The 143,715-nt window shown below is 39.2% G+C and overlaps 5 protein-coding genes across 6 annotated transcripts in view; 4 read left to right on the top strand and 1 right to left on the bottom strand.

The window, feature by feature from the left end:
* Positions 1–14,163: 14,163 nt before the first annotated feature.
* Positions 14,164–39,789, bottom strand: SEPSECS (Sep (O-phosphoserine) tRNA:Sec (selenocysteine) tRNA synthase). Of its 2 annotated transcripts, none has more exons than XM_030948027.1 (11): positions 39,602–39,789; positions 38,002–38,156; positions 35,642–35,760; positions 35,395–35,553; positions 34,700–34,853; positions 31,160–31,262; positions 28,887–29,016; positions 28,671–28,762; positions 21,573–21,666; positions 20,871–20,961; positions 14,164–19,727 (listed from the first exon to the last, which is right to left on the bottom strand). In XM_030948027.1, the coding sequence occupies exons 1-11, from the start codon at positions 39,713–39,715 to the stop codon at positions 19,478–19,480; spliced, it is 1,461 nt and encodes a 486-aa protein (XP_030803887.1). In that variant the 5' UTR covers positions 39,716–39,789; the 3' UTR covers positions 14,164–19,477. The 2 variants fall into 2 exon arrangements, with proteins under 2 accessions (XP_030803887.1, XP_030803888.1); XM_030948028.1 differs by lacking the exon at positions 39,602–39,789 and adding an exon at positions 39,107–39,118.
* A 3,081-nt stretch (positions 39,790–42,870) lies between these two features.
* PI4K2B (phosphatidylinositol 4-kinase type 2 beta) lies at positions 42,871–64,325 on the top strand. Its single transcript, XM_030948096.1, is given in 12 exon segments — positions 42,871–43,027; positions 43,029–43,192; positions 43,195–43,218; positions 47,289–47,446; positions 52,329–52,529; positions 53,021–53,152; positions 54,484–54,637; positions 55,961–56,028; positions 56,532–56,628; positions 59,067–59,200; positions 60,290–60,349; positions 62,749–64,325. Coding segments are annotated over 12 exon segments (1,470 nt in total). The 5' UTR covers positions 42,871–42,923; the 3' UTR covers positions 62,923–64,325.
* A 165-nt stretch (positions 64,326–64,490) lies between these two features.
* Positions 64,491–74,929, top strand: ZCCHC4 (zinc finger CCHC-type containing 4). Its single transcript, XM_030948304.1, has 13 exons — positions 64,491–64,578; positions 64,754–64,872; positions 66,404–66,486; positions 67,194–67,469; positions 67,960–68,037; positions 68,354–68,426; positions 68,908–69,058; positions 69,569–69,669; positions 70,839–70,960; positions 71,539–71,614; positions 72,110–72,161; positions 72,866–73,010; positions 74,690–74,929. The coding sequence occupies exons 1-13, from the start codon at positions 64,494–64,496 to the stop codon at positions 74,811–74,813; spliced, it is 1,485 nt and encodes a 494-aa protein (XP_030804164.1). The 5' UTR covers positions 64,491–64,493; the 3' UTR covers positions 74,814–74,929.
* A 1,251-nt stretch (positions 74,930–76,180) lies between these two features.
* On the top strand, positions 76,181–92,895 carry ANAPC4 (anaphase promoting complex subunit 4). Its single transcript, XM_030948031.1, has 28 exons — positions 76,181–76,396; positions 76,983–77,088; positions 77,977–78,109; positions 78,718–78,792; positions 78,918–78,944; positions 79,048–79,092; positions 80,547–80,631; positions 80,996–81,106; positions 81,677–81,760; positions 82,017–82,103; positions 82,805–82,869; positions 82,963–83,005; positions 83,105–83,181; positions 83,614–83,714; positions 83,800–83,851; positions 84,155–84,210; positions 85,390–85,436; positions 86,352–86,408; positions 86,573–86,629; positions 87,189–87,282; positions 87,970–88,067; positions 88,577–88,638; positions 88,730–88,768; positions 88,868–88,969; positions 89,601–89,678; positions 90,373–90,543; positions 91,689–91,812; positions 92,175–92,895. The coding sequence occupies exons 1-28, from the start codon at positions 76,289–76,291 to the stop codon at positions 92,388–92,390; spliced, it is 2,400 nt and encodes a 799-aa protein (XP_030803891.1). The 5' UTR covers positions 76,181–76,288; the 3' UTR covers positions 92,391–92,895.
* Positions 92,896–136,767: 43,872 nt separating this feature from the next.
* The window catches only part of SLC34A2 (solute carrier family 34 member 2), an 11,796-nt gene continuing 4,848 nt past the window's right edge, over positions 136,768–143,715 (top strand). The window contains exons 1-7 of the mRNA XM_030947808.1: positions 136,768–136,877; positions 136,980–137,117; positions 137,592–137,720; positions 138,608–138,751; positions 139,409–139,520; positions 140,591–140,786; positions 141,502–141,597. Coding sequence (XP_030803668.1) covers positions 136,772–136,877; positions 136,980–137,117; positions 137,592–137,720; positions 138,608–138,751; positions 139,409–139,520; positions 140,591–140,786; positions 141,502–141,597 — 921 coding nt within the window. The 5' untranslated portion in view covers positions 136,768–136,771. The remainder of the gene's footprint in view (positions 136,878–136,979; positions 137,118–137,591; positions 137,721–138,607; positions 138,752–139,408; positions 139,521–140,590; positions 140,787–141,501; positions 141,598–143,715) is intronic.

Consider the following 143,715-nt stretch of genomic DNA (forward strand, 5'->3'; position numbering starts at 1 on the left):
AGAGCAATGCCTTGTAGGGACACGAAGCAGCTCTGCCAAGATGGACCTGGCGATGTCAGTGGGTACAAGCTGGGCATGATCTGGCAGTGTGCCCTGGCAGCAAATGTGGCCAGGTGTCACCAGGGCTGTATTAATGACAGTGTGGCCAGGAGGTCAAGGGAGTAGCCACTTTGCTTACCAGTAGTGAGACTGTGTCTGCAGTCCTGCGCCCAGTTTTGATCCTTTCAAATCAAAGGAAGAGGATGATGAGCTGGGGTGACTTTGGCAAGAGACTGTGGTCTGGTAGGAGACTGGAGTGCTTCCCGCTGAGGAAACTGGACTTGTCTAGCCTGGAGAGAAGATGGCTTTGGAGGCACCTAACCGCAGCCACCCAGCATCTACAGGAGAACAACAAGGAGGCAGGACCGGCATTTTAACACTCAGAGACACATGGCAGGAAAATGAGAGACAACAGATGATGAAACAAGAGGGGTTCAGATTGAATGTGTGGAGAAATATTTTCCTCACAAGGACAATCAGACAGTGGTGCAGCTGCCCTGAGAGGCTGTGCAGCCTCCATCCTCAGGGGTTTCAAGAAATAACTGTATCAAGCCTTGAGAAACCTGGTCTGACCTCAGAGCTGGCCCTACTCTGGGCTGAGGTTGGACTAGTGATCTCCTGAGGATCCTTTCAATGTGGATCATCCTGGGATCACAGGGGTCTGTGGTAATGAACCTTGTTTATAGACTCCATAAACAAGCATCCTGGTTGTAGGTGGTATCACTGAGAATAAGAGATGCAGTTTTGAGGGTTTTTGCTTCCCCTAAATTTAAATTATCATTAAAGATGATGGATTATTTCAGCGTATTTTTTTTTTGCATCACCCAGATATATTCATGTATATGCGCATCCATATATATAGAAACAGAGATTGTCTGTGCATTTTCCTCTGTGTATTTATCCACTAAATGCATGTTTTATAATCCTCAGTGTTTTGCAAGGCTACAGGGTAATCTACTTCATTCAGTAGTTACTCTTGCTCAGGAAATGCACAACAGCCACAAATGCTCCACAGCTTGGTTGCTGGGTAAACTGTAGCTCATTTGTATTCAGCACACTGTGTAAAACTGATAAGAAGCCAAATACTCCTAGGAAACAGCACAAATGAAATACAGCACGCAGGAGGCAAAGTATTTATAGAAACAAAATATCAGCATTTTCCACACATTTACACAAAGCAATTTCAGTCTTTTCATAGGAAAAAAAGAACATCTCTGGCACTCATTTACTCATTTCCCTGCAGTCATATATTTTGGCCAAAAAGCACTGACTACATGGAAAACCTTCAGGTCATAGCAAATTAAAGATCAATGACAACCTAAAATAGATGCTGTCATATTTTCACTCCTAACATGTCTTTGCAATAAGAGCATTGTTTTAGCAAGTAAATAATGTGACATTTCTGCTTGAATGGGATTTTAGCATTGTGGCTGAACCCTGTCCGCAGATCCCCAGCCTGTTAAGAGAGAAGGAATTATATCTATGTTTAACTCCTTGGGACCTCTGGATTGATTCACTGAAGCCCATTAAGTGCAAGACAGAGGCTGCCCATTGGAAAAGCAGCTGACCACATCTGCCTTTGTGTGCACTTCTCAGCCCCAGGTTCTGTTTGGGGCAGGGAAGCCTGGCTGTGTCCAGGTGTGATGCTCACTGCAGCCATTGAGACGAGCCCCCTGTGCCACCAGGGCTGAAATGCTTCAGGTGTGCTCAAGGGAAGGGCTCTCCCCACTCATGCCAGACTGGTTACACTGGCAGAGGGAGAAGAAGGTCAGGCCAGGCACCCATTGTCCCCCAGTGCCTGGTGTAGTGGCATAATCCCCTCAAGCCCCTGAGCACAGCACCTGTGCCATTGCCTCTGGCACCCAGCTGACAGAGTCACTTGTCCTGTCTTTGAGTGAACAGGTAGGAAGGGAGAACTGTTTTTAAAGTGTAATTGATTCTGCAGTCTACAGTGATGTTTTGAGACTCTGATTGTTACGTGTCATCAGCCCCCCTGTCTCTCATATAGCCTTATGAGTACCATTAAGTCTATGCAATAGTTCTTATGGACTGGAGCAAAACCACAGTTATTTAGTAATTCCACTGTAAAGTAATAGAATAGGTAACCTTTTTTGCATTAAGCTTAGAGAATAAACACCTGTGCAACTAATTTCAAGTATTATTTCCATTTGGCTAACATGTGAGTGAAGGCTGGGAGACACCACTAGTTGTGGTGTCTTCTCCTAAGATCCTTTGGCTTTAATGATTTCCTATTTGTGGATTTGGGAGTAGGGCTTTGGAAATTCATTGAAAATACATGAAAAAAAATCCCATCTGAAGTGTGAATTTAGCTTTTATTGACATTTAATTGTTGGAATTTTCATTAGGAACATTGAGAAACAGGAAAAACAAGAGAAAATGCTGAATCTGTCTAGTACAAAGCAAAGAAATAAAACAGTGGAAAAAAGCATCTGAACTTGGAAACAGCAGAAAGACCTAAAAATGTCTTCTTGTTGCCACACCACACAACTGAGTCAAAAATGTTTTAGACAGAAATTGTCTTATCTATTAGCAGAAAATACACTAAATTTAATGGTACTAAGTAATCATTTGCACATCTCTATTTTAGCCTCTGTTCTCTTCAATCTTTACCAACATTGAATAAGCAACTAAACACGTAGTGGTCAGTCCAGTCCAGTGATTTATAAAGAGAAAAACAAGGCTTGGACAGCAGTGGAGGCTGTGCAGCAGGACCATAAGGTGCTGTTGTATTCATAGTTCAACAAAGTATTTTCTTGAATCTATACCTACACTCACAATGTCTGCAGGTAAAACAAAGACATTTACAAAATGTATTCCTGCAGAAAGGTTTTGTGCTCTACACCAGCCTGCAAAACTTCAAATCTGTTCCTACCTGGCAGAGGATTGACAATATGTACCAGCTCTAGACAAGTCTGAAAAAATGGAATAAACTGGGGTAAAAAAGGATGCAGTTACAAAATGTATCAAAAGCTGATCCTCAAGCAGCTGCAAAGCAGCAAATCTAAAACTCTTCCTGGCTAAAAATGTGGAGGGTTTTGCAAGTTATTTGGCAGAAATTGGTGCTCTGTTTTTTCTAACAAAATTTCTGAGCGCTGTTCCTTTGGGCACTGGAGGGATTAAGAAAACAAAGATAGTTTCTGTGCTTCTAACAAGCCTTTTCTAGGCAGCCTATTTCCAAAACTGCCTTTCTGGTCTTGGGATCATTTGGGTAGGTCTGGCTTTCTGCTCATTTCTGTGTTTTACTTTTCCCTTAAACCTATAGTCAAGGGTCAGAAAAGTTTCTCTTCCCAGACCATTCATTTTCTTCAGTGAATATGTCATACACTGTATCTGGTGCTGATACTAAGTGGAAGATGTTTGCTTCACCAATTTCTGTAAAACAGCTAGGTTTGTAAGAAACCTACCAGAGACATAGATGAATATTCATGCTTAGGACATTTGTTTCACCCTTCAAGATGCTTACTGATTTACTGGCATCTTTAAAATTAATGTGTAGGCTCATTATGTTTTGGATCATATGGCTAAAACGATCTGGTTTCCCCAGAGCTGTAACAAGGATGTCAATGTTTCTCAGTGTGTACCCAAACAATATCTCTTTTCCTCATATCAGATTTCTATTTCCCATGCCAGGATCCTTTTTATTTTTCAATACTCATAAATCATACTCATGCAACAAGACAATTCCTTTTGTTGTGGGATCTTCTACAGGGTCAGCAAGATCTTATCTAGAGCAATGCACACATGTTAGAAGCTCAAGTTTAGGAGTTGTACTTTTCAGTTAAACTCAGAAAGACAGGCTGGGAAAGTAAGGTTATACCTCTCTGTACAGAGTGTAGGTGCAGAGCACTGAAACTTCAGTAATGTATCAGATGGACCTTGGAGGGCACAAAACACTTCCTTCCCACAGGCAGGAGGATGGATCAGTAACAACAACTAACTCAGGGTAGACTGGAGGTAAAAAAAGAAAACCTGACTTAGAGATGTGAGAATGATGATAGAGGCATCCCTTCTTGTGCCTTGTCTGAAGTCAGGCTGCATAGCTTGGGAATTTGGGCATCATCTACAGAATATGGTTTTCAATAGTGAGATGGCTGCCTGTCAAATGACTTCATTGTTGCCCAGCTCTGGTGGGTTCTAAGGGTCAAATGTGCCCATGTCCAAAACTGCCCAAAACTAAGTGTTCCAGGTCAGGCATGCTTAAATTCAAAGGTTATGCAGAAATGGGGTGTTTATTGGCCTCTGCCCCCATGAAAGCCTTGAGCCACTCTATTTCCTTAAAGCATAACAAGGGATCAAGACCTTCAAGAAATGCAGTTCTGGACACTATTTTTAAAACATTATGATTACCACCATGTTCCTCCCTCACACAGTGCTTTTCTGATCATCATTCAATGAGGAAATGACAAATCTATTCTCAGTATTTTTCCAAAAGATTCTCTAAGCCTTGGGGAAAGAGTCTTACCCTGAGGCTTAGAGTCTCCTCCTCCCTGGAAGGAGGAGAGATGTACTTCATCCTTCCAGATGTGACAAACAGAAAGAAAAAAATAATCCCCTCAACATTCATTAAGCTGAGCAGAAGGGAAAAATAGCTTGACAGCCTTTGGCCCCATAACTCAGGAGGTAAAGAGCAGTGTTCCAAGGATGCCACTGCTCTCCAGTGCATGGCACATGTTCCCCAGCTGAGGCCCAGCCAGGAGCCTTCCGTGGTTGCCTGCACCTCCAAGTGAAGCACTCCAGCCCTTTGGACATGTCAGAGGGCTCAGAGTATCTACATCTTTAAGGTCAGAAGGACTTCTGGCAGCTACCTTATATATACTCTAGGGGCTATGGATGACATTCAAAATTGTCAGAGAGCACAGAATTGCACAAAATACTTGGGGGTGATGGTTGATTAAAATCTTAACATGAGCCAGCAATGTGCAGTTGCAGGCCAGAAATCCAAGAGAATCCTGGCCTGTATCAAAAGGAGAGTGGCACCAGGTCAAAGGAGGTGATTCTCTCCTTATATTCTGCCCTTGTGAGACCCCATCTGAAGTACTGTGTGCAGTTCTGGTGTTGCCAACCTCAGGACAACATGGAACTGCTGGAGCAAGTCCAGAGGAGACCATGGAGTTGGTAAGAGGACTGGAGCACCTCCCCTATGATGACAGGCTGTGGAGGTTTGGGCTGTTCATCTTGGAGAAGACTGTGTGGAGACCTCATAACAACCTTCCAGCACCTGAATAGACCTGCAGGGAAGCCAGAGAGGGACTTTTCATCAGAAACTACAGTGATAGGGAGTAATGGGCACAAATTGAAAGAGAGGAAATTTAGGTTAGATACTAGGAAGATATTCTTTACTGTGTGGTTGGTGAGACACTGGAACAGGTTGCCCAGGGAGGCTGTGGATGCCCCAACCCTGTCAGTGTACAAGGCCAGGTTGGATAAGACCCTGAGCAACTTGGTCTAGTGGGAGATATCCCCGCCCCTTGCAGAGGGGGCTTGGGACTAGAGGATCTTTAAGGCCCATTCTAATGCCTTAATATTCTATGATTCTAAAATGCTATGATCTGAAATACTCACTTTTCTTTTTTTTTCTTTTTTTTTTTTTCCTGGCAATTAGGAATCAAGCCTCTGGGGATGCAGTCTCTTACCAAAAGTGTTCTGGTCTAGATATACCCTCAAAGAGTCAAGAGGGAGCCAAGGGACATGGACAGACCATGCTGTACTGCAGGGGTGCTGGAACTGGCAGCTTTCCTCCTCTTACAGGGTATGCCTTGCTCCAGACCCAGGCTGGCAGAAGTACCTCAGTCAGCATTTGCTTAGAGTTAAGTCTGTTGCTTTTTATAGGCAGCACTGAAAAAAAAGTCTTACCAAAGCTGTTACAAATGCAAACATGCACCCTGAATATCACAGCTATGAGAGGAGGTATGTTGGTCTCCGATGTGGAGGCTTGGCTCATGTGGTCCCACTGGTCCAGCTGTGAGTGGCACTTTCCGCCTCCTGCATGGGGCTCAGGAAAACACAAAGTGCAATGCTGGCAGCTGGATAGTGATGAACCTAGCTCTCACCATCAGTGCAAATCTGATGTCATGGCTTCCATCAGGAGAATCATCGCTGGATAACTGCAAGCTGGAGTTACAGGATATTGCCCTGAACCAGTCACTGAAAGCAGAACACACCTATCAGTTTGAATTCTGAATCAATGAGCAAAAAGAATATCCTTGCTTAGGATAAAAGACTGGTATCACCAGATCTGCTCTACACCATTTGACAGATTTTGCTTTATGTTTATACGACCTTTTCCTTTCTTTAAGTTTTTGCTTCTGCATTCAAAAGCAGAATTTTATACAAGTTCTAGTAAAGATGACTTTGAGTGCAAATGATTCATTTGTTTTGGAGCACTGTTAAGACCCATTTTCAGAAAGAATGGAAAAATACAGTCATGATAAAAGAACTTTGAATGAAGACAAAGGTAATCTCTTTGGGAGTGCAGCCAAAGCCCTGGACGTGGGAATCACGTTCCCAGAAGTTCCCAATTGACAGCTGGCTGCAAAAGACTGGAGCATGGGGAAAAACCAGAGACGAGTGTGCAAGAGCAACTAAAGGTCAGAGCAGCAAAGAAGGAATATGAAAACATGAAATCATTCTGTTGGGAATTGTGTATTTACCAACGAAAGGCTTTGAGAAAGATCTGTCAGGAAAATGAGGCATGCAGGAGAATTTTCTTGAGAGACAAACAGGAGGAATCTTGCGCTGGATTCGGAAAGAGTAGCACCACCTATTGGTGACCATTTTGGGTGGCAAAATGCTGGCATATTCCCAATCACACTTATGCAGGTAAAAGGAGAAAAGCTGCTACTACTATAACGTCTGTTTTTATAATGGCACCTGAAATATTTATAAAGATGGGAATCTTAGTTGCTCTTGTGGCATAGTTGATGTGAATTCTCAATAATGCCCGAAGTGCTCAAAAAATACATAGGTTTGAGCTTAACAAGACATGATTCAGCCAGCATTATATCTGACCTATTTTAAATTATAATATGAGAAAATCCACAGAAAAACCTTTCCCTGTGTCTTACACTTACCAGTATTTAAAAATACAAGCAAAACTCTCCATATGTGCTAACAAACATCAGAGTGGAAAAGACTACAAGACAAATATCTGTAATAAAGAACTTGGTGCTTTCTCTCCAAAGTGTCTAATCAATCAAAATGTATTTTGCTCTGCATATTTGCCTATTATATTTGCTGACTTGTGTGAGTAAAGCTTATAAATATTGACAGTCTTGTGCTTTTTGGGAAAGAAGGTTTCAAGTAAGGAGCCATCCATCACAGCATCAGCACTCTTAGGAGCTGTTTAGAAATAAACTAGGACTTCTTGGGTTGTTCTAGGTGCCCTCAGCTATCATTTATCATTGCTATAGGAATGGTTACTGGGTGGTTACCCTCAGTAAAGGGGTTTCTATCCCAGCACATGTAGCTTGGATATGGTGAATTAATTTGTCTATTTCCTGTGTTGTCATTACATCACAAAGGTTCTACTGTCATTACATTGCAAATGTTCCATGTTGCTAGAATTTTGTACCTCCTTGATGTTTTCTGTCAGCAGCTCCTCTAGGCACTGCCTCTTCCCTGTCCTCACAGCAGCCAACTGACTGCAGTTCCCCTCAGCCAACCAATCCGCTCTTTTATAACACTCTTCTGATTGGCTACAGCTGTGGCCTGTTAAAATCAGGCCTGCTCCTAATCCTTAATAATTGGCTCAGCTGCAACTCTTCAACTCTTTAGGGGGTAAGATTACTTTCTATACTTGCTTTTTTTACTTATGTTCTATCCCCCTACACCCTGTGCCCATCTTCCTTTATTTACTTTTTTTTGGTGTTTGAGGTTTTTTTTGGTGCTTTTTTTTTCCTTTTATGGCTAGGCTGTTAGAAACCTCCTCTCACAGGAAGCAGACTTGTGTGCAGTTCAGACAGGTTAGATGTGGAGAGAGATGATGAAGGTCCATCAGGAGCTGCAGTTGATGCCCAGATTGATGCAAATCCAGCAAGAGCCTCAGCTTTCCCTGAAGTTCATTTCCTGTTTGTCAGCAGCCGGTGGGATCAGGCCACGTTCCTGCAAGCTCTATTAAAGCATAATTGGATATGTACAATAGTGCTCCCAAAGAGCACTGTTTTATCTCTTGCCTTAGTTGTCTTTCCCTCATTTAACAGCTGGTTCAATGACAGCTACAGGCAAGAGGGAGCAGTTCTGCTGGGGCCTGCCTGAGCCCGGCCCAGCTGCGGGCGGCGGTCAGCGGCCCGCGCTCTCACCCACACAGCCTGGCCTGAGACACAGAGCTTGGTCTCTGCCTGCTGCAGCTGCAGGTTCCTCTGGAGGAAAAGCAGCTTAATTTCTTCCTGTTTGACATTTCTGAATGCAGTCGTTAATTCCATCGACTATTATATAACTACAATACGGTTATGCATAAAGCAGTAATATAATATAAACTAATATAACTAAATTATTATCTGGATTTTGGAAAAAACTTGGAAAGGTACTTACATACTGAAAGTGTTCTTGGAAAATGTGAAATCTCAGGGGAAATTTTGTGTAGTATGGATGAATTGTGGCTTAGATGACCAAGACTTATGGCACCTATATTTTAATGATCCAAATTACTCTCTTAGTGGGATTTTAAAATAAAATATGTCTTAGAAATGACCGGTTTGGATAATGGTTGCTTTTGTTGAGACTTTGCAGTAAAATTGAAAGCCGACCTCATCAACAACCTAAGTTTGGACAAAAATTATAAACTCTTTGGAAAACAACCCAAATCTCAGTGTATAGATGCAGCATATGATTCCTCTGTTCTGCGCTCTGTGTGGTAAAAATAAAAGATCTATCCTGAGATAGAACCAGAAAGAGAACAAATGTCTCAAACTAACTGATAGCACTGAAATTTTCCCTGACAAAATCTTATTTTAGACAGCTTGTTTTCTGGAAAGTTACAAGTAACAGCTTACAAAAGAATAGCATTTTATAATGTTGGTAAGTTATTTGCTTAATTTTCAGTAACTTGTATTTTCCTAAAACCATAGACTTCAAAGGTAGGATTGGTAGCATCCAAGAGGCTATGTAACTACAATTGCTGAGATATTATTTTTAATTATTTGAAGTATCTGTTAATTTTCCTGAAAACGGAATTTTTTTTACTGGCAGTGCATATTCAATAAACTGAAAGCAGCAGAAATGGTGATGGCTCTCTTCACTGCTCCTCCATCCCTCTGGTAGGAAATCAGAGATCTTTTCTAAGCTCCTTTCACCTTAGGCCATTTGAAATTATTGAAGGAGCTACCTAGTCAAACCCAGTAGCTGATTTTATACCCTTATATTGCCATAATGGGGTATTCAGTCTTCTGGATCCTATACCAAACATTATTCTGGCAAAAATGTATTTATCCTTGTTTAAGTAGAAAACAGTTTAAAATGGAAGATTTGAAGCAATCTGCATGTGAAAGAGAGAGAGGCAAGGACAGGGGTAATGTGTGTCCTGAGCTACCCATCTTGTACCTCACGCTTTGACCTGCTGCTTTGGGCTTCTGAGACAGAGCCAAAGGGCATAACCAGCACAGCTACATGGAAGGCAATTGGCCTTCTGAGGAGATCCTGCTGTCTTGTCCTTGTTACCTGTAAAATCGGAAAGATCCTTACTCAGCTCCATCTCACACACTGATGGAAAAATCCATGCTTTCCATTTCAGGCTTTGGAGACCTCAGGCAAAAGTAAAAGATACGTGCAAGTGTTGTACAACCAAAATGATAAAATAAGGAATGAAACTGAATTTTTAAATGAAAACATTTATGGGGTTTTTTTGTACATGCAAAGGCTTCTCTGAGATCAGCTCTCACCTTTTTGTGCCACTGTGAGTTTCTGTTGGTCTTTTTGGAAGGACTTGAACCAAGTCCCTCATGACTTATGTGTTCTTAGTCTGGACCAGTGACATGATCAGTCTTCTGAGTCATCCCTATGCTTTCATGACACAGTGCTTGCACTGCTGTGTCTTACTGAGACTCACAGATTCCTAGATACAGGTGCCTGTTACTGTAGAGTAAGGCAGAAAACCAGGAGCAATTACAATCCCTGCACAGCCCTGCCACATAGGGCACACCACCAGGATATACTTGAGCATGGGGCCATGTAGCAAGACCCTAAACACAGGATTTCTACCAAGGAAATCTGTTTCTATCCAGCCAGCACAGAGGTGAGGAAGAAAGAAAGGAGCTACAGCACTTCCCTTACATGAAAATAATATCAGCCCTGCAATACAGGAATAACAAAACTGGGACAAACAGAGGGGATGGGAAAGTTGAAGGCACCTTACAATTTAATAAACTCATGCCTAATTAATAAAGGAGCAAAAGCAAATGCAAGAACCTTGCAGGCCTCCCTACACAAAGGACTGGGGAAAAGCCTAAAGTAAGGCTAATCCTTTCACAAGCCCCTATAGTTCTTCTACTCCTCACTGAGTTCAAGACCCATTTAAACCTTATCCAAACAACTCCAATCAGCACTTTATGGACATCATCCGCAGCCATGGCACTGACATTAGCCCTGGAGGCAGCACTACCTGCGTGTCCTCCTCTGACAGACCCCGCCTTGATTGAAGGTGGAATGCAGCAGAAGGTGGGATGGGGTTGCAGAAATTCAAAGCAGCAGCATGCAGAAAACCAAATTTGTAAGGTAAAAAGAAGAAGAACACACAGCCACTGTAAGAAAAAAGGTAAGGGGTGACAGCAACCTGGTAAACTGAAAAAGGAGGAGGAATCACAGAATTCCAGAATGGGTAAGATTGAAAAGGATCACAGTCATTTGGTCCAGACTCCCTGCTCAAGCAGGGCCATCCTAGAGCATGTGGCACAGGACTGTGTCCAGATGGTTCTTGAGTATCTCCATGGAAGGAGTCTCCACAACCTCCTTGGGCAACATGTTCCAGGACCTAGTCACTCACACACTCATCTGGTCCCCTCAGTCGTCTCCTCTTAGGGTTGAACAGGCCCAGCTCCCTCAGCCTTTCCTCATAATAGAGATGTTCCCATCCCTTAATCATCCTCACAGCCTCTGCTGTGCCTGTTCCAGGAGCTCCATGTCTCTCTTGTACTGAGGAGCCCAGAACTGGACACAGAACTCCAGATGAGCTTCACTAGGGCTGAGCAGAGGGGCAGGATCACCTCCCTCAGCCTGCTGTCAATGCTCCCCCTAATGCACCCCAGGGTACCACTGGCCCTCCTGGCCACAAGGACACTGCTGGCTCATGGACACTTGGTATCCACCAGGTCCTTCTTTGCAGAGCTGCTTTCCAGCAGTTTGGCCCCAAGCATGTGCTGGTCCCCGGGTGCAGGATCCTGCATTTGCCTTTGTTGAATTTCAAATGGTCCCTTCCTGCCCATTTCCTGAATCCCAGGTCCTTCTGAAGGGCTGCACAGCAATCAGGACATCAGTCCAAAGCTTCTATCCGCTTTATATCTTCTATGAACTTACTGAGGAGGCATCTGAACATCCATCCAAGTCACTGATAAATAAATTATAAAGTACTGGGCCCAGTATTGAACCTTGGGGGACACCACTTGTGACAGGCCTCCAACTAGAGCCCATGCCACTGATTACCACCCTCTGGAATCCGCTGTTCAGCCAGTTCTCAATCAATCAGGAAGGAGAGTGAGAAGATTTATCATTAAAAAAATCCTCTGCTCTTCCCAATGTGTTTATTTTGAGAACACATTCATTGTGCAGGTGCAGCTTATCTCTATAGCTCAGAGAAGAGAATAGATCAGCTCTCTGCTGTCACCTCGACTGACAGACAGCTGTTGCTGTGGCAGAGTGACAGCTGAAAAGCCATGTGATTGATTCCAACACCGTCTTGCTCGATTGAGGCTTGTGTTCACTCTGCCTTTATTGAAGTGATTTCTTTTAATTTCTATTTAACACATTAAAAAATACTGGGAGATACAGGTCAGTGCTCCAGTAAGCTGATGTTCAGGCAATGTTTCCCAGGTACAAATGAAGATTTGCTTATGCTCAACACCAAGGCTGAAGAGAAAAAAATTAATGATCTTATCAGGTAAAGCAGGTGTTGTGGTCACACCACCAAGGTCACTAACATTAACAAAACACTTTGAAAACAGAGCTGTGGCATGTACCCAGCAAGGTGCTGGAGTGTTGTAGAGATAATGTACTCAGCCTCGAGGGGAAAAAATATGATGCGCTAACACTCGCTAACAGCTGTTAATGGCAGACAATTGTGGACAGGAGAAGGATGTTTGACCTACCAGTCCTTTGGAGGAAAATGTAAACAACTGGCTCCATTCCCCACTGTCTTGCCCCTACTATGGCCTTCTATGCTTATGCCAAGTAAATGCAGCATTTATGCTAAATGCTCTCACAGCAAAAGAGCTGAGCTTTGCCACCACTTGCATGGATGTAAAAATTCACAAAAACTGCAAGGTAGAGGAAAACTAGGGCATGCAAATGTAGGGAGAGGGGTTTATGCAGGGAGACTCAAAAATGCAGAAATATAGAAACTAAATGAAAGTGGCATCTTTTAATTCTGCTAAGTGGTGCCCCAGGAGTCCTGGGTCACTGCTACTACCTTCCATGACAAAAATACATTGCTACTGCCTCTGCTTTCTGAGCCCCCGGCAGCACCATCCCATCTGGAAAGAGAAAACATCACTCCCTTCTGCATCAGCAGACTGGACACCCCAAGGCCAGCTGCACACTTTGCTTCTGCCTAGCTGACACCTGCAGGAGGGCCACCACAGGCCCTGCCTCACTTGGCAGTGCAATGGCATTTCAGGATCAGGAGCACAAGCTGTGCCATCATCCGAGCTCAAACACCCTTGGGTCCTGCTCCACCCTGCTAGCAAATCCACACGTGCCTTACAGCCTTGCTTGAGGCAGCAGCAGTGTTTCACTCACCATAACTTTAAATACTGATAAGGGTGTGGAAGCAATAAAGAAGCATTTGTACTGCCCATTGCAGTGCAAGAAGAGGTGGAAAGTAATTTACTTGTAAATGAGCATATGGATCCAGAAGTCGCTGGGTAAAGCCAGCACAAGACACTCTGAAGAGCCAACAAAGATCTCCACTTTCTCAGTGGCACAGCACCACTGAGAAATATCTCCTTTCAAGAGGCTTTGGATTAATAAGGCTGAAATTCCTAAGCATGTCTCCAGAGATGGAAAATGAACTAACTCTGTGGGGCTCAATGAAAACATGCACTACTAGGTCAACATGAGGTGCATCTTTTCTGAAACTTGACGTGCTATCCTTTCACAGATTTAACATTCAGCAGAAATTTTTAGAAACCAAACCAAAGGGAAAACCAGAGTGTGACAGTTTGTGCCATCTGCATGGGATATGAGCATGAGTTTTAATGACACTAGTTAAAACATTATTAAAAAAAATTATATTGAAATCCATTTACTGATTATAAACCCTCTAACAAAAAAAAGCTAGTGCCATGTGCACTTGCACCTGCTGCTGTTGTGTGCTCCAGCTGACTTCTTGCATAGGAGGTTCTGCATCACTGGGGATGGCAACTCACTGCTAGGCATCCTTCCTCCCTTCCCATCCTTTTTGTGCTGCACTAGTAAAGCAGAGTCTAAAAAAACACCCAAAGTTACTCAGTGGGGTGAGGGCCAAATTGGAAATGCATACTATTAGAGAGTAGGCTACCACAGTGATGAAATGAGAGCTACATTTTGACAGTATTCTCTGGTGCTTGCACTGTGCAGGAGGTCAAGACTTTACTATGTATACTCTGATCCTCCTGGAAACTCAACACCTCCTCAACTGCACAGCAAGCATTTCAGGCTATTTCTATTTTTATGAACTTTCTAGACACTTTCCTCATCTTCCATTTAAATATGTGTCTTTACTGTATCCCAAGCCTCTCCACCCACTAAGCTATTTGCAATTCCTCTACCACTATTGAAATAGATGCTGTATGGAATCAGAAGCCACAAGAAAACAATGAGTAGTAAGCAGATCTGTATTTAATAAAGAATTTATACAGTATGTTGCAATTTTTTTAAAAGACATTTCTATAGAAAATTACAGACATATTATTTTCCCTCAACAGCTACATTTCTCAATTTGACATATTGTAGACCGAACTAAGCTCTTTTCCCTTCTGTTCTTCAGACTCCAAAAAGTTGCAGGTTTAACTCCTCAACAGTAGCTGTGTCTGCAAACTAGTTCTACTTCCCATGTGCTTGGCAGCCCAATATCAAAGGAAATCAGGAATGCTTTCCCCGACTGGACACTGAATTCTCCTGCAGCCAGAGCTCAGGGCTGCGCCCCTGACCCACCATCTGCAGTGCTGCAGCAGTGCACCTTGTCCCAGTGCCTCAGAGGTAGCTCAGAAATAGTTCAGTAAGGGACAAGAATGGCTGCAAACATTCTTTACATGAGTTTCCATAGCAATATGAGCTTTATACATCACAAGAGCCAAACACATATAACCAACATAGAAAGCTTCAAAATGTTGGAGACCTTGCTCTGTTTTCCTGCATTTTGGCCATGTGCTCCTCTGGTACACTTCAATCACAAGAAATTTACCTCAGAAAGAGTTTTTGGAGAAAACAGATCAGGAGTAATGCTACGTGTTCATCTTGAATTCCCAAGTGGTATGTTCTTAGGGTGCCAGAAGAAGATCAATAACACTCACACACCCCTGCTGCTGTCATTGTACATGTACATGACCAATGCCACCCTCCAAATAGCACAGATGTAAGACAGCTGCCTAATATTTGTAGCCCTTTGAGAACAAGTAATAGGAATGGCAGCACCCAGCTGAAACCCCTGATTCTTTCTGTTCATGTTATGTTAAAAATCAAACAGTTATAATTCTGCCTGGATTAGAATACAGGATCTAAAGGCAAATTAAATTTCACCATCCACATTAAGAAATCAGTTTCTGAACTGGATCCACTTTGAATTTAGTTGAAATGCAGTTTGATGAAAGACTCCTGTTCAGCAGCAGATATAATTATCACACCCATCTTAATCAGACCGTGAACTTGACTTTAGGATCCCCAAAGGAGTATTGAAAGCTTGGTCAGTTACACTGAACTTGGTCCAGAACACTGAAGCTTATCCATCAAGATAAATATATTACCATTTCTTTGATACAACAGATACTTGATGAGTAATGGAGCAAATGCCTCTTTAACTATGGTTTTTTAAAAGGATTATTAAACTGCACTAAAGTGTGTGCTGTTATCTTTGAGGGGAAAAAAAATATAATGTATGAAAAACAATTATTACAGAGCACATGGAACACAATTTTTCAAGCACTAGTTTCAGAATTAAAAACATTTGAACAAAGGTTCTCTGTGGAGTGTCACTTTGTAACCAATTCAAGGCTTTAAATAGCTATTGTTTAAAAAAATTGTCAGCTATAGAAATTGTTTTCCCTTCAGATTCCAAATCCTGTCAGACCAGGATGATTAAAATGTTGCATTAAAAAAAGGGGGGGAGGCAATCTAATCTCCCCTTATAAAAGTAAAAGCAGTAACTCAGTTTTTAAAGTATCATGAACAAAAGGCTGTAGCCCATCTATCATTCACATATGGATCCATGTAATGATTCTTCAATTAGAATTATTATCTGTACAGCAGCTGAAGACTGAGAACTGCTGATACACTGCAGATGAGAACATTTGCTAGTCTCTGGGCTGCAGCCTTTCTTAAAAAATGATGATCACACAATATAGATTGCTCGGTTTATATGTGTATTAAGCTGCAATGCCAGCATTTACATTTGCAACATTACAATTTTGCTTTCTTAGGCTCAAGAGAATTTGCTGCATCTGGTAGATTTTATTTGCTTTGTATCTTAGGCAATTGTTACGAGCAAAGCACAAATAGGCAATATTATTGCTCCAAGTCCTTTGTTTTGTTGATTATCTCAGATACTACAAAAAAAAAGTAAACTAAGAGTGGGCCTGTGAGATGGGTCATTCAGTGTCAATTCACTTGCACTCTATTATCCCAGTGCTATTTTTATAAGGCAGAGCCATCTGCTCCCTCATTTCTTCCACCTGTATAGATCCAGATAGTCCAAGATTCAGTATCAGAGGGAAAGAAAAGCATCTCACACAACAGTTGCAGGCCCTGTTTAAGGGGGGAAAGTGACTTTGGTGATTCAGACTGCAGCAACCTGAGCGGTCCCTGCCTACCCTTACACCCAAGCTACATGCTGTGACCTAGGTAGACACATAAATAGTAGCTGTGAGACAGCCTTACTAAATGGGCATCTCTTGGTGTTTCTACTAAGGATTCGTGCTCTATGAGCCCTGAGTATGTTCTGGAGCCCAGGCAGCCTTCCCAGATGTCTCCCTCATAATGTAGAAGCTGGAGGCAGCAAGTTGGCTCTTACAGATTTTTGAGCCACGTGAAAGCCTTTAGTGATGTGTGTATGTAGATATTAGGAAAAGGGCTGCAACTTAATTAAGAAGCTTTTCTACTTCACTGTACAATCTTGGAGAGATCCTCATAGAAGGCAAATACTGCTAATGTATTTGTTATTTGTTTTACACTGCACAGTTTAGCCACTGCCATCTTTCACAGGACTGCTTTTAGTGGGCAAGAGCTGCCATAGCCATGAAATCTCCCTGTAACTGTTACACAAAGGAAATGCAACCTCTGCTCATGGGTACATGCTCCAGTGCTCCAGTACATGTTACTTTATTATAGACATTACTGAACAGAGACTAAGAAATTTATACCTTCACTTGAAAAATACTTTTTATCCTCTACTGAATCTCCTGCTTCAAATACACTGTAAAGAACCATGTCTTCTCCACTTACTTGGAAGGATACTGCCATTTGAATTACTTAAAATTTCTTTACACTTATGTGACATTATAGAATGGTTCTGTCTCTAAAAATTTAATATTAATTAATTAATTAAAACTGAAGACATTTATGGGGATAAAGCAAGCAAACAAAACTGAAAACCGGGACAAAAGCTTACCAAAGCAATATAACATGAATATTTAGTTTAAGAGTTCTTACATTGTGGTGGGACACATTTCTCAAAATATTTTAGATTTTCTCACTTCAGGTGGCTTCCCTAAGATCTGTGAAGAACTTGAATGACACAAATTAAATGTTGTATTTGTTTTCAATTAAAGCAATCACCTTTTTTTTCAAATAAAAAAGGTTTAAGAAGTAAAAACCAAAAACTATTTAGCTTTATGAACTCTTGTTCAGAGCCTTGTTGAAATTTTCAGCTTTGATTGCAAATGGGAAACATTTCAAAGACAGAAAAAAACATTAATCGAGGAAGCAGTTCAATCTGTGTTAGAAGTGACTGAATTACTTTCAGCAGACAATAAATTATGAGACCAAAAAAGGCAGAAATGTCTTCCTCTCAGATAAGTCAAATGCTATTTTCTTTATTCAGAATCAGAATACTACTCATCAAAATGCTTATTTTAGCTACTATCACACATCTCCCTAAACTCTTGTATTAATAGTGCTAACATTCACATTCTGTGACTGGTCATCTAAATCAATAACTTATACTCATTCAGGCAATATCAAAAACCAGGAAGAAAGGTATCAGTAAGGCCTGGTGGTTTTCACTGGCTGCTCCAATATACAGAATACTGAGGCAGTAAGCTGCAGAGATGTGGCTCCAAGGTTTGTGGAAGTTTTGACTAGAAAAACTGAGGTACAGCATGTTCTCATAAAAAAAAGGGGTGGGGGGAGTGAGGGAGGGAGGGGAAAGAAAGAGGAAGAAAGAAAAGACAAGCTATTTACATCTCCTTACAGCCACAAGGGCTCAGAGGCCAAGTTACCTGACATGTCTCCAAGGATATGTTTGTACAGCAAACAACAATGGTGACTGCAGCCTGGGGAGCTGTACCTGCACAAGCTTTAATCAATCTCATGTGTAACTCCAGCAATAACAATGCGGAAGCAGCAGTTCAACTTAAGCTGAAGATACAAGGGACCTCATTAAGTGAGAGCACTTTCATGATGATTAGCACATTATTAACTCCCACATACTAGCATCACCTCTTGCATGAATTCATTTGAATGTGCTGGACAGACAAACTCTCAAAAGCATCACTGTTTTGATAAAGCGATTTACAGAGGGCTCTGAAGGATACATGTCTCAGATCCCACTCAACAAAGTAACTAAAACATTTCCTGACACTTAGAACTCATTAATGGTGGTATCCTGAACAACACTACATTACAGACAGACAAAGAAAATGTCTTTGAACTTGATGCTTACTTTGAACAGTAAATTACGTAGAAGCTATGTACAATGTAGTAACCACATTTAAGAATAACTACACATTTTGCAACCTGCAGCACTGTCACTCCAGTGATATGGAACCTTTGTCTGAGGAACACACTCTGAATCTATTGTTTGCTTAATGAATTCAAATCAGCAACTGCACAGATTCACAGAAGCAACAGTGCCAATGGCAAGAGACACTACAAAAATGGAAGGATATCTATTTCAACAACAGTGGTCTAAAAATGCCAAAATACTCTCAGGTCTCACTGGCTCTTAAAACTGCATTACTCCTATATGGTATTCCTCATTTCTAGTGAGTTTTTGATCTGATCACTTTATCAAATCAGAACGAAAATAAAAAAAAAACAAAGCCAAACCCCCCCAGTGACTGTACCTCTTCACAACTTCACAACCCCTGACATTCAGTATTAAAGCTCCTTTGGGCTGCTGAACTATGCTGCAAATGTTTTCAAGAGCTGAGTACTGACAGGATATGAGGTACTTTAGGTTCCTCTTTGCCCCTGGAGGCTGACTAGTTCTAGGTAGTTCATGACAGGTGAGAACACCTGAAAAACATTATTATTCCAACTCTGTCATTTACCCATGCAGTCTGAACACTGTATTTAGTAAGTGCTATCCCAACATTTGGATAAATCATTGAAAAGAAATTAAAAGTGACAAATTCATTGATGAAAAACAAAGTATTTTGAGAGCAGAGAAATGTTGCTTGGATGGTCTATATCTAGGAGGGAATTCAGTCATTGCCACAGACAATACTATAAAACAAAAACATGTGAATAAACATACAGTGATTTGGTAAACACTGTCCAAATAGCCACACACAGACTGAAAGGCAAACTGTAAGTCTTTGAACATAAAGCTTTACTTTGGCAGATATTAAGTGCATCTCATACATAGCAAAAAACTTGTGTCTGGTCCCTTGTTCTTGGAGAGAGTATCACCTACTTTCTTAAAGCTGAATTCCATCCAATTTTTTATTATTGTTTTCAATAAAAAGAACATAAGATCAAGAATAAATTTCTGCAATGCAGATGCATAGTCCTAGCCCAATACAAACCTGACATACTTCAGACAAAACCTTATCTTCCTGTGTTACCAAATCTGTATCTCCTAGTCTTCAAGTTGTTCTGTGGCTGCGTTAGCATCACTGATTTCATTTATACTTTTTTCTTGCTTTGCTTCTTTTCTAAAAGTTTTCAAACACTTGTCAAGTCTTTTCAGGAATACATCTACATCTTGCTTTTTAATTCCAATTGCTGAGGCAGCATTGAGGTAAGCACAAGGATAGTCATTTGTATGTGACATAAAGCCTTTAAAAGTGTAGTTATTCACAGTTTGTACAGACCCACAGGGAACAACCCTGAAACAAACAAACAAACAAACAAAGTCACAATTCAGTTAAAGATGCCTTGACATTTTATGTGGTACTCTAGGTTGAACACAATTACACAAGTTCCTATTGAAGTAGGGAGTTGCTATTCCTACCACTGATCCTCAATACCAGCATAACTTAAAATCTGTTGAAATGCCAGGTCAAACAGCATATATTACAAAATAATTACTTATGTAACAAAAGGGAAAACCTGAAGCCTTCACATCAGGGAAAGAATTCTGAAGTTTTAACTTCAAAAGTTGAAACTCAAACAATTTCAGCCAAAGACTGTTAAAATTACATGACCAGCCAAGGTTAGGGCAGGCAAATTAAAAAGAGCATCTAACCACAGTACATATAGATTTACTGTCATTCATCTGTGCAGGAAGTGGAATAATCCAGGCTAATGAAGCATACCTTCTGATGTGGAAACATTCAGCTCTGCTACAAAAAAATAACATTAAGTCTGTGGCAGAAGTCAGCATGGCAGCAGTAATATGCAGATTAAGGAATGCTGCCAAAACAAATTTTAAATCATTCTCTTCTTCTAAAAGGTTTAAACCAAAATCATTAAAGATTATTTGGCTTGCATTTCATCTTAACAGTGTCTCTAAGAATAAATTCAGCCCAGACTGGCTCAGGTTATAGATTTTTAATTTTAAATTTTTTTAAACACAATTAGTTCCAGAAAGCAGAATTTTTTTCCATTTGACAAAAAGCTGTGTAGGATATCAAAAGCTTATTCCCTTGACATCCAGCATAACCATATTTGTGCTGCAATAAACAAAACAAAGATCCTCCATTGTAGCTTACACCTATACTGTAAAATCAGACAACATCTGGAAACTAAATGAAATCAAGGGGTACTAGGGAATAATGACACTAAATTAAATGGGCATAGATTATCTATTTAGGATACCAAAGTAGACATAGAAAGCCTCACTGCCAACTCAGGCAGGGAGACATTACTGCTCCATAACAGTGATGACAAAGGGGGATTAGTCTCTAACTCGTTAGACTGCCTTCTGTAATCATGACACAATTGATATAAAACACTTCACAAGATTTCCTACAATATATGCTAATACACCCCCCCACTCCCCCAGTCTTTTAAATTCATAATATCTTTACCTTGCTCCAGAAACTTGTCTTGTGAAAAGCATAGATCCAAGCTGGGTAACAGCAGCATCATTAGTTTCATCTAGAGTCTTCAGTGACATGGCTAAAGTAACATAAGTTCAGGTTAAAACTGCTACAAAGCTACTTTTTCTCCAAAGAACTACCACAAATGACAAGTTGCTTTCCAACAGCAAGAATCTAGTCACATATTTGTGTTCACATACGAAGAAAAAAAAAATAAACCCTACATATAATTTTTAATTTTTCCACAAGCTGTCATAGATTACTTCTTGGTTAGACTGTATGCAGATTCTGCACACGTGAGAATTATTATTTTGGTGTTCAGCAGAATTTTTGGTTAAAACAAATACCCTGAGTAGGAATTCCATAATTTATTTTACAACACTAAGACGATGAGTAATTATACCCTAATTTGTTTTTAAATCTAATTTTTATGAAGTATTACTGTAAGCTAACTTCTTCAGACTGTCTTCAATTCATTTCTGTCAAATGAATTTGTTGGACAGGAGCAAAATAATGGGTCCAAGCTGCTACACTACTTTCATAGTAGATAACCTTTTTAGTAACCTTATTGAATTATTATTCAATTGAGTAGAGTGTAGTGATGTTTAATATATATGAATGGTATGTGGAAATGCATTATGAATCCACAGTATACTAGATTTTTTTTAAAGTTAAAACCCCAACAATTACCTAAGGAAATGGGATTATGTGGGGTGTCTAACAGTCTCTCATTGTGGTTATCTGCCAGCTTCTTCAGCTCACTTGAAAGATATGAAAACATCTCCTGAAAAAAAGATGCAATATTTTTGTTATTAACTATCAAACAGAGAAAATAGCACCTATTTCACAAAACTGTTATGTCTCCTTTACATCCTGCAGGTGCTCAGTTGATTCTCTTTTCATGTGCACCAAGTAAGTGGATCAGACAATTCTCTGAAATAATTCTATAAAGGAACAGCTCCATTTCCTGAGCACTGTTCTTATCTCTCGAGCTGATACAAAAGTCTCTATCTGGTCTAATATATATGCTTGGGATATCATTCATTCTCTCTGTGGCCCTGAAACCTAGGGAGGTAAAAAATCTTGAAGAGATTCCCACTGCACAGCAGGTCTTACCCCACACTACTTTTCAAGAGCCTCCCCATGCCCTAGCCCCCTAAACCACTGAGGATGAACTGCTGCCATCACAGATGGCCACGTTTTGGCAAATTGCTCCTTACTTTGTCTTCTCTCCTTTAATAAATTCCAGACTGAAAGCAGTATATCTTGCTACCATGTATCACACAATCACATTTCCCCCTAGTGCAGAGATTTCTTTTTCTGTATGAGCATAAAAATCCAGTCTCTTAAAGAGGCCATAAGTACACATTGGACTGTATTTTGTTTCACACAATATACACTCTCCTGAATACTCAGCTCTGTTGAGCAGTCTCTCCTTTTCCTAGGACTTCACTCATGTTCAAGCTGACTATAAGAATGGAAATATCTGAATTTCTGCTCTCATTTAATTGGATTGCACCTTTACTGTGAAAGTGTCATAAGACTGAGATTCATAAATACTTTGGCACAGATACAAGCCACACTGCACATAAAAGGCTGTTTCTCTTACTTCATCTGTATTTTATATCCTCCCTCTTCCCCTGTAATAAGCTATGATAATTGCTCATGCTCTTCCTCAGTTTAATATATTCCTCTTCAGATATCAGCTCAAAACACTTATGGGCAGAGTGAGAATAAACACCATTCTTATTGTAAGCTTTAGTGTTTTTTCCCATCCTTTTTAATGCTTAGTCTCTCATAAAAACTAGCAAAAGCATACAGACACTGGGTAGCCCTTTTAAAAGATATTAAACACCAGGCTTCTCTTTGAGGCCATAAAAATTGTCCTGCTTATCTGCTTCAGTGTGACTGCCTGTTTAAGCATCCTCATCAATTTCTGGACCTGACAAGTGATTTTTCATTCTTTAAATAGAATTACCTCTTCTGTTTGTAGAGCAGTATCCTGCTTTGACCTATGGACTCTGACAGATATAAATTACAGCTTGTGAACAAAATTATGCTTTTGAACAGAACCTCCCCAAGGTCTTATGAAACCAAATGAGGTTTGTGGTACCTAAGTTAGAAGAATGTTACAGCTGCTTTTCTTGAACCACTGCAGGAAACCTCGCCTCCCTTCATGAGCAACTAAATGAATACAGCTCCCCACCTGTACTTCCTAATATCACAGAACAAATACAGATGGAGAGAAAAAAATGCCCTCTTACTGTCTAAATGAATTAGGCTATTGACACAACTATCCACAAAAACATAAAGCTTCTGTAATACTTGAAAAAATCCCAAAAAATTGGGAGGTAACTACGTCTAATTATCAGAACTTGAAATCTGTGAAAAATCATACTTATTTCTCATAAATCAAATGATTTTATGGTTTTAATACAGAGTTTATTTGCGGTTCATTCACAGAAGCTGAAAAATAGTAATGTTTCAAATGTTCAGACACTTCTGCCTTTCCTCTGGTCCCTCACTGTATATAAGCACATTATTAATTTGTTACTTTCCATAATAAGCATCACTAATATACTAGCCTTTTATTAGTATTTATTTTGGAATACAAATAATAAATTAATTTGTGCTCCCTCTGCTGGCTATTCACTTCTAAAACTGAAGCAAAATATTGTAGAAATACACATAAATTGTGAGATAAATTCACATATAAATTCTCTGGAGATATTATTGCTGAAATTAGTACTGAGAAAAAAAATATACTGGAACAAGACCAATTTCCAAATAATTTTTGTGTGTTTTATCTAGGAAATTCTCTGACACGTCTCTTATAGTATTACTGAAAGGACTGCTGAAAGGAATACTGGAAGTATTACTGAAAGTTGGTATAAAAAGCTACCCTCTGCATAAATTTGTTAAATTTAATTAAATCTATTCAATGAAATTAGGTTACTAGATGAGCCCTTACATACACAGGAATTCGTTAAAACAAAGGATAATGGAAAGATAGCAAAAAACCCCAAGTATGTATTTTCATCAGTTTGACTAAAGTTACATGAACACAAATTCAAAGTTTCTTGTTTTTATGAACACTATTTTGCATCTTTCCATTGGAAGCCCTCTAGACATTTTATAGTTTCAGAAGTTTGTTGCAAAATAAATTAACAGCCTTTCCAAAAAAAAGGATTAAAGCAATATTTTTGTGAGGTCAAATCTATAACCAACCTCCATTATAAAATATTTCTCATATATGGAAAATTTATAAGCACCCTAAGCAATTATATATAATTGAGCTCCTACATAATAGATTTTCTGTAGCAGGCACTCAAGTTTTCTCCAAAGAAGCCAAATATTATGCTGAAGTTATACTGAACAACTCAAGCACTAAATGTCAGTTAAGTTTCATTATTAATTCACTCCTTTACCTTAGAAACTTATCACAAAACCTCATTAGGCTAGACAAATGAATGCTAAACTATGTGGAAGTGTCTTTCACTTCTGGTTCTTTGAGCACCTAAGCCAACAAAACACCTTAAAAAACAAAGAACAAGTCAACAACACTGTCTGCATCAAACAGGCCAAATAACTCAACTGTTTGGATCAAACAGTCTACTTTCACATACATATACAAAAATATTTTCAAGAAGTGTTGTAACAATCATTAAAAATATCTGAATCGTACTACTATATTTCCTATAAAATTTACTACTTAGTATAAAATGATTTTTAATAGAACCTACACTAGTAAGGTGGCTCTTCATTTGTTGCTCCATTGTGATAGGCACTGTTCTTGCAAACAAAATAACAGGAGGGAAACAAGTAAGGAAACAGCCTGTAACTCCAGAGAAAAAGAAGATGGAAGTACTGAATAAGCCATCAGTCCCATACCAGCTGACAAAGAGGCAATGGATGAAGGCCAGGAAAGTTTTTGTGCAGAGCTGAAACTATCCCAGCTGGCTCTAAGCACCCAGCTTGCTTACACCCTGAGTCTGTAATGCTCTGCCTTCCTCCCTGTGTCACTGTCACCTGAAAAGAAGAGCTGTCCTCAGGGAACGGTCACAGAGCTGGGGACGATGCAGAGGAAGACACTGCACAGGAATCATTTTACAGCCTCTTCACCCTCCACACAGACTGCCAGCTCTCCTACACTTGCCTGAGACTGATCTGGTCCCACCTTTGCAGCAGCAGCTGTTTTGTAATGCAGCCATCACAGCTCCTGCTCCTGAGCTGTGATCTGACCAGAGCCCCTGGTGCCCCACCCTGCCCAGCAGAGGAGCTGCAGGGTTGAGCATGGACAGCTGCCAGCAGATGAGAACCCAGATGAGGCTCAGTTTCTTGAAATGCAGCCCAACACATGACAAACTATGTGTATGTGTGTGACACCTGCATATACTACACACCCTCCTAGGCAGATTCTCTTGCACTGCAAGAATTTTTGTTATGGATTTACACTAGAAAGTTTTAAAAACATGAAATTAATTACAGAACCTTGAAATCTTTGTATCATCAGTATCTAACAAAGTGCCCAGTAAGCCTTGCCAATCTGATTTGGTAACCCTAACATTCACATTTTTTAAAGGTCTTTCTCAACAACAGCAATCAACACATTTTCTCTTCAGCACTTGTGAGACCTTGAGTTCAGACTCTGTAACCCACACTTCAACACAGGTTTTAAGTATGGAGGCCTCTCTGAAATTTCCATTTGTGCTTGGCACTTGTTTAATTACACACAATTTAAAACAGTTAATTTAAACTAATTTGCCTCCAGCTACTCTAAAACTTGAATATGGTTACATATACCTCACATGAGGAAAATCCTCCAATATTCTCATATTTGACATACTACAGTGTAACAAGCCAACCAGGAAAAAAAAAAGAGGAGTAACAAATATCTATCTTGCTTTGAGAAGAGCTGATTTTTTAACATTTTTAATGTCCCTCAATAAATGTCTTTCCTCTTCTTCCATTGTAAGTAGAGCAGCAATACAAACTCACACTGAACTATGCAAATAATTTATTCCAATCAAAACAACTACATCAATGATAACTCATGAAACATAAACCCAGTATTATACTGAATTGTAAAACCCAAATGATTTCCTCCCACTCGGTATGATTTTAAATATTTTAGATACATACTCCATAAGGACATAAAAATAACTCCAGTTTTACTTTCCAAGTATGCAGACAGATGGATACCAATATAAAAAGCTCTATCACATCCCACAGTAACACAGAAATGCATTTAAGAAAATGAGAATTATCTTGATTGTTAAGTCTAATGAGGAAATCCATAACTGCTGTAAACAAAACCATCAGCTCTTCAATAATACCGGTATAATAATTAGTTAAGTGGATTAGAAGGACCATATTGGATAATAGCAGGTATTAAACCTGGCCTGTAGGGTTCTGAATGCAAAGCCTGAACGCAGGGCTCTTGTTCTCCATGAAATTTAAGATGATAACTAAGCCTGCTTATGCCATTACACAGTGCAACAACTATATTTACTTCAATGGTTTAGGCACATACATACATATATGAAAATAGCAACTTTTATGACCTAGAAATGTAAAATACAGGACATAACACAACCTGTACTGAGGCATCAAAAGTTGCTAAAAAAATACAACCTTTACATAAAGTTCTTTAAGAGCAAAGATATTAACAAATTTGACTATGGACCAGCTGTTATCTGCACTGCAGAAGGACCTAGAATCGCCTACTGAGATCAGAAAACCACTGTTATAACCATCACATAAACATATAAAAAGGAATTCTGAAAAGTCAGTACTTCTTCATATCACTACATATAATCTCACACTCTTGGACAATTGCACACTCCACAACTCCCAGCTTGTCAAAAAAATCTCACTCCATGTACATCCCTTCCTCTATTAAATAGCTAATCTGTGTAAAATAAAAACTGGGCAGATTATTTTGTTGTTTGTGTGAGACTAATCTCTTCTCAGTAATATTCTGGTCTTTCTGGCCTAAGCTCAAAGAACCTGAAGTAACACCCATACGAATCAGGATCAGGTAAAAAGAGAAAGGAAAAAAAGATACCTGAAGTTTTTTATAGCTGATTTTTTTTTGTGTGAGTAGGTGCAGCTGCACCAATATAGAAAGGAGTACTCAATGTCAAGCTATAAATAGTTCCTGCTGGAAGCTTAATAGCTCTCTGCCTCTGCTTCCTCAGAGCACAGGCAATAAACTACCACTATTGCACTTTTACAATTCAGGAACAAACAGATTTAAGCAAAAATGTTTCTCTTTCTACAGCAAATCCAATAAAAGAAACATATTTATGCCATATATAAGGCTCTGTTTATAGAGTATATTCACATTTGAAATAAAAAGACCTGAAGTTGTAAAAATATAATACTGTATTCACTTTAGAATTCTACTTCCAAGAAAATTAGATGACTCAAAGTGTACAGCTATTCATTAAGACATTTATGAAAGAATTATTATTTATGACTCGGACAATATTTCTCATGCCCTTTATACATCAGCTACTGGTAGAAATCTAACAATAAAATCAGCTTCGTAGAAAGCAATAAATTTACTTGAGATTCTTCTGGACATAAGAGTAAAGGGGAAAAAATACAATTTGCTTTTAATGAAGACACAAAACATAAATCACAATACATACAACAGTCCAGAATAAAATGTTGCAGTAGAGGCAAAAGTAACTGCTTTCAGTGTTTCACAAGCTGGTTTCACTTTAGTTGCACAGATCACTTCTTAGTCATTGTAAGGCTGCTGAGTTGAGTTGGTTTTCTATAGTCTAGCTATTCCTATGGGACCTTAGTTCCAATACAGAGTTTATGGATGCCTCTATAAGCAGCTAGAAATAAGTCACAGCTTATTTCACACACAAAACTACTGCTCTGCCACATAATCAGAGACAGCAGCAACCTGTCAGCAGAAAACAACTGGAACGTAGTTTTCAAATAAAATAATGAAACAGATAATGCACAGCTTAAAATTATTAATTTATTAGTACTTAATTCACAGCATTTCCTTATATGAAGACTCTATGAAAAGAATCTTCTGCATTACTATATAAAGATAGAAAAATCAGGCTTATTAATTCCAGAATTAAGGATAACTCAAGACATATACAATTTCCAACCTGACATGCACTGGATTTTTGTGCAGTGCAATTATACCCAACTTAAAACCTATAGTCTGTGAAAAGCAGAGAAGAAACTAAGCTGTGTGTTTAGACTAATAACTAAAACAACAATATTCTTCTCTTTTTGTGGCAATGCACAGTATTTATAACCCAACCAGAAACTGATTCTCCAGAGAATGTGGCACACAAACATTTAATTAAGCACTATCATAGCACAAAGGCACAATAGGGACAAAAGAGGAAGAGCACAGACTCGGGGTTACTCTGAGTGTCCAATCTCCTGTCCTGGAAGCAGTGTGACCATGATAAAACAGTACAGTATTTCTACACTTAAGTTTGTTGGACAAAATCCTACTATATTAGTCACATTTAGGAGCAACAAACATGAATACTGTGCAAGGTAGTACAGGCCATCCATTTAGCCTCCTGGACTGAACAAACAACAACATGGAAATCATGCTTACTCACGAGCACCATTTAGACAAGAAGTAATTGTATCATACTGACTTTCCAGATTCAGAGCTCTGGCTCAGAATAAATTCAATGGCTTTCTAGACAGAAACTGGATTTACTACACAAAGCAGTTTTGCAACAAGACTTTGTTAACAGCTGACTTCAAGAAAATACTGCTTGCCAAAAAGCTTACCTTTCTCTCTTTCAGTAACTTTTTGTAGCCACTGGTTCCCAGAGACAGAAGTGTAATGAGGACATCTAAAGAAGGAGACGCAGATGCTCTTCCTGAAAAAAACACCCCCAATATACAGATTAAAGTGGCAAAAAGAAATTTTATGCAAAAGAAAGCTGATAATCAAGTTTTCTACAGCAATTCTGTATGGCTGAAATCAGCCCATGAACTAGTTACCTGGATACATTTTGCTGATCTCCTGAATGAAGGATTCGTTGAAGCCAGCAATGATAGCACCACCTACTGGAACCATAAAATTTTTGTCCAAGCTCTGAACAAAAGCATCTATTCTGCCAACTCGAGCACCCTTTATCAAAAAAGTCAAAAAAAAAAAAAAAGTCCACGGCATACATTAGAACAAAGGGAAATGTGATAGCATAATAATTATATAAAAGTGTAGCTAAAATAAATATAATTCCCGAAATTCTCAGATACTGCATTTGTGATCAAAACAAAAATCACGGTATTACCTCTTTTAGCACTGCTTACTATTAGTACCATTGTCTGCCTAACATAGAACCTTACAAATTCCCATTTTGCTGTGAGTTAAAATATCAATTTTAGTTCCTGTAAGTCTAAGTGTGGCTCCATTTCAGCAACAATCAAAAAGAAACTCCTCAAAATTTAATGGGAATTATACAGTTAAAACTGTTCAATCCTGAACGCTTTTTACAACTCTCACAATAAAAGGCTATGAGTTAATGCTTCATTAGCAAAAGTTTTTTCAATACACATATAAATTTACATTAAACAAACAGACTTATTACAGCACTCCTTCTAAGGCTGCTTTCAAAATCAAGATTCAAGTACCTTCTTATAGCAGATATTCCCCACATCCTTATACCAAACCACTCATATTTTCAAAGGAAAAAATGTAGATTCTGCAGTACACCTTCAATTGTAGTAGCATGTAATTGTGAACTGTACAATTAAAAAGTATGAAGCATAAGAGAGCCTGAAAAGTAGGTTAAATCCCCCATACATATCAAAGTACATGCAAATACACATATTTTTAAAACTACATACTAAATGTAAGAAGTAGAAACAGAGTTAATACCTGTGGCAAACAGAAAAAAAGCAGAGCCAACTAAACCTCATTTATTAGTTCTATATTTTGACAGTTTAATGCACAGAACACTCCGAGTTTGTCAGCTTTTTGTTGGGAACATGAATGCCATCAGCTACATTAACTTAATTGACAGGAGAACACCAGAGGAAAAGCACAACATGAAATGGTCTCAAAAGCTTTTTCCTGTGGTACTCTTGCAAGTTGTATTCACACTGTGCTCAGCATACACATATTCCTAAGCATTCATTAATAACTACTTTCTCATAAACAGAAAATTTTCTAGCACAAATAATAAATTTTGTAAGAAAATGTAAAACAAATCAGAGCTCAAATATATACATTTGCATAAGCAAGGAACAAACAACCTATTGAGTCTAGAAAAAACATCAAAACACAGTAAAAATTGTATTTGCAGCATTATAGTCTGAAACGTTTATCATTAGAACATTTCATGCAGCAAAACCCAGCACATCCACAGCCTCATGCATGTTAGTTTCTCACTAAACTTGAGCAAGTTAAATACAATAAACAGGTACTAAGTACATTACAAACAAAGTATATACCATTTTCTATTTAATAAATTGCCTCAGTCTTTCAAGATTTAGAAATGCCAACATGATGTTCTTTCACAATTGTACATTAAGCTGGTCTGTGTTCTGTTAGTAATGTCTTAGCAATCAGAAAAAAAGAAAAAACCAGCATATTTTACATTACTAATAGTTCAGGATCCTCTGGATCCTATTAAAATATAACCCCCTATTCTTTTGAATAGATAACAGAAAAGAGAATATTGAAGAACAATGCATATACAATACAATGAGGAAAAATGCAAGAATTCTGTTTCGTGACTGATCTCAGATACCAAGCAACATCCTCTTCAAACTAAACAGCGGCAGAAATTAAACTTTTTTGAGCATAACACTGAACTTAAACCAGTTTCCTCAGCCATTCTCTGTGCCAACAATATTTTAACAGCGATGTCTATCAAGCACTGCTGCAGAATTCTGTACCTTCAATGAAAAATCTGTAACTCATTCCGTTGAAGGCTTAATTTCTATTCAAGTATAATCCATTACGTCATTTTTAGTGAACAACTTCAGGAAATATTTTAAGAAAGCTTATTAAGGATATTTTTCCATTATAAAGACACATGAACATACCAAAAACTAAATAAACTTAGGGTTACATAAAAAGCACATAATAGAAATAACTATTATGCTTGAATCCTATTTCTGTTTGTTGTGCTTTCCCAGAAAATTGTTCAAATATCAGACATGCATGGGATTATTCTTAAAGCTATGAAGCATTTGATCAAATTTGCCGCAATCACAAATTTACTTATACTTGCTAAAAAATGTTATTGGAAACACACAGCTCCTACCTGCTGGATAAGGTGCATACATTTTGAAGACTGAACTCCATATGCATTGTTGACAATATGTGGAATGTCATAATTAGCACAAATTACAGACAGCTCCTCCAGCCTGTGAACATAAAATCATAATTTAGAGAAGCAATGATTACTGACTTACAAGTCAGACCTTGAAAAGACTGAAAGGTCTACAAGGAAGTCAGAATGAGAAAAGTAACTCTTGATTAGTACCTCAAGGCAGTATTTGTCATCTTAAGCTAAGAAGTTAAGATGAAAATTCCATTGGCTTTTACATATCCTGCAAATTGTTGATCTAGTCTGACATTTTTCCTGCTTCACTTTAAGTATTGTCTGGATACCAGTTAATATATCCCAAACCATTAAGCTTTAGATACAAGCTTTTTTTGTTGTTGCTTTACTATTAAGTACATAGCTTTAGCTAGTCACTTTTTTTTCTTTTCTCTATTATTCAACATGAAAACAGTCTACAGTAGTTTCAACAGTGTCTTGGGAATCAAAAGCATCCTGTAACAGGAAGTTTTTACATGTTTCCTTTTATCTCAGAGAACTAGCATTTTGATCCTTTGGCTGGAATCTCACTTGCATGCTTGAGATAAACTGATTAAGAAAAAAATAAATCCTTTAAAGGAATGGAAAGCCCTAAAATGTCTGAATATGGACATCAACAAATTGAAAATTTGTTCAGCTGTTTACTCTTCACTTGCCTTTAGAACCCCCTGAAATCACAGTGAGCCCAACCGGGATTGATTAATCAGTCAAATTAAGATTTATGTGAGCACACTGATCATTTTAAGTAAGATCTTTCAGCATTTTAAACATACTTATATGCAGTACCCTTTTCTGAAGCACTCCAATCATGCTATATTTAAAAAAAATTACTCACGATTTTCCCCAAACTTTTGAATCTATTTTAGAAATATAATCTATTTGAAAAAATTAGGCAATATAAAATAATTCAAAGTGATGATAAAGGTAATATTACCTTAAAAAAAATCAGGAAACTCTGCTTCCAATGCATTTTTACTCTATCTCCTCCTGTACAGCCTCTCACTGTAATTTACTGACATACATATAAAGTGTGACAGAGTATGAAAACATTTTCCAAGAGGTGACATTCCTTTGCATTCTATTTCTATTACATTTTCTAGTGTTGTTCTGCAATGCAAAATTCTGCTGCAAGCGTCAAATTAATTTTTCCAAACATAAATTCTTAGGAAATCATCATCACCATATTACCCTTTAAAAAAATCAAAAGTACTTTACAATTAGGAAATACCAGCAATATAATGTACATATTGATCTTCTACAGTCAAGATAATTGTGAGGAGCTGCATTTCCAATAATTTTTCACATTTATCAACACAGAATTACAAAATATTCTCAGTTGGAAGGGACCCACAAGGATCATTGAGGCCAACACCTGGCCCTGCACAGCCCAATCAATCCCCAAGAGTCCCACCATGCACCTGAGAACATTGTCCAAATGCTTCTTGAACTCTGTTGGGCTTGGTGCTGTGACCCCTTCCTGGGGAGCCTGTGCCAGTGCCCAACCACCCTCTGGGTGAGAAACCTTTTCCTGACATCCAACCTAAACCTCCCCCAGCTCAGCTTCTGCCCACTCCCTCGGGTCCTGTCACTGTCACCATGCAGAAGAGATCAGTGCCTGCCCTTCTCTTTCTCTTGTGAAGAAGTTCTAAGTCTCCCCTCAGTCTCCTCCAGAGTGAACAGACCAAGGGACCTCAGCTGCTCCTCATGTGGCTTCCCCTCATTAACAGAATACTTGAGGAAATATATTATGCAGGGCAAAGATTTTGCCTTCTGACCTGCTGGTTCTTAATCAGACAATTCCTCACCCTCTAGAGAGACTCAAAGGAGCACAGTCTCCCTCTTACAGGCTTCTTGTCAAGTGCAGGCACAGAATTTCACCAAACCAGAAACATAGAGGGTGTACAGCTATGTATGTTCATCTTTCTCACCTGCTGAAAATTAAAGTAGCAGTAACCTATCTTCTACAAGTACTGAAAACAGAAAAGTCTTTTTCCCCTAAAAATATTCTATTGAACAATTAGATCCATTGTGCAATACAGAATGAGAATGCCACAGTTTGAAGAGAATGTATTAGTGTGCAAGGGAAGCAAATGATGCACAGCACCTGTATGTACCTGCACCTGCTTCCAAGGCCTGGAATGCAGTATTGAAAATGCTACTAATCATATCAGAAAAATAAAGCATTAACAGAAGTTGGCTACTGAGGTTCTTAATAGTCACAAATACAGAAGTATCTCCCACTTTATTCTTCCTTTCTTTCTCTCCTGTTTGTTGAAGTTCATGAAAAGAAAGCTTTGTTCTATTTTTTCCACTACTGAAAGTAAAAAGATACAGAATTCTGCTAAGTACACAGACCAACTGAAAAGGACACTTTCCCTTTGGTTCTCTTAAATACAGTAGTTTTACAAACACCTTACAGCAACAGCAGGTAGAATACCGAGAAAGAGGGTTTATACACTAGAGAATTACTCCCATAGAAATAAATAGTACTTCAAAGGAAAGCCATAGGTATGGCAGCCATAAAACTACAAAAAATTTTAAAACATGGCCACCACAGCTAAATAAAGCCTTACAAATGCAGATATTTAAAAAGAGACATTTAAAATTGCACCCTCCAGAAATGCTGTCAGGGTTTTCCTTCCCATAGGAAGATGAAGGTTATGGCCTTCAATAGTTGACAGTTTCTTTTAAACAGAAAGTACATTCAAATCTTCCTATATCTGCGGTATATTATAACATAGTGCCACTACCTAATAATTCATCTCTTAGTTGTAGAGGACAAAACAATAGCAGCATGTCAAAAAGAGGAAGCAGATAAGGAGAAGATTCATTTACCCAAGCTATAAAACAACCATTCAGTTTTGATAGCTGTGATTTAAGTTAGCCAATAAATCTGCAAGTCAACTTCAAGCAATGTTCATAGTATTCTGGCAGAATTATATGGTTTTAACTCCCATCTTTCCCTCTAGCAACTAGGTTAACCTATGATAAATACTGGAGGATTTTTTAAGGTAGGAGAGGAGAGTGAAATACATTTTTACTTGCCACATTTGAGTCAATAACATTTCTTTCCTATGCTTGCGGAGAAGAGTAGAAAAGGCAACAGTAACATCAAAAAAATGGCATTAGCTATGGAGCCACATTTCCCGGATTATGTTTCCATGAGAAACTACTTTTACTACTTCCATGAAATTGTACGAAAACCACGAGGAAAACGATATGAATTTCACCACAAGAGAGCAACATTAATCTCACTTACATAACAGAAGAAAAGTCTTCTGTGTAATTCTCACTTTTTTAATATACTTTTCTGGAAGAGGATTAAAAAACCTTTACTAATTGTTGGCAGAAGCAATTTTAGGAAGATGGATGGTCAAAACATGGAGGGGTTGTTTGGGTTTTGTTGTTTTTGGGGGGTGGGGAGGATGTTTATTTGTTTTAACAGTAACAAATAACACACCTCTTACAAAGACTGCTTACTTGTCAGGTACCCTTGGAGCAAAGCAAGATGTTGTAGAATGCACACAAAGGATATTTTCAGCACCAAGAGCCTTGATTTTGGCCTCCACTGCTTTGAGGTCTGTCCGTAGCTCATCACCTTCTAATACATTTTCTATCACCACAGGCTCAAAACCTGACCAAAAAAAGCAAGAACTTAGTATAACTCAACAAATCTGACTAATTGTGGGGGTTTAGTTCCAGTATACATTTGAAAAACACATCACGCTACTATTGTTTTAATAGATTCTAACAGAAAAGACTGTGCAAATCAGACAGATTGTCACCTTCTGATCACAATTCCTAGGACACAAGTTTTTGCATAAATTTGAGAGAGAGATTTGAACCATGAGCTTTGATTTTACATAACTCTAAGGACAGTAGATTAGGCATCTTACTCTGACGGCGAACTGTAACTTCCTTAGTATTGTTCTCACTTGACTCCTTTATCCACCTCTGTACCACTGCACACACCTGCATCTTGCAAGGCATTAGGAAGACAGCATGCACATTTTAATTAGATGTTAGAAATCAGGAGTGCACAAATAAAGCAGAACTACCATGCATTAGGCCTTTTTTGTATCTTACTACAAGGATATGAATTGATCACTCTGATAGAGGGAAGTTTCATATCTGTTGGAAGAACACACTGTGTCATCAATCAGTTACCCTCTTACCTGCAGTTATCATTGATTTAAAGCAAGATTTCTGGTCTATACGTGGCCAGATAATGTACTTTGCCTTTGGTCTCTTGTGCCTCAATGTTAAAAAACACAGAGTCAGACTCATGCCTGTTGCCATGGGAACCACAAAGCAACTGGTCACTGTCCGGACACCTGCATGTAAAAAGCAAGTCAGAAATTAACATGAAGAATCCATGATGTAACTTCACAAACAAGTGAGATTTTTCAAATTTACACCTACCAGCCAGTTTTATAACATCCAGAACTACTGAATTAGTAAGTTTGTTCAAAAGGCTTGAACCTGCAGCTTTGGGCTGTACTGCAGAAATATCACCTGACCTTCCAATTCCATGGATCAACCTAAACAAAAGAAGTTGAAAACACACATCAAGATTTTCATGTTGCAAAGCCATAAAGCTTGCTCACTGAAGAGAATTTGACTTGATAAACAATTGTGGAAAACTTTGCATGCAATGCAACATCAACATCTGCCACAATCAATTCCGTTTTAACAAATGACACATATTTGTATGAATTTTTGGGGTTTTTTTTAACAGTAGATTAACAATGTTCCTGCATGTATGTAAAAACTTTGAGAAGACCCACAGCAGCAACACCTTTAGCCTCTGGCAGGTTTCCTTTCAAGCTTCCTTTTTCCTTTTCCATTTAAGTTTCCTTTTAACACCTCAGCACTTCTTGATGTTTGTCAAAATAGCATTATAAATGCTGACATGTTCAGACACACAACCAAGGAAAACAAAAATTAGTTGTCTATAGTGTAGTGTAGCATAGGCATAGCGGTATTATAGATACTCCCTTGACAAATGCTTCAATAAGGCAAGGAAATAATAGATACAAAGTGATATACATGGATATATGTATCGCTTTGCCCATCTTATACATCCTCACTTCATCTATCATTTTGCTATTCAGTGTTATCTATGTCTCTCTGAATTCTGTTTATAAATTATGGTTATAAACCGTGTTTGTAAATATTGAACATTATTTAGTTCAGGAGTGGAGCATCCTGAAGTAATTTATAGAATACAAGCTTACAGAACAAATGTACCCATGGCTGAAATGCAGCAGCTGCTCAAGTAAGCTAGTAACACCATACACCTACTTATGGCTTTAATTCCTTTTTTTGTCTTGGCAACAGAATAAAACACAGTCCAATGAGTATATGATATTCAGAACTTGGAGCATGGCTTTACAGCTTAAATTTATTTTCCTGCTCCAAGTTCTAAGCTGAAATCAACAAACACTTGATAATTAATTGAAAGTTACATATAATACTCACTCCACCTTAAATATTTTCTTCCCTCATTCCTGCTATGCTCTTAATAGCTGTCTCATGTCAGTACTTTTTATTTTGTGCACTTATGAACTCCCTCCTAAGAAGTAACCCTCCCTAAGACTGCCCCTTTATTAAACTAAAAGGAGAGACAGCTTGAGAACCATCTCCCTCTACCTCCATCACTCCCAAAACCACCTGTAAAACTTATTGCAGAAATAAGTGGAGGGGAGGACACCTTGTTATTGCTGGCACTCACAGGTGAAGCAAGATGCCAGGTGACAGAGATGCATTGGAGCAACAATAGTGAACACCGGCTCAGGCTCCCTCTGGCCAGGAGCCAGGCACACTTTGCCCAGCACTGTCCAAAAGCAGAACTTCCCTAGATATCCTCCCCTATCATCATATCCTAGTCTAGAGATCTGTACACAAAACTAAAAGAGCCAAACTGATGTATCACTGGATTTCGACATGAATTTATCATGGTGCTGTAGGGCTTATGAAAGCCATCAAACTTAGGTAATTCAACGTCTGTATGGTAAAGCTAACTAAATTTCTGGCCTCTAATGTGTTTTTGTGTTTATCTTTCAAGGAGAAACATCCTGGAACTTCAACTTTGTTTCACTCCTGCTGGATAAAACATCACAGCAAGGTACTCAGCACAGAACTCAACACACACATACAAAAAAGTACATTCATAAGGAAATTAATGCAGAGCCTTTAAAATTATAGCATCCAACATACCCATTAAGTGGGTGTCTGAAGGGCTAATAAAGCTAATAAAAGCTCTTTTTGCCTTTAGAGATCTCCTTACTTCACATAAAATCTATTATAGATGGACTGGGGTTTCATCTGCTTATCAACTAATCACATTATAAAGCTATTAACAAATATTAAAAAATACAAATAGCTGTTCACTGACGACGTTCAATAATGTGCAACTACAATGTACAGTCGTTTTTAATAATATACAGATGAAAAGCTGCACCTTGTTATAAAAGGCATGTAATGCATAGATTATTTTAAAACAGTAAGATCCCTGCTTCTCTTGTAGAAGACAACTCATCAACCTCAGCTTCTACAAATTCAGTGTACAGGACATAATCCTGACAAAACATTTTTGCTTCATTCAAGACTTTCTATAGAGTTATTAATGAAAATTTCATATAGAAAGCTGTATCAATTCAATTGTCACATTATATTATTTTTCTCAAATGTTGTCAAGGTCTTAGATAAACAAAACTACAATAAAATATGTAAGCATTAATAATAAACCTGAATAATTCAAAACAGTCAATAATTTGTACCTGTAATGCCTTCGGGCAACAAGACCTGATGCCACTCTTCCTTCCCTCTCACCGACGCCACAGTTGCCCAGGAAGTTATTGCTATCCATTATAGCAAGTTCATGAAGAAACAATTCAATGGTGCTTTCATCCCATCCATCTTCAGGACATTTCCCCTTAATAATAATAATATAAATATGAAATTTGGAAATGAAAAATGAACAAATCTTTATAAAACTTGTTTGATTATTGTTACTCTTCTTTCTCATGCTAAGCAGCAGGTTGTATTTTCATTATTCTCTTTTATACTATCTAATGTTATGAAGCTGTATTCAGAGAAAAGTTAAATAATTATTTCTCCATGTGTTAAGTACAATTACATTAGCACATCCCGACATCAAAACAATCAGGATATCTTTTACCTTCAAGTGTACTCTATGGTACACACAAAACCACTGCAGGGCATACATGTTAATTACTCCCTAAAAGACTACAGATTATTTGATGTATTCTCTAGACATAATGTACAACTACAAGAACTCAACAGCAAAAACTGCACAAAAGGGAAGATATTCAGATATTAGAGAACCGAAAACATGAGCAGAAGGGAAATATAGTTTTAATATAATACATCTTCCTATCTACACATATTACTTTCCAGTTATTATCTAATACGGAAGGAAACCATTTCCATAATATGTCAAAACCTGCAAGAAGAAACCTGCTCTTTCTTGTCCTTTTTACTGAATTAACAACTGCCCCCATATTTGCAAATTGCAGACAAGATTCTCAAAGCAGGAACTCACAAAACCATGAAGATTTTTTATAGGTCCAGAGGCTTTTTCACATGCCCAGTAACAAAACAGCCAATTCAGTAAATCTAATTAGTTTATCAAGTGCGGTATCAAAGTTAAGTTGGAAACAGTAGATGGCATGACTGAGGATGCTCAAGAACTGAAACATTTGCTAATTCGTCGACAATGATTTTTATATGCTGGAGGCAATGAAATATACTGTTTCGGCACCTTACAAGTATCGCTTTTTACCTCACGCAACAATGCGCTAGTATCTCACTGTTTTTAAACATTTATTTAACTGATTGCTGGGCCTTTCTCGGCAAACGCACAACCCAACTCTTTCTCCCGAACGCGGCCTTTCATTCTGGGGCTCCATCAGGTCTCGGCCGTGCCGGCAGCGGCTCTCCCGAGCCGGACACGGCGGTGGCGCCGTGCCAGAGGTCAGAGTCCGTGAGCGCGGCCGGACACGGCGGTGGTGCCGTGCCATAGGGCAGGGTCCGTGACCTCGGCCGGACACGGCGGTGGCGGCGTGCCAGAGGTCAGAGTCCGTGAGCCCAGCCGGCCTGCGCGCTCACGGGGCTGCGCGGGGCCGCCGCGACCCAGCCCGGCTCGAGGGAGGTTTCCCTGCCCGACCCGGTTGCTCGGAGGGCCGGCGGGCGGCTCGGGGCCGCTCTGCCCACGCGAACCCCGGTGCGCGGAGGGCGGGGGGGGCAGCTCGGCCCCACTGCGTACGGTGGTGGCAGAGACCGGGCTGCTCGGTGCTGCCCGGGGCGGCGGCGCCCGCTCGGCCCCGGTGCGCAGGGCGGGGGCGGCGGCCCCATTACCTGCTCCAGCAGCGCCCGCAGGCGCAGCTCGTGCGCGCGGCGGCCCTGCGCCCCCTGGCGCACGTAGGCCGCCGTCACCAGCCGCTCGCTGCAGCCCTGGTTCTCCGCGTTCATGGCCGCGGCGCTCCAGGCGCCGCCGCCGCCGCTCCCCCTCCGCGCCGAGCGGGCCTGGGCGAGCCGGGCACTTCCCGCCGGGAAGGGGCGGGCGGGGGCGGTGCGGCGCGCGCCGCGCCGTGGAGCTCCGGGGCCCCGCCCCGCCGCCAGATCCGCTCCGCGGGCAGCGCTCCGCGGGGCCGCCCCCGTCCGGCCCTACCCAGTCCCTACCCGGCCCTGCCCGGCCGCTGGGCGGGGCTGGGCCGCCCCTGGTGCAGGTGCGGGGCCGCCGGGGAGTGGGGCCGAGCTTGAAGTCTGTCATCGGCGGCGTCCCGCTGTGAGCGGCAGCTCGCCGGAACCCAGACTGCTGGCTTGGGAAGGGCCTGTTGGTGGGCTGGTTTTCCCTGCCCCGCAGAGTTCAGCATTAGGCTGTTGAGAACGGCCGTGTACCTCCCCGCTGCTCCGCCAGGGCCAGGGCGTTCTCTGCTCCTCGGGACGTGTCTGGGGACACAGGTGCTTGTGGGACGATCCTCAGGGAATAGCAGCAGCCTGCTAGGGCTGCGGGTATAACCCAAAACTGCATCACAAGGACAAAGACATGTTACCCAGGGAGACCTAATTTTTTTTTTTTTTTAACACAACACCAGCAGGAGATTTGCAGGCCAGGCTTTGCGCCGTTGCTAGGAGCTGCCAGTAAGGCCTCAGCAGGTGGAAGCTTCCCTGGAGCACGGGCAGCCGGCCGCCGTCGCTGTGCTTTGCCTCCCGGCGGCCACGGGACCGGCAGGTTCCCATTTACCTTCTTGAAATAACTAGTAGGGAGCGTAAAAAAAATTAAGAGGCGCGTTACGTATGTGGTGTGTTTGTTCCAATGTTTAATTATAACCAGTCTGTATCTGGTCGACTGAATCTGTCTATGAAATCTTACCTGATTCTTCTGTTTTACAGTTTTAAACTCAGACGGCTAATTGGCGTGTGAAGTGTACGTAGCGACGGTCCCGCTTCTGTAAGTTTAGTTAGCCTGATTAGGATATTTTGAGCGTTTTGGCAGAGAAATCTTACCCACCTGTTTGAATTGCTGGCTCATACTATGATTAACACAGTTTCATAGCCCTTTGAGCAGAGGAGATCTCCACAAGCCGAACTCTCCCCGTTCGCGGTGCCCGCAGTCCCCGGCGCTGCTGGAGCAGCTGCTCCTCCGGGCCTGTACCACAGGAGGGTGCTCAGCTAAAGCCATAAACGCACATTGTGCGAGAATTCCTCCTTTTTTCCTTCTTTTTCTTCCGCCCCGGTGTTCCGACAAAGTGCTCAAATGCATATGAGCAGATGACAAAGTTTGCTCTGTTGGTTAGAAAGATAGGGACAAAAGCTTTAGCATTAGAAAAATGACCCATCTTATTTATGTGATGTAATTCTTAGGAATTTTAATCCAGGTGGCTAATTGAAAAGTATTAGCTATTTGGAATTAAAATTAATGGTTTGTTAATTACTATGACGGTAGTGTGTATTTTTTTAAATTATGAGTTCTCATGGTGTTTGAACTCTGCACTACTGAAGAGAGGCAATGTCAAGGCTTTGTCAGTTCAAGACCTGTGAGCAAGTTGCAGAATTCTTATAGAAGCAGAAGATGAAAATTACCAGTTAATTGCATTTAAAAATACAGTATTATGTGTAGATGAACACGTAAACCAGAAAAAAATAAGGGTTTTTAAACTTTTTTTTTTTGCTGTGAGGCTGGCAAGACACTGGAACAGAGTGCTCAGAGAAGTTGTGAATGCCCCATCTCTGCAAGTGTATAAGGCCAGGTTCAGTGGAGGTCTGAGCAACTTGGTTTAGTGGAAGGTGTCTTTGTCCATAGCAGGGGAGTTGCAAATATCTTTAAGGTCTTTAAGGAAAATCATTAAGTTTCCTTCCAACCCAGGCCTTTCTATGAAATAACCAATGAGTTTTTATTTTTTTCAAAAGCATTAACTCTCAATCTTTTTAGAAGCTAGTGAATTGACTGTTCAATGGAACATTATTGGAACAGACACAACTCACTTGTAGCTAAAGGGAAGTGCAGGCTTACTTAACAGTATGCTGGGGAAAACGTCAGACTTCTCCCTTTTAGTTTGATCTTTTTGTTTGCTTCACACAGAAATTAACATCTGTTTAATTTTCTGTGTGGAAAATTACATCCAGTTGCTGTAACCTTCATATTTGTGTTTACTAGGCAACAAATGGCTATTAACAGCTGACTGAGTTCACTTTTAATAGACAGGAATAGGAACAGAAATGCAATTGTGAACAGATTTTATCAAATATTACAGATATTAATAGTTACACAGGTAAATGACGCTCAGCTTAACTCCAAAGTCCACTGGCTGATGGGCAACCCTAGACAAAACAAACACAAGTCCAGCATTTCAGTAAGGTTATATTTTGTCAGTAAATAAGAAAAGTGGTTTTTTCCCCATAATCCAGATTATGCACATGTTAAATTCTTATACCATGCTCTTAACTATGAGAATAATGAATAACAAATATATACAATTACTATTTTTAGCTGAGAATTGATTTGCTCCCAGTATAACCCATAATTTCAATTCTATGCCAGTATTTAATGCATGTATCTTTCTCCCATATTTCACCAAAACTCGAGGAAAACCCCTCTTCAATAGACAGGATTGGGAGAACGCATCCAGGCTGAAATCCGATGCAGGGGTTTTAGTTGTATATGTTATATCGTTGTATATGTTGTGGTTATAGTTGTATTCGCTTTCTTGAGTTAATAACACATGCATAGTGGGGGAACGTGGAAATAATGGCAATATATTCATACTGTTTTCTCCCATGCTGTTTTTAGGGTTCGTTTTGAAAGTTACCGTGATGATAGTATAGAACAATGTTGTGCAAAGTTTGGGGAGGGAGAGCAGCTGGCTATGGCAAGTGGTGGCCAGGAGGCAAGCATGTTCCAGGTGTAGAGCTAAGGCGAGTGCCAGGGATGTATTAGTTAAACGTCGGGCGCTGAAAGCCGCTGTCCGAGCTCCTGACCGGTCTCTCGCCCGGAGCAGCCCCAGCAGCTGCTGCCGCTGGCGGCGCCGCCGCGGCCCCTTTAAGGCAGGTGGGGGGGCGGCCGCGCGCACGCGCGGGGCGGCGCAGCCGGAGCCGGAGCGGCGGGAGCGCCCCGAGCCCGCCCGGCCGCGCCGCCGCCGCCTCCTCCCGCCGCGCTCGGCCCCGGCCCCGGCCGCTCATGGCGGAGCCGGGCGCGGAGGAGCCCGACGAGCGGCTGCTGCTCCTCGTGGAGCCGCCGCCGTCGCCTCCTCAGGCAGAGCCACCCCGACGGGGGCCGCAGAGTGGAGAGCCGCCCCGGCGGGGCCGTGCGGCAGTGCGGGGAGCCGGGGCTCGAGGAGGTGGAGGACTCGGAGGAGTCGGAGGAGTCGGGACCCGAAGGGGATGGGGAGGACGAGCCTCTCCTGCGGGCGTCGGGGAGCGGCCGCGGGCGGCGGGCGGGCGCCGCCTGGGCCAGGAGCGCCGCGCCGCCGCAGGTACGGCCCGGCCCGGGGACGCGCGGGGGGCGGCAGCGCCGGGAGAGGGCGGGCCGCGGGTCTGGGGGCAGAGGCAGCCCCTGCCTCGCTCTGTCCTTCCAGCGAGGCTACAAAAATGCCTGAGGTGCGCTCGCTGGGCCGTGTCCGATGGCACAGCATCGGTGAGGGGAGAGGTGTGTTGACCTCTCTAGATGTATGGGCTCGCTGACTAATAATGAAGATGCTGCAAACGGGTAGAGACTCCACTGCTTTGTCCCTATGTGCAGGGCTGCACGAACTTGTTTGCATCTTCATGAGTGTCTCCACTGTCACTTCTCCCCGATCTCTGCTGCTTTGTTGGGCCTTGTTTGTTTGTTTCTGTAGTGTTGTTTGAAACTCGTGGCTTTACCTGTTTTAAAGACTGTTTTGTGGTGGGACTGGCTGCTGCTTCCTGAACAGTCGGAGAAGTGTCAAGTTTTCAGTTTGACTTGCATATCCCACTAACTACTTTTTTTGTGACCCCCATCGTTTCATCTTGAAAAACAAGTCAGTCTGTGTTTGTTCTTTGTTTTACTCATATGCTCACTTTGTAACTGTCACATGCTTTAAGAGTTTTAGATGTGGGCTCTACTGACATATTTTTGGTTTTCATAAAAATGCATCCTCTCTTTGTATTTTCAAATCAGTTCTCAAAGAGTGAAATAGAATGTGAAAGTCCAGAAATGCAAGAACTTAGTTATTAATTTGAAAACAGATGTAAGGGTGCCCATTATCTAATTCTAAATATAGTGGAAAAGTGATGAATTACGTGATATTTATTAATTACTTTATTTTCTTTAGACTTTGAAGCTCTCTGATTTTGTGCAAGTTTCTATAAAAGTTTACCTCTAGGACGGGTTTGCTGACAGAAGTATGTGGAGTTCTATCACTTCTTTGTTTTTGCTGTTGTAATTATACTGTAGGATTTCTTGCCAGAGATTGGCAACACTGATTCTTTGGCAACAATAGAGTACTTGAAAAAAAATCGAAACATCACCCCCCCCCATCAAGTTTAACAAAATAAGTTGTGCTAATAAGTCTGTTTTAGTAACTACAGATAACTTTTAATTGTTCAGCCATAAAGACAGAAAAATCTTGTCTTTTAAGCACTGGTCTCAAGTGTAGTCCATACCTGTAATGTAAACATGCCATTAAATGTTAGAGTTTTCCTTTTTCCTACAAGACTTAAGATCTGCTAAAGAAATAGTGCTTCTAGTAAAGTATTTCTGGAAACTTTAAAAAGAAGTTGGTGCTTCAGTGTGGAGGCTGGAGCCATGGGTCTTGCACCACTGAAGCAATTAGGATGGTGAATACAGTGTGCTACTTGGCATCTGCCCCAAAAGTATGTAAGAAAATCTCAGAACTGATATTGATTACAGATTCTTTTCCTTTGTTTCCTTGTCCTTACCTTTTCTGTATGTAACCCTTGAAGGTGCAAGATTGTTTCATGTGTCAGGGGGAACCAACATGCACCAGATGTTATTCATGTATGTTATTGAAACGCAGTGTATCCTTAATGGAGTTGTGGTCAGAAGAGGAGAAGATGGAATTGGTTAAAGTGCCTACCTTTAATCATGTTAATGTTTAAAAAGTATAAATCTAGCTTAGTGCTGAAGGAGTTCATTCCTGTTACTCTTGCAAAGTGTATTAGTTTAGCTTAGCTCATGTCGTGCTAACTTGATGGAAGAACAGGTTGAGGTGCATATATGGATGATAGCATTTGTATCTTCTTTGGCAAGTCTTCATCATTCCAATACAGAGGCTTCACAAACTTGGACCTTGTCCAAATTAATGTGAAAAAAGTTCTCAAACTTGTTAGTTCAACTGTGTGTGCGTGAGCCCTCTGCTTAGTGGGAGTTTAATGAGAAGAGTAATTTTCAAGAGTAATTGCAAGAGAAACCTTAATTGGTTATAATTGTAAGTCTAGAGACTGTACTGGGAATAAGTTGTGACATAACATGCTTTCTCAGTGGAAAACTTGATTAAAAAAATTTTAAAAAAGAAACTAACTCAGAAAAACCCAAACCCTGCCACATTCAGCAAATACTATCTTCAATTAATATGGCTTATTTTCATATGGAGAGGATTGATAAACTCCTTAAAGGTGCTGGTTTCCTTGTCAGCCTAAATGTTTTTGTACAGCCACATTACTGTTGTAACATGCTTCCTAGCAGCACAGTAGCAATACTGAGCAAATAATTAATTTCAAAAATTATTTTTATCTTCTTTCAGCATGCAGTATAATGGGGTTTTAATTTATTTTTCTGAAGTTTTAATTGGTTTTAATTTATTTTTTCTGAAGTTATCTTTTATGTTAGAAAACACACGGTTGAAGAATTTCCTCAGACAGTGAGACTACTTAGTGGTTCTAGATTCTAGAATAAATGCACAGAAATTAAAAACTGACCTCTGAGTCTTCCACCCAGTCAACTGCAATCCATGTGATACAAAGTTCATCTCTAGGTTTTCTTCATCTGGAAGCTAATTGTGCAGAATGACTAAGCACAGATTTTGCACTTCATTTGGTAACAGTGTAATGCACAACCCTGATTTTGCTTTCCCTGACAAAAATATGAACTAGTCGGAGCTCAGCTGTGTGAGGATGTGATGTAGATGTGTGGAGATAGTTGAGGCTTGACTGTGAAATAAGAACCACTGATTTAAAATTACTTCTTCCATAAAAATAAGTTTGGTTTATTTCCCAAACTCATTCAAGTAGACAGGAAAACCTTTGAACCTCTTCCCTCCCTCTTGTTGTCCTACTCTAAAGTCTTAAAGTGTAGTTTTTCACAACAGTATTGGCCAAATAATTAAAACAGATTCTGATCTCATGGGCTGTAGCTGTTGATTCTTAAGAATGATCTATTAGTTTTAAGGTTTCTATTCCTTGTTGCAAACTTATACTAAGATTTTCCTATTTTTTAATGCTTTTTGACTGTTTTTGTTTGGAGTCCACGTTACTATTTTAAGTGGTACATGCAAACAAGTGCAAATGTTCTAAAAAGTTTCAAAAACTGTCCTGAGCTACAAAAAAAGCGATTTTTTGTGGTTTTGTTTTTTTTTTTTTTTTTCCTTTTTATTTGACTCTCCACAAACTGTTAAGGAGTATCTTTTTTGAATGGTTTCTGTGTTGGTTGTCAATCCAGAAGGATGGATATTAAATTTCTTCAATTGCTGAAATGGGAACAAAGCAACTTTATCTGTAAATGTTTAATTTAGAATAATGTAGCTGTTTGTTAATGGAGAAATGAGCCCTAATGCACAGGCCCTTTAGAATGCACTCTGTGAACATGTGAAACAATCCTAGCCTTAAAAGAAGGTATAATAATCTACAGTATCAAAACTTGTGAAGAAATATTTTAAAAATTGAAAAGTCAGTAGTATTCTGGCACCTTCCTTTCTACTTGTCTTTCTAAATGCTTGCATGGAGTGCTAGGGTTTGCACAAATGTCTGCACAGACCTGACTTCTGGTCTGCAGGCAAAGAAATACTACAAGTTGCTTACAGTGTTTTAAGGCTGGAATGGTGCTGGTATGCAGGAGTCACTGCTGTCTTGGTGCCACTTGTGAGTGCTACATGTAGCAGATTATTCAGTGGATTAACTTCCTTGCATTTTAGCAGATAATAAACATGTTAGCCCAGCTCTTAAATGAATGCTACAATACTACTCTAATAGTGCATAATGGGCAGGGCACAAAAATAATATGTAAAATCTTTCATGCTTTTTTTACTGTTGTGACTTTGAACCTTTTTTTTTCTTAGATTTGTTTAATAAGTAAATATTAAAAAGAGAAATCCTTGAAAATTGTAAACACTTAGCAGTGGCAGTCTCAAATTTGTTGTTGCAGATTTGGCTGATTTACTTGAAACAAGAAGTTGATTAGACATGGATAAATCTGTGGAAAAACTTGCACTGATTGAATGGGCCAGATTTTTCAGCCTGCTGTTGGATGGGTGTCAGCAGGGAAGGCTGTTGGCTTATCAGTGTCTTTGCTTATGCTTAATTTGTAGTACAAGTTGCACTTAAGATTGGTTGTTTTCTTGTTTTTCAGGGCATACAGGACATACTGCAGATATGAATATATTTTTAGATGATCCAGAATTTGCAGAAATTGTTCTGAGGACAGAACAAGCTATAGAGTGTGGAGTTTTTCCAGAAAGAATCTCTCAAGGATCCAGTGGGAGTTATTTTGCTAAGGATCCAAAAGGGGTGAGCATGTTACTGCAAATTTAGACACACCATCAGCAGCAAGCTCAAAATAGAAATTCAAAAATTCTATCTAGATTTTATTAAATTTATTAATTTAATAATTTAATCTAAATTTATTAATTTAAATAAGTTATTTAATAATTTATTGTGTGCCAAAATTTATTTTTGAAAAGTTAATGCAAGTAATACTTACATTTCTAATTATATCTTGCTGCATAAGCTAAGGCAAAATAACTATTATTTCTGCTGCAGCTTTATCACATTTTTAATGATCTGCACCAAAGGAAAACTGAGAGAAAAAAAGGGCCTCTAACATCTGAAAGCAATTCAGGAATTCCCTTGTGTAGAATCTTGTTCTCTGTATTTTTTAACTGATTTTTGCCCAACTGAGCTCCTGATTTCAGTGTGGTTTAAGTTTCTTTAGCTAAGCCTCTTATAGTTTTCTCTCTTTTCTTGTTAGCTGGCCCTTTATTTAGGTCATGTCTCCTTTCTCATCTATGATTGGTACGTGGGCAAGGAGAGTGATATAATCAAATCTACCTTTCAACTTGTACCTGTCTGCTGAATCTTTGGTTTCCCCTCTGCAAGATTTGGTTTTCCCTTCTCTGCTTGGTAAATGGTACCTTGAATAGTGATCGTCAGTGACGTGTCCTAAGGTTACTTTGAGACAGAGAAGTAATAGTTACCTGAATCTCTCTCTTGAGAAGTAACATGTGGTTAGCATTATTTAGTAAGAGGAAATGATGTCTCAGACACACTCTCACATCGTTTTCTTTAAATTAGAATTACTTTGCTGCTGACCTGTTTCGCAAAATAAGACCTCCAACTGCTCAACTTCTGTTAATTTGTCACATATGATTTTATTTTAAGCTCAATTAACAGCTTTTAGTTCTTAGGTGTTCATTAATCCTGAAGATCCCAGTTGTGCTGGAAATGGAAGTTGGAACACTTTGAATGCCTAGGTTTTCAGGGCATGTGCAAGATTTTTGTGATTCCCATAACAGTAATTTCCCTTTCGTTTAGAAGGTAGCATGGTTTTTGTTTAGCTTTTAGTCATATTATTGGTCATTAGAAAATATATTCCTGTTTTGCCAGTTAATTTTCATAGTTGTTTAGTTTGTTTTAATGGCAATTTTCTGGTGATAGTTTTTACACTTTATTGAATAAGTGGGTTTTATTTAAGTGTAGCTACCTAACATTAATATGAATAAATATGTCAATTTATGATTTTATTTTTATGGAAAGTGGCAGAACCACCCCTTCAAAATCTTCTGAAAGCTGCAGTTCATATGCCTGTGTTCCAGGAACATCTGTTAGTAATGATCCCCTTCATTCTGGTGGAGAAAATAAAAAGGAGATTCTCTTTTTGAAACCTGAAGGAAAATAAATCTTTCTGTAATGCCTTTGTGGGATTCTTGCTATCACATGCAATGCTGTAAATATAAAAACTTCTTCAGAGTTCCAGCTTCAGGTTACTCTCTTTTCTAGTAGCTTAGATCTCAAGTTCTTTGAGTTTTTCTCAATGCTGTGCAATCAAGATTTTTTTATTCTTAGAAAGTTAGTAGACAAATCACTAGGGAAAGGAAATCATACCATATGTGCAAATCTGTTTTGTCTGAAGCTTATCTACGTTGATTTTGCTGGGTTTTGGTCACTAGTAAATGCCTGAGGTACTCACTGAGCCCTGGCAATGGTGAGAGAGTATTTGTGCATCATTTTAGTGTAAATGTAACCACAGTATTTTGGATGGGCCATATTATTCCTTGTTTCCTATGTGATGATTTTCTTATTTGTTTCACTTTTCTTTTGCTGTGTTGTTTTTGTTCCTAATTAAGTTTCCAGTAGTGACTTGCCCTCCTCCCTTATGCAGGTCATTGATTTGAATATAAGTATTTAGGAGAAACAAAGATTGAGAGAAGAAGACTGTTTATTTTATATGGTTCAGAAAAAAAAATCATTGCAAAATATGAAAGTAGTTGGGATATGGGACTGGGAGAATAAATGATACTGAGTGCTTAGCAGACTTTAAATTTTGCTTTTGTTCTAGAGTTTATCTATGTTTGCTATCCATATTAAAGGTCTGATAAAACTTCATTTTGTCAGTAGTGCAGCTTTCATGTGTAGAATGGATTTCAGATCCTGTTTGAGGATTGCATCATTCCACTTCAGACCGGTTCTGTCACTTGCTTTCTCCTATTCCTCTTGAGTAATCCCTTTCTTATTCTGGGAAGGAGCTCATTAAAGATGTGCTAAGCCTTTTTGCTGGTCACCTTCTGAAGTGCCCAAAATGAATACCAAATTACAGATAAAATAAGCTGTTTCCATTAGGCCACCTTATATGCTTATTTGGTTCTATCAGAAAGATAAACTTCAAATTGCACAATTAAAATTAGCTTTTTGCATATATTGGCTAAAGTTGTATGGTTGCATACTGAAATGGAGTTCAGTACTTAAGCAGCACTATTACAGAAGGCTTGAATATGTCTGTGTTTGTTGTTCATTGTGTAAGCAATAAATAAAAGACATTGTGTCTGTTACAAATTGTTCTGTAATATGTTCTTGACAGTTTCAACTAATTGCCAGTGTTAATAGAGTCAGTCTATATATGCATTTTGACTGGCACAATTAAGGCTGGCCTTGGTAGCTTGTTCTGTAGATTGAGCTTTTTTGTTCTATTCTGGTCCTCAAAAGCAGTGGCTCTGTGAAGTTCAGCAAAAGTTCTAACTTCAGCAAAACTTTGAAAACCATATCTAGATTTGACTGTATAGCACAGTATAGTCCAGGCTGATAACAGAATGAGCTAAGCTCCTTTTTGAAATGGGCACTTATTAGGAAGTATTAGCCAGAGAGTGATTCAGAAGAGATAATTAAAGGTTTGGCATGTACTTCTAAATACACCACAATGATTCCAAGAAGAGCAAAGCTGCTAGCTTTGTTTTAAGTAGGTAAATACATGTGATTCAATAGGAAAAAAATAAATAACTTTTTAACAATTCTAAACCTAACAGTAGGATTTTGCTAAGGTAGTATTCCAAATGCTGTGATTTAAAAATAAAAACACAAGAGAAAAAATTTAAGTATTCAAAAAACTTGCTGGCCTCTCACATTGCATGGAATATTTATTGCATTTGTATAGGTCTAAGTTGAATTTTGTCTGTACAGTTGTATTCAAGGTTTTGAATGCAACCTTAGAATCACTGATAACAGCATATAAACCCAAGAGAATTGTTGTCAGTTTGTTGCTTGACTCTGTTGATAGGACACTAATTCTATAGTATGACTGCAAATAATAGCATGGATAGATGAGACATATGATGCTACTAATGCCTGGTGTCTTGTGTATTTGTTTACAAACTGAATGAATTAAATTTTCTGTAGTTAGTTAGTTAATCTTGGGCAATCTTAGACAAAGCAAGATTGTCTTGGAAAATTTGGTTGAAAAATCTCTAGAAGCTAAACCAGCTGGTCAGATGCTCTCCCAAATGCAGCTGAATCAGCAGCTCCTGAAGAATACTGCTGGTTTCTGACTGCCAGCAAACATGTTCATGACCTGAGTGTGAATCAGCTTTGAGTGTTGGTGCAACAACAGGTAGTGATCAGCTTAATGAGAAACTCACTTTTTTCACACAGATTTAGTGAAGTACTGATATGTGAAAATGCTTCTTCAACAGTTGTCCTTAAGTATTTATACAAAGAATTTGATTTACTTGCCATTGTCCAGTGAGAAGAGGCAGAATTTCTATGGCATTCCACTTAAGCTACTGAAGAGTCATTATGAGAACTTTGTGTACTAGGCCAAAGTTTATCACAGACAATTGAAAGGTTATATATTTTAATGTGGTAATAACCCTGAGGACTGAGGTTAACAAATATAGAGCCCTGTGGAGAAGGCACCTTGAGAAATTGCCAATTTAATGCATTTGCTGTGGAGCAGCATTGTTTTAACATAGCTCCTGAGGAATGTCTAACTAACTTTTTGTTAGTTGCACCCTGTTTAGGAGACTGCAGAACCTGGCTGGCTGTTCCAGTCTCAAGCTGCATTTAAGTTTCTAAAGGATTTCTTTTTTTTGCAGCTTATTTGCTGGGTTTTAACCCTGTCATTTTTTGGCTCATTAACAGTAAATGTGTTGTTCCTTTTTTTCTATAGCAACTATTCCGTAGTTCCTCGTGCCTCACTTTGCTCTTAGCTTAAGCATTCACTGTTCCTACTGTCCTTCATTATTCACATATTTTGTACTTATTCTTATTTTTTTTCCAGCTTTCTCCAGTTTGTTAAAAGATTTCTTAAAGCATAGTGTCCAAAATTGGGCTCTGACTAATTTTAAAAACAGGGCTCTGACTAAGTTTAAGATTTACTGTGTGTCTCTAATGTAAATGATGGCTGATGGTCATTTTGATCCATTCAAACTCAGGGTAATAAGAAAAGTAGATTTAAAAGAAAATAAATCACTTGATTTTTAGTGTTCTATATGTTTGTCACTTTCGTGGGGCCATTTCATCTCTGAAATAAGTGGTCAGTGTGTTGTTGGTGGGCTGAAAATTGTTTTTAAAGCTATTTTCAAAACCATATTTTTTAAGAACTTAAATATATATTTTAAAATGCAATTCTTTTGAATTTTGACAGAATGTTTTGAAAAAGTAAATGTTGGTTTGGATTTTCTCTTATGAAGAGCTTATTTTCAATTTGTACTAATCCTAAAGAAGCGTTTAGTGATAAATTTATTTGGAATTCTGTTTTGTTAGTTTCATCATCTGAAAAGGACAACTGTAAAACACACTGGATATGATTTAACCAATATTTTCAGATAACTGCTTTTAAAATTAATTTTAATATTTTGCAACTCAAAGTGCTCATATTTTAATCTTATGTTATTTTCCTTAGAAAATTGTTGGAGTGTTCAAACCAAAATCTGAAGAGCCTTATGGACATCTAAATCCAAAATGGACCAAATATTTTCACAAAATATGTTGTCCTTGCTGCTTTGGCAGAGGCTGCCTCGTTCCAAATCAGGGATATCTCTCTGAAGCTGGTGCCTATCTTGTGGATGAGAAGCTGGGGCTTGGAGTTGTACCTAAAACTAAGGTAAAAGTTAAAACACATAAATTACTGAATTTAAAAAAAAAGTGCCGACATATTTGTCAGAACTGTGGTTGTATAGATAACCTGTTATTTCATGTGTTATTTATAAGTTATTTATAAACTTCTGCAAGTACTAAGGCACAGTGGTTTGATGTAAAAAAAAGTGACTGTGATTTTAGATGTAATGGATAATTTTGAGATCTGAATTGAATCTCTTCTTTGGAACCACTTTCTAGCATTTTCCAATACCTTTTGTGCCTCATGTTTTGATGAGATTGAAATTGCAAAAGTCAGCATATAAAATTCCCATTTTTGTTTGGGATGTGTAAAATAGAGAACATTCACCTTTTCTTATAAAATTTATCTGTTGAAAACGCCTGATACTTGCTTCTTATTTTTAAATTTTCTTTATAACTGAACATAACATGAATTGTAAATTTCCAGTTGAAATAATGAGGAATTCTGAGCTGTGTTTAACTTTGTTTAATTTTAAGGTTGTCTGGCTTGTCAGCGAGACCTTTAATTACAGTGCAATAGATCGTGCAAAGTCAAGAGGAAAAAAATATGCTTTAGAGAAAGTGCCAAAAGTTGCTAAAAAGTTTAATAGAATTGGACTACCTCCTAAGGTAAGATCAAAAATAAGAAATCTGTGCATGTCCTGATTCCTACATAAAACTTCTTTTTAAAAAGGAGTATTTATAAGTAACTTCCATGATAGAAGAAAAAAACTTGCTGCTTGCTGAAAACTGTCTGAAATTTGATACAACTGTTTCCATGCAACATGTATCCATTCTTACATCATTCTTTCTTCTGAACTATTTTAAAAATATTTTCAGGTTTTGTTTCAGTTAACAGTCCAGTTTTCTGCTGGAGTAGTAACATATTAATTGTTATATTTCTCACTTTTGCTCTATTGATTGCTTACTACCTGTCTTTTCAGTGTCATGCTTTGATATTGTCAGTCTGGTTTTTTCCCCTGCAGTTTATATAATTTAGAATTTTTTCTTTTTTTTTTTTTTTTTTTTTTTTTTGCCTGCTATTGTTTTTATTCTTTTGGGTACCCTGCTGTTGTGTTCTTCCTACCTCTCTTTTGTCTTATGTGAAGACTACACTGACTAAAAACCTCACATCTGTCTTGCCTAATGAGTCTTACTGTATCCCCAGAATATCATTAGTGTTCTAATCCTAAGCTTTTAAAGCACAGGTTACGTACAGTTGGGTAATCCACTTGTGGCAGTTCCCAGCAGTTTAGATCCATGTGACAGGGGTTGTGCAAGCTTGGATGAGAATGGTTATTCCACATGCTGTGTGTTTATCTGTCTGCATATTAGTTCTCAAATAGCAGTTTTTGAATTTCAATCTTGAGCACCCTTCACATACTTATGGAGCCTATGCCAGCGCTCATGTTCTTCCTTGGACTCTTTTGGGAAGTGCATTTCAGCCATTTTTTGCAAAAAGCATCTTTCTTGAAGAAAGTCGTTAATGCTGCTGTTCTTATCAGTGATGTTTTAAGGCTTTTCAGAGAGGAAGATGTTTCTCTTGTAATTTTTAGTGAGTGTCCTCTGAACTATTGAATCAAGTTTTCCAATGAAAAAGGGAACAGGTGTTACTTCTTTCTGTTTCATATATTTTTTGTAATACTAACTGTTCATTTACACTGAGCTGCATAGCTATATTTTATTCCTGGTAAACTCTCTGAGGATTTAAACAAATATTTTTAAAAAACCATCACTAGAACCCCCAGAGACTCACCCTGACATGATTTGACTCTTAGCTTTTTTTAAGAATATAGAAATGAAAGATAAATTTATTTATTATTTAATTTATTTTTTTTTGTGTCATACTTCCTGTGCTCTGAACTTTGAAAGTATATAATGAATTTTTTTCTGTTAATGTTGAGATTACTTATGTGACCTACCCATGTGCATTTTCCAAATGCAGTTTCTTAATATTTCAGGTTGGCTCCTTTCAGCTGTTTGTTGAAGGATATAAGGAAGCTGACTACTGGCTCAGGAAGTTTGAAGCTGATCCTTTACCTGAGAACACAAGGAAAGAATTTCAGTCACAGTTTGAGAGATTGGTTATCTTGGATTATGTCATCAGAAATACAGGTATTTGTTGCTCTCTTTTGGTATTTTTCTGTTTTTGTGAGGCAGAAAGCAATGCTGCCTGAAAGGTGGTACTTAAGGCTTTTAATGCATTTCATATGCTTTTCTCACATTTATTGAAGGCCATAAATTTTCCCCCAGTCAGGATAAAGGATGGTGAGGTTTCAGGACCCATAAGAAAACCTGTGACTACAATTCCTGTTCTTCTAAACTGGAGCTGATAATAGCACAGTTTCACACAATAGTTCCTATTCATTGTGTAGGCACTGAGGTACCACTGCAATGTGTACCTGTCTGTTCTCCTGCACTCTTTATCACTTAGGAGCTGGGATTCTTCTGTTACCTATGTAGGTGAATTACTTCTTGAGGAATTCAAAGGCAGTTTTATGTTTAAAATATTTACTTTGCTGCTTTGGCAGAGGTGGGAATCTTTGCTTTTCTTCAGACATACCAGGTCTAACTCATTTTCCTGTTCTCAAATTCTCTTTTTAGAAGCAAACTAGAAGAAAGTTTCATAAGAACATAATACTTGCTAGCTGTTGCGATGGTCTGTCAGCTTTATCAAATAAGCCTCAGTGTTTCCAAACAGTGTTTTTTGACATTCTTAAAGTTGTGAGGAAAATACTCAAAATGCAAAACCTCATTACATGGATGATGTTACCTTCATCTAATACATCTAATCATAATAGAACATGAAAATCTACTGATGATTAAACTGAAGGGAGCACCTTAAAATGACAGAAGATCCTACAAATCCACGCAGTCATCCTCTGTCTGAAAGACCTTGTCAGAGTGTTTAATCTCACAATTTTGTCTGAACAATGCAGGCATTTTCAGTTTCTTGCCCTTCTGTTCAGTTTTGCCCCTTCTCCATCTTTGTAGAGTCTGTTTTCTCCATGTAGTCAAAGGTCACATTATCTACAATTTTGGAGGCCTTCTCCGTTTCCTCATCAGCATTAAAACAAGCTTAAAAATTAAGTCATTTGGGTCTGATAGTGTTTTCCTCAGGAAAAATGCACACCACAACCAATCTTTCTGCATAAAATGTATGAAGACAGTTTCTTTTGGCCTTCTTGATATTTTGCTGCATATTCAGCTAGTTGGGGAACCTAAAGAAGGAACACATGGGTAAATTTGGTCATTCCACTGAATTGGTTGCCTGTACATTTCAGTAAAATTAAACCACATGTGATGGGAAAAACCCTTTTTGAACAGTTTTGCCTAACTCCATGGGTGAAGTGTCAGTTTACAATACTGTTGCATGTCACTCTTGATGATGATTTTTTTATAAATGACATGTTGTGACATGCATTTTCCTGTTTAAAGACAGAGGTAACGACAACTGGTTAGTCAGGTACGAAAAACAAGATGATGCACTTGATCTGTCAGATAAGGTAAGAGAATTGTACTCTGAAACTTATATTCTTTAAATTGTTTAGTTTTGTAACTGGGTCTTTCTGGAGATTAAGGGCATATCCTTAATCCTGGTGCAAGGTCTCAAGAAATATGATAACTACAAATTATTGTAGGCAAAATGAGTGGCAAAGCTGTTTTGATTATACTAGGTAGAACAGTGCTAGAAACTATTTTTTTTATTGTTCTGTATTTTTGCTGTACTAGCTTGGGCTACAATAACAGTGACAAAATCCACTGTTGCTCAGGTACATTTCTTCATCCCTTGGTGCTCTGCTTATCTTTTATTTGGGGAAGGGCTTCTCTTTAATGGTGGTAGAGTAAGAAATTTTACGTGGTGGAGTTTATTTGGATACTGCTCTATATTGTTTAAGTTGAATTTAACCAGTGGAGCTACAGAGTGTATTATTTAGTGTTTTTAATGAGTTTTGCTGTTTGTGTAAGCATGTGAGAATCACTTACTTTTTGAATATTCCTTCTGTAGGATAGCCAGTGGACTGTAACTAAAGAATCTATTAAAATTGCTGCAATTGACAATGGTTTAGCATTTCCTTTTAAGCATCCTGATGAGTGGAGGGCATGTAAGTACTGCATTCTTCAATCATTTTCCTTTTGGGAGTGTAACTTCCAAAGAACTAACTTTTCTTTGTGTTGTTGTAGTAAGGAGGTAAGAAATCATCACTGTAGCTATCTATTGAATTTTTAAATAACGTACTCTTCTTCAGAAAGTTAGCAACAAATGCCATTTTTGCAATGGTATGTGTGATTTGGTTCCTGTTCACATTTTTTACCTTTAAGCAATATTAATACATGGACACTCATAAACATAGTACTGTATGTACTGGTGGAATTGGAAGGATTTAGCATCATGTTTCTTACACAGGTTTTCTTGAAAAACATAGTGGAAAATAACTTGATTGCAAAGATTTGCAAGTTGTCCCACTGTTGGCCAAATTTCTATTTCAAAATGAAGGGTACTGTTGTAGGTGGACAAGTAGGCAGGTTGTTTTTTCTTGTTTTCAGCTTTAGCTTACTTAGTAGAAGTTAATACTTAGTCAATTTTCCATCTCCTTGAAAATACTATGCCTGTTAAAATGAGGTTGTTTTTGACCACATCTCTGACTGCTCATCATTAGGAGGGAAGTGCCCAACAGGGCTTGCAGTGACTTCTGTGGGCTATTATCCAGTCAGGTAATTCTGGCAGTTAGGTGTGGGCTAGTTATGCTGTCAAAAGGCTGGTTAAGTACTCCACCCAGAGCTCTGCACCGTCTCTGTCTTGATACTAAATAGATGTTGTCCTATATATCTCTTGGCTACAGTCACTTCTGTAGCTGTTCTAAAGACACAACTTTGCTTTATTGCTTATTTTATACCATCTTTACTTCAGGATCAAAAAGAGTAAACTTGCATGATCCTTTAGAATTCTTTTGCAGATGGACAGGTGTGTGATAGTTTTGTCAAAGTAAACGTGTAGCAATATTTTTACAAACTGTAGTCTCTTACCCCCTAGAGCATGGTTTTGATGACTCGAGCTACTGGGTCACTGAGGATCACCTTCTCAAAGTGAGAGAGCAGAATTTGCAACAGGCATGAAGTTGGTCCAGCAGGGATGAACAGGGAAATCCTGACTGAATTGGGATGCAAAATTTAAGTACCTTTTTTGGAAAAAGGAAAGATGTACAGACTTCCCTGAAAAAACAGAGAATTTTTGCAAAAGTGCAAGAATGGAGTTTGGAATGTTGAAGCTTGGCTGGAGTACAGAGGACATAAAGAGCAACAAGAAAGAGCTGGGTAGATTAGAAGTGAGAGTGGGACTTAAGAAAAGTGTAGCAAAGACATAAAGGCATGAGAAAGAACAAGTTACTCAATGCTGACTTAGCCTCAGTTTTCACTTGTAAGATTTGCTCTCTGTCTCTTGGATCTCAAAGCTCAGAAGTAGAGCCCCTGGGAATGAATCCCCAAGGCAGAAGAAAGGGAGCACTTAAGGTGGTCGCACAGAAGTTCATAGGAGTGGCTGGGATGCAGAGGAAACAGTGGCAGCTGGCTGGTGCTGTTTGTAATGCAGCTTCTCATCCCTCTTGAGAGACTCCAGTAATGTGAGAGGTTGCTTCAGTCTCCATGAAGACTGTGTAATGAATCATCCTGGAAGCTGTGTTCAGGCACATGAAGAGCAAGGTGGTGATGGGGAAGCCAGCATGGATTTACCAAGGACAAACTGTGCTGATAACTAGGCAGCTGTTAATGATGACTGCTTCAGTGGCTGAGGGGAGGGCAGTGAATACTGATTTTTTTTTCTTGACTTTGGCAAGGACTTCTACTTGCTCTGTCATAGTATTCTTGTAGGGAAACATGAGATATGAACTGAACAGACTGTGAATGTGAACTATGTGGAAAACTGGCTGGACTGTCAGACTCAAGGGGCAGTGGGCAATTGTGAGCAAGTTTAGGGGGTGGCCTGCTGCTAGTGGCTTTTCTCAGCTCCTGCAATTAATAGTTTGGTGTCTTGTTTAATATCTGGTAACATTAGTTGCTTTTGCAGTATAATTTTATGAAAGCTGTCTAATAGCAATTACATGAAAAGTTATGAATGCTTTTCTTTCAAAATGGTCAGAAAAAGGCATTTTAAAAAAATTTATAATATGTTAAAAATAGTAACTTTGTTAATTCTTCCATGTGAGTCAAATACCTGAATGATTTCTATTTGATTGAAGCTATTATTTTACTCCAAAGGAAACTGCCTTACTAAACTAGGGGGAGGCCTCAACTGTTGCTTACCATGTTTAATTTATATACCTTTTTTACTTATTGCTTTAATTAAATATTTATTGCTTAATATATTTCACTGTTGGAAAAAATGGCTTAGCAGTTGTAAAGCTGCTCTGGTAACTGTAGCCAAAAGGAATGTAGGTAACAATGTTGGGAAAAAGGGGTGTTATCCAAGGTGAGAACTTGCAGTAGGTAGTACTGGACTCAGAATTTCATTTTTGCTTGTTTATCATTAAATGCACTGTTTTTCTAGATCCCTTTCACTGGGCTTGGCTTCCTCAAGCAAAAGTTCCTTTCTCTCAGGAGACCAGAGACCTGGTTCTTCCTCGCCTTTCTGATATGAACTTTGTACAGGACCTTTGTGAAGACCTTTATGAACTATTTAAGGTGAATCAAGTGCTTCTTTGAATTGACTGTTACTGAAGTAGCTGATACTTGTCAAGGGACAGATTCACAAAAGGAATAACCATGTAACTGCTGAATGCCAAGATACTATGCTATTTTACCTTTAACATTGGCATGGTAGAAAGGGTTTATGTAATTATAAGGAAACTGTCACCAATGTGGTTAATTGATAGTAATTAGCTAATCTGAAAACATAAATTAATTATTCTATATCTAAGTTTCACATGATTAATTAAAGCTAGTTTACTCTTACATCACAGATCTGTGTAAAAACAGCATTTAACATACCTATGTGGTGTGTATAGACTTTAAGTGTAGCAGTGAGGTAATCATGTATTTAACATAACTTAAAGTACTTCCATATCTTTCATATACTTAATTTTATATACATATATTGTGCTAAGCTGCTGCTGAAATTCTGATCATATTGAAGGTCAAACTCACTTTAAAACTCACTTTAAAGATACTGAAACTGTCTACAGTATTGACATGTAAAGAGTGTCCTTTTCTGAAACATCTTGTAACCATTTGTGCCAGATCTTCAAGTGAAATAATCCCATAAAGGATTGAAAGAATTGGAAATTTTAAACTTTTAATGAAAATGCAGGTGTAATGTCAAAACTAGATCCTGAAACACATTTTTGCTATATTTGCATCTTTGGTTCATTTGTGTTCAAAGTGCCTCTGGGCTTGTTAGTAAAGTATTGTTAAATCTGAAGGAGGAAGTATTTTTCTGCTGGAGTCATCATGAGAGAAAGAGCACTGTGATGTGTGATAATATTAAGCCTGGTATCTACCACCTGTTGGTATTTACCAATGCCCGAAAGTGGTATCCACTGATGTATTTTATTTTATGATGTGGAACAGTCTTCATTTTCACATATGTAAACTTGATGCAATAAATTGACCATTTTGTGATTCATACTAGCATTCAATTTGAAACTTTGAAAAATTATTATAGTGTGGGTAAATATGAATATGCATATTATGATATTGATGAATTTGAATGCTAAATATATTGCTAAAAATAAATAGGTTATTTACTATAAACTGTTTGTTTTCTAAATAAAGACTGACAGAGGATTTGACAAGGCTACTTTTGAAAACCAGATGTCTGTTATGAGGGGACAGGTAAGACTGCTTTTTTACATTTTTATTTATGTATTTAACTTGTCATCACTCCTCAGCTGCTTTCTTTAGAGCTACAAAAACTACCTCCTATGATCGACATTTGAAGGTATTTTCATCTGAGAAGACTAAATTTCTTTCTAGAGTTTGTTCTTATTTGTGGATAGATAAAACAGTAGAAAGTGTATGCTGATTTTTTTTTATTTATTTTTACAGAAAATGCTTTTATTCTAATTCTGTTTTACTGGCTTTGCGGGGAAAGGGGGGACATAACTGTATATTCTTGGCAGGTATTTTAAAAATGAAAAAGAGTCATAAATTTGGAAGGAAAATTTGATGTCTGATTTCATGATGATATTAAAATAAACGTGACTTTCTTTTAGAGGGTCAACCTGATTATTAAAAGCAATATTAGGTAATAAAATTTCTTCATCCTATCAAATGTTGAAACCATACTTCAAAACAGTCCAGCCATTTTCAGTTTAGAAATTTGATAATATTTAAATGCTGGGCTTGTTTGGTTTTGTTTTCTGGATTTTTTGTGGGTTTTTTTGTGGTTTTTTTTTTTTTTTAACACTAAAGTAAGCGAGGAGGGGGTTTCTCCATTTCCTCGTATTTTACAATTTGACTGATGTCAAATACTGGAGAAAAAGCTTTAGCAAAGAATAAATTTAGTTCATTGTAGGTATAAAAGAGTGATTTCTTCAAGTGTAGGGCAATTGAACTAGGCAAATTAATACTCCCATTTGCCCTGAATTTATTGAAACTTAGTCCTTGTGTTCATAAATTCAACGTGGATAGTTTCAAGACAATTCCTAGAGTGTCTTAACTCAATGTTTTCTCTGTAGTGTTTCCTATATCAAGATGTACATTGCACGAGACTGCAGTTCTGCTTAGTCAAACATAATCCCAGTTAACATCTTTTGTGTGGTAGCTAATAGACAGCAAACCTTAATTACTAAATTGAATATTAGGAGTTGTTTCTGAAATAAGTCTTCTGAGAAGTTTGTGTAGTCACTGGAAGATTGGTTCTTGAAGTACTCATGCATCCTAAACTCTATTAAGTATGTTTTTTCTGATGAGACAATTGGCTTCAAGGAATCTGTTATTTAACAAAACACTTGAGGAAAAACATGATTGATATAATTGAGAATGATGTAGCTGAGGTTGTCAAAATTAATTTTCCACTATAAAGGCTGCATATGGACCCTTTCTTCACACACTGTCCCTCAGGTGGATTTTAGCAGATATTTGTTTTAGTTTTGGGGTTTTGTTTACTTCTCTCTAACTATGTAAGAGTGTGTTTCACTGTGGGAAATGTCAGGTTTTCAGGCATGGAAGAAATGCAGATAATGAATAATCCTTGGATGCTATTGGAAATACATTGGCAGACAATGCCTTCTAGCACTGATTTTAAACTTGTTTTTGGTGTAAAACCAAAGTATGTTACGAGGACATTATAGAAGACTTGGCTATCTAGATCACATGCTAAGGGATTCATTCAGTTGGGATGAATTTGCAGCATATCCAAAGCATCCAAATACATCCTTAAAAATGAGAATTTAAGAATTAGAAAATGAAGAATCTAGATACAGAAACTGTAGGGAAACATACCTTGTATGGAAGAGTCAAGGTCTTTAAATCTAAGATAGCAAACATAGTTAGAAGCCTATTTCTGTGAAGTGTAGGAAAATTTTGGGAAGGGTTTCAAACCCAAAAGAAACAGTTCTCTCAAGAATGTAGAGTCTAAGCAATGGGTAACACATCTACAAAGGGTTGCCTTAGAACTTTGAGAATGTAAATGTCAAGTGGAGGTGCTGGCAGAACCAAATTGCAGTAAATAATGCAAAAGACTTTGTCGGTGTTCTGTGGCCATGGAAGAGCAGAAGAAGCAGAGGATAAGTCTTACAAGGAAGAAAGGGGCATTGTGCACGGGAAAAAAAGCTTAAGGATAATGCAAATGTGTCACTAGAGCTAAATTGAATACTTGCCTCAGTTTTCAGCGGGATAACATTGAACATGGAGTAAGTTATGAGGGCAGTCCATGAGCACTGAAGTTTTGGAGGAAAGATAACAGACTACTGGGAGCTGAGGGCTGAATTTGGGTCTTAGCACTGGGTTTGGTATGAGCTAATTATATGGCTTCATGTCTTCTGATATGAAAATAAGTTGTAGCTAAACTGCTGGTACATCCTATGTTGCATGAAATAGGAAAAGAATGGAAGCGTAGACTGCAGTAGGATGTATTCATGTTACCAAATAAATAAAATATTTCTACTTGCAATAGCTATCTTTTGAAATGAAGTCCTCTACAGAATTGAAGAGTGGCATCTAAAGTGATAAGCCCGATAGCCGCAGTTTTATTTGTGTACCCTAACCTCACCTGCTTTTACTCTTTTTAGATACTAAACCTTACTCAGGCATTAAAGGATGAAAAGAGTCCCATTCAGCTTGTTCAGATGCCACGTGTGATTGTAGAGCGAAGTAGCACTGGAAGTCAGGGCCGAATTGTTCATCTGAGTAATGCTTTCACACAGACCTTTCACAGCAGGAAGCCTTTCTTTTCCTCCTGGTAGCAACAAAAATACATGGGAAGAGTAAGTTTCTCTTAACTTTAGAAAGCTACTTCTGTGTAAAGGCTCTGCAATAATGTACTTCTGCTGTATACCAAGAGCTCTGACTGCCAACACCTCAGAACTTAAATTCTAAAGACTTAAGAAATGTATTTTGAATGTAATAAAAGTTTACAATTTTTGTGTCAAAATTGTGAATTCTTATGTCAGGGAATGAAAAGAATTTGTCCATACTGTATTTTTATAGGCTAAATTAATGTATTCTGAATAATATTCTGGATAAGGGAAGAAAATTTGCATATGCTGAGAAACTAATTTTGAGTACAATAGGATTTTTTTGTTTAATATAAATGTAAGAATCCATACACTATAAATTTCTTTTTATATGGCTTTAAAAAAATGTTTAGAATGTTATCTTTGATTGTGAAAATGCTTTTTCTTGGAATTTCTTCCTGGTATTTTGAACTGGTTATAGATTTTTGTAGACTAGTTACTTGAAAAGTCATGCACTTAAAAAAAAAAGATCAATCTGTCCTTGAAATACAAGTTAAAGAAATGGAGAAGGGGGAAAAATGCTACAAATAGGCTTTTTTGCACGCAGGGACCAAAAATAGTTTAATAGTTGAATTACAGCAAAATTCAACCCAAGTAAATACAGTTTCTACTGTGACAAAATACACTAAGTGTATGTTTCAGAGGCTGAAATGTCACTGTAGTGTCCGGCCCTTGTATATTTAAGCACATGTATGGAGATCTGTGATACTTCTTTGGAGATGCATCACCATGAAGGAATTGAATTGCGCCATGTCGTTACAGGTTTGTTTTGCCATTTGTGTAAAAATGTGTTCATCTCTTGTCACCAGAGTGGTTCTTCTGCTAATGTCAGAGGCACTAATGTGTTCATCACAAAGCCAGTCTGCCTTCTAAATTTCTAGCTAAACACAGTTTGGGTTTTTTTGACGGGGAAAAAAAAAGGAAAAAACCTGGAATACCTACAGCACAGAATTACTTTTGTGCCCTGAATAATGTTGTGCTCACCTGCCAATTGCCATTTGCATTTATGTTTAAGTTACCTGGTTTAAGACTTGACAGTCATGTTTTTAGGTCTGTGACTTAAGTAATGTGGTAAATATTTTTATTTTAATAATTTTCTGGACATTTAAGACTGGGAAGGGGAGAAAGATTGCTGCTTTTATGAAACTTTCAGTATTTCAGACATTGCTGGATTTTGTAATTCTAAGCAATACTGTTGAACTCAGAAATAATAAAATGCTTGTATTTTATATAATTTTGAGTGTGTGTGAATATTAATGTAGTATGTCAGCAACTTCAACAACCTGAAATGTGTAAACCTTAAATGTCAAACACGGTACAGTGCGGTTCAAAAGGGGAGTGCCTGTATAAGCTCGCCCTGGTTGTTTCTGTCCGAGCAGTTTATTAATAAATGAGTTGCTCTGTGTGGGGCTGCCCGCGGCCCCGGGCCTGCTCTGGGCTCTGCGCGGGGCCGCCGCTCCGCTCGGGGGCGCCACCAGCCCGCCCGCCCGCGCGGTGCCCGTCGGGAAGGAGGCGGTGCCATGGCGGCGGCGGGCCCGGGGGGGAAGCGGCCCGCGGCACTCGCCCTGCTCGGGCCGGCGCCCGGCGCGCCCTGCTGCCCTCACGGTGAGCTGGGCCCGGGGCTCACCTCCCCAGCGTCCCTGTGCTCGGCTCCCGGCGCGGGCTGATCTGCAGCAGCCCTTGCGGAGGCCGTGTTCTGGAAGCTCGGCTCTTGCAGTGGAGCAGTGAAACAGGGCTGCGGGTGTTCCCTGCGTTATCCTATCCTCGCGTTTGTCCCTAGGTCCTGCACTTCTGTTTGTGAAGACCAGCCAAGGAACAGAGGAAGGAAGAAGATTCTATGCTTGTTCGGCTTGTAGGGATAGAAAGGACTGTAACTTTTTCCAGTGGGAAGATGAGAAGGTAAGAGAGCACCGCTGAGGGCTGTGCTGAAGACTCAGGGCTTGAAGGTGATCAGAGCTCTGGAGCACCTCCCCTGTGAGGAGGTGTGAGGGAAGGCTGAGAGAGTTTGGGTTATTCGGCGAGGAGAAGAGAAGGCTCGGGGAGAGCTGATAGCAGCCTCCAATACCTGAAGGGGGCTCCAAGGAATCCGGAGAGGAACTTTTTGCAAGGGCGTGTAGTGGAAGGACAAGGGGTGATGGCTTTGAGCATTAAGAGGAGAGGTTTATATGAGATATTAGGAAGAAATTCTTTACTGTGAGGGTGGCAAGGGACTGGAAAACCTGCCCAGAGAAGCCGTGGATGCCCCATCCCAGGAAATGTTCAAGCTGGGTAGGCTTTTGAGCAACTTGGTGTACTGGGAGGTGCCCCTACCCGTGGCAGGAGGGTTGGAACTGGATGATCTTTATGTCCCTTCCAACCCAAGTCATTCTATGGTTTTATGAAACATTGGCGATTTTTTTCTCTATTTAGCAATTTAAAAAGTATATTTTATTGTGGAAATCTCTGGCAAGTGCTATTTTCTAAACTTTGTGTAATAGTTGATATTTAGCTGAGCACTTGTTTCTGTCAGGAGAACATGTTTTAAATATAGCTTTCAAGAAAGGCTGTGTACATTTTGAGCAAACCTGGCATTTATTATTCTATTGCCAAAACATATAGGCAATTTGCCAATGCTTTGCAATGTTGAACAAAATTGGGTTCTTCTGATCCCAAGATGCCCTTGTTTCCCCTAATTAAGACAGAGAAAATAATTTGGATACAACCAACAGTGGGGTATACAAAATACTGAGATGGTGGGGCTTGGCATGGTGCTCAGTAGTCTCAGAATATCTGCAGCAATTTCTCTTTTTCATTCATTTTGAATATCACTTGTATTATGATGTCTTTTCTTGTATTGAATTTTACTGTCTCCTCCTTTAAGCAAAACAGTTCCCTAAGTTTTGACCAATTGTTTTGAAACTCTGTTGTGAAACTGTGAATATGTTTTGTGGAGACAAGGTAGAAGACTGAGAGAAGAGTGTGAGAGACTGAAATGTTAGAGGCTCAGGCGCAGATAGTAACAAGGAACTGTCATGCTTTTAAAATGATTTCACACAAAAGACTTGGGCAACATTTCTACTGCCATCAGTTTTTCAGGATCAGATCATAGTTCTTCAGAGGGACCACAACTGCTGGCACACATTGATAGAAAGGATGGCTCTTTCTGTCCTCCTCATAATCACCTTTTGAATTATTCTCTGAGTATTACATGTGATAGGAGAATGAAATGCATAGTTTAAATTCACAGCGAGAGGCTTGTGTTGTTTTGCAGCATGCCCCTGTGCTGCAGACATACTTGTTCTTCTGAAACAACAAATAGAATTATTTTTCTTTGCTAAGTAGCTGAAGCATGAGACCTTTGATGCACCCTTTCTTTCATGTTGAGATTTGATGTACCACACACATCAGTAGCTGTTGGTTTTGTAACTTTTCATGTATGCAAATTTTACAGGTGTCAGAAATGAGGCTTGCAGCACGTGAAGAATACAATAGAAGTCATCAGCCTTTTTTTACACACAGACAGAACGTGGACAGGTATTGTTAATATGTATTGTCTGCAGTAAAGATGTAGTAATGCAGGTTTAGGTACTCTGAATGTAGAGATAACATTTCAGGATTTGTTAAAATATGAAAAGATGAATTTGGGCAAATAAGAATTGTTGTTTGGCAATGGAAAGGAAATAGCATGAAACACTGAACTAGAGCATGGTGTTTTCAACCCAGGAACTGGGAGGGGGTGCGGGTGTGTTTTTTGGGGTATGTATTCCTATATTAGTGCTCATAGTGTGCTTACAAGAGGTCAGTAGCAATTTCTGTTAAAAAATATTTATTCCTGACTTTAGTCTACAAAAGTAACAAGCAAAAAGTAATTGTGAAAAGAAGCAAAGGTAACATAGTAACAAGTGATGTCTGAATTTCATGTGTAAACATACAGGATTTTGCTGATAGTTGATGGAGTCTTCATTCTGTAATCCAGTTATTTTATGGAGATTCCCAGTATATTTGGTGGCAATATTTTATGCATTTCAAAGTGTCCTTTGAATTATTTTTTTTTATAAATAGTACTTCATTCTTGTGGAGTTTTGTGAGAGCAATGTAAACTGCATTGTCTGTTTAAATGCCTGAACTCCTAAAATATAAAAAAAAACCCTCCATAGCTCCCAACCCTCCATAGCTCCCCTTCCTATCTTTGATAGAGGCTTTTTCCAAACTTTGTTCCCTATTGTCTTTTCTATTTAAAGGTACAAGAATTTTGTTCTGTTGCCGTTATCAAAGAGGAGGTTTTGCCAGGAATGCCAGCAATTGCTATTGCCAGCAGAATGGGAAAAACACTCAAATCACCAGTTCCTGTGTGATATCACCACTGCCCAGCTGAAAAGTCCAAGTCAACTTCTGTATCCACTGGAGAATAAAAAAACAAATGCACAGTATTTATTTGCAGACAGAAGTTGCCAGTTCCTACTGAATCTCCTTACAGGATTAGGATTCAGACGAGTGCTCTCTGTTGGAACACCCAGGTGCATCACTGAGAATTGTTACACTTTCAAGTAATATTTCTCTCTCAAAGCTGTACGGCTTACTAATGATTATAGTCAATGACTCTTCCATAATAAGAGGTTCACTATTGGTGAACCTCTATTGGTTGGGATTATCCAAGCATCTAGTGGGGTCTAGCTTTGAACTTATACCAGAGAAGACTCTGGAAACACTGCCAATAACACACACACACACACACACTTCAGATCTCTATGGTAGTTAAGGAAGTGACGTGGAGTTTCTTACCTTGTGCTTTTCTGTGTGCAGTGATCCAGGAGGCTCCACTTGTCATCTTTCAAGGCTAACCTATTTTTCTAACGTGGAGTACAGGTCAAATGGAATCACCCAAGTTTAGGCTACTCAGTTTTCTCTGTTTGATTTATGTTTAGTAAAGTACCAGGCATTCTTGTCTTGCAAGATCATTTCTGAAGTCTGTCATTATGTGTTAAATTTCTTCCAATTATACTTCAGGCTTCATGAAATGATCCAGTCAAAAGCATCACAAGAAGAATTCAATGTTAGAAGCCTTCTGCTAGATATTGATTTCAGGTAGGTTTTAACAAATGTTTATGTATCTGAAGAACATGTACAAAGATGGGTGTTCTTAGTGCTTTAAGGGATAAATTGGTGGTTGTTTTCCCTTTCTTGTCTCTGCATCTCTGTTCCTGTACCCATACACAAATGACATCCAGTTGATGAGAAAATTAAGTATACTTAATAATTTCTCAGTATTGGTATGTGTTGTCAGTAATCAGAACCCAAAGATGATGTTTTTCTGGAGGCCTTTTTTCACTCTAAATATCCTATCTTAGGATAGACAAAAAGTAATTTATATTTTCTACTTCTCTCAAAACTTATTTTACAGGTATTCACAATTTTATACAGAGGATGAATTTTGCCACTACAACATGTTCAATCATCATTTTTTTGGCGGAGAGGTGAGGCCAAGAATTTATTGAGTGCTTTGGTAAAAAAGTGCATGTTGTTGATACAGAATTTTGTAGGAAATTGATGACTAGTCTAGTAGAAAACATCATGGGAAAACATGAATTAATTAAGAACATTTTAATAGAAACAGCAATTAAGGTGTGTAAGCAACAGTAGTTAGCATAAATTTAATAGTCAACTTTGAATTGAATGGAAGATAACTGCTGAAAAAGAGACAGTTTCATTCTTTGATTTTCAGTAATGTTTTATATGTTAGCTGAACAGGGCACTGGTTTTCAGTCCTTCAAATCTAGGTGCATTTTTGTGGGTTTTTTTTTTTAATGCTTCCAGGAGGAAATTCACCTCCACAAGAGGGAAGCAAAGTTCCGTCATCAAAGTTGAAACTTCTGCAGTGATTGGTTTATTACCAGAGACAATATGTTTACAGTTCTTGAATCATGATTTTTGGGAATTAACCTCTGTTTCTTACAGGCTGCACGTGAAACTTGCAGGAAATTCTTGTGTGAAGAGAATGGTGAAAGAATCATTATGGTAACCGATCCCCCATTTGGAGGTTTAGTGGAAGCACTGGCTTCTAGTTTTAAAAAACTGATGGCAATGTGGAGGGAGACAGAAAAAGAAGGTATCTATTACAGCCAGATGTGTGGCTTGTGCTGTAACATCACTTTAAGGAAAAAGTACCTATCCATAAGTTTGTGATTCTTGCTACTCAGGTGAATGTGAGCACCCTCATGTTATAATTTCTAAAGATGAACTAGCATGTACCTGATTTACTCTCTTGATATTTTTAGTTCAGTAATGCCCAATTCACAAAGTCTGTCTTAAAAACTTCTCCCTTTTTTTTGGCAAATCTACTTTGCAATTAAAATGGACTTTAAAGGAAGAGAAAAATAAGCTATCAAACCAGTAAATTTTCTTAGCAACCTAAGTGGATGTCAAGAGTTGAGTTACATGGCACTTGCATCTCCACATGTACAATATGCCAAAACTTTCTGTTGCCTAAGAGAACTAGTTCTTCTGCCCAACATTATGTACGTATCCATGTTTATGTATTTGGAATGTTCACTGTAAATTTCTCATGCTACATGTACTATGTTTTTCTCCTATGTACACCAAAGTTTTTCATTACTAGGTCATGACAACAGAGAGATGCCCATGTTTTGGATATTTCCATACTTCTTTGAGTCTCGCATTCTTGACTTTTTCCCAAGCTTCAGTATGATGGATTACCAGGTATGGCTGAACCCAGTGACTCTGCTAATTACCAGTTGTGTGCAATGTGAAAGGAGTAGTAGTGAAAGCAGTTGCAGTGGCAGTGCTTCTCTGTTGCTGAGCCTTGTTCATGTGAAGCCTGGATTCTGTATTTCTATTAGTTGTATCTGTGATAACTTGATCATGTTCTTGTTATGTATCTTTAACTCATCTGTCATTTATCCATGATCTCATTTTTTCTGGCAGGCTTTCAGTATAACAAATTTGCACTAATTCTGACAGGTGCTTGTTGCAGAGGTGAGAGGTAACTTAATGAAGAGTATTTTCATTCTTCAGTGATGTTAGATGTCAGTGGGTAGTGCCCAGCCCTAGAAAAAAACCCCATATATATTACAAAATTAAGGTCTTTCATCTCCGAAACTACTGGGATCAGAGTACAATTACAGTGATGAAAATGTTTGGAATTTCTTAATAAGTGAACTTGTCAGTGATAAAGCAATAATCTGGCATCAGCTTCTTCAGTATTGTATCCATTCTGTGCATAGTTTAGGCACACCTACTTCAGTGTGTTTTGAGAGCTCAGTCATGGGTATTCATGATACTAAAGGTTTATTTTTTCATGTAACAACTCTGCATGAATTTTGGCATTGATGTTCTGAACAGTGTGTCTTGTGGAATGAAAATTGTTGAAGAAAATTGAAAACTCATGCTAGGCTGGACTCTGCATTCCTGCCAGTGTTCAGAGCTGAGAGTTTTTGTGACAAGTCTCTGAAGGCAGTGCTGGAAAAAGCAGGCTGATTAGATTTGCAATTTTGTAATTTTTCTGAGATGGGTTAAGATGTCATCTCTTGTACTGACAAACCAAGCTGTAGAGATCCTTTTTTTATAGCAGGTTGCTCTGTAATCCAACTGCAGTTATCTTACATATCCCATGCAAACGAGCAAAAAGAAGTAAGTACAATATGATTATTGAAGTGTAGTGAGCCTAGCCTAACACTATGTTTGCACAAATTTACAGGTAAATGAGACAAAAAGCTTGATGTAGAATTTGTAATCTGATTTGGGGTTAGAGTCTTGTATATAAATACAAACATTGCATAAGGCAGTTATAAAGATAATAAATATGTAAATAGCTCTGCCTGTGCTTGGCATTCAGTTTAAGAATCTTTTTTATGGTTTTATTTTTCTAGGTAGACTATGATAATCACGCACTTTATAAACATGGCAAGACAGGTCGTAAACAGTCTCCTGTCCGTATTTTCACGAACCTTACCCCAAGTATGATTGTGCTTCCTGAAGAAGAGGGATATAGGTAAGATATATTAATGCTCAGGTGACTTTTGAAAGAATGTCTTTGTTTTTAACTAGGGCATAAAGTCTCCAAAGGAGTTAGGGATGGTGCTGTTTCATAGTGTCTTGCCTAACTTGGATGCCAGGCTTCAGACCACATTTTTCAGTCTCATTCTAAAGTTGCATATTATATAAACAATGTGTAGGAGAGCTGAAATGTCTAAAAAGACATTTAAATTTTTCCGTGTGGAATTATGAGATTCCTTATTTTGTCTGTAGGAAATACTGTCTACATCTAGAAGATAATTTTACAGCTGTGTCTGATAATCAGCTGTTAATACAGTAGTAAAAAAAATGAACTTGTAAGAGAAGCATCAAGGACAGAGGAATTTAATTTCATTTACTACTGATACTGTTGATAATCTGACCTGAATTTTACTGTGTGGGTGTACTGTGTGTGGTCTAAGTGGTCATTTATGCAGCAAAGATTGAATTTTTAGTTCAACAAAGTAATTTTGCAGTCCTTATATTAGTTGTTAAGGTTGTATAAAATGAATTGTTTTGTGAGCAAATAGTGAACCAGTACATCTTTTTCCCCAGATTTTGCACTGTATGTCAGCGATATGTTAGTTCTGGTAACCAGCACTGTGAGATATGCAATTCATGTACATCAAAAGTAAGTATTTTCACTTCTTTCTGAGTGGAAGTTTTAGTAGTAGTCAGACAACAACCTCTGTAATAGTTGCTTTGGTGAAAACCTGTTCTGATACTGAGTTCCATGGGAAACCCTCAGTAGTTCAGTTTCATAGACTTATTATTACCTTCACAGTACACCTTCCATAACCCACTGGAAATCAATTTCTCTCCCTAATTCCTTTGTGTTGCAAAGAGGACAGGACAAGTTTGCTGCTTGCCACTTAGATCAGAACTTACCCAGCTGTGGTCTGGTGACACATGCATTTTTGCGCATCCTTTGAAGTTGTAGAATTTGCTAATTTCAAAATTTCATCTGTGGTTTTCACAGATTCTCAGGACTGTTGTTTCTGAGTTACAGTCCTTCCTACAGAGGAGTTGTTCCTGTGAACAGTGGGGACCATACATGAGTAGTTCTGTTTTAAGATAGAATCAGTGGGGGGTTCAATAAACAAAACCATTTATTTGCCTTTTGTAGGATGGCAGACAATGGAAACATTGTGTTCTTTGCAACAAATGCGTAAAGCCCTGTAAGTACAGAAAAATATTTTCTAAATAAAAGTACATTTAGTCCAAAGAAGTTGAAATTCCAAACCAGAAGAAAAATATTCTGTGAAAGAAGTAAAATGTAATTCAGAAGACCTAGAATAAACAAAAAGTCTCAATTTCACACAAGTTACTATTCTTTAGTTTAGCTGTACTTTACTTGCACTGTGTGGAAGTGTAATAAATTTTTGCCAAGACACACTAAATCCCATTTATATTTATCATGGCAAAACAGAAATATTTCCATTTGTCATATAAGTGTTTCCTAATTTTCTGAATTACTTTGAATTGCCTAAAAAAGTAGGCAAATACTAAAATGTTTGAGAGATTATGATAAAATTATGTTTCATGCGCAAATGTAGTTATATTTATACCTCTGTATAAATTTCTGAAGTCATTATCTTTGTTACTCTTACAACAATCAAAATCTGTAAGTACATTATAACATCTGCACTATTTTTGTTTTGAAGATGACACACAGGATAAAAGTTCTAATGACAAAATAGTTCACACTTAATTTGACAGTATGTCTAATAATGTGCTGAGGGACCAGAAAGTGACTACATCTATCTTTGTAAAGCTAATCCAGACTTAAAAAGCTGGTAATGTGACCTGTATTTAAAGCTTAGTTTCAGAATGTTCGTTGTAAACTTTTCCAAGATCATAAATCATGTTACATATTTTGCAGCTTGGTTTCACTGTGACAATTGCAAGTGCTGCACTCTTCAGAAGCACAGCTGTGAGAAGAGTGACAGTGGCTGTTTCATTTGTGGCAAGGCAGGTCACAAGCGCAGTGCCTGTCCCAGTCTGTCCCACGGCAGAGCAGCTTGTCAGTAAGTGTGATACTGCATTAATACACTAAAATACAGCACTCAGAAGAGATCTTATGTCAGGGAATCACTTCAGAAAGAAAGGATTTTCCACTTTAGGTGCTGATGTCAGCTTTCCCTGTTGCCCACTTGCTGCATTGCTGGGGACTGTATACTGAAGGGAGGGTGGGATAAAAGGCAGGTCACTTACTGGGGCTCCCAATTGCCTGTCTGTGGGTTTTCTTTCAAAACTGATTTATATGGATTGCAGACTTGGTGACTGCTGCATGGAGGTCTGTCAAGATGACTGAAAATTGAAGTAATGAAACACTTTTATCCCCTTTGAATTCCTCATGAAAGGGCAGAGAGAAGAGTCACTATAATAAGAGTCACTAAGAGTCACTAGTTATTGCTGCCTGTCTCTTTTGCTTTGTTGTAGCATATTTTGCTTTTTTCCTTCTGGTATTTCAGATGCTTTTTGTAGTATGATCTAAATCTCCACCGTTAATGAGGATCACATTGAGTACTTTTATTCTTCCATGATTTTCCTTTTGTTACATACAGAACAACACTGTACACATACCTGTATGTATCAGAGAGCCAAGTAAAGGGTGTGTGGTTGTCTTCAGATGGAACTAACTGAGAAGAGGAAAGGGGATTTGCTAAGAGATGATCCAGCAGATGGTTCAGTCTTTCCAGTTCAGGATAATTGATTGCACTTCTGTTAATTCCTCTCCAGAGTAGTGGGTTTTTCTGTGATTTTGAATGGCTGTAGCAGTGGAAGGCAGATTTTCCCTCCCAAAAGCTGTACCTGTGTTACACAGTAAGACTCAGACCATTACCCTCTTGGATCAGTATCCAGAGACTCATCAGTTGCCTGCTGGATGGCAGATGGGTACAGGTGTATTGCTTCATGTCCTACTGATACTAAACCAGGTTTTGCTTAGGAAGTATTAGACACAAAAGGCAGCAATGTTTCATTTTATATATCTCTCATAAAAAATCCATCTCTTAATGTTTCTTTTTCCTTGACTAAAAAAATTAAAAAGGATGCTAAAAGAATTTCATGAAATCTCATGTGTTTTTTCTGTCAAGGAAGATGCTGTTCTGTCAGTTGTGCCAGAGTGGTTTTAGTAGTTTCAGGTCATCAGTTAGTTCTTTTGCTGATTCATTGCAGAAGATAACTTCGATTTCTTTTTCTAATAAAAATTTTGTATGTTTTGTTCTAATTACTCCATGTTTTGCATTATGACATCTTTTGTCAGAGACAGAAAACAATCCACTTGCTAGTTGTATTTAGGTCCTATACTAATTGCAGGATGCTTCCTAATGGTGTTAAACTTCACATACTTTCTTCTAAGTCTTTCTGTTATATATTCATGCATTATATATTCAGCATGAAATGCTGTGTGTGCTTTTTTTGTACTCAGTGAGTGAGTTCCTTGTTTTCAATATCTGTGTAAATTTAAATGCTGAATAAATACATAAAATGAATGTATAATGGCAATAAAGTGGACAGTTTTGTGAAGTTGAAAGACCTTAACATTTTGAGATGTAATGTTCATTGTACTTTTTGTGACAGTACTTTGCATACTGCCTCATAATTCATATACTTATTTATAATACCAGCAAATGTATTTGTACAGAGAAGTGTGTTTTTCATTTTATTCTAATCTCTATGTTCCTTTTTTTTTGCTTTACAGATCTGACAAAAAGAAAGGGCAGAAAACTCGAAAGAGAATAAAAATGTTGATCTGTAAAAGATTAGCTATGAAACATGCCATATTCTCCAAGAGGAAAGTAAAGAATAAGAAAAAAAAGACATGACTTTTCTTGCTGCTACATAGTTGCTAATTTATTTTTTTTATTGTCAGCCTTTTGTTCCATTTTCTAAAAATGTAAGTGCTAACATCCAGAATAAAACCTGATTGAATTAAGTGACAGTTCGTTTGTTATACATCATTACTGGTACAAAAAAAAAACCTGCAACCCCAAAACTAAGTGAACTACCACAGCCCTTACCATGTGCATCATTTTGTACTTAGGATTAGCTATTTGTCTAATTTGGTGGGTGTTGGATGTTATGGGTCTCACTGCTGAGAGGTGAGGTATGGGCTGATGCTCTGATTTTATGTTGGTATTGGAGGGTGGGGCAAGGAGGAAGTGAGGGTAGATGATGGGAACGCACAAGTTCTAGGAATTCGGTCTCTGTTTAGTTACAGTTGTGAAAAATGCAAATCACTTGTTTTTAAATTTTTAAAAGTTTAATAGTAATAAAATGGTTATAAAAATAGTAATACAATTAGAGTAATAATAATTTGGACAGTTTGGATTAGGACAATATGAGACAATAGAAACAAAGAGTTATGGACGTCTAGGTACCTTTTTCTGGGCAGCATGAGCCCAGAAAAGGACACTCGTTAACAGAGGATTAACCCTTAAAAGCAATAACCTGTTGCATATTCATACACCTCATACATGATGCATAAATTCCATTCAAACACAAGATTCTGTCTGGTCATCGTCGCCTTCTTCCTCATAATCCTAACGGCGTCGTCCTGCCTGAGCGAGACAGAAAGAAGTTAGTTTCTCCTGATAATGGGACAATAAATTATCTTCTCTGAAAGATTTAGGTGTCCTGTAACTGCTATCTCGGTGCAAGTCCTTTCTTTAGAAAAAAAAGTATCCTACATAGCATAGTTTCTATTTTAACATTTTGTTATAATCTAAAACTATATTTAACACACGACTTAAGAGAATTAATACAGCATTACTTTCTAACACAACACATATAATATTCAATTTAATATTTGTGAAAAGCCAATCATAAAATACGCATTTTTCACACAATCGTCTCACAGGAAGGCTTGTGAATTTGTAAAAATTTCTCTCCAAATGGAAAAGGGGCTTAAAAAAAATTATTTCGTACTAAGTAGTACTTAGTAAGTGAGCGGAGCGGTAAGAGCCGGACCCGCCCTCCCGCGCCCGCCCTGGCTCGGCGCTGCGGCGAGGCCCGCCCTGCTGCCGGGGTCTCCGCCCGGCTCCCGAGGCCCGCCCCGCTGCCAGAATCCCCCGCCCGGCTCCCGAGGCCCACCCCGCTGCCAGAATCCCCCGCACGGCTCCGCCCCGCTGCCAGAATCCCCCGCACGGCTCCGCCCCGCTGCCAGAATCCCCCGCACGGCTCCCGAGGCCCGCCCGCTGCCGAGGCCCGCCCCGCTCCTGGCCGCTCCTTGCCGCGGCGGGAAGCGCCGCCCCCGGAAGCGGGAGCAGAGGCCCGGCGGGCCCCGCGGAGTCCCGCAGCCATGCCCGCCTTCAGGCAGGTGGGCGAGAAGCAGCTGCCGCAGGAGGTCGTGTTCATGTCCTGGTCCCCCAAAAGGGACCTCATCGCCCTGGCCAACCGGGCGGGCGAGGTGAGTGCGGGTGCCGGGTGAGGGGCACGGAAGGAACGGGCGCTGCCTCTCCCTGCAGGCCCAGATGCCTTTGCCGTTACCTGGGGCACGTTTCTTGTGAGCCTGGCCAGGCATTTAAGGATAGCAGTTTTGTAAATCAAACGTCTTAAGAATGCTCCTTCGTTTTTTGCATTCTGATTTCCGAACAAATTCATGTATGATGCACTCCTCGCTTGTTTGTGGGATTTTAAAGTGCATGGAAGTTCCTATTTAAATCTAATTTTAAGTACTTTTCCCGCCGGAACTGCAGTATGTGATCATGCATGAAGACAGCACTCGTGCTTTTGGGCTGTCTGCTAGAGAGCTGATGGGTAACCCCTGTTGGTTAGGAGCTTGTATCCTTATGCAAGGCTCTGCTTATTTCTCTGTACTGTTGTAAACTGTGCTGCCCTCTAAAAGAGCATAGGAGTGAGTTATCTGCTAGAGGAGCAGGTGGTGTGTAAAACACAGGAGTTAAAAACTGATAAAAAACTGTGCATCTTGAACTGATTTACAAACTTTTATTAATGGGAGAATGTGGTTTGTCTTTAATGCATTTGCTTTGTAGGTTTTACTTCATCGGCTTGCAAACTTTCAACGTGTGTGGAGTTTGCCTCCAAATGAAAATACAGGAAAAGAAGTGACTGCTCTTGCGTGGAGACCAGATGGCAAAAGTAATGTTAAGTATATGAGATGATATGGTGTGATAAAACCCCATGGGAAATCATGAATGATGATGCCTCTCATCTGTGAAGGAAATTTTCAAGTAAACTGTGTTTGAAGAGAAGGGTGGCTTAATTTTATGTAGGTTCATTCACAACAGTAGAGAGATTAACACTGTTGAATGCAATTGCAAGAAAGATTTGTAAGCCAGATTTATGTGCCAAATGCTGCTTTTCAGGGTATAGCAAAATTTCAACCTCCTAACTAAGCAGAATATTTTGTATGAACTACAAAGTTTATTGGGGAGAAAGAAGCTGTCTGATCAGGATTGATTGAAAAGCTTAGCTTACCATAGGCAAAACTTCGTAGGCTAAAATTGCTCTAATTATAGACCAGAGAAGAAAAAAAAAGCATTTTCCTTATTAATAGAAATAATGTTGAAATTAGTAGCTTAATAAACTTATGCCAGAAATCAGATAATTTTTGCTTACTGGAGGTGGGAGAATGGGAACAATCTTCTTCTATGACATGTGGATAAAAACTATATTGTTATGATGGCATCTGAAGAGTTCAAGAAACTTCTTTTAAAGCTGATTACCTGTGATTAGAAGGAAGTAAATACAGAAACCTCTGCCTGCTATTTGCTATTATGGATGAAGAAAGTTAAGAAAAATGTGGGGCAAAAGTTGCTTGGCAACTCCTAATTTGTGTTTTTTGTTCACCAAACCTTTCTAGTGGACAATGTTATCTATAATATTGGACTCAAGTTTGCAAAATTGGAAGCCTCTACTTTATCAGAGCTATTATTAGAAGTGTTAGAAGCATGTTCAGTTCTAGGTCAGTGTAAGATACACATTTTGCATATTGGTTATTTATACATTTTACTTGTCTTTCTCTAGTTTTGGCTTTTGGCCTTGCTGATACCAAGCGGATTATTCTGTGTGATGTAGAAAAGCCTGAAAGCTTGCACTCCTTCTCTGTGGAGTTATCTATTACTTACATGCATTGGATGGAAGTAACTGAGGAAAGCAGGTGAGTCTGAAAAGAAATAGATCACGAGCCATGTAATGCCACCTTACTGATAATTTATACTTGGAATGTTACAAGCAGTCACATAATGTAATACAGTTTTCCAAAGCTGTGGGTTTTTTTCACCACTTGGCTAAAATTTTCCTTTTTTCAGAACAGACACTTTTCATATGCTTATTTTTAGTGCTGATACCTTAGTGTTGTGGTTCTTTGGGTAATACATTAAATTTCAGCATAATCTTCTGCTTTTTCTGAAGAGCTCCTTGCTTAATCTAGTGTTAGCATGTACAGCCTGTTGTACTGCAGGCTTGGAGAGAGTTTAAACAGAAAGCCTCTGACAGTAACTGATTCACAGGCAATGAAGGATTTGGTGACAAGCCTCTGAGCCAGCAGATACAAACTTTATTCGCTGGAAATAAAAAAATATTTTCAGTTATTTTATTTGATCACTTGATAAGTTATTAAAGGTCCCATAAAGAATTATCCTCTGACATCTTTAATTTTGATATATATAATGCATTGAATATATACTCTTAACTCTGGAATTGAAAAGAAAGTCTCTTCTCATTTTTACAGCTTGGGTAATAAAGACAATATTATGTCTTTTTCAGTGTTCTCACTTCCTTTTACAATGCTGAAGATGAATCAAACCTCCTTTTGCCTAAATTACCAGCGCTACCAAAAAAGTGAGTGTTACTCTAGTAAGCTTGAGGATATACCATTTGTCATTTGTTGTCATTATTTTGGTTATTTCTTTAATGCTCTACAGATGTCTGATCATTGTTACTGAGAGTAATTATTTTGTTTTCAGTTACAGTACCACTGCAAAAATTTTCAGGTAAGAACTTGTCATATTATAACTTCCTATTTTTCCGTTTTATTTTGTTTTCTGATATTGAGACAAACTACATAAGCCCTAATCAGATGTTTTGTATTTTCAGTGAAGAAAAGTCAGATGAGATTATGAAGCTTCTGGGTGATGTCAGGTAAATTCTGGCTGTGGGTTGTTGGTTGAGCTTTTTTGTTTAGTTGCTTTTTTAAAGGGATAAAATAATAGATAATTGAATTTACTGTTAAATTATTCATATTTTTTTTTAAGTCTCAGAGAAATTATATGGAATATCTTTTTTATGTACAAAGATAAAGTTCAAAGAGTATATTAAAGTTTCCATCAGTCACCTTTTCTCCTTAGTTTAGAGGGATTATAAGGCAGTTTATCTGTAACTGCTGTTGGTGTCGTATCTTCTTAGCAGATTTCTTGGGGTGCGTTTGAAGGCTGATTTATGTGTTACTTAAGCTGGTCTTGGAGACATTTTTGAACGCTTGTTCTATACAGAGAATTCCTGGGGGTTTGTATGTGTGACAAATCTAGACTTAGAAGTAGCCCTGAAACTAGCTGTGTCAGTGTTACTTTAAAATAAACATCTGTAATTAGGGAACACATGAAGCGCAGCTGGTGGAAGTGTAATTTAGCAGACTGAGACTGGCTTTGTGCAGTGCCTTGTGCTGCTTTTTTGAGGGGGGCACTTAAACTCTGTGCCTTGTTTTTTCCATTTCACTGTTCCTTACAGTCTCACCACACTGAGCCACCCTCCTTAATTCAAATCTGCATCTCTGTCTATCACCAGTTACTCCTCTTTAAAACTTGATAGCTCTTCTTACAGTAGGATTTGCTTGCTTGGGAGAGAGTGAGCTGTTTGTGGTGTAGGAGCTTTGTGGATTCTCTCTGCTCTCTTCATCTGCTCAATTAATCAAACCAAAAGTTTTTAAGATACTGTTTTTCTAAGTTCTGTGTTGGCTTTAACAGAAATATTCTGTGTCAATGTATATTTATTTAGATATGTAACAGGCAGAAGTTGCAGTTAATTTTCTTGTATTTGTAGGCTTTTTCCCAAGCCAGTGTAGCACATTGGTGTTAATAAGTGAGCAAAACATAGATATGTCTGTCCCAGACTGTATTCTTTGAACTGTGTTTCTGTTTCTGATGCTATTGTTACTTCTGTGGCTGTTATTGCTGCTGCATCCATTTCAAAAGGTTCATTGCCTTTGAAGTGCTGAGGGATGCCACTGAGTGAGTGTGACAAACTCACTCTGCATGTAATCAGGGTAATTCAAAGTGGCTTTGTAATAATGCTTTGCAGACTGCATTGGTAAGGGGAAGGTTGCTAGAAACTTGTTACTTTTAGTGAAAAAGGACTCTGACTCTACTGTGCTATTTCTTTCCTATTCTTTCAGTTAATGTAGTAATACTCTTAGTATAAGTGTTAGAGGCAGGTTTTAGCAATAAAATCCAAGCTAATTTGTTAGTTTTTTAATTTCTTGAATCGTGGAAGGTAACACAATGTTTCCTTTTTGTGCAGGGATGGAATTTAAGTATTAAGAATGTGTGTATTCAAATTTTTTTCAATATGCTTATCAACACATTCTTCTATTTTTATAGACTTAATGCTCTTGTCCTTGGTGGCAGCTCAGGATTTATTGAGATATATGCTTATGGAATGTTCAAGATTGCTACAGTAAATGGGGTATGTTTGGTTCCTTTCCATATTTTTTCTTCATAATATACCAAGCTACAGCTGATTTGAGTGAAAATATACATATGCTTACACATAAGTGAAACTGGGGTCATGAATTTGAAGAAATGAATTGATTGGGTTGTTGGTTATTGATGGAAAGACCTTGTAACTGGGAAATTTAACTCTTGTTTCAAAATACACTGTTAATACATGATAAAAAGAGCTGGTTTGTTCCTGAGCAGTAGCTGATAATTGCACTTCGTTTTTACCTGCCATTGAACACAGTTATCTTTGTATGTCAGTGTGTTAGAGCAGTAAATATGTCTTAGAGGAAATGAAATGTTTTATTAACTTGTAAACTGGAATCATTCAGGTGGCAGGTTCTTGTCGTGGACTATGTTTGTCTAGTGATTTGAAATCACTGTCAGTTATTACAGAGATACAAAGCTCTCCAGACAGCGAAGCAGAGATAATGTATTTTCAGGTAAGTAAACAAATTTAAAAACGTTTTTTAAAAGGAAAACTGCTTTTTAAATTACGTTCTGGTAGCTGTATTGCTTTCCCATTATAACAAAAACTACCAGTTCCAGCCATTCTGAAATTAACCCCAGTTTAGCTTTTTAATTTGTAATGTTAATATGCAGTTTCACCGATGAGACTGACAATGCTCATCTGAGCCATTCTTACAAAATACTTCTTTTAGAATAGCGTGAATTTATTCAACTGCAGTGACAATTATTCAGGTTTTCTCCATTCTGCACACAAGGGCATAACAGTAATGCTTTTGATTATCCTATCTTTCCAGAACAGTCACCCTTAAAATTATTAGTTAGAGCTCCAAAATGTGGAACCTTATCAGGGGTTTTTATAGATGTATTAAAAATAGTTATTACTTCTTTGAATTTAATTTATTTTCCTTTTAAAATCAACCTTAAGGAGTTGAGAACGAAGAGATTTTCTGTGGGTCCTTCCAATCTGTCTTTTAATTTCTGTAATCTATATATTGTTAAAAGACAAGTCATCTGTTAACTGTTGTTTTTTTCATTTGTTATAGTTGGACACTAGTCTATTATCAAGTTACTTACCTGAGGTAACTCGAATGGCCCGGAAGTTTACTCACATTTCAACTCTGTTACAGGTACAGTTGTGTTACACCATGTTTTTAGTCTTGTGGTTCTGTAGGCTTTGACATTCTAATGCAAGTGACACCAATGTTTTCTTGTAAAAAGCTTGAGTTGGTTTTAATTAGATGTAGAGCTCCAACTTGGAATTTAATAATAAATTTTATATAAGATCTACAGTGTATATTTCCTTTATATTGTAACATTCATTTGTTGAATGTGTTGTTGAAAGGAAGAAAGGAAATAATGCTAATGCCAGTTTCTGTATTACAGTATATAAAGCTGTCATTGACATGCATGTGTGAAGCATGGGAAGAAATACTGATGCAGATGGACTCACGACTAACAAAGTTTGTACAGGTACTGTAGCATTAACCATCCTTTTGGAAAAACACTTTTTGCAGTAGTTCTGTTGTTAGTCTGTTGCATATCTTAATGTTTAAGCATGATGCCTCCAGATAAGAGTCTCTAAGTTCAGAGGCAGCCTGGAAGCTATTGTGTGTCAAGTGCTCTGATGCTGAAGGTACCTGTGTACAATCAAGCATAATTGTATTGTGGTACTTTTATTTATTCTGAATTTTTTTAAAATCATACTTTTCAGCTTGTCCAGCTGTTGATCAGTTCCTTTCTATTTAAGGCTGGGCTATTTGTACTTAAGTCATTGATAAACTGATCACTGTAAGTGTTCAGTAACAACACTTACAGCCTAGTTCAATAGAGCACATGTAATTATCTGTGTTTAAGATGATACTGGATTTGCTTAAATTTTGTATTCATTGACCATGGTCAGAAATTAATGAATCCTGTAATTTGCTTATTTTTTAGAATAGATTCTTGGTGGCAAACTGCTTAGCATTTTTTTGGGTAATGCAGTTGAAATTAACTTGAAATACTGGAGAAATTTCAGTGATCAGAAAATTTTGAGTGATCAGTAGTCTGATTTCAACATTCAAAGATATGGGTGGGTTCTTTGAAATACTTTATATGGAGTGTTTGTGAGATAATTTGGTAGGCTGGATTTAATCTGTTCACCAATCTATTTCAATCATTTTGACTGACAGGAAAAGAATACAACCACTTCTGTTCAGGATGAGTTTATGCAGCTGTTGTTATGGGGCAAAGCAAGGTAGTTACTGTTGTTTTATCTGAGTATGCCTTTGCACTTGATGTTGAAACACAAAATGAAATGCCTATTTGGTTCTCTCCCTACCTTCTTCAGTCTGGAACTTCAGGCATTACTAATGAACCAACTGACAGTAAAGGTATGTTAACATTTTTTTAAACGTACTAAATTAATCTGTTTCAATATCTTTTAATCATTTTTATGTTTACAGATCATTATTGTATCTCTTTGTTAACAGGGTTTAAAAAAACTTGGTCAGTCCATAGAGTCTTCCTATTCTAGTATACAGAAGTTGGTTATAAGTCATTTGCAGAGGTAAGTCACAGAATTTCCAATGAATTTTAGATTAAATGGCGTATTATATGCTTTGATGAAAGACAATATGCTGTCTTGGTGGTGCTTTCTATGTAGGTGAGCTGGTATGGAAACAGTGATCGTGGCAAAACATTTTACTTTTGTGTAGTAGAGAACTAGTGAAATATTTTGAAAAATCTTCATAGTACATCACCTGTAAATTGCTGCCTGGTGTGTTTAATAGGATCTGTGCAAAATATTCACACTAACTTTATGTGTCATTGAGACAATATCTGTCTTTCTCTGAAGTGATACCATGCCTCTTGTTCACGTCAGACCACCTTATAAAGCTTTGCACTTTGTGCATTAAATAATCAAAATGTAGCATCCAGCACAGCACTGAATTTCCAGAGTGTGAATAAAAAATTCTGCTTCTTTCCTCTGCCTTCCTAGTGGCTCTGAGGCACTTTTATACCACTTGAGTGAATTGAAAGGAATGGCTTTATGGAAACAAAAATATGAGTCTCTGGGATTAGATGCATCTGGAATTGATGGTACAGTAGAGTGTGTGCTACCTCCCTGCTCTGATTTCACTTTTGAAAGCTTAATAATAATGGTTAACTTATTTTTTTTTTACAGAGGCTATTACTGCTGTTGGTTCTTTCATCCTGAAGGCAAATGAGCTGCTTCAGTAAGTATGAAGTCTGCAGAGTTTAAAAAGCATTCCTATTCAGTCTTGTATTGGAGGAGATTGATGGGCTGGGAATAGAGGAGGTTGGGAGAGCAAGACTCCTCTGTTGGTGCTGAGCTTTCATCTTGTCTTCCTGCTTGTCAGACTCATACCACAAGAACAGTCCTGCTTGAAGCACTGCATTGGGCATTTTGAAATAAACTGACAGAACTTGCGGGCCTTTCTGTGGTAAAGATTGGACTTAAGCATGAAGTAGCTTCTAACAGTCAGATTTTGTAATTTATTTTCTTGTTTCTTCTTTAGAGTGATCGACAGTAGTATGAAAAACTTTAAGGCATTTTTCCGATGGCTCTATGTTGGTAAGATTGGTCACACAGTAATCATCCAGTGTCTGGTTTATATTGTAATCATTGAAATGCAGACAAGTAACTAGGCCAGTCTGAGTTATAACCATCTATTTTTTTTCTATCATAGAAAATTTTTGGACATACAAAGGGATATAGTTGATAAGGCAAGAGTAATTATAATAATAAAAACACAGATTATAAATTTGGCAGTTCTCAATTAAATTTAGTATATGCAGAGTGGGTATTGCATATACTTGACCTGTAATACTGCTCCAAGCTGTTTGCTGCTTCATGAGCAATTTGCTGGTCTTGATTTGGAGAAAAATAAAGGACTTTTTTTTAGTCTACACAAAACTTAAAATGCAGCCTTATTTTCTTTTACTCTGTTACTTAGTGTTTTCTCCTGTGAAAGCCTACTTACTTGTAAGGTTCTGCACAGAACCTTACAGTCTCTGAATGTCCACTTGCACTTAGTAGCTACCTTCAGTTGTGTTTGGATAGCTGCAGAGAAAATGTTAGAAGGAAGTGAAACACACTGTATTTTAGCCTGCCTGTTTTTATAGAGTGTTTATGAATAAGTTTATAACTTCTATTTGATCTTTTTAGAACTACCTTACAAAAATGTGTTATTACCAGATATTGTAGAAGCACCAGATATGCAGTGTTAGCACCTACTAGCAGGAATATAATAGTTCTAATTTAAAAATTACAGAAAGCAGGACTGCCTAAGTTCTCTGTCATGTTACGTTCAGTGTTTGTTTCATTTCAGAGTAAACAGAGAACTTCATCCAAGCCTTGCAGATTTAAAATTAATCCCATGCCATTCTCTTAAAACACATTTTTCTGAGCATGACAGTTTTCATGTATTTTACATATATCCATTTTAGTACTCTTAGTATGGACATGAACAAATTCTTACGAGCTTTTTCATAATAATTTTGTTTCAGTCTCATACAGAGTAGAATACAGTTGGAGAAGATTAAAGATAAAAATTCTTGAAGATTTGTAATGTAAGCTAGTGAGACTAGAGAGACCTAATTTCAGTCTCAACTTGTAATTCTTCATCCCAGGCTCTTTTGCTTCTAATGAATTAATCTTTTTTTAACAGCAATGTCTTATTACATACATGTGAAAAATTAAGGATAATAGGAAAACAGTGGTAATGCAATAAGAATATAATTTTTCCCTCAGCCATGTTGAGGATGTCCGAAGATCATGTGCTTCCAGAGCTGAACAAGGTAATGGTCACATTTGCCGATAAATGGTGATGCCTTTGATATTCTGCTCATCTTGAAAGCAGAATTCAAGGTTCCTTTTTGTTCCAGAACTTATAAGGGTAGTGTCTGTGTCATTTTTTTGAGAAGGTTGATGCCTGTACATTGACACTAATATGCTGTTGTGCTTGAATTACTTTTTCTGTTTTCTTTGCTAATACTGCTGTATTTAGTACGCTGGGTATGCAAGGCCTCTGTATAGCAGCTCTTTATGCACCCTGAATGCTGAAGTTAACCAGAGTGAGATCTTAATATCTTTATCAATCCCCCCATAGAGGAGAGGGAATATATAACAACACAATAATATATAAATAATACAATAACACCTGCATTGAATTTGCAGCCACCATTACACTGCCCTCACTTGAGGGCAGAGGTGCCTTCCAGAAATAGATAGGCTAGGAATGGACAGGTAGGGACCCCCTGCAGTTCATGAAGGACAAAATGCAAGGTTCTGTTGTGGGGTGGGTTAACCCCCTGTGAGTGCACTGCTGGAGCCCATGTGGCTGGGAAGATGTCAGCTCTGCTGAGATGATGTGGGAATCACTGGGTGCACGCTGGGCATGAGGCAGCAGTGTGCCCTGGCAAAGGTGGGCACGGGTGACCAGGACTGTAGTAATGAGAGCATGGCCAGGAGAAGCACTTATTGTCCTTATTTAGCACTTGTTGGTTGCATCTTCAGTTTGGGACCATCCTGTAACAAGACAAGAATGGTTTGGGATGAGTTCAGCACTCCCAAAGCAGGTTGGAGGCTGGAATATTTGCCCTGTGAGCACAGGCTGAGGGAGCTGTGCTTGTGCAGCCTATAGATTATGTATTCTGTGCTCATTGAAATGTGTTTCTTACCCTTTGCTTTTCTCACTGATTTTTCCCTTTTAGATGACTCAAAAAGATATCACATTTGTTGCCGATTTTCTTACTGAGCACTTCAATGAGGTTAGTGAAACTCATTTTCCAAGTACATGATTTGGCTGTGTTTTTGCTGACAATAGCTGAGTCTGAAAAATTTTAGAATAAAATAATTTGATCATCTTTTTGTGTGTTCACTATTTCTCATTATTTTTGTGTTTAAATAATGGGTTTGTTTGCATTATTTTTAGGCACCAGAACTTTACAATCGTAAAGGAAAATACTTCAATGTGGAGAGAGTTGGCCAGGTAAGAACCAAGGAATAAATGCAAAAAGAATAAATGAGAAAATCCTTAGATATAGAAGCTTATAAGGTTGTGTCCACTGTTTCCATTTTTGCTCTGTGTTGCCTTTTTTTCTCTGTGTTGCACATACCAGTAATGGTAAAAAAGAGTAAATTGTTTCACCTTATTATTAGGAAAATGACGGTTTAAAACATTGTTTCACTTTACACATGCTGTATTTTTAGGAGAAGACAAAAATATTTTGCAGCAGTAGTAAAACTCTAAAAGCAAGCTTCAGTAAAACTGATATGTTGGTTATCTGTATGGCACTAATCACTGCATTTCAGAACATTTGTGTTCAGACTTAATCTAAAAATAATTTTCTTAGGGAAATATCACCACATGATCTTAAACAATAGTTGATTTTTCTTGTTTCTAGATGGGGTGAAATATTTAGTTATAAGACTATGGCTTGTTTATTTACCAAGAAATGTTTACTATACTTGCTAGGGGTAATAGTGAAGGTGAATTCTAATGTTCCCTATTCTTAAATGACAGTCCTAAAAATGTGTTTGTTTTCTAGTACTTGAAAGATGAAGATGATGACCTTGTATCACCACCTAATACAGAGGGAAACCAATGGTTTAACTTTCTTAAAGATAGTACTCATCTTAAAGGTAATATGCTTTCATGAAAAGAAGTGAATGCAAGATATATGCAGAATGTAACCAATGTAGAAGAATTATCTTTTTTCATGCTTTTGAGTTATTCTGTAGTGTTACTCATTGGTCTTCATCTGAGTGGAATAAAATAAATGGGCCTTGTTATTTTGCACAGCGTTTATGTAGCTGCTTACCCAGTCAATTACCATTTTCTGGATATTGGGAGTTCCCCATCTTTTCTGTACCAGTCTCAGAAGTGTTGGCTTGGAAGGAATCCCTGAAGAGGTTTATTTTGGGATATCTTAATTCCAGTTCAAGAAAGTGATAGTTATGCTTAGATTGTACCTGTGGGAAGTGTCCTAACTTGTTCTCTTTCACTGGAGTCTGAGACTATTTTGTTAATTAGTGGTGAAAAGGAAGTAAGAGACTATAATGAGCAGATGGTGACAATTATTCTAGTTCAACTTTAGAAACCAAAGACTGTAAAACCTTGACAGCATAAGCTGCACATAATAGAGTTTGCTACAGTTGCCTTTTTCTGCCTATGTAATTCAATTAAAAGGGGGGAAATGGTAGCGTTTTTGTTTGGAAAATAGTCTTTGGAAAATAGTCTTTAGAAAATCTGGTTTTAGAGCTAATAGTGGTGTATTATGTTTTTATAGAGATACAAGCATCTTTCAAATTAACTTTGTCTGTTTACAGAAAGCCCACTTCTGTTTCCCTACTATCCTGAGAAATCATTGCATTTTGTCAAAAGGCAAATGGAAGGGGTCATTGATCAGTGTCTACAAAAGCCAGCAGTAAGTTCTGTTTTTACAAATTATTACTTTCTTTTAGGGATAGTGGTCAACTGAAGGAAACAGTCGTGCTTAGCAAGGCCTGAAGCTTTAATCTTTGCCTGTGAGTGCCTATGACTTGGGTAGAGTCCAGCTTCACTGCTGGGATATCTCAAGCCTTTGGCCGGGGAAAGTACAGTGAGGGATTTTTTTTAAACATATTCTGTTCACATGATTTTGGGATCTGGTTTTAATGTTAATTATGTGTGTCTGTGTGCTGTGTACCAGATAACTGTGTCAGTTGGCAATACATTAGTCTAATATGGAGATACATGAAACAAATGTGTGAAGTGACACAGTGTGTGTAGTATTTACATTACAGATGTTTATTCCAGGATAAATACTGGTGGAGTTTTCTTGTAGATATACTCAGATGTTGTTGGTAGGTTGGTTGGGTGTTTTTTTTCTTAAAAATATGTATAATTATGAATAACTGCCTGTATTTTATGGACTATTTCTTTTCTATTTATTAGGATGTAATTGGAAAGTCAGTGCATCAAGCAGTCTGCATATCTCTCTACAAAGTTTCTCAAAGGTATTTCATTACTAAAAGCAGCTAAAGAAATGTGCAGCTAAAACTCATGCATGAGTAGCATTTCATAAACTGTTTTGTCTTTCCTTTGCAGTGAAGACTCCACACCTCAGTTATTTAAGTTACCATTTCTGTAAGTATGCTGCTATTCATTGTTCCTATTCCTTGTTCCTTGTAGTTTATGGGTTATTAAAACTTGATCTAAATTTTCATTTCTTCCCTCACATTGCAGGTGGAATGACAAAACATCTAATTTACATTATGTTCTCTTCACCATGTTAGAAAATTCTATTTCTAAAATACACATTTTGAGGAGACATACTGATACTTCCAGGTAAGACAAAAAGAGGGAAAAAGTGGTGTGTGAGTTTTGCCACATTTGTACAGAAACACTTAAAATTTATATCTATTTGTAAAAATAAGGAATGAGCACCATGAATACAATGTCTCTTTAATACTAGAGAAAATGAAGAGTACATTAAGTGCAGCAGGAAACTGCGCCAGAAGTTTGTGTTGTATTACACTCAGTAAATCTCATCTCAAGACCCAAGATAGTTCTGGGATAAGGAAAAAATCAGACTCCATTACATTGCTGCTAACAGAATTACTTATTTGTGCAGACTTCTGAAAAATTACAAAGAATCCTGCTTCTTCTGTTGCTTTGTCTTACTGTAAATAGCATTCTTTGATTAATGTCTTGCAGTCTGTAATTTAATGATGGCTTTCTTTTCTCTGCATAAGCCAGATGTAGTTTTCCATTTGACTCCATTAGTAATGTTTTTCTGAGGAGCAGAATTTAGAAGGTGCCCATCCACCAATTACATAATTTTGGCTTGTAGCCATGTATTGTGCTGAGCTTAGATAGGCTTTTACACCATCTTGTACCACAGTTGCCATTAGAGATTTTGGATTCTCAGTGAAGGGAAAGGTTTTTGTCACTGAGACAATTAACTCTGTTGTTCTAGGTCTGTCAGTAATGGGATTCTTGCAGTAGAGTTTGGAAACTTCTTGAACAACAGTATGAATGAGAGCTCAGACTCCAGGTCAGTATATTTGATTTTTCTTGCAGATTGCTGAATTAAAAATCATATTTCCTGTTGGTTTTCTTGCATTGTTACCTTTGAAGTTAACTCAGCTGGGCAAATCAGGGTGTAAGAAATGGCACAGGTGCATGAAGCTGCAGAGCAGTGCAAATACTACTTTCCACTTCCTCTCAAAGTCAAGTAAATTTTATTTTCCAGTTGAAAACTAAAGCTTTAACACATGTGTAAGAAACAAATCTAGCTGGAAACAAGTATTGTTTATCTCTGTGATGTTCTTTAAGTAAGGTAAAGCTTGGTATGCCTGAATGTAGCCATCTTACAAGGCATATGGTAAACTCAACTCATCCTTTTCAAGTAGAAAAGCCAGATGTGATTTGCCCTCAGAACTTTCAGCAGTATTTCTAAATTTTCTTTGGTATTTATGTTTGCTGTTTCTCATGTTTCATCTGAAATGTGAAGGTTGCTAGTAAGAAATTTTTGTGAGTTGCTTTATTTTCCCCTTCAGATGATGCAGAAGTCTGCCAGGTTATGGTTATCATTCAGTCATAGCTGCACAACTGACCTCTTTTGTAATTTTATTATTATTTACAATGAAGCTCGTTGTTAAGTACTGAATACTTTTTAACAACTTCAACATATTTTATTTCTGCATTCTCTTATATTATTTGATGCTTTCTAAATTATTTTCCTATAGATGCTACAGTTGTTTGGATGCTCACTTCTATGATGATGAAACTGTAACTGTAGTTCTGAAAGAGAGTGTGCAACAAGAGGGGAAGGAGAGAGTCTTGGCTCAGCTGCCTTTATCTTCAGTATATACGGATGAGGACCGAGATGGGAAATTCATTTGGGATTCTATGGAAAGGTACTGAAAAACCTTGAGCAAATCTGAAAACGTAGAACTGAAAAGCAAATTAAGCAAATATTGTAATTGTGTACAGTTACTCATACTTTGCACATGTATAAATATTTTAAAGACAGAAACTCTTTTTGTGCCAGGATGGGGGGATGGAAGCTTCCTAAATAGTTTGTTTTGTGGTTTTTGGGAGGTTGGTTTTGGGTTTTTTCATATTGATACTACTTCCATACCTGGCTGGATCAGCTGAAGGCACCTTGCAGAATCAGAAATCTTCCTTAGAAGATGCTGACTTTGCTAGTCAGAATACTTAAATTTAGGATGTTTTCAGCATATGTGCTCATATACCTCTGTCTTGTAATAAGAATATACAGGTATTTCTTGATCTTTCCCTGGTAGCCACCTTTAAAAATATTGTCAGCTTGACCTTAAAACATCAGAACTGGTACAGCTGTCTGCATTGGCATAGGTAGAGGTGAAAGTGAACACACACACAAAGGCCAGTGAAGTTCAATTAGTGAATCCAATCCTTCAGTTGCTGTGTATTCCTTGCTTTTACTTTTCTCCCATTCTTCTCTGGTGATTTGCTTATGATGATGCACTTTTATTTCAAAATAAAGAGCCACACTGAACTGTAAATTAACTTTTTATGCCACAAAGATATTGTGTATTGAAGAATGAACAGAAAATATTAAGAGCAAGTTCAAACTAATCTTGGCTGCTGTAATAGGTAGGGAGGGTCTTCATACAATCCCTGTGAGTGGGGTAATGATTCATATTTGAAAGGTCATGGAGGCCAAACTTCTGTGTAAGGGGAGGCACTGCATCCAGGACTGTGTTTGGAAACTTCTCTTTGTGCAGAGGAGAGGTTTGAAAAAAGCCACCCACATCCTGCTACAGCTGTTTCTTGTGGGAAGGTCAGACTTTACAACTCCCTTCTCGCCTGCTGTAATGTTTTTAACTCGGTAGGAACGTGTTGTGTCTTTACGGTTGGATCTCCTGCTCTAGAGTATAGTAGCAGCATTATGATGGTTTCAGAGGCTTATCTACTTGTTGCATATGATGAAATTTAGACATAAGAAACTGGAGGTTTTTTCTTAGAACTGCAGTTGTTTCTTGTGAAGCAGCTTTGTGCTTTTTTCCTTGCTGTGCAGGCTGGATGAGCGAAGCGGTGAGATACCCACACGTACTGTCTTCTTAGAGAGTCAGTGGAGAGTGCTGGAGAACATGAAAGCTCAGTATGTTTCTGTAAATGGCATTAGAAAAGTTTCTTGTGTGGTAAGTGCAGTATCTCTGAAAAAGGCTGTCTATTAAAGGAAGTGTGCTGACTGACGTGGTAACCTAAAAGTTACCAATTTCTATTTTTTTTTAACAAATAGATTATTTTTTTCATAATCTGCTATTAGTGTGTCAGGATACAGTCATACCATAATAGCACAGGATGGAAAAACTTTAACAGAAGGTAATAGATCTGCTTGCTTCACTTCTCAGCCTCTAGAGCAATAAAAAAGTTGCTATTTTCCTTGAAACCTTCATTTCAAAGATGAAGGTTATTTTCAAAGCTATTGGCTGACAATTAAAATCCTATTGGTGTTTTTACTTATTTGGTCATTAACAGGAACTTCTTACTGTCTCTGTAGCTAAGTTCGAACCTCCGCCACATCAGGGTGTTTGAGATGGATGTAGAGGATGATGGGGAAGTTGAGGAAGAAGAGGAAGAAGAAACAACTCAGATTGCAGCTGGGGAACCTGATGAGCCAAATCAGCCTGCAGATGGCCAGGGCAATGTGTGTGATGCATCTGCTGAGGAACTACCTGATGAAACTGAAGAACATGAAACAAGTTTGGATCCTTGAAATAGGCTTTGGTAATAGAAAAGCGACAGGACTGAACTGTAAATACTGTTTTTAATGGCACAAAGAAATTCTGTGTTGAAGAATGAACAGAAAATACTTAAAACAAGTTCAAACTCATCCTGGCTGCTACAGTAAGCAGGGACACTATCAGTACTGTCCCTGGGACTGGGAGTGATGTGGAGTGATACATTTGAAAGATCATCTAACTAGTTAGAAAGTAATCTGACTTCAGGCTGCTGAGATGATGGATCCCATACCTCCTCAAGCACATGAATCAAGCTGGAGTTCTGTATTGCTTCTCAGCTAAGATTGTGTTCTAGAGTACATTTATTGACTCTTTTCTGTCTGGTACACAGTTTGGTACCAGCTAAAGCTTTGAAAGCTTTTCTATTTGCCATTTTTAATAGGTGAAGAGAAAAAGAAATACCAGCTGAAGTTTTTGTAGCTAGTCTGTTCAGTCCTGGATACTGTTATAAAGATATAATAAAGTTGTATATAAAACCAACAAACTTGTGGCCTAATTTTTTGCTTCTCAGACTTTGTATTCTAGTAGTGGGTTTGAAAGTTTCCTGCAGAACCAAAACATAAAATTGCAAATTGGTGTAGGGCTAGTTACACACCAAAATTTAGCAACTGTTAATGAAATGCATAGTTTTAAAAGCTCTTTGGATAACATCTGTCCTTGGTAACACAGCATTTCAATCTATGCAGTTCTTTAGTCTTCAGTGCAATGTGTGTGTGCAGTGCATGATTTGTCAAATGTTTGCATATCTCAGCCTGCCTAGTTTCTGTGAATTTGTTCCTGAAAGCCTGTTTTCTCAATCTGGAATTTTTTGTAATGAAAAATTTCAACAGAGAATGTATTATTTTATTCTGATTTAGCACTGGGAGTTGTGCATAGCTCTCAGCATAATCCTGTTACTTGCAGTTTATATGTTACTGTAGGCATGATGTAGTGCTAAGCAGTAGAAACTAGAAACAGCATTTAGAAATCTAAAATGTTTTCTTCTTCCCTACTAGCTGCCATTCTAAACTGACATAAAACTCAGCTCTTGGAACAATGCTGCGTAATGCATGATCTTCCTTTGAACAGTGAGTGTACCTTGTATTTGTGAGGAGGCCCAAATTTCCATTCTGTGCTTTAAAAATAAATCTTTTGAAATTGCTATTTGGCATTGCAAAATTCAAATACTAAACTTATCCTTTTATTTTGAAATATACTATTTTAAGTAACTTTTTTAAAGTGGACTTCTGAAGGTTTTGATCTCTTTGGGGGAGACCCTGGTAAAACAAGCTTTCAGTTTTGAAGGAGACTTAAGTTTTCCCCTTTCCTAACAACCTCCTTGAAAGCTGCTTGCTGTTCATCATTTTCATGCAACAGATGGTCTTGTTTCAGGGCCCAGTGAAGCTGTAGGACAGGAGAGACAGAAATGCCCATCCAGAAGTGCTGTGATTTTCTGTGTAGAGCAGGTAACTCTTACTAAAAAAATTGCTGTTGCAACGGAGCCCACTCAGCTTAAACCTGGCCTTGTGTTCTTCCAGGAAACTTATGCTTCTGATCTAACTTAGAGTTGTCACATCAAGGGCTTAGAAGTAATTGTTCTGCTGTGTTTTCTGCTATATAGTTTTAGTCCATGTGCATATGGAAATCTGATCTATTCTGCCCCAGTAGTTCCTGAATTTATGTTAGCAGATGTGTCCCATGTCACAGGGGCATGTCTGTCAGACATCTCCCTTAAGGTTATTCTGTGCACCTTTCTAGTCCAGGTCTGGGATAAACTTGAGTCAGTGGGAGCTTTGTGGCTGGCTTGGGTAAGTCCATGTGCACATTGTACATTTCTCAGTGACACAGCACAGACACACCAGTGGTCAGTGCTGCTGAATGCATTGCTGATTCCTTCTGACAGGCTTTTTAAAAATTTGATTGGCTGATAGATTTTTGTAATAATAAATATGTCAGTAATGTGTTAATGCAACGGTTTTCCAAATGGTGTTAAGATGCATTTGATCTAGAAGTATTTTAGGATTTTGGTGGTGTCTGGGTGTGGTGGTTTCTCATTTGCCATTTTGATCTCTTATGCTAACTGAAGGCTCAGTCAACCTTTCTCTGTGGGGAGTTATAATTTACTGGTAGATTTGTAGACAAAAAAAAACCTCTATATTCTCAGCAAGCATGCACACAATCTACTCTGTAATACAAATCTTTAGGTCTCTAAGGAACATTTACTGCTGCCTCTTTTTTAATATCTGTTTGTTTTGCATTTGGCATTACTATTTTTTTAAAAAAAAATCTTAACACAACTTTTATTTTCTGCTCTTTACCTGTGTAATCCCTTTTCCAGACCTTTTGCCCATGCCTGTTCTGCCTGATGTCTCCAGCGTTTGGCTCATTGCCAAGTGTGTGCTTCGGTGTCTCACCAGCTGGTGCTGTTTTGCTCCACGACCTGGACATGCTGTGGTACCATTGCCTCCCACTTACATGGATTTTGTGGCACATTTGTGCCTTCCTTCATAAACAGCCAGTTGAACTGCTCAAAAAGACAGGAGATGGCTGTAGAGCAATAGTGAACAAAAGCTTGCTTTATGACAGATTTATGTTTGCAGAGGGGACAAGGGATGTGTAGCTTTATAACAAAAGTTATAGCTGGTCCTAATGCTCCTTGACTTTGAAAAACAACTTACCTAAAAAATGCCTTAGACCCCATTTGTAAACCTTGACAAAATGGGAAAGCCATCTCTGTAAGCATGGAAATTCCTTAGTATGTGGCCTGTATTTGGTATCCGTAGTTAGAATTGGTGCATGTGTCCTGTTAACTACTGCAGCAGTAACATCTGAGATCTCTCATGCTACCTGGAACTAGCTGTTGCTCTTGGAGATGGGGCTGTAATCTCAATTTCTTGCTTCACAAGCTGTTTTAGGGGAAGAGCTGCCTGAATTTACAGTTTGCAATATTGCTGTTGTTGATTATGTAAGAAACAAGGCAAAGAGATAGAGCCAGTACCTTTTAAAATTTGAAAGGATGGACCCAGTATTAAGAACTCTCTTATTAAGTGTATTAAGGTGGGGAGAAAGAACTAAATGCAAATATTTTTAGCAATGTATCTGATGCCTTCTCCCAGGGGCTGTTCAAGACCAAGTTGGATGGTACCCTGAGCAACCTCATTTAGGGAGTGGCATCTCTGCCCACGGCAGGGGTGTTGGAGCTAAATGATCCTTAAAGTCCCTTCCAACCCAGACCACTGGATGATTCTGTGATTCTGGAAGACTTAAAATACCAGTCCAGGGTTTAGGGTTATGTTGATTTATCTGTAGTCTCTATTAAGGATTTTTATGCTTAATTCAAACTGAGGGATCTGATGGCTTGCTCAGGAGCAAGAGCAAAACCACTGAGAGCATGTTCGGCTTGAAATTGCAAACCAGAAAGGAATTGCAGCCAGAAGAGAATGAAGAGCCATTCTGTCCCCACCTTCCTGTCTCTTCAGTGCATTTTATCTTTGTATATTACTGATATTTCCTTGACCTGAACCATGATTGCTCAGTACTGAGTGAAGGAGCAGCCTTATCTGTTGTGGTTGAGTATATTGACATTTGATGGGCACAATCTCAGCTCTAGCCAAAGTCCTGTGCCACCCTGTCCTTAACCCAGCAAAGCCAATCGGGGTTAGCCTTTGGTTCTAAAGTCCTGCTTGAAGGAGTTCCCTCAGGAAGGGAGACTGCTTCCCTCCTTTCCTTCCTCCCAGCTTAATACTGAGCTACTGCTAAAAGCAGCTTGGAAGATGTCAGTAAACACACTCATCTGATTCTCTTCATGGCATTAACAGGAGAAATATGCATGTCTTTACACTCAAAGAGGAGTGGTAAGCAAAATCAAGAAAAATGTTTACAATCTGTTGAAATGAAATGCATCAGCAGAAGTGCCAATTACAGACTTTGCAGAACAAATACAGCAGGAACTCTTAATTGCAAAGGCTGTCTCTTAAAGTGAAGCTTTGCCAAAGTCTCTGTAGCCATGTTGGAATTGGGTTGCCTCAAAGAGAACCAAGGCAGAACTTCACAGCAACTATATCCCTGCTAATTATAGGTAGAGGGAGGGGACAGTGTCCCAGAAAAAGTAAGTAAAATTTACACTTTCAGTTTTTCCTCAGTGTTTATTGACTGTGTTTTTCTTTTCCTGTGTCACAGCTAGAGACTTTCAGATTTATGGTCTTGTAATAGACCCAAACTTTCACTTTCTTAGCTTGCATTAGAGATTGCATTGATTTTTTTTCCATAATGTCTCTCAGATGTGCTAACATGCCATGTACTCATGGCAGCAGCACATGCAGCACAGCTGTTGCTGTGTTGAGTTTGTAGTCTGAGTTGAATTTGACTTCCTGGATTGGGGTTGTCCAATCTTTGGCGAGCCACTTTCAGTAGAACACTGAAACAACCAGTGGCACTAATTCAGTTTGTTGTGGCTGCCTCTCCTTTCTGCTGCACAAAGTATATCCAGGGCTATTGCAGAGGGGAAGAATGGCTCTGAGTGCAGTCAGATCTGGCTGGAAGTGACATTGCTAGCTTGCCAAGCCATATCCAAGTTGGGCAAGGTGAAGTCTGTTTTAATTGAACAGCATCCTTCCATGTTTCTCCTGTTCATCTGTTGTTTTGGTTCATGGGTGGCACTTGGCTGTGTCTGGGGTGAAGAGCTTTGCTGTGTCTGGGGATGCTCTGCCCTGCAGCTCCAAAGCTGTGCTAGTGACCGGCTGAACTCACAAGGGAGCTCCTCAGGCTATTTCTGAGTGTAATTTCAGGTTCAAGTGAAAAGCTGCAGGTGACTTAGTGAACAACGTAGCCCACCTGCACACATCTGCAAATGCTTTTTACAGAAACCTGTCTCCAGTGTTCCCAATTCTCTCTCAGACTGGGATCCTTCAACAGCATGACACTGGACTGGACTCTTCGTGCGCACTTTGTGCCTTGGGGGGGATAACCAAAGTTTCTATTAAAGTGACAATATTTTGAAACAAGCTCTTGAGTTTACATCAAAGGTTTAAGGTTTTTTTCTTGCTTCCCTTCCAGAGGACTCCAAGGAAAGTATGTAAATTCAGAGCAAATCAGCTTGATTTTTGCAAAATCAGCACCTTCAGCAAGGTCCAAATTTATACCCTGTTTTGAATATTACCAGTTAAGACAATATTTTTTCTTACATTTTGATGTCATGTTGTTTTGAACATTTTAGGATGCTTGAAGTACAGAATCACAGACTCATGGAATGGCTGGGTTGGAAGGGATCTCAAAGATGATTTAGTTCCAGCCCCCTGCGATGGGCAAGGACACCTTCCAGTAGACGAGAGCAGCTTAACGTTATGGAGCTTTTCTGGGAGGGGTATTTTTAGTGTGTAATTTGTGGTTTACTGGTTTGGTTTCTTGTTTTAAATCCAAATGACTTTTTATTGGCCGTTATGGTTTTATTTGTGATCTAGTTTTATGGATTTATAGGATATGCGTTTTATCAGGTAGTTTTGTTTTCATTTTTCAAATGTACTGTAAGGGAAGTGATAACTTTAACAACCTGTAAAAGATTTTAAGGGGGGGGGGGAATTTTATAGCAAACTGCTGTGATCTTATAAATCAAGTATGACTGGACTGAGGGAGTTGAACAAGAGACTTCTAGGTGCTACACAGAACACCTCTGGTGTTTCAAGGGGATAGCAATTTTCCCTGAGTGATCACTGAAAATTCCTCACTTTGGTTTGGCAACTACATTATTTTCCCAAGCCCTTCATTATTGTCTCTTTTTTTTGTTACCATCTCTTCTGGAATGAATTTTCTTACTGTTCCTTAGCTGATTTGTTGCAAAGTCAGTATTGCTTATGTCACTTTCTATCCAGCATAAGTTGCTCCAGGTATCTTTGCTCACCAAAACCTTTCTGTTGCCTTTTCTCTAAAAGTAGTAATAAACAATTGCTCAATTTAGAGTCTCAAGAAGGGGCCAGACTAGGCAGCAAACTAAAGCTTCAGCACAATATCCTGTCACTGAGATGTCAGCACTGGGAAGTGGTGCCTGTTGAGGTGGTTTCCTGAAGCTCTATCTTTAATGAGTGTTTTCTTTTATCAGTCTCTTTCATCAATCTCTTTGAGTTACTAGCCTTGTGTAGCACTTCAAGAACATTGGAAAATCCCATCTCTCTGCAACAGGGTGAGGTCAGAAAGTATGATTAGAAGTTTTGCAGGATGAGAAACAACTGGCAGGCTGTGGCTCCTCACACACATTACTCTCCTTGTATTTTATTCTTCCAACTGCTGATTTAATATAGCAGATTTTCTCCACTGAAAGTCCTCTTCTCAAACCAGCCCTTAACATGAGGTGGGAATTGGCCTTCTCTAACATCCTTGGAACTTGATCATAGGGAAACAGCAGTGGTGGAAATCCTGTACTGGTTTCTGGAGTCAGAGTACTGGATTGCTGTTGTCTGTCAAATCTTTGGAGATTGCTTCCACTGTGTAGATCTTAATCTTATTTAGTCCTATGTCAAACTTCATAGTTATTTACAGCAGTCATAGAATCACTGGATGGTTTGGGTTGGAAGAAACCTTAAAGATCATTTAGTTCCAATCCCTGTCATAAGCAGGGACACCTTCCACTAGAGCAGGTTGCTCAGAGCTTCATCCAACCTGGCCTTAAACTGTGCCAGGGATGGGGCATCCACAGCTTCTCTGGGCAGCCTGTGCCAGAGCCTCACCACCCTCACAGTAAAGAACTTAGTAATATTTCCAAGTGCCACACATCATGATTGTCAATGTATTACATCATGGACTGTGATTGTTTTGTTTGTTTTTCATTTAAATGCTCAGACTCCTCCCACAGAAAATGTGGGGCTGATGCAAGCTGCTGTAGCTTCATGGTAGCCAGAGATCTCTTTTGAGATGTGAGGGAATGTATAACTCATAGGTAGCCAGCAAAACTTTCAGGTTGTGTCTTTAAAAAAGTACTATTGCAGATGGCTTGTAAGCTGCATGGATAACTCTTCTTTCAACTTTGTTCACTAATTCTTTAGAAAATGGAGAAAATATTATATGAAAATATAATTACACAGTATTTTTTAATCTAATAGGTTCCTTAGTTAACTTAAACTTTTGGTTACAGGCAGAACTCAGTTCTGATTTTCTTTCTGCATACTACATATTCATGTTCTCCAGTTTTAATCCATGTAGTAGTAAGGATATGCCTATATAATTGCATCATTGACAAAGCTCTTAATCTGATGTTTAATTTTAAATCCTTGCAGTTCTACAATAGATGATTTTGAAAGAGCTGGTCATTTGTGTGATCAAGACTGCATTTTTGTTTTCAAAGAACATCCTATTAGATCAGAATTGTGGCTTACTTTAAGTATAATCATTTGCAGGGTCTTGTTTTCTCAGTTTATGGAAGTGTTTTCAATAAAATGGCAAACATTTGGTAGTGCCAGTTAGACTAAGCAGTGGGGGACAAAAAGACATTTTCATTCTCATAGGCTTTCCAAGTGTTATTTAAAAATATTTATCCAATGTTCAGAAATTCTCTAAAAATAGTTTTGTTTTTCTAAAGCAAGAAATAATTTGGAAGCTTTGAGAAGAATAGATAAGTAAGAACATCCCTGAGAAATGAAACTGGATACAGTCTATCTTCCTACACATATGTTATCTACATTACAGTAAAAGAGTTTTTTGTTCCAAATGTTGCCATCCTCCCAGTGTCTTTCATTTCTCCTTGTGATTCCTGATTATGGGATCACTTTTAGACATTTACTGAAGTAAAAATGTAAGGGAGGCACTATTTTTGTTACACATTGCTGGAAGTTGCTTCATTGTTTGGATGGAATTTACCTAAAATTTCTCAGTCATGTAAACATTTGGACAAATATTTATAGTTTCAAATAACTCAGATTCATTTAGTTAATAAAAGAAGAACTTCTTACCAGAAAAAGTTGATTCTTTCCCAGAAGCTTGCAGAGAGGAATTTTACAAATTCCTGAAACACACATTTGAGTTGCACGATCATTGCTCGTGCTGCAGAGGCCTTAGGGAGACTGGAATTAGTAAATTAAGTCCTTTTTATCTGGGTTTCCACACTTTGGATTGTAAGGTTTTTTTGTTTCAAGAGGAGTAGTAAATGCACATTCCTCTCATTATGTATTTGAAGTTGTCATTTTTTCCTAAAGTATAAACTACAGACCATCACAAAGAAAAGATAAATGGAAAAAAACTGTTTTCCTAATCAAGGAATTTCTGTTTGACTTGATATTTTGATAGGGAAGGGAAGAAAAAAGAAACATATATGTATCAAATATGTACCAAGTTTTCACTTTTGTTGAAAAACAAACCCATTTTGTTACTTGGGAAAAGAATGTACTGAAATAGTTTTTGTTTTTCCTTTAGCTAACAAAGTATTTATCTGCATTGTATGTAACAAAACACGTGCCAGACAAAGGATCAGACACAAAGTGAGGTACCTATCACTTTCACTTTTCTGCATATTCCCATAATTTTTAACAGTGGAGTGTTTTTCAGAACAGAAGTTTTCTGAGTGTCCTTGATGAAGGGGAAATATTTGGCTAAGAGGTTGTTTCTCTTAGTGTGGGTGGGATGTAAGAAACTTCACATTTGGGAGTGGATAAAAAATCCAAAAGGGCCAGTCATCAGTAATTTGGGCAGTGAGTGGAGATTGGGAGGTGAGTGTGAGAGGAAATGGGAGAGACAGGTGGAGCCAATGTTGAGTGAAGCTGATGAGATGAGATCTGGTGCCTTGGCACTGTGAGCCAGTGAAGACTTCTGGAGCAGCTCCAGCTTGAAAGATTCAAGAAAACATTTCGTGTCAGAGCAGTGTGGTTCCAATATGGAGTGTAGCCAGGGACCCACTTCTGTTTTCTAGTTTTTTCTACATTAATAAATTACAATTAAAAAAAAGAAAGACAAGGAAAAAAACCCTAGTAATTTCCTTTAGCAGACTTCCATCAAGGAGGAGGTCCAAACACCTTGCTGTTCTTGTCAATGTTGATACAATTGTGTCAGCAATTTTGCAGGTTTTTTTATCTAACAGAATGTTAGATAAACTTGCTAAGGTGGATACTTTGCTGTATTGGAGCTGTAAGCACAGGAAAGGAGTATAAAGCTGACCTGCATCTAAAAATAGAAGTACCTGGCAGAATGCAAATGGAAATCTGCGTCATACATTTTTATTTAAACAAAACTAACTGTAAATCAGATATGGGCATAAGGAATGATTTGTCTTAAAATTAACACAGAGTTCCCATTTGAAGGACTGTATCTGTAAGTAATCTCTGGACACAATGAAAGGTTTATTTTCAAACAGTTGAAAGCAAATGCTGGTAATACTAATGCAGTGCCAAGTATGTGAGGCCTTTTTTAAAAAAAATGTACCTGAAGTTTTTTATGTGTCTGAAAAAAAGGTGAATTAAAATAAAGCACACCTTGTTGGTTACTCCCAATACCTGCCCAATACTGTTTCTACATGCTAAGGCCATCTGTTCTTAGCATAGCTCAAAAGTTTCACATAGGCAGATGGAGCTGTGCTTTAAAAGTCCTGTACTGTTAATTAAAAAAGAAAATCCAGACAGTCATCCTTGTGATATAAGCAGTGACTTGACATAATTTTGCCTTGTGTCAATCCATTAAATGTTTATCAGCTAAGCTAGAGGCCTAAGTTCCTTTAGAAGTCTGGATGGATGGATACAGACCTGGACCCACAAACAAGATATGGCATAATGGTGTAAGTGTTTGGATTTATAAAAATCAGCTGCTGAGTGCCTTTCCATGGGACTCACAGCACAGGAGCAGCAGCCACCCTGCAGTGAGAGCCCCACAGCACCATGTGAGGAGGGCAGGTCCAAGGGCAGCCTCTGTGAAATGCTGGGTGTGTGCTGAAAATCCACACCCTGCCTCAGCTCACAGCAACTCATTTAGTGTCATCTCTTCATATCTTTCTATCAAGTAGAATTGGTTTTGGTGAAAGAGCAACCTTCTTTTTTAATATAATTATGATAAGCACAGTGGGAATATGTGCAGAAAGAAAATCATCCAGGACTAACTGGATGGTTCATGTGACTGTGAGAGGTTCTGCACACCAGAAGGTACCTCTGAAACAGCCTGGGCTTCAGTCAGGAAAAGTTTCCTGAGAATGGGACTGAAGTATCTGGGCATATGCTGCTGCTGTTATGAGCAAATCTGAAATATGGACCTGCTGCATCCTCACAACAGGTTGGTGAGAGGCTTGATGTTTATGTTTACTGCCTCTGGATAAAGAATTTGCTGGCCCTCAACCTGCTTGCAGTGACTGTGCACACATTGTGAGGTTGGCCTGTAAATGCAGCGTGGCCCTTTGTCAAGGGGTCCTGGATACCTGACAGCCCCATTGGAGCAGCAGCTGCTCACAGCCAGAAAACAGGGAGAAAAAATGGACAAAGTACCTAAAGGGGAAAAAAAGGGCATGTGTGGGCAGAAAGCCTCAAAGTTTGGTGACTACTTCCCAACTGCTGTATGATTTGCCCATTTTAGTACATAAAGCACTGTAATTATTTTAAAGGTCCGGGTGGCTGGCCTGTTCATTACTTTCTCAAAGCCAAACTTTAACTCTGTACCAGGGTACAGAAATCATGGAAGGTTTTTAATGCTGTTCTTTTTCCTTTATGTCTTTTCTGTTTCAGATGAAAACAGTATCTATGGCTTAAGATTTCTGATTAAACCTATGCTTTCCCATTTCCAGGTCTGTGATGTGTCACTCAGGACTATTACCATGACTTCTTGGCTCATCCTCCAGTCATTAGACCCAGCTAGGAGTGGGTAGATCTGGGATGGTTAAGAGTGTTAGAGCCCAACTGGAGAAGAAATACAAGCATTTTTCTCTTTGAGTAACTGCAGTTGTTTAAGAAGAAGCCAGAGATCCACTGTCTGTTTTTAAACAGGAGAGGAGGGGAAAAGAGGAATTATGTTGTGAAGTCTGATTTCAGAAATTCTCTGTTTCCTTTACTTTCTGGGGAGACTAGGAGCTGGTGGAGCATGTGACTGAAGTAAATATGGACCTTTAACAAGGCAGCTTTACCCCTTAGTCTTATACATTTTGACTACACAGAATGGCTTTTCCTTTTTTTTTTTACCCTTTGTTTAGGTTATGCCTGTTCAGCCTGCCTTCAGTTTGTGTATATCCTACTCTACATATGAAGTGATCTCTCCATAGTAATTGTTTAAAATTCACTTTCTAAGAATATTCCACCTATTTGTTTTCAATAGTGAGAACAGAGAGCAAATGCAGAAAATGAGAACACAGATTAAGTGGATTTGTTTTTAAATTAAATGAGTGGAAAATATTTACAGGATTCATTGTTCTCCAACTGTAAAAGCTGCTATTGAATTCCTGTTTATCTTAAGTAAACACTTATTCCTGGAGCCTTCAAGCAATGTTTTTCTTTATATCAGATGCACACTTCAAAAGCCAATGTCTTCTGTTTAATGACCTGCCAGAGGCCTCGTTACACTTTCTCTATTGTCCTGATCATCACGCTGGGTAATCTTCTGATACCAGGCTGTGCAGTTCAGCCAGGGTCAGGAATCTTGCTTTGGCCATTTGGGGTTCATGCTCAAAGTGCTCTGGGGAAATGTATTTTTCTCACTAAGAACTTAATTTGGCCTATTAAAATTTGTACTGTCTTTGTGCAGTCTGAAATGCCGTGGCTGTATTATTGGCACTTCAGAAATAAAAGTTTAATTCCCCCTCAGAGTTCAACCTAAAATGATTTCTTAGTATCAAACTCATTCATTTGTTGTAGTGGTAGTTTTGATATATTGGTGGTGTTCTGAAAGGCAGTATTTATAGAAAGAGATCATAATAGTTTATCAGATCAACACAATTAGCTGGAAAAACCCCCAGAGTTGCATTAAGAAGCAGAGTTGCTTCTTCAGTCTTTGAAAGTTGGTTGTCCCAACAGATTGGTTGAAAAGCCCAAAAATATTGCTTCTCTCTTTAAACCCATTTAGCTTTTGCTTTGAAAAAGGTTAGTTACCTGCTTCTGGCTAATGACCTGAGAATATTATCATCTGCTACTCTACAAAATAATAACTCGAACTGAAAGTGGGGCTTGTCTGAATTTCCTGGATCAAGAGGGGAGAGTTTGCTGCTATAAGGATTCAGGTGAAATAGCAGAATTGTTGTGAATGTTTCATTAGCATCAGATTCCCTAAATTTGTGCCTGATTCAGTGGTTTAGTTGCTGTCTCACAGTGCTTTTCAGAAGAAGCCTGAAAGAACTTGACTAGTGTGCTGCTGCCAGCCCAGAGGGTGGACTGTGGGGGTGCAGAAATGAGAACAGAGGTGGAAACACAGACCATACTTCTTTCCTTTCTTTCACTTCCACAGGGATTCACCTTCTAAGCCATGGCACAAAGACCACTCCATTTTTTTAGTTTTGCTGTATTTCTATAGTCTGTGTAAGCAGTGCTGCCTTGGAGATGAGCACCAGACAGGTGCAAAGGAAGAGAAACAAGCCAGTTTTCCTGTTTCAGAAATCCTGCTATGCTGCAGCTCACACTTTCTTCTCATCCCATTCACCTTTTGTTGCTGTAGCTGAAGAATAAAGCCCCCTCCAGCTGCATCTCTTTGCTGCCTCCAAAAAAGAAAGACTGAGAAAATAGTGCTGAAAAACTCATTCTGCCATCCTTTCTGCCAAGATTAGTGGGCAGCATGTGCTGAAAGAGAGTGTGGACCGCAGTGAAGGAGAAACTTGCATAAAAACCTAAATATTAGTTAAACACTCATCCCTTGGTACCAGAATACAGCTGAATATTGAACTTAATACTGAAAGCCATCCAATACAAATCTCTGCTGAAATATGATGTTTGGGGTGGATTGATGATTCCCTCTGTTAGAAGTTCCTAAATTAAAAATATGAGCAGCCTTTCAATAATCAGGAAACTAGGAAATACAGGACAGTTGATCTGTTTCAAAGCAGAGAATTTGATTACCCATAACTGTAAAAACTTTGGCTGTTTTAAATAATTTCAAAATCTCTCTTAATTGCTTTCTGAACTTTTTAGGTTACTGTGTTTATTAATTTACTCAAGTCCGATATAAATTCATTTCAAAATAAGACGATTAGGGAAGCCTTTTCTTCCTTTCCTGATAGAAACAATAGGGGATCTCAACCTTGTTATAAGGCTTGCTTTGAAAATATCTAATAATTATAAGATTAGTGAACAACTTCTAATTGCACATTTATGATGTCTCATCTGAATTTGCTTTTTCCTCTGAAGCCTCATTTGGACCTAAATTAATTAGATGACTAATTAAAGGAAAGCCTTTGATTTGAGATCTGGAAAGCATGTTTGAATGAAGGCTACACCCTCTGTTTTATCTGGCAGCATCCTTGAATATTAGCAGCATGTAATGATTAGGTGTGTCAAATTATGAGTTGATTCATCTTCTTTAAGTGGTCCCAGAGGAAGAGGTGGAGGACAATCATTCTCCAGAGGAGGCTGAAGAGAGTAAAATGTGTAATGTATCCTCAGTTCCTGATGCTTCCTCAGAATATGTAGCTGCTAATATTTAAGTTCTTGAGCTCTACAACATCCCTGAAGTGCAGACATGAAGTAAAAGGTAGGAGTGTGAGTAGAAACACAGCATGGGCATGAAAATGATGCTACCTCTGCTGGTGAATAGCCCAAAATTAGTTCATTTTATAGAGGTACAACCAAAATCTTTCACAGCCCAGTTGGTGCAGCACTTGCATCCCTTCCATCTGTTTTGTACAGTTGTTTCAGTGAGGGTAAACTATCAGTCCCTCCTGTGACTGAGAAAAATAATCTGTGTGTTTTTTGTATATGGAGCCCCTAATATCACAAGCTTTATGAATTATTTATTCCAGGAGGGTATTTTCCAGAGCTGCTAACCCCTGTTGGTCCAATGTTGAATTCATGATTGAAGCTAACAACGTTTTTCAAGTCTGGTTTTGGATTGCAATCTACCTATGTGCAGGTGCCAATGAGTCTTGAAAAGAAATGCTGTTAAATGTAGAGCAGAACCAAAATACAAAGTCATGGCCTTGGTTCCCTATATTCTGTAATAGGCTGTTTTAGCAACGGTCAAACAGAGAGCCCAAGCACAAAACTTGGTCTGGAGCCCTGTGTCTGGGCCAGAACTTTGTGGTGGTCTTCATACACATGATGTGATGTTATCAGCTCTGATACTGGAGAAGGAGAAGGAGCTCCAGGTGTGTAGGAGGGATGATGGTAAGCTCCTACCTACCATAAATAAATAAAGGCTCAAAAACTTCAGCATGGAAAGAAGATGGTTAAACATGGAAAAAAATCACAGGTAATTTTACTAATACTTTGAACCTATAACTATTGTGAAATGAACAAATAATGTAGGATGAAGGCATATGTCTAGGATATCAGAATTGTTGCTATTAAATGAAGACTTCAGAAGCAAAGGTAAGTCCAATAATATCTGTATATGAGGTCAGGGTTCAGTTTTGAGATGATTCAATATGACAGTAACAGTCATAAAGCAGAGGGAGACAAGGAGTCTTCTAGCCAGTTTCTTCCTGCTCCCGAAGAAAAACTAGCAACTTCATCTTATTTTAAAGATGTTAACTTCAAACACAGTAAGGAAACTTGGAAAGCTGACATGGAAATAATTGCCAGGAAGCTTTATCAATATTAATGCCATTTGTACTGAGAAAGTGGCACTAAATGGAAATTGCAATTCTAATGCTGATTGTAAAATTGATGGGGAGAGAAGATAGGACCCAACCTTCTCTTCTCCTCCAACTTGCCTTGCAAAATTTCAGGAATTGGCCCACACCTGGCTGACACACTGGTGCTGTAACACTCGTGTTCCCAGCTCCAGCTAATGGGCTGTCTGGGAACTCTTGGGCAGGGGAGGCAAAAGCAACTCTTCTTTGAGGGGACTGCATGATCCTCATCTGGTTTTGGCAAAAACATATCAGTACAGCTTGGTGAGGAAATAATTCTTTTATGGTTGCTGTTTAGTTTGGTTTTGTCTTTCCTGATATATAACAATCTGGACATGCAGCTATCAAGCAGTCTTTTCCAAAGAACACTTGTGCATGTGTATGTAAGCATATGTGTAGTAAAAAAGACTTATTCACATCCAAAAAACCAAATTGTTTTGTTGTGAGCATTATTTCTATTTACTTAGGAGATAAAAGTTGTAAATCCCAAGAATAACAGGAAAACTGGGTCCTCAAATTGCAATTTTGTAGTCTGAAAAATTACTAATTTTTCTTTCCTAAATGCCAGTGAAATGTTGGGCATTTTTGTTCTGCAAATGAAACGATTCAATGTAACACCCACCCTCACAAGCACAAACAGGAGTGATTGGAATGCTGGAATGCAGGTCTACAGTTGCTGAAGAAGTTGATTGTTAAATTCAGGAAGACGATCCTTGTATTCAATGGGGTCAGTCTTCATTTCTGATGCACAGTGACCTGAGAACGTGTTATCCCTGCAGTGCTGCCCTGTCCTCTTCCCCCTGCACTGGCTGTATGTTCCTACCCTGCAGCTAGGTGCTGGTAGCACAATGGCCAGTCTAGAAAAAGACAATCAACAAATTTATCAAGCTAATGTCTATTGTCTAGTTTCAGATGACCTCTTCTGAGCTCAACTTCATCTTTGTTAAAAAGCAGTGATTTAGAAGTGCTTTCCTACTCCAATAGCAATATTTGTTACTGTGCTAATGAAATTAGTAATCAGATTTGATTAATTATACTTTTTTGTAATTTAATATTTTTCTAAGCTTGAAATAATGTAAAAAAGTTTCCTTGCAGAAGCCAACTGTCTGGAATTATCTGTCATTACCAGCCTATTGACTGCTGAAATATACTTAATGAGTTTTACATCTTCCTAAACCAGGTTAGGTGAATCATTAGATAATATTGATGGTCCTTGTTTACAGTTTGTCAAGCTCCGTGCTCTTGTTTCCTGTAATGAGTGTTGGTATAATAAACAACATTACACTTAGGTTAAACCCCACTGCTTAAACTCAAAGATCAGAAAGGGATGTACAAAAAGTTACAACTTTCTTGTAACAGACTCTAGCTGCTTCTGGGCTGGGAGGTGTCAATAACATGATAGTAAGTCTCATTCCTGCAGGTATTCCCCTTGCTGCTTTGAAGTAGAAAGTAGCACTGTAGTTTGGACCTGGGAAAAGGCTGAAAAGGGTCCTGAGTGCTGGATTGTATTCCAGGGGATGAAGAAAACTTGTGTGTACTTGGTGGCACAGACTCGATTATTCCTTCATTTCCTCCCTCTCCCCAAGCTGCTCATGTTCTCTCTCCAGCTCTGCAATCTGAGCTGGACCCAGCCCTGTCCCTTGTGCACCTGATGGATTTGCCATCTCTTCTGCTCTCTTTAGGAATCTTCTACCAGTCTTCTTCAGGCAAGCCCAGATGTCACCCTGAGCTCACTATGGAAATCACAGCCCAAGCTCTTTGAGATTCCCACCTGCAAATCTCTCTGCTCCTCAGATACCACTCTCCTTTCTGGGCCTCTGCAGGTGGCCTTGTTCTGTTTCCCATCAGTGCCCCAAGACCTTTTTATCATTTTGTTTGTTTAGCTGGTACCTTTTGCAGTCTGGATAGCAACTGTGAAATAAAATGCCTTTTCCCCCTAATCTTTTCCTCCCTCTCAATTGTAATTTCTTACCCCAATCTACACTTCCATTCAAAGCTTTCCTGTTTTCTGTCTCACACTCTTTACCAACCTTACCAATACTCCTCTTCAGGCTTGTCTCCCTCCTTTGTCACTCTAGACAATTCATCAATTTCTAAACCCTAACCTCCTTATCTAGCCAGCCCCGGTGACCAGCTATGCCAGCTATGGCAGCAACTCCTCAGTCATAGATAATTAATTCATGCCCGACTCTGAATCTGTTTCCTTGCCCAATCTCTTGAGTCTACAGACATTTTTCAGGTGAAATGGCACTCCTGGTGGTGGGCAGTGTCACTGAGACCATCACAAATACAGGAGACCAGGCTTCCCCATTCCTATCTCCTGTGCTGTTTCCACCTGCTGCTGCCCCTGCCACTTTGGGCTGATGCAGACTCTGCAATGATGGAGCACAAAGTCTGAGAGCAGTGCTGAGATAAAGCCAGCTCAGATCACTTTATGTGTAAAATCAACTATTGCTTTTTATTGCTGGTGTTTTTGAGAGCTGTTATGTTGTTCTGCTCTTTTTGGAAGTGCTTGTGGTTACTCTAAGTCCGCAAATACTCCCATCTAGTGCAGACTGTACAAAGCCTATCAAAGCTTCAAAAATGGGCTTCACTTGGTTTAAACATGATGACAAAAGGCCAGCTGGAGTTGTCAGCAGAGATTTTGACACTTGTTTCAGAAGGGCCAAGAGTTGTCTAACGATGGGTGTAGCTTCTAATTTCCATGCTCATAATGCCCAGAGCAGGGCACTTGACAGCTATCTCAGTAGGCAACATGTGGATGTGCTTCTCAAGGAATTATGTGAAAACATGAAAAGCTCCATAAGCCAAAGTACAGCCATGTTAAGCCTGCATGTGTAGAAGTTATGCTGCTTCTTGTTTACTTCTAAGTCTTTGTTATGGTCATGTTTTCTTCCCCAGCTTTTTGAAGCTAGACTCAATGATACTTATGGATCCCTTCCAACTTCAGATATTCTTTGATTCTGGGATATTGAAGTGCATATTTTGTGAACACATTTCAGCTCAGCAGTAGCTCTGGCTTGGTTAATTTTTTATACTGTATATAAAATTTTAGGGAAGTCATATACAAAAGCAGTCATCAAAACATGGGAGATGCTTTCTAACACAATATGCTATTGTTATTTTGTGAATGAGTCTAACTTCAAAAAAAGAAACTAAGACTTTCTCTACCTCTAACACTTCAGTGCTGTGAACATTGTAGCTATAATTTGTTTGCACTTGGGATTCTGGGAGAAATTATTGAATGTGAAGAGAAAGAAATGAAGGTCGAAGATCTGTAGGATGCTAACAGAAAGTGGAGGAGAGTTGCAGAGGACCTGAAAAGTCAAGCCCCTTTGATGACGGCTGTAGGAGAGTTAAAGAAAAAGCAGAAGGCTGGCAGTGAAGGGAAGTGAAGGCAACATTGCTCAGCAGAAGAGCTGGTGTCTGTGTCAAAGGAAGGTGGGAGTGCAGCACCTTGACTGAGGTCATGACAAACTTTGGCAAGACAGGTTTCATGAAATTAGATGTTGCATTACATCTGAATGTCACCTAGCATGAGGAAGGGTGTGGCCCAATACCTTTTGTTTAGTGAGTGTAGACATAGCAGAAACAAGTTTGAGAAATCCTGTTTCTGGAGTAACCAGCCTTCCACAAACCTGGGCTGCAGCACTGCCACTGGTGTGGGACCACCCTTACAAATCCTTTGCCTGCTCACCCACCCCAGGGATTAATGAGGATGGCTGCTCTGCTGCGTGTGGTGGGGCTTTTTGGTCTCTCCCGGGGCAGTTCCTGGAGGTGCAGGGTGCTGGGCAGGGGCTGTGCAGGGCAGGCTGGGTGCCTGCTGCCAGCTGTGCTGGTGGGTGCAGAACTGCAGCGCCCCCCTCCTGCATGGGGAGCCTTTCATACCCTTGGTCTCCTCTGGGAAACCTGTGCATAACCTGGCTCTCCTTATTACTGACTGCCCTTTGGATTTATGTATGTAAACACCTTCTGGAAAGAGCAAAGATTTAAATAGCAAAGACAATAAGAAAAAAAGGTGCATGGTTGTTATTTGTTGTTGTACAGAAATTCATGGTTAGGCAAAGGGATTGCATTATTTCTATGGCAACACAATTGATTTGCTCTTTCTGGTAGGAATATGTAGTGTTTCAGAGCATCCCTGGTGATGTTATAACCCAGGTATGGTGAACAAGGCTTGTGTGATCCAGTTGTGTGCCTGTGGGGAAGTAAATCTTTGACTATCAGCCAGCATAGGTGATATCAGATGGTCACAGGTGATGCAGTTTCAAATGTAAATACATGGTGGAGATGAATTAAAACTTTACCAGCTATGGGAAAAGGGTGTTGGCACACACAGCTATTGTCAGCCACTGCTGTCATATTCTTTAATGTAAACATGTTTGCTTGACGTGGGAAAGGTCTGGTTGTAGGAATGTGTAAGATAAATAATGGAGGAGAAACCATAGGACAAAACAAATAGACATGGAAACCATTCTTTAATTTTCGCAATTTTTTTCCCACATTATAACATAATTTGTATTTCTTATCTGTGAATGTGAATGTCTATTCACAATTTAAAAGCCATTAAAATTTATCTTCTAATTATAATCATAGTAGAATGAATACAGAAAATGAAAAATGGATTTGTATATGGATTTGACTGCAGCATTCAGCTCTGAAGTAAAAAATTACCTTGGAAAAATTACTTGTTCTGCCCATAAGTTCCATTTTTCCCAATTTCTTTTCAGTTTGGCAGGTTGGCAGACAGTTATAAGTATGCTCAAACCAGAATTTGATAACTACCAGATACTTAATTTCATTGTATGAGGAAAAATATTCAAGCCCTTAATGATGGACAGAGAGGCTTGGTGTGTCATTCATGGTTTTAACTGAGGATCATTTACCTGGAAATAACCAATTAAAGCGCTTACTGCCTTTTTCATCTTCTGGTCTCCTTGTTCACAATTAAGTATTTTCTATATCCTAGTTGCTTCAATGTAATCTAAAATTATGGATTTGATGATAAGTTATTTGGTCAAGTTCAGAAATTGCAGCTGCGCAAATTAGAAGAGCTAATAAATAATAATTTTCTCTTACATCTATACTAAATTTTTCCTGAATTGTTGCTTTTAGGGAGCTCTACACTTTCTTAAATGTATTTCAAGGTTATAGGTGTTCTCAGGCACTGAAACAACTAGAACTATCATCACAATTAAGCAACAAGGTATGGCAGCTGCAGTCTCTGGTTTGGAGGGGAAAGCAGAGTGCAGGGCAGTCTCTAACTCATTAATAAACTAGTGCCAGTGCCATTGCTTCTTTCTCCACCAGGGACAAATCACCCAAGTGTTTGGCTGGTTCTTCTTTCCTGAGTTTTTAAGGGACGGTTTCATCTTGTCTTTCTGGAGCAGGTACAGGTCTACAAATGGAAAATACATCCATTATTATATTATAATATTATATTCTAATATTATAATATATATTATATATATTATAATATTATATAATATTATATAATATATTATAATATAATATATTATATTATTCTATTATATTCTAATATTTATGTTGAGATAGCTTTTCTATGGGCCAGCTGATTTAACTCCTAATGTAGTGAGAAACAGGATGTTTACTATGAGTGTGGAAATGGAACTGCAGCCTTTCACTTGCCCCTCTTTCCTGCAATGTCTGCTATGCAAACCAATGCTTGCTGGTTTGTACTCCCTCAACTTTCTCAATTTTCCAAAATAAGACCCATACTTCAGACATCCTGAACATGCAGTGCTTAATTGGTCAGAATTGCAAATACCTGCAGTGCTGGGTACTATACAGATTTAAAACCTGCCGTTTGTTTGTTGTTGTTTTCAAAGTTGTTTCTTGAAAAGGCTGTTTTATCCAGAGCTATCTCTCTTAAAATTTTCTTTTTATGAAGGAGGAAGCTCCAGCTCTTCCCTGAGAAATCAGTGGGTGGGGAGCTGGTGCTGCTGACCCAAAACAGTGCCTTTTGATCAATGGCCCAGGAATGAAGATACTTGGGGCCAATTCTACACCAGCTTGTACCTGAACATGTCTAGTCAAGGCACAGTACCTGCAAACTTCACAGGGGGTATTATTCATTCACTTGGACTCACTCTTTCCATCCTAGGAACTAGGCTGAGGTGCTGTATTGTATGACTTTCCTTTCCTTGTAGGAATGTGATGCTGCTAGTTTCTTTAATATTCAGAGAAACATGTGGCTGGTGCTAAAAATAGTAATGAATAAGCATGACTTTAAAGCCAAAGAAAACAAAGAGAGTACCTGAGAACCATGAGTATGTAAGTCTTCTTATTTGGCTGGTGTTTGCCTAGCCTTTTTATTTGGTCTATCTTTTTTGAAATCAAATAAAACGTTGATAGATAGTTTCAGCTAAGCTGACTCTATCTGGAAGGGTAACAAGCTTTCCAAACAAAACAATTCTTTTAATGAGATCATAGAGCTGTCTCCTCAGGAATGAAGCAAGGTTAGATGTTCAAGGCTTAGTCTGCAGAATCTGACATTTTCAGAGGCCAGAAAAACCTGAGGGTTCTCAGCTTTTTTCTTTATCTGTGGTCCAGTGACATCTCAGGTGGAGGCATTTGGTCATTTCAATATTGCAAGGTAGAAGTAGAGCTGATGTGGAAAATTATATTCTGACATTATATTCCTTTTTAATGTTCTTTTCCCATTGTGTGAAATGGGGGGAGTCCATTAATATCACTCTTCTGCTGGAGCTGTATTTCAGCTCCATCTGTTTTGTTGGCTATGAGTTTGTTAGCACAGAGAAGACACAAGAACAAAACAAGCTGCTCTTAGCAAAACCCTCCAGGCATGAATGTTACAAATGATGGTGAAAATTTACTGCCTGTGTTTGGTGAAAATCTTGACAAGTGAATAGCCAAGCATAGAGGCACAGAAAAGGAGAGAGATGGTTCTGCAGAAGTTTTGTGCTGAAGTGCAAGTGTATGGAGCCCACATTACAGTATTTAACACCATCAGTGCCTCAGAGGTTAAGCCTCTTGTCAGCCAATTCTGTGCATCCTCTGTTGCTCTGGAAATTGCACAGCTGCCAAGTGTAACTCTGGAGCCCTGCTGCCAGTGCTGATCTGTCTCTCACTGCCTGCAGTCCCACCCTGCCTATTCTCTTATAAGGCTAGCTTTTATTCTTATTTTAATTGCTAGATTTTTAAAATTGAACTATTTCATATTATTGTATATTTTTGTTATTATACTGCTTTATTATATATTTTAATTATATTCAGAGACATGAAGACTGTTGGTGATCAACCACATGAGCAGCTAAGAGAATAAGGGACGTGAAAGAAGTACCCTGAAATGTGCTGTTGTGGTTCCTCATGTGTGCCTGTAACTTGTCTGTTCTGGGCAGAAGATGAATGTTTGTCATAGTAAAATTAAGCCCATAGTAATGTCAGAAACAGTCTCATCAGATGTCTGTGGAATTTGGGCTTCTAAGTCACAGAGGATGGGCCCACACTAGACACTGAGTGATGGCTCAGGAAAGACATGAATAGTGCCAACTCAGGCTGCTCTGCTCATGAACAGTGCCTTTGCACAGAGCTGTGTGTTTGGAGCCCAAATCAAGGCAGTCGCAGCACAGAAATGCTGCACCCCATCACGTGCGACCTGGTAGTTCAGACACTGCTTAGCACTGGTGTGGTGGCACCTCCAACCACTCTGAATTTCTGCTCCCTCAGAGGTGTCTGGGCTCTGTCCCAGCAGTTCATGGAGATCAACGTAAGCAAGAGAGGAGCCTGAGACATGCTGCTGTTCAGCAGGTGGTAAAAATATCTATTTTAACAGACTTAATGTTACTTCTGGAATAAAGAAAACTGCTTTAGAAGGCAAGTTGAATTTTGAGAGTAGTTAAAATAAACATAAAAGAATTTTGCAACACACACATAAATCCAGAGCAACAGGTACAGCTCCTTAAAAGCTGATGCAACCTCTTTCAGATTCTTTTAGAAATACCAGAAATGAACTACAGAAAATTCAACCTAGAAACTTGAGCTAGTGCAAACCGTGAAACTGGAGTACCCTTGACATTGACCAGGAGCCTGTTATGCCTTTTTTAACCTAAAAGTTCTGCTACTGCAGAAAGATGAACACAGTGGACTTAGAACAAAAACTCATATTTTAGGGTGTCTTTACCTTAAATCTAGTATTCCTCTCACTTCCTTGAGGTGAGGAGATATTGGTTAGGTTTGGCTTGGGTTTGTATCTTAACTGTACAGAACTGTAATTCTCTGATTAAAAGGGAAATAAACATTATTTTGAAAAGTAATATCTAATTTATCCTTTTTTTTCCTCTTACAATCATGGGAAGCTGGCTTGTAATCTCCCCATTCCTTGCATGCTGTTTGTCACCAGAGGCAAAGCTGAGGTTTCTGTAGTATGTACAATCAACAGAGACACAGATGAGAGCTCCTGAGTATTTTGCCCATTTAAATATCCTACGACATTTCTTTCTTGAACTGTGTCAATGAAAAGTCAACATCCAATATTTCTTCACCCTGCTGAATGCTGCTGATGTTTGCCAAGCCCTCTGCATCACCCTGGCTGAAGTCTCCAAGAGAAATCGATGTGGTTCACTGCCCTAACGTGGCCACAGTGCAGGGGCACCTGGAGAGCATTGCTGCTGCAGGATTCAATGCCCTAACGTGGCACAGTGCAGGAGAGCATTGCTGCTGCAGATGGGATTGTACAATGTCCTCTCTGCAGCACCGCTTGGGAGATGCTGTTGCACTGTTTCGGTTCTGGAGCTGGCTTGGCAGAAGATTAAAAAACCTAAATATTGAACTGCACTGAACATGTAAATATACCTTAGACCTCTGTGAAGGTCATTTGTAGACACTGAGTTCAGATTGTGTCTAGCCTACATCCTAACTGGAAACATGGCATGCATTACCACCCCACCCCCTCTTTTCTTCTTTTTGAGGGATCTTCTCCTGATATTCATAGTGCTTTTCTTTTCCTGGGTTCTGGCCCCATCTTGCCAAGGAGAAGGCCCACCACTGCAGTGTCTAAAATCATCGAGTCCTTAGCCCAGTCCACTGGACAGGGAAGACACCCATCACTGCCTTCTGGGAGATCAGGATACCAGAGCTCTTGTCCTGACATAACCCATCTGTCACCAGGGGTCACAGGGTACTGCTTAAGTTCAGAAAATGAGTTTAGGGAAAGAATTCAAATAAGCACTTTTGTATGCTGCCTCTTCAATTAGCGGAGAAAAAAAAAGCTGTTTTTGTAGGAGTCCTGTGGTATGCTGCTACCTTCTGAACACCTTCTGGAAAAGCCGGTCTCTCTCAGTTGATTGTCAAGGACTAGAAACTAAAAACAAAGGTTTTACAGAGAAGCTGTGTCTAAAAAGGGAAAGTTACGATCAGCACTAGAAACACAGTGTACTTTCTTCTTGGTGTATCACTACAAATACCAGCTTTTGATAATGCCATTAAATTCTATAAATCTCTGAGTTTGATGACATCCATCACAGCTATAAGTACTTTTTGCCTTTTCTTGGCAATTGCTTGTTGTTGTTGCAAGCAGTCATTGCTCGATCTAATCAAGTTTAAACATCTGAATCATAAAAATCTAAGGGCAGTAGTCTCAAGGAAAGGGAATTTTAATGTAAACTAATGCTCAGAGAAAGGTATAATTGTCATGTGGCTTTGCTTTTATATCTGAAATATATGGCAAGCAACAGCATGAGGGAGGTGTTTCCACAGGAGCATCTCTTAAAAATATTGTCCTTAAATTACTCCTGTGAGTCAGTAGAAGAGACATGTTTAAGGAAATTATCAAAATTGGAAATGGCTTTGTACATCTGTTTGTTTTGGGTTATTTAAAAGCACAGTAAGCTTTGCATTTAACTACATTCTTCACATGCTACTGTAATAATTTGCTATACCCATAATTTTTTTCCTTTCTTCCTTGCCTTCTTTGAACTTCTAACTTTTAAACTTTCATTTATTATGACCTTTCTTTTGTTTCCCTATAAATGCTTGGGTTAAAAAACAAAAATTAAAATCTTTGCTGTGAATTGCTATTATTAGGATGCAGAATTTTACACATGGGTCCTCAGTATCCTCAAAGAATTATACACATCTGATATGGGCAACCATTTTCTGACTACAGCGTTAATAAAAAAATATTTCCAGTTTTATTATGTTTTGTTTTAGTCTTACTGACCAGGCAATTGGTATTTGGTGTCAAACATAAAATTTCTATATGCTGTCACTATTAAAATTTTTGGTCACTTCTCATTGTATGAAGGCAACTGGATTAGCTAAAAGAGGGGCAACTTCAGGCAGATAGCTGTCTCTGCTCCAAAGTCAGTTCTGCTGCACAGTTGTTTGGGCAATCAACTCCTAATCTTTTCAAGGGAAAATTATCTCAAGGAGCTCCTGTCCCCAGCCGTTGCTCTCCCAGTGACCCTGTCCATAGGTGTTTGCATGGGCAGCTGTGGTTAGAAAAGAATGTACAATGAGCCTTACTGGGAATTACTCATGACCTAACCTTTCTGGGCTCACATCCCACAAATCTTGCCTTTTTTGGAACAGCAATTTTCCATCCAAGAACCTTTCCTTCTGAAGTTTGATTGCTATAAAATGTATGAATCACAAAAAGTTTTGATGAATCAGCATTCTCTAATAAGTTAAAGGTCCCAAACACCTACCTCCACCTCTGACCTCCTTTCCTGACTCCTTGGGTTTTACAGAATAACTCAGAAAGGCAGCTTGAGTGATCTGCTCTCATTTCTCTTGAAGTGCTCAAATGACAAACCCCTGACTATATGGCCAACAAGACACTGAATTATTATGTTCTTCCATCAAGGTATGATGATCATCTTGATGTACCTAATTTCCATTCCAATTTCCTGATTACCCTTATGTACACTATTATTGAATACAAGTCCATGTTTACTGTGCTGGCCTTCTACAAAAGATAAGTAATAAATTACCCAAGATGTTTTGGATCAAACGTAAAAACCCCAAGGGTAATTGGCAGGGCTTAAAGGTAAGGGGATTTTGAGTTGTTTCCTTCTCAGAATTTCTGAGAGCTGACACACTGCTTTTCCTACCCAGTGATTTCTGTATGGGACAAGGATCAAATTGTGCTGGCAAGCCTGACCAAGTTTCCATGAAAGGTGAGAGGACTTTCCTATAAGCTTTATCACCTTCTGGTTTTATATTCAAGGTCTATGGAGTGGTTCCTCCTCCTTGGAGGAGGAAAGGCCTCTGCCCTGGTCTTTTCATTTCAGGGTGGGTGTAGAAGGTTTAGCAGCCATCCTGAGCTGGCTCTGCTTGCTGTGGCTTTGGCTGTGAGCAGTGTCCTGCTCTGAGCATGCACCTTGCTGAGGTGTGACTGTGTGACTTGGCACAAGATGAAGGCTGCCCCAGGTGAAGGCTCTGCCAGCTGCTCTGTGTGACATTTCTCTGCTGTCAGGTAGGAAAGTATTATTTACTGTAATGATTAAAAGTGAGCCCCATTTTTCTTCTCAGGCATTTTTTCTCAGGAAACACTGTTTTTTATGCAATTGCATTGGGTGAATACTGGTGAGTTCCATGCTGCACATGCAACCCCAAATTCAGTGTGCTCTTATATCCTATTGTGTGACATCATGATAGCTGAGGTGATGACATGCTCTGTAAGGCAGTTCTTACCTCTGAGGCCTACTTAAAGGGGATTTCAGAATGGATTTTTCTATAAAGTATTACTGTGTTCAAAAGACTAGAACCTCAAAAGGCTCATGAGTGTAAAAGAGCAAATCCTCCATACAAGCCTTTTCTGTCTGTGAAAATGATAGGTGTGTATTTTGTCTTTAATAGCAGATGGTTTGTCTTTGCTTGTACCCCTCAGCAGAGAAGATCCACTCCATGATGTGCTTTAGGTAACTGGATTTGTTAAACGTGTCTCAAATGGTCTCTTCCTTTCTTAACCACTAGAAGAAATGCAGGGATGGGGGTATCTGTATCCTATTGATCACCAGGTTAATGGTGTGCCTTTGAGGGGAAAAAGAAAAAAATATTTCTTTTCCAGGGGGAAAAACACAGGGAAGGAATTAGGGCCAGGAGGATGGGAATATATAGACCATACCTAGAATGTCTATAGTGCACTGGGAAGGCTGGTCATTTGGGAAAAGAAATTCTGTAATAAAGGTCAGGGGGAATGTGGGTCAGATGGCTTAAATGGCTGCCAGCCCAGGAGGGAGATAACGAGACTGGAAATAGCAAGTGTAGTATGTTATCCATGAAAGAAGGGAGAAAATGATGATCAAAACAATGCAGGTATCTTGTAGTGTGCAAGGCCTCAGAAAAAATATTGAGACAAAAATGATGAACATATGGAGGTTGACAAAACAGAAAGTTGGGTGCAGGTGAGATGCGTTAACATACTAATGTTTTGAATAATAGCATCTGTTGTCTAGTCCTGCTGAATTCCTTATCTGTGTTCCTGTGAAACTGAATATATTCTCAGAAAAAAGTAATACCTAAATCTGGAGAAGTATTAGTGTGAGAAGTGTGATGCTGGTGAAGAGGTACCTGGCAGACATGTATCAGTCACTTGGTATTGGTCCTGAGTATTCTGCCAAAAAACACATGAGGACTGCAATACTAGAAGTCAGTCATGTATATATATCCAAAATGAGTGGATGGCAAGAGTATTAGCAGTCAACCATTGTTTGGTTTAGCCAGAGAGAGAAGAACAGTTCAGAAGGACAGAAGTAGGGAGAGTACCAGGGAGAGTAGTTTATTGTAGTTTATCAAGCTATTTCTGTCTCTCTGCCTTCTGTAGTGCGAAGGAGACATCTTCCAGTGCTAGAAAATCTGTTGTAGCACTAATGCCACATTTTAACTCCTTGAATCCCAGACCAAGGCTAAAATTCTTTAGTGAAGCTTGTTTTACCTGATGGGGTTAATATTGTGGCAGAAATGGCTTTAGTATCCAGACTGTTCTACTTTAGAACAGAAAAAAGAAAGATAAGATAGAGGTTATCTCACAAAACACATCTTGCAATTCCTGCAAACCAAAGCCCACAAAAAACCCCGTGCATTTTCTTATCTGTGAAGAATTTACTGTATCACCAGGATCTGTGGACTAGACTAAGCATGTGCAAGTTACACCCTGAACCTCCAGGCTTGTGAGCTTTCATTCCTACTGGCAAGTTGTAAATCCTTTGAGGAGGATGACAGCTGCACATCTCACCCTGCTCATCAGAGCTGGTGCACGTTTCTGTGTGGCAGCAGATCACAGCACAGCCGTGCCTCTGGCTGGGGGTGAGGACCAACTCCTGCACTGAGAGCAGAGAGCACCTCAGCCTCCTTCACCTCCCTCCCTCTGCCTGTCCTTGCAGAGCACAGTCTGCACACATGTCCTTGCAGACACAGCTCACTGTCAGAAGTGCAGTTTGGGCCTTGGTGGCCCTGCTGTGCCATTCCCCAGCCCTGCCAGCTCCTCCCCATCCCTGAGCTGTGAACCCCAGTTTGTTCCCCAGGGATGGTGTCCCTTGCTGGGCGCTGGCACATTGAGCTGGGGCAGCTGCATGGAGTGAGCAGCAGTGTGTGCTGGGCTGCTCCTGCATCCTTTGGAGCAGCAGCCACCCCTGCACCTGGAGCACTGGGACTCCTGGAGCTGCTCCCTCCCACAGTGAATTCCCTTCTCTTGTCAGTGCCAGAGCTGCAGCTGGGGTGCTCAGGCTGCCCTGGGAGGGGTGAGGCGTGGGCAGAATGGGGAGGAAGGGGTTTGATGGTGGAGCTCTCTGCACTGAAGGTGCTCTGGGGGTCCAGTGCAAAGCATCCCACCAAGGACTGTGGCTAGAGCATGAAGGTTACCTTGAAGCTTGTATAAACCCCAATGTTGTTTCAAATTGTGGCAGCAGGAGCTGAGGTGCTGCAGGCAGCCTGACCTGGAGGCCAAGGGGACACTGGGAGTCAGAGGAAGCTGCTCCACTGGTGGAGATGATATGATGCTGTCAGCTAACTGAAAGGTGGCATGTTTGGAAGAATTCAGCAGGAAGTTTGTCAGCCATCTCAAACTGGCCACTCCAATGGGCCTGTGCTTACTGGCCTGGATAAAGCTGCCACCAAACCACTTCTTTTTAGAAAGTAGCTCAAGGACAGAAAATTCTCAGAAATGGTTGTTCAAATGGGCATCTCCCTGTCTTCGCTTTCAGAGAACAATCTTAAGCTCAGGACCACCTGAAACAGGAAACTTTAAAACAAAGTTTGCAAAGATGTGCCAATATCTGGGTATGGCACCTGTCTCAGGCTGCATTATCTCGTCCTTCACCAGATATTGATCTTAACCATTTATAGCTGTCTTAATCTTGTATCTTCAACATGCATCTTACATCTTCAAAAGATTGATTCCCTTTAATGTGAAATGCACTATGCAAAAATCAGGTATTATTATAGTGGTATCAGGCATAATTAGCCTTATGTATTTTGTTTAGAGATTACACGAAATATTCTGGAAGCTGTTCTATATGCCTCCTGAACAGATCATGCTGGCTTTGCACTAATGCCATTTTGTGGTCTGCTTTAATTTTCAAAATTCAAGACCAGAAGTTGAATCTGCCACATAGTAAATATGACACCTTTCAGATGGTATAGGACTAAGAAAAAGAGTCAGTGACTTTCCAGAGGAAATATCAGTAAGTCAGTAAAAGGCAAACAATAGCGTGCTTGATACTACGAATAGATGGGTTGTAAAAGCTATTTCTCCTTCTTCATGCTATCCTTTGCTGTGATAGTTTGCTGTCTTCATCTCTGTAATATCCAGCTACAGAAGAGCACTTCCAGCTTTGCAGGCAAGTGCATGACATATCACACACGTGAAAGGCGCACAGCATCTATGGGGACCGTTTCTGGGTCTAAAGGGGGAGCTGGATAGAGCCTTGTGCACTTGTTTGGTGTGTGCAATCCCACTGTGAACCCTACCAGAAACCTTGGCAGTTCGCTGTGTTCCTGTTTTCCAATTTTCCAGAGCTTGTATTTCATGACACTATTTATTCACTCCTGAGAAACAGCCATGTGTTTCCCAAGGCACCACATCTAGAAACTGATGCTCAGCTGCTGCCAGGACCCTGTTGTGTACCTGCTGTGATGTGTGTTCCTCATCCTTGAGGGAGCACGGCCATGTCCACGTCCCTGAGAGCAGGTGGGCAGCTCTGCCCCATCTGCACCCACACCATGCTTGTCTCTGCACAGTGAGGCTCACAGTGGGTGCCTCAGACAGGCTTTCATTCCATGCACAGTGTTCCCTGCTGCCCTTAACGCACCTGGGCTGAAAAAGGATCCTGGTTGTTATTCCTGTTGCTGTTTCAGTGAAAAGAACAGCCACAAGCATGGAACAATTACATCTGATCAAGGGCTTCAGACTGGGGACTTATGTATAAGTCATACATAATAATTATTCTGAAATGTCTGCCTTGACCATCTCTGAATATCACAAGCTCTGAATATCACAAGCTCTATACTTCATACTTTTTTATTTTATTCAAGAGTATTTTTCAAATGAAGGACCAAACTCACCTGATAATGAAAGAATGTGCTCTGTGGCATACGACATGTGCCAAGCCTTGCTGGGGCTGACAGGGGTGAAGGCTGGCAGGTCAAATCTTATTTCCTGGAACCAGGGACAGTTTACAAGACCTGTGGAGACAGAGCTGATTAAAAAATAGCAGACCAATCCAAGCATGGTGTGAGGATCAAGGACAGCACGTAAGGTATTGTAAATGGGCTATACATTATTTATATAAATTAGCATAAAGTTACAGTTTTACAACTCTGAAAGTCTTGAGTTACACATCAGCTGTAACAAAAGCACCTCTTTAAATCTTAATATATGCAAAATGACACTTGTTACCTTCAGGTTTAAAAAAAAAGTTCTTCCAGTACAATTAAGAAGCAATTCTTCTCTTCTCGCTGAACTAATTTATGCTTGTTACTTAAAAAAAGAAACACTTAATTTGAAAGTAATGGAAGTCATAGGTTTGAAATAGTATAATTTTTATTGAAAGTGCAGAAACTTCAATGAAAATGCACCAAATTATTATTGAGACTGTGTTTCTGCTAACTGATAGGGATGCTTTGCAAGACTTAAAAGCAAGAGGTTAATTAGGTCACATTATGCCAGAAAATTCCAGCTTTTTAATGAACATAATATTTGAGCCTAAGTTTGAAGAGGTTTTAAAGAGCAGCCAAACAATATAGCCAGTGGTTTATAAATTAATTTTTTAGAGAGATAAAATTATATTTTTCTGAGCAGAGGACTTGTTTATAATGCTTTTAAAAGCTAACATGATCCACTCTAAAGAAAGAAGAAGGTCTTTGCTGTAGTATTTCCTCTTTGCACTTGAGCAACCAGCCAAAGCGGAGATCTGTTTCCTTTAGGAAAGACAGCTAATTATGTATTCAGATACCCTTGAACTATCACTCTGTATTTCCAAGAAATGTTCAAATTCCTGTTTCATTAATTCAGCTTATTCAGGACAGAGAATATTTTGTTGTGAGTTTTTGCCGGCATTTTTCTACCATCACTGACCCCAAAGGTTTGGATATTTATTTAATACCTTTGAGTTTTGCTAGGTGTACTCAGTAGGAAAAGCTTTTATAGATTCCAGGCCTTATAAAAGGAGGGAGAGGGATTTTTCATCAACAGAGAGTGACAGGACAAGGGACAACGGTTTAAACTGAAACAGGGAAGATCTACATTAGATGTTCAGAAGAAATCATCCCCATGAGGGTTGTGAGGCACTGGAACAGGTTTCCCAGAGAAGCTGTGGATGCCTCATCCCTGGAGGTGTTCAAGGGCAGGTTGGATGGGGCTTTGAGCAACCTGGTTTAATGAAATGTGTCCCTGCCCACAGCAGAGAGGTGGGAGCCAGGCAGTCTTTAAGGTCCCTTCCAACTCAGGCCATTCTATGATTCTATGATTTTTCATATAAAGAGACACAATGCAATAAAAGGACTTTCTGTCCTTTAAGGGAAGCAGACGGCAAAATCCCTACACAAGAGGAAATGATTTCTGTCTTGGGTTCCTCTTCAGGTTTGCCTTGTGTCTATTACAGCCTTCCTCTGTAAAAGCAATTATTGGTCTTGTTACTCCCTTAATTACCCCTTATAAAGCTGAAAATATTTGTGTAAAAGGATGAACTGTAAACAATTAAAAAGCAGCCACTGCCTGCATGCCTTGGTCAATATAATGCCTTACACACACACATTTACACTTCTGAGTCAATAGGAACTGCAATTGTGTGTGAATAGGAGATTTAATCTTTCAAAAGTTTATAAGAAGCTATGTCTTCTTCTAGTGAAGTCACTCATTGTATGTATCTTGAAGATGGGCACCTGAAGTCCGCAGAAAGTCCTGGGGATAGTATCTAAGGAAAAAAGCCTTGCATTTCTTCATGTGTGACTTAAGGCTGAGGACTTATATCCAATTTATACTGCAAGGAGAGTGGGAATGGTTCTTGCGCCATGTACAATGTCATATTTTCAGCAATAAAATCCTCTAAAAGAATCCACAGTTTCAGAGGCTGACAGCAGGACTGGATTGAAACTATTTGTCTGCCACAGGCATCACTGGGAGATGGTGCTATGAAAGAAGGAGACAAATTTTCTGATGTTTGGCACACTCCTAATTGCAAGATCTCTCAACTATGCAGCAAGACTAGTTTGCCTAATGCAGCAAGAAAATTACTGCAGTACTCACACAGGAGAGGGCTGTCCTCACACATGACTTGGATTTCTTTCCTGGTTATCCTGGCAGGAATGGAAGGGAATGGAATGGAATGGAATGGAATGGAATGGAATGGAATAATAGAATAGAATAGAATAGAATAGAATAGAATAGAATAGAATAGAATAGAATAGAATAGACTCAGTTGGAAGAGACCTACAATTATCATCTAGTCCAACTACCTGACCAATTCAGGGCTGACCAAAAGTTAAAGCATGTTGTTTATGGCATTGTCCACATGTCTCTTAAATGCTGACATGCCTGGGGCATTGACCACCTCTCTAGGAAGTCTGATCTGGGGTTTAACCTCCCTTTTGTTAAAGAAATGCCTCCAAATGTCCAGTCTAAACCCTTCCTGGTGCAACTTTGAACCATTCCCATGAGTCCTGCCCCTGGAGAAGGGAGGAGAAGGGATCATCCCTCTCTCTCTCTCTTTACTTCCCCTCCTCAGGAAGCTACAGAGAGCAATAAAGTCACTCCTTAGCCTCCTTTTCTCCTACATGGACAAACCCAGAGCCCTCAGCAGCTCCTTACAGGACATTCCTTCCAGCCTTTCACCATCTTTGTTGCCCTTCTCCAGATACAATCAAAGACCTTTTTATTAGATGATAATCATGGGTAATTACTTATAAACTATACATTAAGGAAAGTTACTGTGTTTGATATTTATTGAATACCAGATGGTTTGATTTTGCTGTTAATTTTGCAGATCTAGTTTAATGACTTGTACAGAATTAGGAAGTTGGACAATTATTTGTATGGCAACTAATTTCAAAGACAAGGGATTTATTAGATTTATTCCCTCACCTTATGGCATCAGATCACCTTTAAGTAAGTCGCCTAGCGCTGTCCAAAAGCTGTTTCATGAACAAAGGCTCAGAAAGGAGATATTGTCAAGCATCAATAAGTACAGAACAGTGTCATTGATGAAATAGGTTGTAATTTTTCACTTGGAGTTTGAGGTGTTTCATACTTTATTTGGAATATATATTTTTGGGCAGAATTAGCGCATATGGCCTTTGAATGAGTAGTGTGTTCTTGAGAGACTATTTATTTTTTCAAAAATCTTCATTTTATGCCTCCCTCAAATCCGCCTCTCTGGCAGAATTAATCTGGGGAGAAGATCAATAAGTGTGGGTGTGCCCTGTAGGCAGCAGGCAGAGGCTGCTCAGGGCAGGCGCAGGAGGAGCACACGGGTGGGAGAGGTGAGATGGAGCCTCTGTCTCTGCAGTCATGCTCGGCTGGCTGACAGTAATTATACTGGCTTGTCCTGCTACCAGCAGCACCATGCCCAGCGTCAGCCAAGAGTTAACAAATCATGTAGGAGGAAAACAATGGGTTTCTTAAAATTATACATCTATTGAAACTGTCTGTGAATAATAAAGGAGCCAACATCGCTTACTTTCCCAAAGCACTTGAATCTGTAAATTAAGGTTTGCCTAAGAGTGTGAATATTATTATTTATTTAAGAGCTCTCATATTTCCTTTCACTTCTCTTCCTCTTCCCTGTCACTTGTTTGCTGGGAAGGTGCTACTTGCATTCATGTGTGGCCAAAGTGGGAGGCAACCAGAGGCTTGGAATATAAGATTGGTTCAGAGAGTGAACAGGAGTGGGGAATGAGGAGTGTGGTGTCAGGGTAAGGTTAGGGGAGAGACTATAAAAAGTGTAAGGAAAGGTTAGCAGGAGGGGAATAATATTGGGTTTCTTTTGTGATTAAAAATTTCTGATGCCAAAGCCTCACCAGGTCTTTGTTTTGGAGATTATTTTTTAATGAATTATCTTAACCTTTAGTTAAACCTTTTAGTTATACACTCCAGACAAGAAGTGAAAGTTTAAAACAACTATGGTAAGCAAAGTTTAAAAATTTATCTGGGATTTAGTAGTAAAAGCAAATTACATGATCCAGCTTTTTGGCATTCTTGCTAAAATCAAATGCAGGCTACTGCTGGTACTGTTTTTTCATGCCCTATTTTAGCCTGTGCCTTGTTGCCTCTGGCCATGCCTCCCCTGGGACAGGGTCAGAAGCTGTGGGAGCTGCCGTGGCTCTGAAGCCCTCACCCCAATGCCTGGACTGCAGGCTCCAGATGAGCAGTCTCTTACTCGTCAGTAAATGTTGAGAACAGTGCATCTTGTAGCAAAATATCAACTAAATAGGATGTTAAAATAAGATACTTCAGGAACAATAAAAATAACTGTAATAAGCTACTTTAATGAAAACATAGCTATCATGGAAAATGTCAACAAAATAACTCCCTTAGCTCATGTCTGATGATACATTTGTACTGACAAAAAAATTTGAGACATGGTGGTAATGAGAACAAACTCATTCTGTGCTGAAGGAACTGCTCAGTTGTTGTAAGACCAAAAGAGATTTCCTTATTCCTTTCAAACACTTCTATCTGTCTAAAATTGTTTGCCATATAATTGCTTCATAAAAACTGTTTCCCTGGTGTTGAAATATTTATTTTCCTTTGTATATTTGAAAGTCCTTCCTGTAGTTTTTCTCTTTGTGACTCCTTTGATTCACATTTTATTTCCCCCTTCCATTCCTGGCGTTGGTTCTGTTGAATGCTGTCTCTTTATGACTTTATTCATTACTCAGTTCTGGAAGTATGTTAACTACCAGAACTCCATTAATTTTTTTTTGCATATCATTCATATTAGATGAAATGCACAGTATTGTAATAGAGAACCCTGTGATAGGATCCAGTTTCTTTATACAGGAAATTAGAGGTTTTCTTATTCCTGTCAAAGTAGACTTAGGAGTTATTCTTTACTATTCCCAACTATAGCAGAAATATTGGGAAAAAAAAAGTTCTGAGTATGTATGGCAGTAATAGGCAGAAGAGTGCAGGGTAGCTAAAAGCCAGCGATTGCCTTCAAAGACAAATTTACACTTCTCAATAAAAAAATAAATAATTAGTGAACAGCAGAGTTGTAGCACTTACCCTCTGTTGCAAAATCAAAGCATCCTATATAATGTCAGGGTCAAAGTCTGCTACAAGTATTTTTTCCAAATAAATACCCAGCTGGGTACCACTATGGAAGTTCATACTCAAAAACCACATCTGACTGGGTATTTCCATTAATAAGGTTCACTTCTAAAATGTTTATAGAAAGAATACTTTTCAGACAATAGATAAAGCCAGGTCTTAAATTGTTCCAGGTAACTACACAAAGAAGGAAAACTTTTTCAGCTGAATGGGTGTAAGTCCTTAACCAAATAGCTCTTCAGGCTATAATTCCTATTGAAATCAGCACTGGCCTCTCTCTTTTATGATCAGGGCTTTGTGTTTTACATATCTGGAAGAGGGATTTACACTCATGTTGTTCCCAAATATAGACAACTAGATTTGGTCAAGGTTTCTGAACAAGAGAAAATAGACACTTTTGTTTCCAAATGATGGAAACAATTCCTGTTCTCTTCAGTAAAGAGCTATATCGCTGTTTTCTAGATTCCCACCCTCTTGAATGTACACTGTTTAGGTGTGGATTCTTTGGATTTGTGGAATATTAAAAATTAAATTACAATGTAGGGGAGAGAGAGAGTTTTTCTTCTGGTGTTAGCTGAGAGCCATGCTCATGCTTGCTGTCTTTTGAAGCTGCGTCTATAAAAGGCAAACCTCATCGCGTCAGTATTACTCTTAGTGAATATGTATCTTGGACTGCGCTGACACACTTTTGCAGGATAAATGGACATTTCTTTTACTTCCTTGTAATTATTTTTGTTTTAGTTGTGACTTATGTGCACTTGGTTTACTGTACTAGGGCTTGGGTCCCAAAGATGGATGGCATTGACACTTGCACAGCAGGTACCCCTTTTGTGGGGGAGGTCTGTAAAGGAGCTTGTAGCACAGATACTATGTGGACATGTTTATTTTCTGTGTCATAACTTCTTGCAACATATAACAGTGACTGGACAGAGTTCACCTCTCACAGAATTTGCACATGCTAGGAATTTTTTCTTATTCTGTGTTTAAGACATTTTCTGTGCTTGCAGTTCCTGCTAAATGCTAGATTTTCACAGGTGTTATTCCAAATAGCTGCAGAGTAATCCAGCACCTTTGTTAGAGGCAACAAGGACCCTTGAGATTTGCTTGCTTTCTTTATTAAGTGTTTCCTATCCAATATATATTTTTTAAATTAAGTTAGTTGTTTCAAAGTAAGCTCTAAAGTGGAAAGATAGGGCATTGCCTCACACTTCCCGAGCAGCAGCAGCAGCATCTTTTGAGCGTGTGCCAACAAGCGCTCTGAACTATCACTCTGACTGCCCTGGTGTTCCGGGAAGAACATCAGCTTCTTCTCTGATTTTGAATGAAGAGAAGGCTTCTGGAACAAATAACACCCACCCACAGCCCTTCTCATCCCTTGTGACAAACTTCTTATGAAGGCTCTTTCAGAGTGACTCTGCAGAAGATTCACCTTGGGCTTCCAAAGACAGACTGTAGATTGTTTGCCTTTGTGTAAATGACTGGTTTTTCCTCCCTCAAGTTTTTTTTTTTTAGTTCAATAGGTCTGATATAGAATTTTTCTCTTTCTAAAATATTAACTTGATCAGCACTTAGGATTGTGTTTAGCAAATGGAATTAGCAATATTGGAATAAAACACTGCAGAGGACATCACCACATTCTGGGTGAGCCATGGCAGGGTACTTGGGTACTTGAAATGTGCACATTTCATAATTTCCCACTCAGAAGAGCTGGGTTTCACAACCAGTGACTCAGAAAAGAATAAGCCATAACTCAAAGAAATACAAGTATTCCCAAATAAAAGATTCACCTGATTTCCTGCATGTTGGGCATGACTTAAAATGTACTATTTTTAGATGTAATGTTAAAGTACATTTCTGTTAAGAAAACTCAGCCTGTGAACTACCAAGGATGACTTTGGGTCCTTTTTCCATTACTTCTTTCCACTTCTGCACTGTTCTCCACTTGACACAGAAGAGAAATTGGTTTCCTTTTCATCCTTTCCACCTCTGTGCGAACTGCAAGTGGGGAGGGTGAGGCAGGGCTGGTGCTTCCATCCTTGGGCTGCACCCTCAGCCCTGCCCAGCACGTTGTGGGCAGTGGGGTCGGCACCAGCAGAGCCACTTGCAGCAGGGGAGGTGCTTGGTGGCTCTGCTGCCAGGATGTGATGCTGCACCTGGGGCTGCAGAGCTCTCCTGGCCAGAGCTTATTAAACATTTCTGACGCCAATGCAGGAGAAGGGGGAGTTGTGACTCACTGCTCCAAAGGCTGGGCATCTCCAGGGGACTGAAAGGTGCAAAAAGCAAGAGTTTTACTTTACTGAGTTACTAAGTCACTAGCTGCTGGGAGATATGACTGCATACAAGCAGACAAAGCAGATCTGCTGCTTAGATTGCTAGTTTACAGCGTATTTTCTCAGTGTAAGTTGCCTACTGAAACAGAAAAAAATCAAAGATAATAAAGCTGCAGTGCCTAATGCAGCCCCCCCATCCAGCTCCCTGTTAAGATGGTCAGCACTAGAACAGACAGCAATGCTGATGGCTGCTTTGTCTAGCCTACAGTACCACGCTGTTTTATTGAATAACCTATCTCTTTATCATCTATTTGTCTTCATCTCTAGCGTTCTGAATGCGATTATCAAAAGTGTCCTTACACCCTTAAATCTACTTTGGAAGTAGAGCCACAGCCAAAATGCTAATGAGCTTGCCTTAATCGTAAACATTGAGCACTGATAAGAATGAAACTCCATCCTCTGTTCTAAGGAGTTCTTACGTGTTTCCTACTTACAGCGTTTTTATCTGATTCTCCTTCACTTCTGTTCTTAGGCAGAATAATAGGCACCTGAACAGACAAATAACAGTACTACATCTCCTTCACACTCTTTTGACAGACTTTTGAGACTGCAAAATATTTTTGGAAAATTATTATTGGAAAAAAGATTACTGAATGATCAGGCGGACGGCAATTTTTCAGGCTGGAACAATTAGTTCTCCAGCACTCACATGAGCACATTTGTAACTTGTACCTAAATGCTGATGGGACATTTTTTAGAATGTGATAAGTGTGAAATAACCCATAGTTTTATCAGTGTTGGTTGCTGCCCACTCCTGCAAAAAAAGTTTTATTGTGATCATTAAGTTGCAGGTAGGCAGTGCCTCTGGACTGTAAAATAGGAATGTTAGTGTGCAGTGATGAAAGCAAACTTTGCTCAACACCTGTCTATATATATTGCAGGTTTCAGTGGCTGCCCAGTTGATCCGTTCACTCTATTGTCTCGGAATTAAGTCGTGGTAAGTAAAAGCAACTTAGACTGAGTTTTCTTTTCTTCTCTTTTGAACTTTTTTAGCTTGCAAATCTAAAACTCTGCTTTTGCAGTTCAAGAAATGGCAAGAGAGAGGTAATGGGGGTACTGGAGTGGCATTTGAAATGTCATCCTCTTGTTAATATTTTTACCTTGTTTTCCTTTAACTGCATCTATATTTTAGGAAAGTGATAAAAAACATAGTTCTGAAAATAAACTGTGCTTTTTTCTGCAATTAGCTAGATTTATTCTTATTAAATATGATAAAGAAATAAAGTATTTTGTTAGCAGCTGCCAAAAAAACCACCCACCCCCCCAAAAAAAGAAATGCCTATATCAAGAGAAAATATTTGTCTAACTATTATTTGAAAAGAAGTGAGATTTTAAGTCATAGTGATCAGTGGTATTGGATAATGGAAAATGTCTAGGATATGATTAATGAAACATTGGAAGGAAATACGGTCAGTTCATGTGTTAGCATAGATCTTCTGTAAGGGCTGTGTGCCTCACCACGGCTGTCAGGCTGCTCTCGATGGAAACATTTTCTTATGCTAATTTGGTTTGATACACGGAGGTAAAAGGAATACATTAGGCTCTGATGTAGTTTGCTCAACTAATGTGGCAGTAGGCAGAAATCAGCTGGTTTCTCAGTAACTTTTATTATCAGCTCTTCCATTAGATCAGTAAGTCTTTTTAATGTCATTTTTTTTCTTTCTTTAGTCTTTACTGTGTATTTTGTCTGTGGGGTGGGGTAGATCTGTACTATTTCTTTGTTGGTAGGGTTGTTAATTTTCTTGGCATTTTATTCTGAAAAAGTAATTGTTTTATTTAAATACCTACTAGGCATTTCAAGCAGCTCACTGGTATTTCCTGGCTCTGGCTCCTCGGGGGCAGTCTCCAGTGCTTTGCTTGGTTGTGAATTCAAAAATTAATCTTTGGGATTTATTCTCTCCCTGCACATACCTAGATATTAGTTCTCTTTTCTAGTTTGTTTTGTGTGGTTTTTTAGTTTTGTTGTGTGTTAGATTCAGGTTTGTGAGCAATGAGTCTTATAGATCTATAGGAATAAAACTGAGCACAGTGTTTTTGTAGCTTTTGCATATCTCCTTCTGCCTTTACTACTGCATGAGTTGAAAGTTTACATCCCGGCTAAGCCTGCTGACCTATTCAAAGAAAAAGCCCCAAGGAAGCAGCTGGTGCCAGAGCAAAGACAAGACGTGCTCCTAGCAAGGCTGAATCATTGCTGGTGTTTATTTAAGTTGTTACTGCTCCTGTTGCACCTGGAGCTTTGTGGCTTCCATGGAACTGGTTCTGGGGCAAAACTGTCAGCTGATGTAAAGCTACTGAATGAATTTATGCTGGCTGAGAAGCTTTCTTTTCCTATCTCTACACAATGTGCTTCTATGCTGCAAGTGGTACATTTTGAGAGGAAAAAGACAATACTTCTTCAAACTTTGTACAAGAAAGGCTGATATGTAGGTTGGTATTTATTCTTATGAAGTATGTGTGATAAATATTCATATTTATTAAGTCATATATTTGGATATCAGATTAGCTAATAAATCCATTTTTAAGATAAAAACTTCAGTGCTGTGGTGAATGATAAGGAAGTGAGGTACTTCAGTGAAAAAGCTGAGACAGAAGGAGGGAATAAGAGGCAGAGAGAATGGGGAAAGCCTGGCTGAACCCAAAATCTGATATGGAGCTGCTTAAGCAGCCTGTAGGTGCATGTATGGTCACGTTGGTGGTTGTAGTTATTATCAGTTCGTTTTGAAAATACTGCTCTTTCCTTCAGTACTTTTTATTTTATCTTGTTTTGACTGGGTCTGTTCCCCAGGAGTGAGGTTTCTTTAAGGCTTGCTGCTGCTCCACACTTCTTGTGTCAGGCACAATGTGGCTCACCTTTGGGTGAGCTGCCACGGGTGGACAGGTATGAACAATACTGCCTGGGTACACACAGGGGGTAGCTCATTTAGCTGTGTTAGGTCCAGCAAAACAAACAGATTGACAGCTGTTTCTGATTTAGAACTGCAAAGCACAGAGAGTGCAGCTCTGCAACGCAGGCAAAGCTGTTACAGCCCGTGAGTCACTGAGGAATGCAATATAGGGCAACTGCATGACACCTAGTGTTGCTCAGATAATTCCCCAGAGACTTTAACTCTTTGAAATGCTGTAGTGAGAGAGTATGGACATAAAAACCACAGGAGCCCGCTTTGGCTCTGAGTTTTTCTCTCTCACATTTTCAGAATTTGAATGCCATTGATTTTTCCCATTTATCGCCCTCTTAGGAGGAGAAGGGTTCAGTTTCTTTTGAAGTTAGAAAGGATGTCACACATGGTTAGCATTTTCCAAAGGCAAGGAAAGATTATACTCACAACGAAAGCAGCACACACGATGGTGTGAGAGGATTTGCCACGAGGTTCACTGAAACGGGCTGGATTACATCTTGCACAGGCATTGGTTTTCAGCCCTTTGCAATATGCATAGCACATTGTGACCTGCCACTTTCAGGAGGAAATCAGCTCCCGTTTCAGTACCGCTCCCAGCAGGTGGATACCCCAAGCACCAACGCATGTCCTGACGTGAGCTCCGTGGCTTCACCCTGGCTGCCGTCCTGCCAGCCAAGGCAGGAGCCAGATGCGTGGCACTGAGGAACCTGGGCTGGCACGGGGGTGGGCAGAGCTCATCACTCCAGTGCCTCATCCAGCAATTGTGGCTCTCCTGCCTTTGGACCTGGACCGGTGCGTCCAGCTGAGCACAGCGAGTTGTTGCACTGTGCATTGTCATTGGCCTGCTCTCTAATATGTTCCTTTGCATGTAGCTGTCTTTGGTGCTCACAAGGAAACCACTATTAGGGTTTTCATTGTCAGTGATATCTTGCGTCAGCAGTACTGGTCCTTTCTGCCACAGCGGATGTCAGCCTCTCCAAAGGTGCGTGTGAGCAGCCAGGGAGCGATGCGGTCACGCGGCCACCCCGCTGCTCTGCTCCTCCACAGCACACTGATTGTCCTCTGAGTATTTTCTCAAGGTGTTAATGTCTGTATCTGAGCCAAGGAAAAATTCTTTAAAGGGACAAGTATAGAATGTAGATTATCTTTGTAGCACAGTGGTTAATTAACAGTAAGTAGCTGTGGCTAGGACTCCAGCAGAGAGTATCAGGTGTCTCTCTGCTATCTTCTCAGCTATTCCTCTTAACAAGAGCTGGGATCTGGGAAAGCTGACAACTGTGGGAGGACTTCAAGGGTATAGATGGTTCTGCTAGCATCAGTCATTAATACCACTCACACAGCATGGGCTGTTCTAGTAATGCCTCTGCAAACCCAAATGTTCAAGGCAAATGCTGGAACGGTCTCCAGTATTCAATTCTACCTTCTCAAATCAGAGGTTGGCTAGGTCTCATATTAATTTCTTTATATACATACCTATAAAAACTTCCTCTAGGTGATTAACTCTCCTTCTATGATGTTTAATCACATAAAGCAAAAACAGTAATAATACATGACGTACCTGTGGGTTCCTGAGCGCCTCAGGAACATGGGAGACACTTATTATGGAAAAATGCTCTCCTGAATTCTTGTTTGGAGAGACTTTATTTAGAAGATGTAGAGGCTGTTTGTCTGCTGAAGTTTTCAAGCTCCAGTTTCTCCACTGAATGCATCAGCTCAGTTTCCATACAGTAATAATGCAGGCTGAGTCCTTCATTTCCATACTAAGCGTAACAGAAGAGCTGGAGTGCTGATGGCATCTCTGGGGATGGTGGTGTCCAGCATATTCTGTGTCTCCATGGTTGGAATAAGTTGCATCTTCACATCTGACTTTCCAATATATTTTCATGATTACATTTCACTTAAGAATCACTTGTGCAGAGCAGTTATTTTTTAATAGCTCTTTAAATGCTGAACATATATAAATGAAACTTGTTTAACAAGATGGAGGTGGTTTTGTCTGGGTGGGGCTGGAGGTTGTTTTGGCATGCGTGGAAATGCAAGAATTTGCTCCAAGCAAATGGGAATCCTTGTTGAAACAAGCAAGAATGACTTTCTTTCATCTGTTCAAAGATCTCTGTGTATCTTGGGAGCTGCTCTGGGTCTTACACCCCAGATAAAGAATGTGAAACGTGTAGTTTTTGCTAATGGAATTGCAGAATAACTTTTCCTGGTAATGTGGAAAAGGAGATACTCTGTGGACTGCCAGAAAACAATACCCACCTGTGTAACAGTAAGACACAAGTGATTTTGTCTGTGACTTTTCCTTCCCAGCTAAAGGAGGAGGATGTGTGGCTTACTGATGTGGGCAGGGACAAAACATTTTCGCCATCAGCTACAAAAAGGATTATGATTAAGTGAATTACTAATTATACTCCCTGAGAGTGACTGCTAACTGCTGGTGAACCTTGTTTATGGAAGCATGAAACCAGCTCTGGCTTTTGGAGGGTGCCAGACGTGCTGGCCATGGGGCAGCTCTGACTGCAGCACTGACTGACTTGTGGGGCACAGAGGGTGGAAGAGACAGACCTGAAGGTGGGGCTTTCCTGGACAGGGTTCACTTCTCCCATCTTTTCCACAGAGTTTTTGGATGTGCTGGCTGATGTCACCAGGTCTGTAAAGGCAGAAGCATTGTGGTACATATTGGCTCCTGTTTCTATAGTCACTTCCCTCCTCTTTCATGTCTCCCCCTCTGGCTTCCAATACTGGTGAAGCAAATAGGGAGGACTCTTCCAAGCTTGGCCTCCTCTTGTGCCTGGACCAGGTCTGTCATGTGTGCTTGCACCCATGCTGGCAGGATCTGGACATGTGATGTCTTACTTTTTAAGTTATTATTCATTAATAATACAGTGCATGTCAAGTGTGCCCAGAAAGGGGTCAGGGAGGAAGGGGTTCATAGAGAGAGCCTGTGTGAGATGGGTGAGCTGGACCTTGCTGCTTCCAGCTCAGCTTCATTTGCAGCATCAGCTGTGACTTACAGGCAAATACAGACCTGCAAATGGCCCCTGCTCTCTAACTGTCCTCTTCTCTGGGTTCTTCCTCCACCTTGTCCAGTATTCTCCTCTTCATGTTTCCATGGGAATGAACCAGTAAAGGCAACAAAGCATTGTGTTTAGCATTCACAACCCAAACTAAGCAGTGCTTTAGGGAAGAATTTTTTTTGCTAAAACATTTCTGTGTATTGAATTACGAGGTAAAGGTCTTGGGTGATTCAAGGTGTATTGAATTACCAGGCAGTTGCTTAAATCCAGAAGGTGGAAGAAAATAAAACAACTCTCTGACTTCTTGTTGAAAGGAGTTAAAATTAATTAAAGAGAAGAAATGCCTACCTTTTGGAAAGCAGAGGAATATTTGCTTTAATGAACATTAAAAGTGTATGAAAATATAGATGTGAGATGGAAATAATTTTTTAATTGTGTACACAAATAAATAAACTGTGATTAAAAAATAATTGAGAAATCGATTTCTGAAATAGAAGAATAACTCATAAAGTTTAGTAACAATTTGTGTTCAAGGGAAAATTGCTTCTATTTAGTTTTCATTTCCTGTGCTCTTTATCCTTATCATATTTCTCACATGCACTCTCATAAGGTGAATATTTTGACTTGCATTTCAATCAACACTACTTTGTTAGTCGCAGATCATGGCTCCCTGGCCGGAGGTAGAAAAGCCCGAAACCAATAACTATATTGGGGACTCTTCCAAACAAAACCAGAACATGGCTGGGAAAGAAGGAGAAAATCACAAAGGTAATGTGCTCACTCTGAGTTATAAAAAATAGATAGGATTTGGGGATCCTTGGAGAAGATGGAAAGTAATTAAACAATTTTTTAAATGTTCTATTTCATCAGGCAACGTGGCTTCACTTGGAAATAAGGGGGAAATTCAACCTGCATTTTCCACAGTAGCTTTGATAGATGAGACAAGACCAGAAGAAGAAGACCCGTGGGCTCTGCCAGAACTGCAGGACACTGGGGTCAAGTGGTCAGGTAGCCATTTCTCTGTAAATAAGTTATCTACCTTGTTTTCCCATCACTTGTCTCATGTTCTTCAAGAGTTAATGAGTTTATAATATTCAGTCAGCTAAGAAAAATCCCAAAATCATGCTTCTTAACCTCCTTAAAACATGAGAAGATATATGTAAAACAGTCCAGCACTAATACAGTTTTATATCCAGGCAGCTGTTGGTCTTTTTTTACTCAGTAGGATGACTATAAAACCAAGGGTCAATGTCAGATTTCATAAGGCTTTTGTCACATACCAAAAAGGTTTTTTTGTGGTAAAAGTAGGCAAACAAAATACCTGCTTCTGCAGTTAAAATGTGATTGAGAACATTCTTTTGGGTTTAATCACACACTGGAGCCATGTCACTGTCTTTGCCTCCACCGTCGCTGCTTGTGCACTAGAGTATTCCAGAGAAAAATTCAAATGATTCTTTTATACATAATGTATTTGTTTTGCAGATCTGGACACAAAAGGAAAAGTCATTCGTGTACTCTATGGGATAGGGAAGTTCCACATGTTACTTGGATTACTCTACATGTTTGTGTGTTCTCTGGATGTACTGAGTTCTGCTTTTCAACTGGTAGGAGGTATGAAAATATCCAAAATATCAAGAATTAATTAATAAGGCAGTAAATTTTGTCTGAGACACTTAATTACAACTACCACTCTTCAAGAACATTCTTCATATGTGATGAGACAGAGATTCAGAAGGAAGTAGTTCTGATTAAACATTGACCTTCAGTTGTTTGAAAGGGTCTTTCTGTCTCAAATTCCAAAGAACTGATGTAGGGGTTATTGGCCTCAATTTCCCAGTAGCTTCCTGTTACTTCAGTGATAGTTTGAAAAAATACATCTGTACATAGATCTGTCCCATGTAAAAGACATTTCAACAAGGTGAAATACAAAACTCTGCTCTTGACCAAAGCATCTAACTCTGAAATGTCCCTCAAATCTTTCAAAGATGAAAACTATTGAAATGCATTTTTTACATTTACTTCAAAGTGTTGAATTCAGGTGATGGACTTGGGAGTGGTTATCAGAGAAATATGTGCACTTCTGTTGAAGTATTTTGCAAACACAGAAAGGTGCTGGAACTAATTAATCACTATTATTAAAGCATTTCTCTTAATTCGGTATCCAAAAATACCAAATAATAACACTTAAATCAAGGTATGGGTGGTCTTTTGTCCTACAGTCTTTCTGCTGATGGCTGTGGCATTATATGCTTCTCTGCAGAGTTCAGCAGGGTTTATAGTCACTGAAATGAGAGAATATAAAGTATTCTCTAAAAGCTGAGAAGCTGAGAGTCCAGGACATGAATCTGGATCCCTGGGCTACACTGTACTTTTTTGGGATAGCAAACATGGCTATAAATGTATCAATTAAATAGCTGAATTATCTTGAATTAAACACTGATAATTTCTACGGACTTTACCTTGTACTTCCCCCTCTCTGAGAATATGTTTTTTTATAGGTAAAGCAGCAGGGGACATATTTAAAGATGACTCAGTGCTCTCAAATCCTGTTGCGGGACTGGTGATTGGAGTTCTGGTGACTGTGATGGTCCAGAGTTCCAGCACCTCTTCGTCCATCATAGTCAGCATGGTGTCCTCCACATGTGAGTGCTTACAGAATCTTCCTAGAGACCACTCATAAACCTTGTCTCAGGTGCAAACATTCCCACTTGTGTTCAATTTGTAGAAGCTTTAGATAAGAGAATAGAGACTGTAGGAAAAGTTTTTCACAGCGGTTTCCCTGATATAAAATCAGATTTTTAAAGGGAATCATAATGGTATTAATACTAGTTATAGCAATAGTAGGAGTAGTAGTAGTACTAGTAATAATAATAAAACCACAGCTGCAAGGAAAATCATTGGAAGCCTTGTCGCTGAATGACATAATTTTGGAATTATCTGCATCATTTTCTCACATTGGGCAGTTACTGAACTTCATTGTTTCTGTGGCATCATTTCAAAATTCTGCAGTAAGTAGGAAAATGCCTGGGAAAGAAGAGAATTCATTTTCATCTGGCCCTCTAACATGTGATGAAAATGGATAGCCATGGGCCATAGTGTCAGTGGGGATCATGGGACTATGGGAGTGCCACGGTCCCAGGGGGCTTGATTAAAGCAAACCTGTTTGGATTGAAGCAGCTCATCGCACTGACATCAAGGGAAGTCAGGAATTCATTGATAGCAATAGAAATTTCCATTGAAGCATAGAGCTTGCTGATAATATGATTTTTTTATTCAGTGTTTCCTTTTCTGTTTGCCAGTGCTGACTGTTAGAGCAGCTATTCCTATCATCATGGGAGCAAACATTGGCACCTCAGTTACAAACACAATTGTGGCACTTATGCAAGCTGGGGACAGGAATGAATTTAGAAGGTATTGTACTCAAACTCTGGATCTGGAAAATTGTTTCTTTCATTTTTATAGGTCTTCTTCTATATTCCCTATACAGTCACTCAACCTTTCTAGATAGGAAAGTCACAAGCATGGCCATGGCAAAGGTAAAATGGTGCCTACATGTATGGCCTCATTTACTTGAAAAAAACCATATCATGTTCCTTTAAAAGTTTTGTGGGTTTGTAAGAATTCACCATTTTAATGATCTTACACAGGGATAAATTTTCAAGTGCTCTCACTATACCACACACTTTTTATTATGGGGTAGTTCCGGGAGGGCTGTACAGGAAGTTAATATTACATACGTTTGGTCTGGTTTCCTTAAAAGAGATTTCAATGTTGAAGTCTGCAGAAAGCTAGAACTGGTAATGAAATGAAGTGTTCTGGCTGTCAGATATATACAGTGACATCTTTTAGACTGGCACTTGACATTGTCACTGAGAGAGCCCATGGAGCACTTGGAGGCTCACTGGAGATGGGCAGTAAACTTGGGAGTGATAGGAGACTGGAACCTTGTCATTTATGCACTGGGCATATTGAAATACTCTTAGCCAAAGCCTCTGAGAGGTGAGCTGTGGCTCCTCAGGCGTTGGAGGAGAAGATTGAAGGGACCAACAGTTTGCAGAAACATGTGGGAGAGCTGAAAAGCCCTCTTGCCCCAGGAGTCAGGGAGAACTGGTCCTGGAGGCAATGGCTGTCTGAGTATTAAAAATATACTAAAAACAGGTGAGAGGCAAAACAAACACAGGCTGTACAGCCACTTCTTTCTTCAAAAAAGTACCCTTGGCAGCCTCATGCTATGGATCACTTCTGTCTTTTCCAGTTTTTCTTGTTTTACTCACCTGTCTGGCTCTTTAATTGGCCAACAGTGTGGAGTCAACCTAGCACTTCATAACAAAGCAGCTATTGCATTTGACCCCAGAAATTAAATTATCCCCACCTTGAAATGTCCTTCACCTCTACTTTTATGATTTCATATCTAATTGTTGTTATACACATACATATTTTGTTTAATTAAAAGCAGCTCTGTTTTTAATTTCTTCTTGCAGAGCCTTTGCTGCGGCAACAATCCATGATTTCTTTAACTGGTTGGCTGTGTTTGCACTGTTACCCATTGAAGTCATTACTGGCTATCTCTACCATCTCACCAATGTTATAGTTGACTCCTTTCGCCTTGAAAGTGGTGAGGATGCTCCAGAGCTACTAAAAGTTATCACAGATCCCTTTACAAAGCTCATCATTGAGGTAAGCTCTTTCTCACTTCAAGGAAGCTGCCTACATGATTCAGTCAAATCAAAATGCTCTGAGTATGAGAAGGCTTCCCACTCCTACCTCTGTGTTCTTGGCGGTAATGTTCATTAGCAGATGAATTCTTCTCTTTATTCACATTTCATAAAGCCCCTGTTCTACGTTTCCAGTTTCTATTTCCCCCACATTTTGCAGCATCAATGGCAGAGCTAGCTAGGAGGGCTGGGAAGGCAGGTGAGGAAAATTCAGCCATGTGAGATGGATGGGGAGGCAGCCTGTTGCCTGGGCTTTGGCAGATAGCTCTAGCTGAGACACAGCCAGAGGATCAGCATAGGACCTGATGAGGACACTGAAATTATGGGACATTATACTGTGCATCTAGAGGCCAGGGGAATGCACACAGCTTCTGAAGTGACAGCAAATACAGTCAGGGAGTTGTGTCAGAGCAGCTGATTAAACAGAAAGGGTGAGATGAGGTAGTGGATGATGTGGGGAGAATGAGAAAAAGGGTTTGTTCATGTAGAGTTGTACCTTTTTTTTCTGGGAGTAACCCCCCTCTTACATTTTGGGCATGAATTCCAGCATTAGAGTCATGCAGATTTTATATGGTTGAGCTTCCAAGGGGGGCTTATTTAAGTAGAGCTAAACAGAAGTACGTGATACAAGCTGGAAATAAAGCATTTTTAAAATTCTTTTTATTCTTCCTTTTAAGCTTGATAAATCAGTAATAAATGCAATTGCCATGAATGATGAATCAGCAAAAAACAAAAGCCTGGTAAAGATCTGGTGTGTGACTGAAACCAATGTGGTAAGTATCATGTTAAATTAATTGTCAGGTACCTCAGGAAATATATTACTGATCTGTAGCTGATGCTCCTTATCACAGGATTGTGAAATTAGATTTTTTAATGAGGGTGGGGTTTTTATCAGCAAAAAAAGAATGAAAACAATTTAATGAAGTTTTTTTTTAATGCTCCACTTAAACCAAGCATGGTCACCAGTGGTGACCTTGACCTGGCTGCTTTCAGTACTGTGCAGGACCTTGCCTATCAGAACTGGTGGATTGGTGCCAAGCCTTTTACTCCTTTCAAACCCAAATGCCTTTAAACTCTGATAACAAGTCCTACCAACTCCCTGAAAGTGGAAAAAGTCTGCACCACAGGCCAGAGAAAAGATCGTTTCAACCACCGTTTATCTGCTGATCTAATCGGCTTCAGTTTTACGTGTGTTGGGGTGATCTGGTGGCAGCTGGCTGTTTGCAGCCTTCTTGGAAAAGTGCCCTTGCAGAAAGCCTCCGTGGGGCTGTGTCCTGCTCCTCTCCACCCAAGCAGCCCTGCAGCTTGGAGGAATCTCTTGCCCAGACCGACGCCAATGAGTGTTTTGGTAAACTATGGAGCTGAGTGTTTGGTTTGCATCGTTCAGCTAACCAGCAATTACATCATTAAATATCCTTTGATTCTCTAATTAGACTATTCTACCTGCTGGCACGTATAGAAAAGTAATTCCTGAAGTCCTGAGGCAGAAGATACTTAAGGAGTCCTTAAGTATTTCAACCTCCCCAGGCCGTGGAGGTTGAAATCCCGTGCTCAGCTGCTATTGAATGACGCTGTGGCTGGGCAGTGAAACGCTACCTGCGGAGATGGAGCCGGGGCAGAGCTGTGCTCACCCGGTCCCTGCCCGGGTTACAGCCCCGGCTGTGTCTGGGGCTGCCGAGCCCAGCCCCGCGCCCCTCGCTGCCCCAAGCCCCTGGGCCCTGCGCAAGACAGGAAACCACACAGAAAGTGGAGGCTGAGGGAAATGTTTATTTCTAGACACACTTTTTTCTGTGTTGCCTGCATTTTGGCTGTGTACCTACTGCTCAAGCTTACAGTCAAATGACGAAAACGCCCAGAATTTTGACTTGACCTTGGTGGGGAAAAAGGAAAATAATTTAAATTATTGCTTTCCTGTGACGGTGTTCACAGGGGTCCGAGGATGAGGGAAGAGATGAGGATCTGACTCCATGTTTCAGAATGCTTGATTTATTATTTTATGATGTATATTATATTAAAACTATACTAAAAGAATAGAAGAAAGGATTTCATCAGAAGGCTAGCTAAGAATAGGAAAAAAAGGAATAAATAACAAAGGCTCGTGTCTCGGACAGAGTCCCAGCCGGCTGGACTGTGACTGGCCATTAATTAGAAACAACCGCATGAGACCAATCACAGATCCAGCAGATAATCATTGTTTAGATTTTGTTGCTGAGGCCTCTCAGCTTCTCAGGAGGAAAAATCCTAAGGAAAGGATTTTTCAGAAAATATCATGGCTACACATTCCTACTGGGCTAAACTAATTTCTAGCAAAAATTATTAAACAGACTCATGGCCAGGATAAATACATGCAGACCCCATATGTTTAAAGCGAAACAAACATTTTGATCTAGTGAGGTGCTTTGAAACTAAGATGTTTGAAAAAACTTCAAGAAGGTGAGAAACAAGACTGTGTTGAGTTTGTAAAGGTTTACCAGATATGGGGTGCCTGGAGCCCAGGGGCTCCCTGGAGATGTGGGGGCACCAGATCCACTCCCAGTTTTGCTCACCTGCATCATCTGGAGAGAGGTACAAATGCAGGTGTTTGTAGGCAGTGCCCAGCAAAGAAATATGATTTCTCTTTCCCCATTTCTGCAGAAGAAAATCACTCAAGCACTTTGGAAAGATGCCTCATGTTCAGGAGCATGGTTCAGAGCCCATTTGGCTGTCAGCTGCTCTTGTGTGAGCAAGTACAGCTCAGTCAGCTGTAGTACTCCTGACATTGAGATGTCAGGAAAGAGGTCTTTCTTTCATCAAGAAAGCTGTGGCAGTGGCTGGAAAAGGAATGCCACTGCCCCACAACTGCAGCCAAACCTGAACCTCACTCCACAAAAACTGTCATCAGTAGCTAAGTT

The sequence above is a fragment of the Camarhynchus parvulus genome, chromosome 4, assembly GCF_901933205.1.
Source record: "Camarhynchus parvulus chromosome 4, STF_HiC, whole genome shotgun sequence".
Taxonomy (NCBI): Eukaryota; Metazoa; Chordata; class Aves; order Passeriformes; family Thraupidae; genus Camarhynchus; species Camarhynchus parvulus.

What these genes read in the sequence shown, in the direction of transcription:
- SEPSECS (XM_030948027.1), bottom strand. Translation starts at nt 39,715, where the DNA reads ATGAACGCGGAGAACCAGGGCTGCAGCGAGCGGCTGGTGACGGCGGCC. An exon ending in GTTGCCCGAAGGCATTACAG is followed by an intron (nt 35,761 to 38,001) that starts GTACAAATTATT and finishes TCTTTTGTTTAG; the next exon opens with GTTGATCCATGGAATTGGAA. An exon ending in AGTTACTGAAAGAGAGAAAG is followed by an intron (nt 21,667 to 28,670) that starts GTAAGCTTTTTG and finishes TCTTTTTTTCAG; the next exon opens with GAGATGTTTTCATATCTTTC.
- ZCCHC4 (XM_030948304.1), top strand. Translation starts at nt 64,494, where the DNA reads ATGGCGGCGGCGGGCCCGGGGGGGAAGCGGCCCGCGGCACTCGCCCTG. An exon ending in TCCAGTGGGAAGATGAGAAG is followed by an intron (nt 64,873 to 66,403) that starts GTAAGAGAGCAC and finishes CAAATTTTACAG; the next exon opens with GTGTCAGAAATGAGGCTTGC. An exon ending in CAACAAATGCGTAAAGCCCT is followed by an intron (nt 72,162 to 72,865) that starts GTAAGTACAGAA and finishes CATATTTTGCAG; the next exon opens with CTTGGTTTCACTGTGACAAT.
- ANAPC4 (XM_030948031.1), top strand. Translation starts at nt 76,289, where the DNA reads ATGCCCGCCTTCAGGCAGGTGGGCGAGAAGCAGCTGCCGCAGGAGGTC. An exon ending in AGATTGCTACAGTAAATGGG is followed by an intron (nt 80,632 to 80,995) that starts GTATGTTTGGTT and finishes GGAATCATTCAG; the next exon opens with GTGGCAGGTTCTTGTCGTGG. An exon ending in AGATAGTACTCATCTTAAAG is followed by an intron (nt 87,283 to 87,969) that starts GTAATATGCTTT and finishes GTCTGTTTACAG; the next exon opens with AAAGCCCACTTCTGTTTCCC.